The following is a 144,179-nucleotide window of genomic DNA, read 5'->3' on the forward strand; positions in this document are numbered from 1 at the left end:
GGTTGATAACTGTATGGGGTCCTGCCTGCTGAACTTTTGGAGTAGGTGCACAGAGGGAATTGGCACCTGAAGAGCTGGGTTAATGTTGCCTATTTCCAGGGTCATGCTCAAGAAATTTTACTTTCATCCGCCACACAAACTGTAGAAACAGTTCCAAAGGGTAGCATTTCTTCTGTATCACCCCTTCATCCGGTAGATTCCAGGGCGCTGAGCAATATGTCTAACTTATAAATCATTTACATCACAAAGCAATGCAGTAAAACAAAACATTAACAATGACATGAGGCAATAGTTAAAAACCCCACAGCAGCAGGAAAAAAAATAATACCAAGGAAATGCCTAGGAACCTGGCACGGGACCAGTTGCAATTTCAGAAGTGCCAGGGTGACCTCCCTTAGAAATGGCATTCTACAACTGGGGTGCTGCCACCGAAAAAGCCTTCTCCATTACGGAATGCATTTCGGATAAAGGCGGCATTTTCAGTTTCGGCAGATTGCAAAACATAAGAAATGTGAAAATAATATTCCAGTAAACTGTGGATCATTTAATAAGCTATTATTATGCTGCTCATCATGTACTAAGACACAAGGATTTCGGGGGGGGGGAGGTAATTGGAACAGAAGAGCAAAAATAGTCATGCCAGCTTTGCTAATAGAATGCACCTTCTGTTTTAATGCTGGAGAGGATAGAATCCAGCCCTCTCCTTTCTCTGTTGAAAACAGATGACATAAAACATTGGTTAGCATGTTCAGAGCCTAAAGACTTATATAAACAACATACTGGTAAGTTCAGAGGAGGTTTGGTTTATGTCCCTAGTTTTTAGTGTGAGTTTCCTTTCAGCTTGAGCTAACATGCCTGAAAGCCTTTTGAAGCCCAGCTTTCGAACAAGCTTCAACTAATGCACTAGTCAGCCCATTGCAAAAACTGAAACTTACGAGTAATTAACTGTATAGGTTTGCTCACATTGTCTTATTCCCCCTCTCCCTGCTTGACAAAGCAGAAGGTTTAGTATTAAAATAACTGTCTCTCCCTCCCACTTTTTTATTTTAAGAAGTACAGAGAGAGAGAGAGAGAGAGAGAGAGAGAGAGAGAGAGAGAGAGAGAGACTAACTAATGCTTCTGTGGCTTTCTTTTATTATTATTATTATTGTTGGTGTTGTTTATGCACAGTTTGCAATATCAGTTTTATCAAAAAGAAAAATGTGGCTGATGCTATTATTTATTAATTTTACAAGGCTCTGTGACAGTTTCAGCGATAAAATGGCTTAATCTCTCCAGATTGCAAGTACGCAGCTCCATGACAAGGATGAGAGATTGACAAGGTTTGCAATGGTGCAGTTTTACATATGTCTTCAGTCCGTGCATTTCAAGGGCTCTGCAACAATGTCCATGGGCTTTTTTCTAACTGCGATGCACATTAAAATCTAAATAAAAGCTCTTTTTCTGAGCCTCCTTGAGAAGAAACGTTTGGCATTGTAATTCTGGTCACAGATTAAGGTTAAAATACCGCTCACCTTTACAAATGTATTATATGGCAACCGGTTCCATAGCTTTCAACGCAGATAAAATCTAGAGCACGTTCTGCGTGTGACAGAAAGGAAAACATGATTCCAAATCATGTTTGGGTGATAGAGACGCAGCTTTCTGCTTGTACTTCTAAAACGTTTCGGATCCAGGAACAAAGAGTTTTCCTTTCCAACCTACTGCAAGTCATAATCCCTCACATTCACTCTGTTTAGTACAGTGCTGCCATGGGTTCCTTTTATCAAAATGTATAAAGATTGCACAAGATCATCAAGCGCAGTGTTAAGAATTCACTTCCTTTGCACACTAAGTAATAAGTCACAAGGAATATAAAAAAGATACCTCTCAAAGTTAGTCAGCTAAAAAAAAAATCAGTTGCCTGTGGACGTCTGGACATAGACTGAATTTTCAGGTGAGGGCTTAAAGGCAGAATAGCCAACATGCTGCTTTCCAGATACTGCTGGACTGCAACTCCCATAATCACTGAACATTGTCTGTCCTGGCTGGGGATGGTGGGAGTTGGAGCCACATTAGTTACCCCTGTTTAAATAAATAACCTACTGAGTTCCTTAATATAGTAGTACCTCAGGTTACATACGCTTCAGGTTACATACGCTTCAGGTTACAGACTCTGCTAACCCAGAAATAGTGCTTCAGGTTAAGAACTTTGCTTCAGGATGATAACAGAAATCGTGCTCCGGCAACACGGCAGCAGCAGGAGGCCCAATTAGCTAAAGTGGTGCTTCAGGTTAAGAACAGTTTCAGGTTAAGTACGGACCTCCGGAATGAATTAAGTACTTAACCTGAGGTACCACTGCACTTTCATTTTTGAAGAGGCTTTGCACATTGTAGCAGGCAGTGAAAAGCTCACAATCAAGTTGGCATGCTTCTTGCTTTCCATTCCATTTTGCAACATCTGTCTCCCATGAGTTCCAAGAAGGAATAGAAGAGCAATTTTGTTTGCTTTACATGTTGATGAGAATTTATGTCACCCACACCTTCTGAAGCAATAATGAAATGCTATTGTACATGGTGTAGTGGTTAAGAGCGGTAGTCTCGTTATCTGGGGAACCGGGTTCGCGTCTCCGCTCCTCCACATGCAGCTGCTGGGTGACCTTGGGCCAGTCACACTTCTCTGAAGTCTCTCAGCCCCACTCACCTCACAGAGTGTTTGTTGTTGGGGAGGAAGGGAAAGGAGAATGTTAGCCACTTTGAGACTCCTTAAAGGGAGTGAAAGGCAGGATATCAAATCCAAACTCTTCTTCTTCCAAATCCAAAGTGACTCACTCCTCTGAATTTTGCAATGCAGTTCTCTAACAACAACAACAACAAAAGTTTTACAAGAATGAGTATGTTGGGAGAAAGTGTACATAAAAATGCATTTATGAATAAAAACAATTCCCCAAAACATTAGGAAAACTGGTTTCAAAAATATGTGTATTAGGGGAAAATGCACATTAAATACTGAGGACATTTAATGTTTTTGTTTTGTTTTGTTTTTTGAAAAAATCATGAACTGATGTGGAAATGTAGCAAACTGAACTTAACATGGTTGGGGGAGGGGAGGAAATGAGAACTAAAAAGAAAACAAAATTGACAGATTTGTCCATGCCTACTTCCAAGATATCCAGATGCCACAAACTGATTCCTCTTTCCTCACAAAAATCTAAAGTGATGTTGAGGATCTGTATATCTACATTATTTCCAGCTCTACCATGACCGACACACTACTGCTTCACAGTTTCACATATTACACAAAGCTAATAGAAAATGGCACATTTCCATGGCCTCTCAGCTACTGCCAACCATGAACACCTACCATAGCCAGAATGAGCCCCAAACACTGTCACTCCTAGTCCCTGCCTACTTCCTTCTTTTTTGTTTTATAGTCCGCATATATCTCTCTTCATTGAAAGCATTTTTTTTAACCGCAGAGTCTTGCAGTCCCTTTGAACCCTATGGGTATCTGTTGTTTCCCACTTCACACACTTAAACACTGAATGCCATACAGTGCTTAATAGCTGAAACTTTAAATGGTTTCACATTTAATTAACACAAAGTAGCATTACCTTCAAAAATGAATACAATGTTTAAAATTAATGCAAATAATGAGTAAAGGGCAATTGTCTATAAACTTCTCCTTCTGTTCCCTTCACAATCTTTCATATAGCTCATAAGTTCTTTGACATGTTTGCAACTTTTCAGATACTAAAACACCATTAAAACGTAATTAGGTTTGGATTTATTTCAATTTCTTCAGTCACATGCAATACCGTGTCTAGCACAAGGCAGTAGGCAAAGGATCAATTGCAGATCATTGTGCTCCACATTTCAGTCAAAACATTGCAGATATGTCCCTTGATATTGTTTGATGTTTTGATCTGCCAAGCCGAGTTCAAAACAGCCAATCACCTGGGTCTAAACTGGTGACCTTCCAATGCCCACTCTGTTCAACCTTAGGTCGCACCACCTCTTTTTATCATCATCTCTGCTTTTCTTCCCCTTCTCCAAAGCTATACATTTTTCTTTTTTTAAAAAAAGGCTGAAATATACAGGTTTCCCAATTTTGTGGCTAAAAAACGGTGGTAGACAACATGGTAGCGTACATATATTGTTGAACAACAAATCTCATAATTGATGCTGGCTGTGACTGTTAGAAGTTGTGGTCCAAACAACTGGATATCTCTGCATTACAAGAATCCTCATGTGCCTACGTCTGGATGTGGGAGATGTCAGAATATCTGTGGTTATGTTATAAGCAACAGAGCCAGGGTCGTATTATGCCAGTGACCATTATGCTAAGTGCATGAATCTGCCCACCACATTATCAGTGTGTTGACTGACTCCACTCCACGCGCCCCTGCTCCTGTGGCAGAAGGTCTAACCAAGTAGCTTACACATATACAGTTGTAGACAAGCCGACTTATCCACATGACAAGGAACCCCAATTGTGCAGGATTCCCAATAACATGGAACAATCTATGCATCTTTAACTGTACAGTGGTACCTTTGGTTGCGAATGGGATCCGTTCCGGAGGCCCGTTCGCAACCTGAACAGAATGCAACCCGCATCTGCATGTGCGCGGGTCGTGATTCGCCGCTTCTGTGCATGCGTGTGACGTCATTTTGTATGTCTGCACATGCACGAGCGGCGAAACCTGGAAGTAACCCGTTACATTACCTGAAAATGCACAACCTGAAGCAAACGTAACATGAGGTATGACTGTACACACATAGGCTCTTTATTCAACATTCACTTGAATTAACAAGACATCAAAGGTGAGGAGCCATCAAAAGCATATTGGGGGTGGGACCAGGGCACTCAACTCTCTCGCACCTCCCATGTGGAAGGACTCTTGTGGAAAGGCATATTGTCATGATACTTTGGACTCTCAGCAACAAAGTAAAATGACACAAAAACAAAACACACACAACCCCACTGTAGTAGCAATAGGGGCAAAACTGTATTACCTTCAGCATGGCATACCAGAATTAATATACTGCTGACTTCTCAACTACAGCTAACTCTTGAGTAAGTCAAAAGGTTTTTTTTAAATGGTGGTAAGGGGTTGGTCAAAGATAGTTTAGGAGGTTCACAGAAGAGCAGTGCTTGGTAGTTGTAGTACTAAGGACCAAATGAAAGGAAGAACCAAAATTAAATGTGGAAGGGAGATTAGGAGTTAGAATTGTAGGCTTACATGGACAGTTCTGTGGGATACTTCCTGTGATAGAATTCTGCTTGCTTTGTCGCAGGGATGTTCTGCAAACTGGATTTCCCACCTCTCATCAGGCATTCTCTGATCTGCAGAATGCTACATAATCACATCACATGCTTCAGCGTATAAAGTGATCACCAGCAGGGGTCCAGTAGGATTTTCGTAATCGTGTCCAGCATTAAACATGTCACCAGATTCATTTGAGATTCATTTGTGTCCTGTGGCTGGGTGGCTTGATGGAGTCCTGCAGAGTACATAGCTGTTTCTCTGTTTGGCGTCCAGAGAAAAGCTGAGGACTCACAGCTGGGAGGTGGTTGTGGTAGAGCTCCATACTATCCGATCTTATCACACTCTATTTCTTTTTGTGCCCCGTGATCAATGGTAGCAAACTATTCTCTCTCTTCCCTCCTCCCCACTATCATTTACTATAGCAAAGGCTAGTGTAGTGTGCTAGTGTACCGTAGTGAATGGAGTGATTCAAATTCAGAACAGCCGTGAAGCTCAAAGCTACTTCAAGTAGTTGCATGCATGTGAAGTGTCTACCGGAAAGATGCCCTCTCTAAACATGGGCCAAGGGTTCCTAGGCTGCAAGCTTCATTCAGGGGGTTTGTAGCATGTCTGTAAAATACAATTATAATAATGCAACATCTACCACAGTGTATTTCAACAGAAAAAATGTTAAGTGGTTTGCCAAGATCCTCCGCAATTTTCTAGTGGTCTATGGGGGGGGGGGGTGAAGTGTGGGAACCACTGTGGCAGGGAATCATTGCCAAAGCTGCTTCCTAGCATGTCTCTGGATGTGTTGAGATGCACATCTCTCCTTCACTCATGACATGTTTGCTGTGTCAAACACTTGTGACCTGTGTAGCACCATAAAATGTGAAGGAGTTTGCTTTGGATGGTCTTTGAAAAGGTTCAGCCATTCAGTTCAACCTCATTTTTCAGAGGTGCTATAAAATGGAATAACTGTATCCATACAACCCTTAAAGGAAAGACAATAACTTTATCCTAGCTTATACTGAAGTTTTCTACAATGCATGGATATCAGAGCCACAGGGAAGGTCACCATGTTCAATCCATTCTCCTGCAACACCCAGAATATGGCAATGGAGCCCAATGGAGCCCCAGAGGTCGTAGCAGAAGTTGATGCCGCCCCTCACATCTGGTCAAGCTTGGTAAGGTAAAGATGGAGGGGCAACAACAAGCTGAACCAGAACTGGAAGTGCAGAAAAGGAACCAGAATGGTCCAGGGCATCTGAGAGAGTGGAGAAAAAAGCACGAGAGGCTTTAGGCAGAAGTAATAATGGGTGGTAATGGCTGAGTATATTGGAGACAGCATCCAGTTGAAAGGAAGCATGGGATACAGCCCTGCAATGCCCTGGAGCTTCCATTTCTGTTGTGGAAGGTATGTGTTTTTCTCGTAGTACCAGTTACTTTCCTCATCCAAAGGTGGCTCTTTTGCTGCCTAGGCAGACCATCTCAGAGTGGAGATGGTGGCCTTTAGGAGAACCTAGCTTGATGAAGGTTGACTGAATGGAGGAGAAGCATGAGGTGGAGATCTCTCAGGTGTATCATGTACATGACCCTTTGGAACCCCAAAGTAGATGACAACAGCTCTCCCTGCCCTATAGAACAAGTACAGGAGCCTTGCTGGTGCTAAAGTAAGTCAGCACACTTAGATACAAAGACCAGGGCTTGCACACCATAGTGCTATAGCAAGGTTCCTTCATTTTCTTCTGCAACTGAAACTTTTCCTCTTCTACTCCACCTGCACAAACCCTAATTCTGTTTTAGGATTTCCCTCAAACCTTCAGAGCAAATTTGCAGGTGGTGCAGGGTGCATGTGGGGAGTAGAGAGTTGGAATTCCCATTGCACTAGTGGAAGCCCTTATGCCGACTTCTGATAATACAACAAGATGGACGGATCATTCTCTGTTGGTATGTTTGTTTGCAATGCTGCCCCAATGAATGAAATCAGCCATGTTGGCTCGCCATCTGAGTCTGTTTCCATGGAAACGGGTTTCTTGGAGCTGCCCTTACTCCCAGGGGCAATCGCAATGGCCATAGGGTATAGCCAAATCACAACGGCAATGGAAACATTCATTCAGCAGAAAGAATAAATCAACAGCATGATGCCAGATTCTTTAGCTTAGAAACAAATATTAGTCTGGCACACACAGACTTCACATAGCTGCTTTTTAAAAGGAAAAATACACACACACCAATCCATGCCATTTATATGTTTGAGCCACAAACAATAAGCCAATCTTAGCTTTAGACCATTTCGTACCTGACATATTTACTTCAAAGACCAGTCAGATTACCTTACAACTAGCATTAGCAGCAAAGGGCAAATATGACTTTATTGTTGTTCCGTGGAATTCTATTGATGTTGATGGAGCTGTTTGCTTAGGATAGCAGAACTAACTTTCCCCTCCTATAGCCTTTCTGTCTCGCCTGCTCTTTTAAATGGCTATTGAACGGTTTGTTAGTTAAACCTATGATAAATAGATCCTGAGCATAAGACACATCTTCAGAGGTTGCTGAGTGTGTCTGCACTGAAGTACATAGCACACTAAACTCCCTTTGACCCTAAAGGGAGACAGGCATTCATCACTTCATAAGAACTGAAACTCTTGGCTGTGTTCTTTTGTCTATCCCATGTAAGCTGTAGGAAATACCTTGAATACTACAAATATTGAAGTTAGCTCATTGCCAGAGAAAGACTTAACATTTCTCATGGATCCATGGAACTATTTTAGGCCTCTCCCTTAGGTGTGCCATGGTGCTATAGAACATGGTTTCTCTACTTTTCACTAAGGTGGCCCAAGTACGTTTTGCAGGTTTATGGCAGTATGCTGACTTTACCCGTGTGTGTGTGTGTGTGTGTGTGTGTGTGTGTGTGTGTGTGTGTGAAGATCATATTTCCCATTTCCCAACCATACATCAGTCTGATATTGTCAGGAGGGGGGCGGGAGTCTGTTGTCTAATCATCACTATTAAGGAAAATTACATAGTGGAAAGAAATATAGACCAGACTGAGTTTCCTTGAAAGAATCTGCACTTTGAACTGGACCAAAAACAGACAATCTGTCAGTGTGTAGGCTAACTGATCATAACTGGCCCCGTTCTTTTGTGCAATTTTGGTCACTCCCTACCCAGGCCCACTGATTCCCCTCTGATGGCTTTCCAATGGCTTTTTTGTTTAAACAAGTCATTGGTCTTCCAAGCTGATCTATTTTCTTGTTAGTTTTAGCTGACCTGTTGCTCTCTGGTTAATCAGTTATTTTTGTTATGTGTTAGTTTTATCTACATTTATATGACAGTCTTCCCCAACCTGGTGCTTTCCAGATATACTGCCTAGGGCTAATGGAAGGTACAGACCATACCACTTTTTCCCAGAGCTTTTAGGATAGGGGAATTCAGGGCTAAGTGCAGACAGACTCGTCTCTTAGGGCATTGCTATGGGGGGACTGTTTCCTTTGTAATCATTGATAGCCTTCATGGATTTGTCTAATTATTTTTTAAAGTCATCGAAGTTGGAGACAACCACTGTCTCCTGTAGGAGGTATAAGCAATTTATTCTATCTGTTCTGACTCTTTCAACATTCAACTTCATTGGACAAGTTCTAGTGTTATGGAACAGGGAGAAAAACCTTTTTCTAGACACTTTCTCCATGCCCTGCTTAATTTTATAAACTGATGACTTGTCACTTCTTACATTTTCTCTAAACTAAAAAGTCCCAAACACTGCAATCTTTCATCATAAGGGAATAGCTCCATCTCCTTGATCACTTGGGCTCCTTTCAAGTCAGTGCTGGTTGAAGAAAAAGTAGATTTAGCTCACCTGCTCACTGGTAGAGCAAATGATGTGGATGCAGAAGGTCTGATATTCAAATCTTGCCATCTCTGGTTATAGGCAGGGCCAGATTTAGGTTTGATGAGGCCCTAAGCTACTGAAGGTAATGGGGCCCTTTATATGTCCAAATGTCCTTTGTCAACAACAACTTGTCGCTGGTTTTTTTGTGTTGAATATATGGACCATGCAACCAGTCCATGCAGAATGTAAGCACCTTATATATAGAAATGACCAAACCAGTGATATTTTAGGGAGCAGGCTAGCAGGCAGGGCCCATTACATACATCATAGGAGCCTGCACAACACAAAACACTGTTGCTGTATGTAGGTTTTATTTTATTTTTTATCTTATATTTTGGAATTGTACATCCAGGTTTTTTTACTTTAATTTTTTTGGGGGCCCCCAAGAGAGTGGGGCCCTAAGCTATAGCTTGTTTAGCTTATACGTAAATCCGGCACTGGTACAGGGTCTCAGATACTAGGTTGAGATAGAACAGGGCTGAGACCCTAAATAGCTGTGCCCTGTCACCATATACCAGCTTAGACAATATTTTACTAGATGAACTAAGGATCTGACTCAGCTGAAAGCAGTTTCACATAGAATGGATTTTTTAAAAAAATCAATCAATGCAAACAGAAGGGCTTTGGATATGATTGAAGACTTAGACAAACCCTATGTGCTGGTTAAGCTTCTTAGCTTCCTAGCCCTGTGGCTTCCTCATACCTCACAGCAGCACAGCCTACACCCCACAGATGTTCACACCTACTTTCTCTGCCTGCTGCAGTGAAAAATAAACATTAATAACAAGACAGAGCATAGTGTCATGGGCCATTTCAACCACAGCATGACTAGATAAACTAGAACTTAAGTGCACTTCATGCCCATCATGAACTAATATCATTGCATTGCATAACACAGTTGGAAAGGTTAAATATGCTGCTTAAATTCAACCTTGTTGCATCGTGCTCTCCCCCCCCCACCAGAATTGTTGCATCCATAAATGTGAGGGTTGTTTGAATTCCTATGCTAAACAAATTCTTCTTTTCTTTTGCTCTATATGTCTCAGGTTCCTGAAAAGGGAGACATTTTTAGATGGTGTAAGCTAGGCTGAATAACATACAGCACCCAGGTGGTAAATTGAAAATTGAAAATTTTAATATGTAAACCTTCTGATGTTCATCCAGGTCACCATAATTCTCAAAACGGCTAGGAGACTTTCAGTACTCATAATAATTTTTGTTGAAGCTTTTACCTCTGAAGTAAATGAATGATGCACCAAGTTACCTTTTTAATTATAATTTTGTTGCGAGATGTTAGTAAAGAAAGGAGATGATTGCCCCACCGTCTGTCAGCGGAGGAATGCACATTTTGATTTTGCCAAATTTTATCTGCTTAAAGCAAGCCTGTCTCTTCAGGTGTTGTAGAACTAAAGATCACATCATCCCTAACCATAGGGCACAGAGGCACTGTGGGCTCCAGAGAAAGATCACATGAATGTCCCTGATTTTTTTTTTATTTAAACCCCCCCACACACACACACACAAAACATACCAGTGCTGTATAATCTGAGCAAAAACGTTTTAATTCTTTTCAGCAGAGTCAAAATAAAACCATTCTAGGGGATAGAAAATGTGTTTTCAGGGTCCACTTAAAAACATGTCAGATCCTGCCATCTGTTCCTTGGAACAGGATTTGGTAAGGCCAAGCCCACTGCTGGAAAATGCAGTTCCCAAACATCTGCAACCTAACTGCTCTCTCGGGCAGTCTCTGCCCAGTAAACTCCCTGCAACCCCAGCCTCTGCCCATGCGCTTATTTTAAATACGCAAAGGGGAGACAAAATCAACAGGCTTCCCCCGGTCACTTCCTCATTGAGGGACCTTAAGGAAGAGCCTTGGGTGGAAACAGGAACTCTTCTCCCCACAACGTTACTATGTTTCAATTAAAGAACTATTGTGCAGCAAGTCTTCAGCTGAACGGAATGCCTTCCCCCAGTAACCATGGAGACCTCCTGCCAGTCACGGTTGTCAGTTCTGGGATAAAGAAGCCTTTGGCCATGCTAGAGTGTCCTCTCGAGCAACTTACTGAAGAGCTGGGATATAAGGAAATAATGCATCATATAAAATTACCTTTGTATCGATGGACTTTTGCTTTTTTAAAAGTTCTTACCCAGTTACTTTTTTTGTCACAGGTGGAATTAGAAAAATAAATAAAATCACCCAAGCCTACCTCCCTTTTTTAAGGTGACAAAAGTTTGCCTCGATTTAAATGACAAAAACGGGCAATTATGAATGGTGCATGCAAATTTATGGCTAATGTTTTCCCACAACAGAAGAGTTTGGTGCCAAAGGATCGGGTCCCACACCCCATGTTTATTACTGGGGAACGTTACTATTTAAATGCATCATTGATAACAAATGACATTTCCCCTGTGTATTGAATTGAAATTGGCCTGATCCTTTTTTGTTTTCTTTTTTTTACACCCAGGTATAAAAAGTAAAAATGTGAGCTGATCATTACTAATACTCTAGATTATTTAGGGCTGATAATCTCTTTTATGAAACTATGTTTTGCCCGTAACCACTGAGATTCACTTTTGTCTGTTGCCATTGATTTTTGTGCATTTGGGTTGATCATACATATTGCAGATTTCTTCCTTCACCCTCTGCTTTTATACAATGGTGGACTTTTGCTTTTATTTTAAACACTATCCCAAGGTTTCCTTAAACCTACACTGTAACTAATGAGTCTGAAGGAAGCCTCCGATGATTACCTCTCCCAGTCCAGTAAAAATGTGTTTTGTTTCCTTTCGGTTGGATAATGGGCTGGCACTGAGCACTAGTTTGAAGCCATTTATATGCAGATATAATCTGCTGCCCTGTTTCTTTCAATAGGTGCCATAAATTAGCATTCAATTTCTGCTACAATTTTGTCAGCTTTTTTCATTCATTTCATATGTATTTGATCCGACTTTCATCACAGCTGTTTGCCAAGCGTCTCCTAAGCACAAACAATCCCCACAACGTTTTGGTCCATCACTGGTTTTCCTAAAAAAAGTTAAAATAAAACTCTTTCATATGCTGCCTTATTGTACAGCTGGAGTTGCACAACGTTTTCATTTTCTTTATGAATCCAAAACATCTTGCATATTTGGATTCATTTTTATCTTGCTCACAGGCATAGCCTGTGCATTCCTTCAGTGGGACTAATTGCTTACTACTTCCCCATGATTGCATCCCATCCTGCTCTGGTAAAAATTCAGATCCAGTACCACATGTTGATAGTAGTCCCCAGACCAGATTCAGTAATCCAGAGAGCAATCAGATCCAGCCAGTGTTACTGGATAAATACAGGGCCAAGCCACAGAAGAATGGCAATTGATCACTCTGATAAGACTTGAATAGGACTTTGATGTTGCAGTTACTGAGTTCAGAACCCTGCATTCCTGAATTCGCTCTTACAGCTCTGATTCTAAACTAGACTGGATTGTGAGGCTGACTCTGTCCACAGACTACATAGCAGAAGTTTAAGACACTGGACATATGGAGAGACAGAAACCTTTGGCAAAGACATGCAGCTTTGTGATTCTTCATTTCCAGGATATTGGAGAACCAGTCTGGAGGGGGATAGCTAAGTTGGTTAGGGCATGGTGCTGAGCATGTCAAGGTTGCAGGTTTGATCCTTCTATGGGACAGCTGCATTGCTGGGTATTGGACTAGATCAGAGGTGGCCAACTCCCAAGAGACTGTGATCTACTCACAGAGTTAAAGACTAACAATGATCTACCCCCTTTTGGGGTGCAGGGCAAACATGCTGAGCTTTTTTTAGGGAAGCCAATCTTGTTGAGCTTCTTTGGGAGAGCCAGTGATCTACCAGTGATCTACCTAGGTCATGAGCTACCTGTTGGACATGCCTGGACTAGATGATCCTCAGGGTCCAATCAAACTCTATGATTCTATGAGATAAAGCTTCTGCACATTATACAAAAGTGCACAGACTGGTGGGCTGCATCATGCCTTTAGGAGGGTCATTCTGCCTCCATGCTTCCCCATGTAAAAAGCGAAAAGGACATTGTGTGTGCTATTTTTCAATGGGTGGGTGGGGTATTTCTGAAAGCAACCCATATGAAGACACATATACACTTGCAATATGAAGCACTCTAGTTCTGATTTTTAGCTTCTTGGTCTACTGTATCATTCGGTGTTAAGGTATCAATTGGATCTATATGATTAAGGGATCGTGGCTGCAGGGTACAAACAATTGCTTCTTTATCCAGTTAGAGAAAATGCAACCAGGCTGTAAAGTGTTTCCCATATGGATAGTGGGCATCTGCTTTCACCCTGACCCTCTCCTCTTTAAGAAAACTAAATGCATCTTTATTAGTCAGACGTTGTTTATAGCACATGGACAGCTACTAATTATTGAGTCACGGAGCAATTATTATGGAATTTAAATATATTCCCCACTTACCTCAGTGTCTTAATTGGTCATTTATCTGATGTGAGGTTTTACTGTAAAATGTGATTATTTCTAAGAAGCATTTATTCATGGCTGAGTTATGTATAAGTACTCATAGCTTTTTCTGGTGCAGATGCATCATCGAAGGCATTAGGTCATACACAAATAAACTCCCCGCCCCTGTAAATACTGCATGATCCTTTGGTTCCCCACTATCACTCAACATGGCTCTCTACAGGGAAACGCTGAACTCTACTTGTAGAGGAGAAGCAGCAAATAAACATTTAAAAGGGGTTGTTAAATGTTTCTGATGGTTATACAGACGCTGCAGTTGCTTTATAATTACAGCTGAGTTCACGTAATCACAAGGAATTCAATTTTTTATTGGGACATTCATATGCTTGAGCAGATTCATATGTTTGAAATAAAGTACTGAAAAGGGAGGGAAAAATGAGCGCTTGCTGTTTTCTCTTTTTTGAACTTATGGGATAGTATGCAAAGGGAGAATATCTGCCATGCTGGTGCTTTTCCTATGAGGGAAGACACAAACATACAGATATATATGCAAAAGCATGCTTGTAACCCCAGTTGTGCTGAGTTCTAGAGCACAAACTGCTGAGTGAGTGAAGCCTCACATTCTGAGGTGGAGCAGCATTTGTGTGGATCTCAGGAGGCAGTTTGGGTTGTGCGGCTTCACTCAAGTGTTGATTTAATTTGTTTCCTCCGTAGTGCTTGGGTGACATTTAGCCTCCCGGACTTCTGAGTGTCCTCTCTCGTGATCATGTGGTGGGTTAACTGCATTTGATTTTTAGTTTTCTGCTGCCATGGCATCCTGTTGAATGGCTGCCTCTTTGCCTATGGAGAGAAAACAGAGAAACACAAGGATACTAAAGTATAATAGATTGCAGCCTGGGAGTGAGTGGCCATTGAGAATCGTAGTTGAGAAAAGTGCCTCCATTTCCAAAGTGCATTGCCTGAGTCATTACAATAGCATCTATGACAGGGGTTTCATCTGCTGAGTGGCTACATTCACACCATATATTTAAAGCACTTTGATACCACTTTAAACAGACCGGCTCCCCCTGAAGCATTCTGTAGTTCACTAAATATGCTGTGAGTTGTTAAGAAACCCCTATTCCCCCTCCCACAGAGTGACAATTCCCAGCATTCCCTGTGAAAACAGCCTATTGCTATACCACTTTGGAAACTGTAGCTCTGTAAAGGAGATCAGGGTCTCCTAACAACTTTATGCATACTTAACAAACAATAGCTCCCAGAATTTGACTGTTTAAAGTGGCATGATTTAGCTTTGAATGGATAGTGCAGGTGTGACTTATGTTGACACTGATAACTCTCACACATCCATGGTAGGAAGTGTCTGTCATCTGCTAAAATTTCTTCTGCCAATATTTCTCCTGCCTTTGAACCTGCAGAGAGAATGCACAATGTCTGCCTGTGTGTTTTCCCATGACTAACATGGCATGTTATGGAACACTTTTTCCTTCCCAGAAAAGGTGACCCTGCTTCCCATTTCCTTTGAGGAAAAGCCATCATATATTGGCAGAGCACACGTATTGCGTGGTGATATCCCAGGTTCACCACCAGCATCTCGAGGGTCTTTGCTGACCTGTGGCCAGTCAACAAAGGCAGGACTGAGGTGGATGGTTTGGCACAGAAGAGGGCAGCTTAGGGCTTTGCAACCTTCACCACATGCAGTATACATCTTTCCCTTAATCCTGTTGGCAGGTGACCTTGATACAACCTGGTGTGCAATGTTGTTCATCCAAGACACAGTGTCTACATCTCTTAGGAGGAAGAGGGATTCATGTTTTAGCTATTGGGTTTGAGTGCCCTGAACATCTTGGAGGGCTTGAGTGGAGGCGTGGGGAGAGATGATTGTGTTGAGGCAGTGACTTTCCTTCCCTGGTGGATCCTCCACTCGCTTACCTGTCTGGGATGCCTTGTCCTAGCCTGTGCAGTGGTAGGATCTGAATTGAGATTGATCGATTGAGTATATATATACCCCACTTTTCTTCCCATGTGGTGATATATATATGGAGGTTCTTCCATTCAGACACTGACCAGGTGCAGACCTGTTTCATGTCAGCAAGGTGGCTTCTCATGCGCTTCTGATTGGTGCATATTCCTGGTGTTCTGAGGGGTTTAAGAACACATGTTATCATCCTGCCTTTACTTTCGTTGTGCCCTTTGATTGAGGCTGCAACCCTTTGCTCACATACTTGGGAGTAAGTGCCACTGATCAGGGGTGCCAATTTGAATAAATAATCACTCAAAAGATGCAGTGTGCACTCACACACCATTTGAATAGCAATGCCCATCAACCTTGGGGATCCCATCCCCCTTAAATATTTTATTGGGGGGGCAAAGGGACCTCAGCCCCTAGGAGCTGGCTTCTATGAACTGGGTTCTTACTTTTTAGCAAACATGCAAAGAATTGCCCTGCACATCTGCAATCCTAAATTCTAAACTGGGACTAAGTATCACTGAACTCCGTAGGACTTACTTCTGCATACACCTTATAACATGGCCCTGCTTGCCGCTGAGTACCAGGCTCTAGGCCAGCTGCTGTCTCTCGGCACAAGCAATCCCCTCGTGATCCAGGAATAATAAAAGCATCCTATACGGGGCTATTGCAAGGACGACCAAGATAATATATGTGGAACACTTTGATGAACACTCTGAAGTTTCATATTAAGGCTAAACAGCAGTTGCATTATTACGATTACTAACAGTGACTCTTACTTTTAAATCTTCATTTTTAAAAAAAACCTAACCTAATGGAAGAGAATGTCTCGTTTTCTTCCCTCCTCCTTGCATTTAAGCAGTCCTTTATGACAGCAATTCTCCTCTTATGAGTATGACATGAAGAGGGAGCTGTGGTTCTTCAGACACATGCCTAGTTCAGCCTGAACTAGCTTCCCCAGCCAAGCTTTCCGATCACTTGTCTGCTTTCTTCCCTTTCTTTCTCTCTCCCTCTCTCTCTCTCTTGTCTCTTGCACTCACTTACTCTTCCATCTTTTAGCCACTGTGCCAGATAAATTTAAATGTATCTGTTCAAGTGGAGATAATCCATGCAAATCAGAGCCACTGGCTCCCAAGTGCTCGATGCACAAAGAGAACTCCGCTTCAGGAGGTCACTCGTTCACAGCTGCTCCTCCCATTCTATTTTTCCCCCTTCCAGCAGAACTGCTGCTTGTACACACTGACTGAAAAGGACTCAATTTACTGCAACTGCTACCTGGTTTTACTTACAACTTTCTTAAAGAGGGACATACCTTCCAGCTATCTTGCAAAGAAAGGTAGGAAGTCTGAATTCTTCTAAAGTCATGGAAATACCTCTACTCCTTGCTCATTATCAGATTGTGCAATAAATGATGCTTTACTGTTATCAGCCTCTTAAGAGTGCTACGCCAAGTGTCTAATGCTTTTGTTACTTATATGCCCAGTTGCAATTGTTTAAGTGGCTATTATTCTAATAGTGATGCAGCCAGCTATTATCCTGATGCACAATGGCAAGGGAGATTGTATCAGGTAGTGTTGCAATTGCAACCTTTTCATTCCAGCCACATTTTTAAAAATACTTTCCTCCTTAAAATATAAAATAAAAAATAAAACAGTATGTTTCTCTCTCCCTAACCAGGATGTTTTTAAAGTAAGTGCTGGTGGTTGATTCCTGAACGTGAAACTGCCAGAAGTGTCTGCCTCCATCCTTGGACCTTATTAAGGGTGATTTCCCTTGAGCAGAACTAACTGTTGATATTTTTACGGGAAAGCAATATGTATAATAAGGTCACCTTTTGTTTCTTTGAAGCTTGGTAAACAAGGAACCTACAGGCCTCATTACAAGCAGGCCTGTCAGATAAATGCAGACCCCTTAGATCAACATATATTTAATAGAAATGCCAACAGTGTTTCGAAGAGTGAGCCCCTGACTCATTGCTCTTAGACATGGTTGTACAGGAACAAAACTGAGATATAAAAATGATCCGAAACATACAACAGCCCAGCAGCTATATAGCAGTCATTCGTTTTGCAGCTAAAATGGGAAATCAGATGTATTCTTAGCAATGTCTCAGACAAAGCACGTACTGCGGGAAATGTGAAACAAGCATTTTTCAATGATACATGCAGATTATACAGTAAATCCCCAAACCTACCATGGATAGTTCCTTGCGAGTGGGTGCCAGGAGAATCAGTAACACCTTCAGTGCAACTTGGGATATGTCTGACTCACAGCATATAAACCAAATCGGTCCACAGACCTGCTCTGAAATAAATACATTGCACGAATGTCAATCTATTACAGTAAGTCCTTGCATACATATTATGATCCAGTAATTCCTGCTGAAGTCCAAAATCTTCAAGAGAATTGTTCTGGAAGGGCAAAGCGTATCCACCTTCAAAGAGAAAGTATAAAGACATGACCACAATTAATAAGGAAGTATGCAGAATGAGGAAATTTACAGAAGTATTCCCCCCTCTCCCTGCAGCTGGAATTTAAGATAAATGATAGTTACTGCAGGCTGCAATCCTATATACATACTTTCCTGAAAATAACCTCCATCAAACACAGAGGAAGTAAACATGCAAAGGGTTTAATATACAGCATGAGTATACTGCAGATTTGATATGTTAACATCCTATACCCCCAAGTATAGGTATCTTTTACATCTGGACCGTGGTGTGATTTTTGCTAAAGCATCTGCTGTTTTGTAACACATGAGAAAACTAGTGTGTCTTGCTGTTTCTGCAGTAAAGAAGCCAGTAGGAAAGTTCTGTTTTGCAGGGTGAAATCTTTCTAGGGCATTTTTAGGGGATCTTATCAGTAGGCAGGCCAGCCTGCTAAGAACCAATGTTGAAAAACAAGTAAGTTTTGTAGTGATGTTCAATAACAAGAAAATCCTTCAAAACGTCTGAAGACTCTTCACTCTTAGAAACAGTGTTTCCTTTCTAGATTTTTTTTTTTGGGGGGGGTAGCCCAGAAGCAGTCAGGTTTGCACATGTTTGCAATTTCTTAAACTGCACTCCTGCACGCAACTGTAGTTCATAACTCAATGGGATTTAAGATTCTGTAATTGCGTAAAGGGTAGTGGTCTGGATTTTCAACATTCATCTGCAGTCTTATGCATCTCCCTTCCTTGCTTACGGAGAGAAAGAATCAGGAGACAACCTTTTACTCTCTCTTACTTGTAGGGACCAAATGGTAATGAAAAGGGAGCTTTTCATGCAAGAGTGTAAGAAATTTACCTTGACAGCAAGTAATAAATACACTTGGTTACTCGCGTCATAAAAACAAATCTTAAGTTAAGAACATTGAAGTTTATGAAGAAAGACCGAGGGAGTTTCCTTCTTTGAATGGTATTGTGGCCCAAATAACATTGGGGATTAAAGATGATCCCTTTGGAGTTTGGCAATAAAGTGAGGTGAAATTAGATGACTCACTCTTGGAGATATGAAAAGGAGATGAAAGGCATTTCAAAAGGAGATCTGGAGGGGGGGGGAATAGTAGTAATATGCACTGATTTCCTTCCGCTCTTCTGAACTCTACCAAATGCCCAGAGTTTTGCAGGTAAGGAAATGTATCTTTCAGTGACTGCTCATTAGCATTTTTTAGAATAATTTCAAAGCAGTGGGTCTGAATGCAGTCACCTGAAATACATATTGTACCTGCCTTTAGCTTCTTTCATCAGTCTTAAACCCTTCATAAATTATAAGTATGTCCACCGCTCAGAGACCTCTGCAAGAATCAAAGTTTATACTTAACTGTCCAGCTTCAAACTAATTGATTGTCATGAGTTACAATATTCATGTTTCCCCTACATGTAGTTTTTGTCCTTTGTTTCCACTGCTTTATATGTACACTCAGATTTAGTCCTGGAGCAAGCAAATTTTCAAGTAAGTATAGTATATATATATATATATATTTCAAGTTGGCACTGTCTTATTGGGATCTCTTCTGCTAGTTTTATAAAAAGACACATGGTCATCTTTAAAGGATTCTGTACCAGGCTGCTAATACATTCCATTTAAGTTCTTAAAAGGTTCAGCCTGGTAACAATCCTCTGCTTTGCTGTGCCTTGAGAAATTCCCTAGGTTTTAACAAATCTTTGACATACCAAGAAGGGAAATATATGGCCATAAGACAGATTATTTCACAAACTGGAGCCTTATAAAGATTAGTAGGAAAAGGAAGTTAATTGGCTACAAGTTTATCAAGCAGAAGCTGCCACCTGAGATGGCCTATAGCAGCCAGAAATGAAAATATGTTCCCTTAGGTTTCTCATCAATTTACATACTTGATTATATCCTGTTCTCATTTTACAACTCCTTTCATTACCTTGTACACCAGTATATATAACTGTGATATCAGGTTGCAAACTTCAGCCCTTTCATCCAAATGAATGCTCAAAATGATTGCTATTTCAGGAAAGGCTTCCTTATACCTCAAGGGGTTAAGAAGTGAATCAGAACTGTAATTGACTGACTTCCCTACTGACAGCCTTTGAAGCTCTTCTCAGGGTTTTTTTTTTTTAACCTCCTGTTTCATGAAAAAAGATTGACACTCCTTTATATGTTTGGAATTCTTCAGTGGGTATAAAGTGCTAGGTAATGATGGAAATTAACCTGGGGCTTTATCTATCTGTTTCTCCTTCTAACTTTATTGAAGTGCTGGTAACAGTTAAAAAAAATTATGCAAGCAACTGTTCTCATCAGAATCCTGCTTGCTTCTGTCATGTCATCACATGCTTTGTGATTTCCAGAGACATTCAAAAATGGCACTGCAACCCCTCCCCCCCCCCCGGCTTTCTCGCTCTCTCCCAACAACTGTTGTTTTTTCTTGGAGAATCAATGGCAATTTTAGCCAAGACAAAATGCACCAGCAGACGACCAGATAAAGGAAAATATACAGAGTGCAAATGCATCTCTGAATGGTTAGTCTGTGGAACGCTGATCGCAGTTATCTGACAGTGTGTCAGCAAGTGTTATCTTGAAAAGAGAAATGAAGAAGAGCAGGTCCATATAGGGAGAGGGGGGAGGAAGAAGCAATTGTTGCTTTATTCATGTCTGTTTATTTGTGCAAGCTTGGAAAGTTCCCCCAATTGTCTTCCTGCCAGGGAGACTTAACTTCTTTGAGGAATTTGATGCGAAAGCTGTGATCTTTAATCCATTGGGGATAAAACATAAAATGTCAGCATAAAATGTCACCCCATTTCATAACGAATGCAAGGAATGTGAGGGAGCCAAGCAAATTTACTTTGAAAAACACCCCCCTCAATCGATGATACCCCATAGAATCCTTTTGTCTTCTGTAACATTATCTCTTAAAAAAACAAGAAGAAATAAGAGAGAATGGTGTTAAGAGAATGGTCAGAATCAGGCTGCCATATTGTGCATCCTTACTCAGGAGTATGACCCACTAAAGGGCTTACTTTAGAGTAATCATGTTTAGGTTTATTCCATAGTGGTCCAACTACCCTTTTACTTTAGACACTTGCACTAACCAATAAATCTTTTCCATCTTACATCAGGTGGACACCCTATCTCTGCTATTTGAGCCAAGGCTTTAACCAAGGACCCTGATACATGCCTCAGATTTATGTTACCACCAAACTAAAGTCCCTACATATACAGTAGTGTTTTTTGTGTTTTAGACTGCAGGAATATCCACTACACCCAATGTTGAACCCACACAGCCATAAACTAAGTACCAAGTGCACAAACTCTTGATTTATTCCAATAGCCCTGAGTCTGAGTTATGCAAAGATAATGTTTTAAAGGACTTGCATTTGAAGCAATGAAGAAGGAGAAATAATGTTTTTTTAAAAAAAGAAAAAGAAAAGAGATCACAGTTGCCTCATAAGAATTTTGTATCAAGTTAAACTCCTTATTACACTGCAAGATATGTTTTTTTGGTAAGAAGATTGCATTTGTCACAAAGGCACTTCATTCCCATCACTCTGTTATTGTTGCGACACTTTAAAAGAAGTCTCAGAGATTCACATAAACATACGCTAGTGCGAATGAAATTTCCAAAACTGTATCCTGTAACCGCTGTTTCAACTTACCCAGGCTGCCAAAATAATAATATCACTGGAGAGAAATGGAAAAAAGCAGCCTGCTGCCACAAAAAAGCTTTATGATCAGAAATGCATGGGCAAACGTTCAGGCAACATGCAAATAACATCTGATCTGAAACTTACCTGTGAGATTAATTAAAAGTACACATTTCTAGTGCTACCTAGAAAAGTAGGATATATAAATATTTCAAAGTGTTTCATTCAGCTTTTCCTGGAACTGATGGCTTGAGCCTCACTCTGACATCAAAGTCTATTTGATAGAGTTAAAATTTTCATTAAAAAGTTACCTCAAAGGTTAGTGTACACATGAACACAATACACATTTCTCCTGTTCTTGTTCTGAGATATAAGGAAGCTTCCAGAGTTAAAGGAGAATTACTTCTAAACAAAGAAAAATGATAACTGTGAAATTTAAACTCCCCACGTAATTTGTTGATTATTAAATTAGACAGCACATTACTGGACATCACACCTCCAGTTTTGTTAAAATAAGAATCTTTTTCTTCATTTCCGCTATTTTCCTAAGAAGAGATCTATATGTTTCTATCCTCGAGGATAGCTCCAGATAACTGTTGGCTTAATATTTTCAAAAGTACAGCATCCATTGCTTCTTCACCTCACCTTCACCTATGCCTTGCTGTAACCTAGGATCTTGTTGCGCTATCTTAAGCTATTTTTTTCTGCAAAGCAAAACTATTAAGGCTGAAATTTCTAATAGACCAGCTACAAACCAAACCCCCCCCCCCTCTCCCTCTCCCTCTCTCTCCCTCTCTGCTATTGGAAATCACTATTATCAGAGCTATCTTCTGAATTACGATTAACTTCTGCGGAAGAAACTTTAGCTCAGGAATAAGCTTTATACCTGAAAGTTTAGCAATCTTATGCAAGACACTACTGCTTCACCTACAAACCATGAACATTTGCAAGTTCCTTAGACAGGGCATCCTTCTGAAAAATTATTAGCTTTTAAAACAGGATATATATATATATATATATATATATATATATATATATATATCATACAATAAGGTAATGAAAACAGGTGTGATGTGGTGGGGAGTAGGGATGGGGGTGAAATTCAGTTCAGTTCCCATTTAAAGATGAACCTACCTAATTCACACTTTGCAAAACAATATCCTAACCAAAATGTAGCCATCTTTCGCTATCTGTGCTTTCCTGAATCTTGCATTTCTCCAGCCAAGTGTAAAGTGTGCATAAAAATACACTTACTGGTGAAAACAGCTTTAAAATATATATTAGAGAAAATTGCTTTTTAAAAATATGAATACTGGGAGAAATTTACATTAAGATGCTGGTGAATTTTCATGATAGCTATATCACAAAGGTCGGGAAAACAAAAACTGAGAGGAACCTAATTGACGGATTCATCCCAGTGAGGATACAAAGCTAAAGGGAGAAGAAAGGAAGGGTTCATCTTTCTGCCCCTAGATGGTGATATCTGGAGCATGCCTCTTGCCAGGGGTGGAGTGGGGGCACTGATACAGAAGTAGAAGAGAGAGAAAAAGATAATATCAACCCATGGAAACTATGGGTTTTCAATCAGCCATTTTGCCCTTAGCCTGGCCATATTGGAGAAGTATGAAGCTGATGTGTTGACAGATGCTGACTCCGGCTCAGTTCAACTTCAGGTGCACAGTTGCATCTGCTTCAAAACGAAAAGCTGCAACCACAAGCGATTGTGGAAAACAGGTCCTAAACTGGGGGCATGTCTGTGCCAAACACTTAAAACCACATTATATCCTTTTCAACAGCTATGGCTTCCCCACCAAGAATCATGGGAAGTGTAATTTGTTAAGGTTGCTGAGAGTTGTCAGGAAACCCCTATTCCCCTCACAGAATGGTTTAACCATCAGTCCCTCATCCCAGGGAAGTGTAGCTCTGTGAGGAGAATATGGGTTTCCTAACAACTCCCAGTGCCCTTAGTATACTAAAGTTCCAAGATTCTCTGGTGGAAGTCATGACAGATTAAAGTCGTATATACTGCTATAGTATAGTATAGTATAGTATAGTATAGTATAGTATAGTATGTATACTATAGTAGCTTAGTATAGTATGTATAGTAGAGGCTGGGCCTGAGAGACACCTATGCTCACGAATGTTTTAGGTACATAATATATTTGCATTTTAATTTCTGGCTGATAAGAACCAAGGGATCCATTAATAGTTATAATCGTTGTTGCAGGTAATAAAATATTGCATTTTGGAATGTGATTTCATCATTCCTCATTTACCAGCATGATAACTTTGAGAAAGTTTCTTGTATTATTTTTTTTTAAGGCATAATATTTTCTGCCTCGCCTCCCCTTTACTTAAGCCATGCCATATCCTATTTCCTCTGAACTGGACATCACAAGGTTAGAGAACGGGGCAAGAATATTCATAATTTAATAGCAAAAGATATCAGGTCCTGCCCCTTAAAATAAAGATCAATGCAGAGACAGATTTTTTAGAATTGGTGTTTAGACATGTTAAATTTTGTTCTCAAATAAGCCATGCATTTCAAGTTCTGATTTAAAAATAATGCACTTTCTTTTTTTCACCTGTACCCAACAAGAGAATGCTATCTGACGTGTTATTATGTATATAAATTGGTCTGTCCAAATTATCGATCAGTAAATATTCATGTATTAGAAGCGTTATCTGCAACAGATATAAAATTGACTGAGATTTCTAAATATATTAATATATTTTAAAAGTGTGGTTAATATTATTGCTGTACTTTTCATCTTTTAAGAATTTCCGTTCAAGCCCATGAATATAAGTACAAATTAGCAAATAATTATGTACTCAATTTAACCCTAGTTTTAAAGTCTTAAACAATTTTGCAGTTTTTTAAATAAAGAAAAACAGTTTATAATTAATTATTGTTACAATTAGTGTATAAAATAGTTCTGGCCACAATCTAACAGAGTTAAGCACCCTTAACCGCATTTATTTCAATGAACAAAATCTGCACAAAATCTGAACACTTTTCCAGGAGTAAGTACCGTTTAATGCTTTATGCTGTTACCTTTGGATTAGATGGTAGAGACATTAATATTGTAACTAAAACATATAGGGCATGCATAAAGTTACTTATCTCATTTCTACAACAGGGTAATGTAAGATAATTCCATATTCATTGAAAACAATTAGTGCCTGATAAAATAATTAAGGATCAGTAGCAAAGTAAGAACTGGTATTAACCTGAATACAAAAAAATATTTTATACTAGAATGTTCATAAACTATATTGAGAGTAGTTTGAAAGGCAGTGTAAAAATAAGTGACTGCAAGTAGTTAAAAAAACAAATAAATAAAATAACAGGAGTAAACTGTGACCAAGCTTGCAATCCTAGACAACATTGTTCAATATTAACCCACCTCACTCAAATCAGTAGGGCTTACTTTTGAGTAAACATATGCAGAATTGCACTGTTTTATCGATTCCTACTTCAATGTCAGTACCACACACTTGAAAGGAAATTATTGTGAAATAACTATTACTTCTACAACCCGCCCCCTTTCTTTCAGGTTTTACGCAAAAGTGCTATTTGAGCACTGTTTGGGAAAAAAACACTATAGGACATTAATACAGTGCTGCTTAATCGTTTTAATTTTAATATCCTAATATTTCAATCCTGCCCCCCTTTACAAAGAGATTCACATAAACAAGACAATTACTTTGACTCTCATATTAATTGTATGCACATTTTCCTGTACATCATGCTTTATTCTAGCCCTAACAAATGCAACAAAAACAAAAAAGGACCCATCTTAAATATATAACTCTGTTTAATTTCCTATGAAAGATTACAGTAAGCGTGCTTTTAGCATAATGATGTCAGCGCTAGATGATAAACATGTATTAGGAAGTGCAAACTGCTGATTATCTGTCAGGATAAATCTGTTTATTTCAGAAATAGCAGTCTGACAACCCCCTGTTGTTAATCGTGAAAGTACATGCATATGCCAGGTTCTGTTGGGTAGGATTTTGGGGAGGGCGAAAGAAAACTCTCATCAATTCGTTGGGTGAAGTTATTGTCAGTTAGCCCTGCCATTCCTCCCCGTAACAGATACTTTAAAAAAAAAAACTTGAAGAATTGATAGGCAGATCTTTTCTTTCTTTCTTTCTTAAATTCGCAGCTATTCATAGGAAAGAATAGTGGGAAAGCAGAAAATGTGGATTAGAGGATTAGGTTGAAGTTCCATTTGCACATGTGCCTGAATTTGTTGCTAGTATTGTCAGTGGGTGTTCATTTGTTTCAGGCAAGGGGTGAACGTGGTTACAAAGGTGCAATTTGGGGGCGGGAATAGAATTTTCCAGGAAATGACATTTCCCTTTTCGTCATTGGCCACTGTCTACAGAACTTGTTTTATATATATATATATATATATATATATATATATATATATATATATACACACACACACACACACACACACACACACACACATATATATCTAGTGAGGAATTACTGAGTGATATGCACGACATGCTTCAAAATGATAGGATGTGAAACCCACCAAGTATCGCAGCTCGCCCTTTTGTGGTGGGATCACAACTGAAATAAACCACAGGCACAAAGCTTGGTGGAGATTATGATTTAAAACAGAAGAATACATTCAGTGCAAACACAACCTTCTGATACAGCAGGTCTAATACACACATACACACACACAATTTTGACAGGAATCAATTAATTTGAAACAAAAACTCTAGTGGTGAAATGTCCCCCGACCCCTTATTTCTCAAACCCTCACCCAAGCAATGTTTGTTTGATTGTGTTGCATCCTTAACATTTTGTAAGCTGCGTACAATGCTAAACAGCTCAGTTAAAATTGGTATTTATATTGACATTTCAAAGTGCAATAAAGAAGGCGCTAAACAGACTGAGGTTTTTTTAAGCATCTGCTCCTCCAAGCCCATTCTTCTTTTGACAAGTTCCTCGCTTCTCACATCTCCTCCATGGCATTGAATTTAATAAATTCCCCTCCCCTTCAAATAATTTCTCCCCAGAAGAACGTGCACGTCTCCATATTAATTCAGAATTTACATGTTGAGTTTGCATATTTTTGCATCAGAAGATCTGTTTTTGATTAGATAAAGGTCACTGTCATTCATAATCAAGGAGAGAAAGGTAGATTAAAGGTCAGGATTCTTTTTTTTTTTTAAAAAAAGGCCCAACTGATTAGCTGTACAGGTTTGTTCATATGATTTGGTTTATCACAGGGTAAGTAGGAGGCCTGAGTTAACAAATTAAACACAGCATTCTGGGTCACTTCCTACATTAGGTTCTGAAATTGGAGTCAAGCTCCCTGCCCTCCCCTCTCCCTCCTCCCCCCCAAAAAATCTGCTACTTCTTTCTGTTGCAATAAGTGAATTTATTTGTATTCCTAGCTCTCATACCTTAAATGATTTTGATAATGTTTGTCATGAATGAAATTATTAGGATTCAATCCCGTGCACCTGGGAATAAGCCCTATTGAACTTGGATACTTCCAAGTAATCACCCAGTAGGATTGTGCTTGTGCTGTTGATTTTCTAAAATCAAAACAGAGGAGAACGGCTTAAGTTTTAATCAGGAGGCACACAAATGTGTGTTAAATGAGACAAATATTAGAGCGAGTTTTACTTTTTAAAAATTGAATGCCTCAAGTGTGGTCTTTAACAATAAGAAATTCAGTGTGAAACTAAAAATAGTATTCAACTGCTTGTTTAAGTCTTTTTTAATTGACCGCCCATGTACTTTTATTATTAATTGCTCTTGCCCCAATTTCCCCATTAATCAAAATTAGGGTAGTGATTTATTGTTACTTCTTAGATCCATGCCAAAAAGAAGGGGGGAAAGTGGTTTTCGGAGCCACTATATTTTCTCAGGAAATATTTGTGAGATGCTCAGAATATAGCCATCTGAGGCCTAGGGTGATAAGCAGAGTTATGGACAGACATCCTTCAGAAAATATTGTGTGTTGTTACATTAAATTGAGGGTTAAGCATGCATATGCCTTCTCAAAATTAAATGGAGCAAGGCAGGCTTCAGTCAATCAATTGTGTCCTACATCTTGAAAGTCAGAACCTTAAATACGCTGTTAAGACCCACAATAATTGTTCTGCATGAAATAGGTGTTGGCAATTAACTTTTTTTTTTTAAGGCTTTAGATCTGCTCACAAGTCATTCACTTTTTCAACTTTTTAAAGTTCTGAAAAGCTGCACAGTAACAGATACAGTTTCAAAACCGGTCAAATGTTCAGTCTTAGTGTTATGCTGAAGTGTTGAAGTGTTACCCTTCAGGTCTAAAAATGAATTCCTCTCCTCTGCATGGCCCAGGTATCAGCATCACATAAATGCAAAGTGTGGGAAACTTTTAACCACGACTACTCTCTCTGCCTGAATATATGTATTGACTGCCCATTCCTCTAGGGGTTCAGTCAGAATTTAAACAATAAACTATACAATTAACAAATCAACATCCACAAAACAATTAAACATTATATTCCAGAGCTCATGGGTGTCAAGCAAAATTTCATTTGTCATATGCGTTATTTGCAAATTTCCTTTGCGACGCACTCCTTCCATTCTTCACAGCAGCCTTGTGAGTGTAAGAATCAAATATCAGGTACAATAATAATGTACAGGTACAACAATCAACTGAGATTTGTATTTAGAGAACAAATTTCTTATTAGATATTTGACTATCATAAGTAGCTAGATTTAGAGGCAAATCAGGAAACAGCACTGGATATTAGAAGAATTGGGGCAGCAGCAGATTTTTTTATATAAAAAAGAAGGAAAATTTATTCATTTTCTTCTCAGCGGTTCAGCATCAAACAGCAATGTTAATTCTGAATACAACCCAAATTAGTACTTTTGAAGCAGAAGCAGAAGTGATTGTTGCATTATTTTATTAATTTCTGGGTTTTTTTGCTAGGGAATGGGGGGGAAATAATATTTTTACTGTCTTTTACTTCAATCCCCTACCAAGTGTTGCTGACTCCTGGGCTTTGATCACATGCCGTTTTAAAGGCTGTTATAAAAGCTCCAACTTTCACAAGGGTCTCAGTTTCCAGTGTTTGCCATGCTTTTAGAACATGTTTATGAAATTAGGTTTGGAAAGCATCCTGGCATGTCTGCTGAAGGTGAAAATGCTAAAGTCACCCACCTAAGAGCATGCTAACCATTTAAAAGGTGCGCTTCCAATTTATTCTAATAAAAGGAAGGTTCAATTGGAAAGTTCAATGGGAAGAAGGTTTTACTCCAAGTGGTTTTTTGTTATTGTTGTTGTTGTTGTTGTTGTTTTGTCCTATGCATGACTCATTTGGGATATGCAAATATTTTCTAATCTGACATGCCTCTTAGGCTGACTCCATTCTGGATTGCTCTGGTGTTTAAATCACAGGTGCACTGCAAGACCGAAAGCCCAGCTGGCAGAAACTGGCTTAATGGACAAATGGACAAATCAGCAAGCATGAGTACTGCTGGAAAATCTGCCATTTCAGTTCCTCTCGGGTTCTTACTTCCCCAATCTTAAATTTAGTTCACCGCATGTCTATACCTGTTTGCAATTTATTAAGGTCCCTGTGAAAATTAACCAGCATCTCAGAGCAGCTCTCTCCCAACATACACACATTTGTATGTTGCCTAATGTACACATTTCTGCAAAGCAGTTTCTCCTAAAGCAATGCATTTTAACATTGTATTTTCACTAACGTATACATTTTATGGACACTTTATACCAGCACATGCATTTCTGGTCACATTACTTGGTTGGAGAAGTGCAGATTTTGAAGGACGGATGTGTTTTGGTTCTTGCATTATTTCAGAAAGTGCAGGTTAAAAAGGTTATGAAATGAATTTCTCCCCCATCGATGGACATGGGAGGGTCAAGAGCCTCATCAGATTATCTCAGTCTCCCTACACTGAATGCCCCTTCATTTGTATTTCTTCAACAAAGAAGGTTTTTAGGACATGTATAAGGCAGTGTGTTTTATGCAAAAAAATTCTCCCGCCACTCCATTTTTTTCTGCAAAAATCGTTCGAAGTTATAATTAACTTTTACCAAGTAACACAGAAAGCATGAGTTCAAAGTTTTTGTTAGCTGGGTTACAACTAGTGTGTTAATGGTTTTTATTGCCTTCATTATTTTTCTTAAAATTTGAACTATGTAAGGAAGTTGCCATATTTCAAAATACTATAAGAATTCCCATAAAAATAGCTTTCAAATAACGATGTGTTTATTTGTTTAAATATAACCTTTAAACCATATGAAAGTTTCTGTTTTCTTCTCTCCCCATAATGAAATATTTTGCTTTAAATACTTTTGGATGCATACACAAACACACATAAATAAAGCAATACGGCAAGATTGGTTTACAGTTGTGATTTGTTTTTAAAAATCCTAAAATATAAGATAAGCATTCTAAATTTGATTGCAATTGATTTAAGCTATCTGACTATTTCCCGTGGAAGAAAATTTTCCCAGTTCAAAATTTTCCAGAAAACCTACACACTACTGCTTTGGGAACACAAATTTGCTAAGATATTATAAAGGTCTATGCTGAGAACTATCCCTGTCAAAACAATGGCTCAAGAAGTTTTAGCTTGTCAGCCTGCTTTAAACGTGACAATTAAATGCTGATACCAGATTTATTTTTAAAGCCATCTAAGTCTGAAAGATAATTTAAATCACGGATAGACAAACTAAGGCCTGGGGGCTTGATCTGGCCCAATTGCCTTCTAAATCCGGCCCGCAAACGGTCCAGGAATCAGTGTGTTTTTACATGAGTAGAATGTGTCCTTTTATTTAAAATGCATCTCTGGGTTACTTGTGGGGCATAGGAATTTGTTCATATATTTTTTTCGAAATATAGTCCAGCCCCCCACAAGGTCTGAGGGACAGTGGACTGGCCCACTGCTGAAAAAGTTTGCTGACCCCTGATTTAAATCATCAAACATCAGCAACAAAACCCCAAAACAAACCGGTTGTGTTTGCTGCTTACAAATCACCTTTCCTGTTCCCCCACAAAAAGGCTTTTTGACCTTTACCCTGTAATTTAGTTGCTTTTTTCCTCAAAGGCTCACCTGGCTTCTTTTAGGACTCTCAGATGTGTTAACTGTGTATCTGACAGCTATTGGTCAGGGTTCAGGGAAATTAAAATGGAATCCAGAACAGAAAGTTAAAGTCAGCACTATTTACACGTATCACCCGAGCATAGACAAAAGTAGACATGGCAGATCATCTTTGCTGTGTGTTGCACCTTTGTGTTATGTCACCGAAATGCAGCAATGCAGCAGCCTCTGCCTTATTCCGTCATCAGAGGAAAATGTGGATTCCGGTGTGTATCTCCATTCATCCTATTTGAAACATGAGTGTTGAGACCAGCATGGAAACTGAAGCATCATAAATCCTGGCCTTGCACCACTCTTCTTTGCACATTATTCCAAGAGTCTATGGGATTAAGTAACAATATCTAGGCCTGCCCTCTGGACAGAGCTTGACCAGCATGTTGCCATTTGCATGCAAATGTAACCTTTCACCTTTTTCACTTTCGAGTCCCAAACCGCCGACAAACTTATATGTTACACATTTCTACAGAGTAGTTGGTGCGGGGTGGGAATGCAAGGGGAATAGGAATTTATTATGTTCTGCATTGGTATTGATTGATGCACTGGCCTTTTTCTGAACAAAGTTGATCAGCTCAGCTACTGCTTTCTTTTAAATGATGCACAGGAGTTTTTTGCTACCGAGAGGGCAATAGATGCATATGAGTGTTAAGAAGAAATGACTAAAGTCCAATTAGCCCATCTAAAATTAATTGTAGGTTGTTGTTTTTTTGTAGTTCTACAAAGTCTGGTGCATACCCTCCAACATTTCTCCAATGAAAATAGGGGTGATGGTGGTGTTGATGATGATAATTTATATCCAGTCCATCTGACTGGGTTGCCCAAGCCATTCGGCTTCCAACATATATTAAAATCTAATAAAACATGCCTTCAGATGTTTTCTAAACGTTCTGCAGTTACATATCTCCTTGGCTCAGGGGTCACATAACTCCATACCCTCCAACATTTCTCCAAAGAAAATAGGGACATCCTAAGGAAAAGCAGAGGGATGCGGGTGGCGCTGTGGGTTAAAACACAGAGTCTAGGACTTGCCAATCAGAAGGTCGGCAGTACGAATCCCTGCGACGGGGTGAGCTCCCATTGCTCGGTCCTAGCTCCTGCCCACCTAGCAGTTCAAAAGCACGTCAAAGTGCAAGTAGATAAATACGTACTGCTCCGGCGTGAAGGTAAATGGCGTTTCCATGTGATGCTCTGGTTTGCCAGAAGCGGCTTAGTCATGCTGGCCACATGACCTGGAAGCTGTATGCCGGCTCCCTTGGCCAATAAAGCGAGATGAGCACCGCAACCCCAGAGTCGGTCACAACTGGACCTAATGGTCAGGGATCCCTTTACCTTAGCTTAAGAAAAAGCAGGTCATTCTGGGATCAAATCAGAAACTGGAGAGGCTTCTGTAAATCCAGGACTGTCCCTGGAAAATAGGGACATTTGGACAATCTGGTGGTGTTACTCTAGCTTCTTATGCATGGATGGTGTTATTCTGACTACATGGTGAAGCACCTCTGAACTTTAGAAATGGAGAGAATGATCCTGCCAGTGCTTGTTCCTATTTGTTTCCAAGCTTACTTACTTTACTTTATCAAACCTTTATTAGGCATTATGTTTGTTTCCAAGCATAATTAAGTGCAGCTCTTGGTCCTCAAATACCCAGGATACTGGAAGAAGTGTCTGCTCTTTCTACCCGATCTTTTTGTGTGTTTACACAAACACACTCACGCACAGAAAGACACTGCATCTTACACATTTGTTCATGAAGGTACTATTTTGGGGATCTTTACCGTTGATAGCTTTCAACGCATTGAACTAAATAAACAGTTGATTACCAGAAGCACCGGAGCTTGCCTCCTTTCTGTTTCGAGAACTGTGAACCGCAGATGCTATTGCAGTGGACCAAATTACTCTGGAAATGCAGTACTGTAAATACCCATACAGTATTGCCTTGCTTATTTGGGCTGGAAATTAGCAAAAACCAATAAAAGCCAATCTACTTGAATAGAAATGCTTATTTACACAAGACCACAGACAGTAAATAAGCATTGCTTTGTGGCTCAAATAACCAGGAGAGAAACAGAAAATAGCAAGGTGGTTAATTCCTGCAGCTTGCACAGGACACTCAAGCCCAGGTTGCATGGATCATAAGCTGAAATAGTTCCCATTGCACACACACACACACACAGAGAGAGAGAGAGAGAGAGAGAGAGAGAGAGAGAGATGGCGGCGGGGCCCTTATATGGATGAAAACAGATACCAGGCAGCTAGGGAAAATAGCAGTATGGGTCTGAAATGCACAGGGTGGAGTAATCAAATGCAAATGACTGAGTTTGGACTAACAAGTTCCAAAGGCAGTAATATTAGAAATATTAGAAAGATAAAAGGCAGAAGATACTGATAATGACCTGTCCCAAGAAACAGAGTGAAGAGAAGCGGTCTCCAAGTTTCATTGTGCCCTGAGGATCCAAGGTCATAGCTGAGCCCCAGGGTCCCAGCAGCAATTGGAGATAAGTTCTGTGCTGGGGAAACCCAGCACAGGTTTGAAAACCAGGGTGCATGCTGGTTTACTTTTCCCAAAAGATGTAGGCTCAATCAGTGATGCGATGACTGAAGGTCAGCCTTCACAGGGAGCCCTTGAGTCAAAGTCCAGTTGCAGCCTGAGCCCCTCAGAACCCTCTCAATAAGGTTAAAAAATTATGTTTGGGATAACACTGGCTTGTGCTTCCTCAAGGCTCCTGACTAATTTGAAAGAAAATGCAGATACCCTCAGTCCCATAGAGAGCTCCAGGTTAAGTTGGCTTTTCTGCGATGAGTCTGGCCAAGCATTAAGAACGTCCTCAGAGGTGCGCTCAGGGTGTTCCCACTTTTAATGTTGCAATAAATGGCAACACAGGGCAGGGCTTTTTTTGCTGTGAGGCCTCAGCAAATAATAATAATAACCAGTTCTGCCCATTCATCAAGTGCCCTCCCTATGTATTAAAGGTAAAAGTAAAGGGACCCCTGACCGTTAAGTCCAGTCGCGGACGACTCTGGGGTTGCGGTACTCATCTTGCTTTACTGGCCAAGAGAGCCGGTGTACAGTTTCCAGGTCACGTGGCCAGCATGACTAAGCCGCTTCTGGCGAACCAGAGCAGTGCACGGAAACACCATTTACCTTCCTGCCAGAGCGGTACCTATTTATCTTCTTACACTTCATGCTTTTGAACTGCTAGGTTGGCAGGAGCAGGGACCGAGCAATGGGAGCTCACCTCGTTGCGGGGATTCAAACCGCCGACCTTCTGATTGGCAAGTCCTAGACTCAGTGGTTTAACCCACTGCGCCATCCGCATCTTTCCCTATGTATTAGGTGACAAATAATAACATTTTTAATTATTTCTGTCTTTTAAAGATAACTGACTTTAGATTTTTTTGTTGTTTTGCTTTATTGTTCTATAACACCAAGAAGTCTACTTTTTTCTCTTTTACAACCTTTTGGCTATTATAAATGTTAAAAGCAATAAACATATTAAAAGCACATCTTTTTAATATGCTCATTGCTTTTGTTGGCTGCCTTGGGAGTCTTTGGCTCAGAGAGGCACACTGTATATTAGTAAGTAAATCAGGATAGCATTGTTGTCCTGAGATTGCTGATGATAGCAGTGGCCCTCCAAATGTTATGGGACTACAATTCCCATCATCCCTGACCATTGGCTGTGCTAGCAGGGGCTGATGGGAATTGGAGTTGAACAATATCTGGCCACAGGTTCCTCATCCCTGCCTTAAGACCATTTAATAATTTTGTGGCTCATGAGATGTTTCCTGGCTCACTGCTTCAGCAGTGCATTATATGAATTAAATTTTGAAACCCTCTCTCCCCCCCCCCCAGATATTGTGTCTCATGCTGTGTTTGAACTGGAAACTCTCATGATGCGCATTAATATGACCCTAGCCATAGGTCATTGAGGCTGAGATAGAGCCATACCCACAGGAGATGCTGAAATCTCCGGTATATATTCTTGAGAGGCACTGAACACCCAAGCTGTTTCCATGCCAGCAGCCCAGTCCAATTTGTACCCCGTGGATACAATCCATGACTCCGATTCCTGGACCTGTCTTAATAATATCTTTATGTGTTTCCCTTTGTTTACTATTGGCCCATGCTGAGCTCCTTTTATCTCTAAACTGCACAGATCAGAGGATACCAGAAACCCCCACTGAGCAAAGATGACGTTTTCTTGAACAGAACAGAAGCAGCATCAGCAGCCTTAGATAAAGGTGATCGGACACATTCCTGTTCATTATCTACTTCTTTTATACTAAATTCTTTATATTTCAGTTCACCCTTTAGATACTGTTGAATGCTCAATCGGGGGTTAGGCGAGATGCATTTAATCAGTAATTGTAATATTGTGTGTGTGTGTTTGTAAAAGGATAATTAGAATTCTAGGCACACTTGCCTGAGAATAAATCCCACTGCACTCAATGGAACTTACTTTTGAGTAGGGATGGGTGAATCTGTCAGTTCTGAATTATCTCATTTTCATATTTTTTCAGTTCTCTACATTTCCAGGTCAAATTGCAATAATTTTTTTATGGTACTCATGAAAATTTTAGTGCACATTTTGTATGCAATTTACACACAAACACATATCATTATTCACTAACATATGCATTTTTGTACACATCTTTTGGCTGGAGAAGCAGCATCACAAAACTCAAGAGAAATTAGAATTTTGAAGGGTAGCTGTGCATTTCTGGGGACCATCCTGACTTCTGAGTAGACAGCATAGGCTTGCTCCTCTAGTGATCAATACATTTGTTCAAACAGGCATGTAACCAGTGCTGTTTCGATTTTGACAGATGTTAAATGCAAACATTCGTATTTCCTTTCTAAAATACTAAGTGTTTTAAACTGGGAACCTACAGTTCTGCTGTTCAGCTCTGTGGCTGCATCCCCCGCTGTGAATTAATGACTTTTCCCATTTCCATGTAAGAGATATCACCAGGCCCCTTTTAATATGTTTAAAACAGCAAAGAGGTTTGATGCACCTGCGAGAGTTACTCAGCAAGGTGGAGCCTAAAGTAGGTGCACCAAAGATCAGCAAAGAGAGGGGAATGCTTTGGCCTGATCTTGTTCTTTAACAGCAGTTTGAGCTGCATAAATCAGTATAGAACAAAGTATCGTATTTTTTGCTCTATAAGACTCACTTTTTCCCTCCTAAAAAGTAAGGGGAAATGTGTGTGCGTCTTATGGAGTGAATGCAGGCTGCGCAGCTATCCCAGAAGCCAGAACAGCAAGTGGGATTGCTGCTTTCACTGCGTGGCGATCCCTCTTGCTGTTCTGGCTTCTGAGATTCAGATTTTTTTTTTTCTTGAGTGTATCTGAAGAAGTGTGCATGCACACGAAAGCTCATACCAAGAACTGACTTAGTTGGTCTTTAAGGTGCTACTGGAAGGAATTTTTTTTGTTTTGACTATGGCAGACCAACACGGCTACCTATCTGTAACTTTTTTTTTCTTGTTTTCCTCCTCCAAAACCAGTTGCATCTTGTGGTCTAGTGCGTCTTGTAGAGTGAAAAATACAGTAAATGAAAAATGAAGCTAGACAAGCATTATCTGCAACTGAAGATCAAGCTCCTGTAAACACACAGAATCAAGGGCTAGTTGCTGTTGGTTTTGGAGTTTTTTAACTGATTCTGTAGTGTTTGTACATTATTTCCCATAAAGTATGCCATACATGCCAGCAATTTTAACCCAGCATGTCTCACTTGAACTTTTCTTTGCCACAACTTTTCTTTCTGTTTCCTTACTACATTTCCTTCCTTGTTGCATACTTTATAGATATCCCTATAGACCTTCTCCCAAGAGGATAATCTCCTCTTGAGAAGATCCTGCTCTGTATATAACATACATGTGGGTTTTTCCTCTCTTTTGTGTTTCTGCTTTTCCTCTCTTGATAGGAAGTTCAAGAGTAAGGAAATGTACAGTTGCCTCCTGCCCACTTTCTTCCACCGCAAACTGTATAAAAGTTAAAGCGCCTTTTGATTTTGATTTAATGGAACAATCTTCCCCAACTTGGTGCCTTTCGGATGTTTTCAACTACAACTCCCATTAGTCCCAGGCAGCAGGGCCAACAATCAGGCTAATGCACGCCAAAATATCTGGAAGGGGAGGCTGAACTAAACTGCACCAGCTTGCATAGTTTAAAGAAACTTGTGTGGGGATGAAATCTATTTAAAAGAGCATCTCCCGTTAAATTGTCAAATGTAGACTACCGATATGTTACTCAGGATTTTTGTTGTAGTGGTTGTCTTTTAAAGCAGCCCACATGGTTACCATATAGAGCTTGTGATGGCTTGCAGAGTTGTTGGAGCAAGGTATATGTGGGGTCAAAACCCAAAGATAGAAACAACATGGAACTGACACATGAAGAGGGTTTGAAAAGCCCTCCATACAATAGCGTGCATATCCCTGATCACAGAAGCAAAGAATTGTAGAGTTGGAAGGGACCATAAGTCTTATGGTGCTGGAGGAGACTCTTGAGAGTCCCATGGACTGCAAGAAGATCAAACCTATCCATTCTTAAGGAAATCAGCCCCGAGTGCTCACCGGAAGGACAGATCCTGAAGGTGGGGCTCCAATACTTTGGCCACCTCATGAGAAGAGAAGATTCCCTAGAAAAGACCCTGATGTTGGGAAAGATTGAGGGCACAAGGAGAAGGGGACGACAGAGGATGAGATGGTTGGACAGTGTTCTCGAATATACAAACATGAGTTTGACCAAACTGCGGGAAGCAGTGGAAGACAGGAGTGCCTGGCGTGCTCTGGTCCATGGGGTCACGAAGAGTCAGACATGACTAAACGACTAAACAACAGCAATAAGTCTTATGTAGTCCAAACCCCCTGCAATGCAGGAATAGTTCCCTGGATTATAATTTATTCTCAATTCAGAAAAAGATTTTGGGGGTTTCAGTGACCTGCATTATCAAAGCAGTGCTTTATGCATTTCACAAATGATGTTCCATATTGTTTTAAAACCCTACGTGGACTGCTTAGCTACACTTTGCTACAAATGAAAGAATGTGCAGCTAACCACAAAAGAAAGGGGGAAGGGGTTTCTCAGGTCCCCTATCTGTTACGAGATGTTCAAAAGTCTTTCTGCTTAAAAATGCTCTAAGGAAGATCAAATTGTGATATGGGGGGGGGGGGGGATCCCAGTCAGGATTTGTCCTACAATACTACTTTGGAAACAAGAGGTGTGGACAAAAATCAGCCTGTGCCAGAGTACTTTTCATTCATCTATCCAAAGCAGTCCCTGGTTGCTTGTAAAATGCTCCATTTAATTACAGTAACTACAATTGGGGTTTTTGTTTGTTTGTTTGCTTTAAAAACACAGTTTACACACAGTTGTCTTTGTGGGTGCATTTGATTTAAAATCAGTATTCTAAAAAGGAATGGGTATAACTTACAGCCTGGTCCTTCTGTAGATGCAAATGAGGAGTGTGATTTTGTTTTTATTATTATTATTATATCTGTAAGAATCCTTGTAAAGGCTGTGCACCCCATATCTTCACTGAAAGAGATTCCCTTTCTGTATTCAGGAGAGGTAGCCTGCAATCAGAAATGATGCATTGTGAATATTCCCTCGTGGTTTATTGATGTTATGGCATATTACTGTAAGCTTATTTTAAAAATATTAAGTTCTGGGAAGTTAGCACTGAGTATGGCTTTGATCCACAGTCTACTTCTTCCTGTTGATGTCAAAGAGACTAAACCAAGCTGATCTGATTTAGTCCCTATGACATCAAGAGGAAGATGTTTAGGATGGTGCCACATTCCTGGTTAATACCCTCCTTTTCAAATTACTCCAGCAGATATGCAAAACCCATTCCTCGTAGGTTTCATTGCTCTCTGTGCTATCTTTCTGTAAGGCATCTATGTGCTAACAGAGCAAGCAGCATGATATCTAGGGGGTAGGATTACTAGAAAACATGCAAGCCAAATTATCTCCACCAAATTCACTGGCATTCCTGCTCAACAAGCACCCGTCTTTGACTATGCAAGCAGCTTTGCCCACAAATTTTCAAATATATATTCACAGTTTTGAAAGCTGAAAACTGGAGCTGAGCCGACATTTTTAACCAGATCGTATTGATCATTTGTAGCATGGGTGTGTGTTGAAAAGAGCATCCCTGGAAGATTAAGAGGAATAATCCCTCCCCAATTTTCTATATATGTCTATGGAGGGCAGGAGGGTCTGATACACAGAGGCCACTTATCAGTGGAATTGTTGTAAATTGAACAACATTTCTAAATTCCTTTTCCAGATAATACCAGGTCTACTGGATAGATATCCCATCGACCCAAAAGGAATATCAGCCTACTTTCTGTCAGTGTAGGCTGTGTGGTGAAGCAGATGTTTAGTGCACGTTTCTACAGATTTTATGCATATTATACAATATGTGCCCTAAGCCCTATTTCCCCTTTCTATTCTCCCATCACATATATATGCAGGGAAAGGCATGCCCAAATGTAATTCATGAAATTCACTGCTCCAAACATATCTCCATGCTTCTGCGTAAGCACATAGGAACACAAAAGTAGGGAGCTTTCCTCCCAGAATATTGGATGAACACAGAGAAAATTTGCTAACAACAAAATGTTTGCAGTACTCTTGTGGGTCATAAAAATAGTATCTCAGGAAAATGAGACATATACATCTGTTAATTGATAGCATAGTTTGAATGTAACTGAGCCGTGCCAGTTAACTGATAGTTTTTCAGCACATCATAGAAAAAATATTACCATGCTTTCTTGGGTTCGCGCAGCTGATTTTTTAACTCATGTGCTACAGATATCTACTTCTCCTTCCGTTTGGGGGATTAAGACTGCAATCCTATACCTATTTACCTGGGAGGAAACACCATTCAACTCAATGGTACTTACTTCTGAGTAGACAAATATATAGACTTGCATTGTGACAACAGCTGCACAGCAAGCGGTTCATAACTTGGTTCCTTCAAATTAGGTTCTAACCTTCCGTTGTCTGCAATCCTCTGTGGAGTTATACACAATATTTCCATGGGATAATTATATGAGCAATTGCAGAGAATGCACAATTACCATAACTGTTTTTTGTGAAAAATATATATATATATATTTAAAATATTAATAATACTTTTTATGAAATGCTTTCATCAATATACAGAGCTATTTTCTTATTCCTCTATATAGCAACATAGGAAGCTGCCTCACAATTAATCAGATCACTGGTCCATCTAAGTTAATATTGTCTATACCAGTGGTTCTCAAAGGGCAGCAGAAGAGGATAGCAATTTTAGCAGGAAGATTCAGGGACAATTGAAGGAAACATATGAACATTTCAGTGTTGTATAATATTGTGTGTGTGTGTGTATAAAATTGCATTGTATGGATACACTGGTGACTGGCAGCGGCCGCCGAGACCACATAACACTGGTCTTGAAAGACCTACATTGTCTCCCAGTACGTTTCTGAGCACAATTAAAAGTGCTGGTGCTGACCTTTAAAGCCCTAAAAGGCCTCGACCCAGTATAACTGAAGGAGTGTCTCCACCCCCATCGTTCAACCTGGACACTGAGGTCCAGTGCTGAGGGCCATCTGGTGGTTTCCTCACTGTGAGAAGCCAAGTTACAGGGAACTAGGCAGAGGGCCTTCTCGGTAGTGGCACCTGCCCTGTAGAATTGCCCTTCCAACAGATGTCAAAGAAATAAACAACTAACTGATGTTTAGAAGACATCTGAAAGCAGCCCTGTTTAGGGAAGCTTTTAATGACTGATGTTTTAATGTATTTTTAATCTTTTGTTGCAAGCCGCCCAGAGTGGCTGGGGAAACCCAGCCAGATGGGTAGGGAATGAATGAATGAATGAATAATAGATCTCCTTTCAAAATGTAAGCAAAAGCATTAAATGATACTACAAGCTCACATCTCTCGTTGAGTTTGTATATGTACTTATAATTTATAATTATATTTAAAATTATATTTTGGGAATGATTTTGGATGGCCCATGATCCTATTATAAAATAGTTGCGTTCTATGTGATGCAGCGACAAAAAAGCTAATGCTGTTCTAGGCTGCATCAACAGAACTATAGTGTCCCGATCAAGGGACCTAGGAGTGCTACTTTATTCTGCTTTAGTCAGACCACACCTGGAATACCGTGTCCAGTTCTGGATGTCATAAGAAGGATATTGACAAGCTGGAATGTTTGCAGAGGGGTGTAACCAAGATGATCCAAGCCTTATGAGGAACAGTTGAGGGAGTTGGGTATGTTTAGCTTGGAGAATAGGTGACCAAGAGGACATATGATAGTCATAATCAAGTACATTGGGAAGTTTCCTAGAGATTGAAAATGGATCCATTTGTGGTCATTCCAGACTGTCAAAGCAGTCCTGTAAAATTAGGTATCTGAATCCCTTCTTTTTGAGGCACCATTCAATTACTTTCTCTAATTCAAGTGATTAGTAGAAAGAAAGAAAAGTGTACACATTACAAATTCATCACATTGCTGAGCACGATTGCCTGCTCTTGCCTGGGATGCAAGGCAAGTTCTATAAGATGATGGAATAACATCAAAGTTTCGGAGCCAGAGCTCTGCTAACATGCTTCAGGAAATGGCAGCATGTCTCATGCCGCGAGGCCGGATTAAATGAAAGGGAACTGTTGCGCGGGTTGGTGTGAATAATCATGCTTTGCAAATACAGTTTTCATCTGCATTTGTAACTGAGTGGTGTATGAAGAGTTCTGCTCTATCCCACTAGCAACTGCCATTAATTTCTCAGTTCCATGACAGCCACAATAATCTAGTGGGCTGGGGAGCAAGGATTTAAAATGATATATCATGGAAAGAATTAACCATTATTTAAAGGGGGATATCGTTAGAGCCAAGCTCACTTGCACACTATACATTATGGCCCTTACCTGCACAGCTACATTAGCTTAAAACTGAAATGTAATTTTCTTGGTCAATGAAAATGAATTGAGTCATTTCCCATTTCTCAGAGTGCCGTGATCTAGGCTTTTAGAAAACTTAAATTGACCTCATAATGCCCTTTCAATGTCTTTTTGAAAATGTGAGGCATGAACTTGTAGAAAGGATGACAGCTGTGAAACGGATTTTCTTTCATTTGTCATCTCCGATGTTTCTATTTCCACTTATTTCAAGAAGTAGTGCTGAAGTTTAGGTGGACCTGTGTGTGTGTGTGTGTGTGTGTGTGTGTGTGTGTGTGTGTGTGTGTGCTTTTTATTTCCTTGTGAAATTTTAGACAGTGCTGGGTAGCCATAACTGGCAGTTGGGGGCAGTACAGAGCCATAAGCAATTTTTTTTTCTGGGAGGAAAGTGTTGAGCAAAACCATGCACATCATAGAACTCGTTCCGGAAGTCTTCAGAAAACATTTTCTTGCTCTCATCCTTCTGCACCCTATCACTGCCAAGTGTTTGGAGTGCAACCTCCTTTTCATTCCCCTTTCTCCTACCGTCTCTTGCAATACTTCCTTTCTCTCCTGCATTCCTTCCTCCTCAACTGCATATCTTTAAAGTCTATTGGCCTGTCTTTTGAAGAAATATTTGAATAGGCCATTGAAAACCGAATGATGTCACAAAGGACAACAGCAGCTTAAAAGACATCTAGCTTCAATCCCCCGTTTTCTTTGGAAGACAATAGCACATAGTGGAAAAAATTATCCAGTTTTGTTAGTGAGATGTAACACGAGGAGGCTTGTGATGAAGGAAGAAATTCTGTTTTCATTGGTGAGGAGACTTGTGGTCAAATGTGATCAAAGGCTGCAATCCAGAAACCACATACTTTGGAACAAGGCTTGAAACACTCTCAGAGACGTCAGTATGATTTCTCTGAGATTATTCTGGGCTGTTAGAACACATTATTTGTTACAAAAGACTGGTCATGTTAGCTTGCTGGAGCAAAAGCAAGAATCCCTGTAGAACCTTGGAGACCAACACATTTAATTGTGGTATAAGCTTTCACAAGGAAAAACCATCACATATATGGGATGCATCGTTTCAGAGGAGATCTGGTTTTCCCAGACTGAGAAATTCTGGTAGAGAATAAACGATGTGGCTTCTTCCCTTCTGGTAGAAACTCATCATATGGTGCAAAAATACTGGCCACATGGGGGAATGAGTCTGGCCATTAGCTCTGCCATGATGCCAAGGTGTGCTGAATGATTGGCCAGTTCCCAACCAATAAACAGAGTCCCATGGTGCTCAGAATAAGTTTTACATTCCTGAATTAATTAGTTCCCCACTTTTTAATTTCCGGAGGAAAAATTCAGTTTGTGGATTGCAGCCAAGGTAAGTAATCTAGTTTTCAAATATGGGTACCCGTTTTACCTGAATGCCAAATCTAGCATGTAGCCTGGTGTACCTAGTCCTATAGCCATCTGCGTGTCAAAATTACCATTTTGAGTACAGATGAGTGAGCTCCCCTTGGCTTGCTGAGAAATTACCTCTGTTTGTCCTTGTTTTCTCCAAAAATTCTTGGTGGGGCAAGGGAAGGAACAGAGCTTTCCTAAGAGCAGGGCTCTCAAAATAACAACAACAATGTCAGATAAAACACAGAGAAGCACACCACACAGCCTCCCTGTTTGTTAAGCAAAACTGTCATTGTGAGGGGAGGAAAGTTCTTAAAGTTTGAATGGCCAAGTGCACCCATTGCTGCTTGGATTCATTGAGTTGCCTCAACAAGCAACTCAGAACTACCTGCCCCAGGTGGCAAAGGATATCTATACCCTAAGGACAAGTCCTTTCCTGTCACTAACCAAGTTTCAATTCCTGCTTAGAGTTGCTAGTTTGGAAAGTGGAAATCACACATACGTAGACCTTTACATTTCCTGGTGTGGTGGATTTCCCCAGGCTGTTATTAATTCTCTTCCTCCACATGCTGTGCGACATAGCCAGAACGTTATCAATTACACTTGGGCTTTGTTTTTTGTTTTTTGGAGGGGGGTGGACAGCTGGCATAGAGAGAAACCACAGTTCCGTTATTTTCACAGTTGCACTGGAAAAATTAAAAGGTGACTAGTAGCCCAACTGCTGCTGGCTGGTTCCTCCACCCTGTTCTTGCAAGGGTAGCTTTGCTTGGGAAGGCAAGCTAAGGTAGCAGCAAGCCCATTATTATTTAGGCCACATCAGCGCCATATATTTCAAAGCATTATCACTTCACTTTAAACAGTCATTGCTTCCCACAATCCTGAGAAATGCATTTTCTTAAGGGTGCTAAGATTTTTTAGGAAACCACAATTTCCTTCGGGGAGCTACAGTTCCCAAGGTTCCCTGGGAAGAGGGATTGATTGTTAAATCATTCTGAGACCTGTAGCTCTGTGAAGAGAACAGGGGTATCCTCTCAACTCTCAGCACCCTTAAGAAACTTCACATCCCAGGATTCTTTGGGGGAAGCTATGAATGTTAAAATGTTAAAATAGTGTTTGAAGTCTATGGTGTTGATGTGACCTGAGATTCAAACTTTACAGGAGATTTGAGCTTAATTCATATAGGGCCTAGAAATTTGCTACTGACTCCATTGTCATAGCTTGAATAGTTTTGGTTTATTGTTTCTTAGTTTTTTTGTGTGTTTTTTAATAAAAGATAGGTTTGTTTTAATATTTTACTGATATTTTATTGATTGCTTTTATGTACACCACTTTGGGGGGGGGGCATATTTTAGATGGAGGGGGTGTTTTAGAAATTTTCAAAAGAGTTAATACATTTTTCAAATAAAATAATAATTTGGGAGTCACATCCGAAAAGGCTGGAAACGATAGCACAATATTAGGTTTCCTCAAAGAGGGTTTTTTCTTCTTCATTTTTTAAATAGTAGTACAACCATCAAAAGCATCTCTATTTAGCACATGTCTGGTTCATTCCTGAAAAGAACAATGTTCCCTCAGCTACAGCTTTTCTTACAATTTTGAATTCTACTCATGTTGCTTTTCTTTCTTTCTTTCTTTCTTTCTTTCTTTCTTTTCCTTTTCATAATTAATCCACAATATACAGGCAGCGTAGTTTAGTATGAAATGGAGAAAAGGAATGACTTTTCCTTACTTAGAATGCCTTTCTACTTCTCCATAATCTTCATTTAGAAAATGACTCATGGAAATGCTTAGCTCATGAACGTAATGAAGATAAATTATCATATATAGCTATTGAGGAAGGAAAACAAAAACGATTTGCTGAAGACAGTTTCATAAACCTATGCTGAATTCAAATACCATGTGATAAGAGTAGTAAATTTACATTTTCCAAAATAAAGTGTCACCAGAGAGGTGCTCAAAGGAGCGAGCATTTATGTAACAGAAATGTTTTTAGTTTTTTTCTGCTGTCTATTGAAAAAGACAGTATTATTGAAGCTAAAGTTTTCAGAAGGTATGAGAGGCAAAAGACTGGTGAAGTTTCTCAGATTTCTGGTTATTTTGTGGTCCCATTTTAAGTAATGAACTAATCTTCTCAGGACTTGATTGGCCTCTCAGAATAATTTTTTATAGTAGCATCAAACCCAAAGTTACAACAAATAGTAGTGATTATATAGCAGTTTGAGGATTTAAAATATTCCAGATACATTATCTCAGTAATCCTCACAACAATCCTGCAATATAGTATAATATAATACAATATATTTATTGTATCCAATAAAGTCATTGTCTGAGGGAATGGCTTCTGCCCTCACAGTGGAACGTCCTCTACCACTCCTCCCCCATATTATCTCCCCAAAATATCTGGTCTGCCATTACCCTCAACCCTCCAGAGCAGATCTGGGGGGGATGTGGGGGCCACACAGGGGAAGGAGAGGAAGAGGGAGATGTATGAGCAGAAGTTGTTTCACTTGCACAGTGACGTTGCTGAATTCAAGACATTGTTGCCATACTGTAAACGGGATACTGAGAGATAAAGAATTTGCCTAGGGATCATCTAGTGAGCTTGAAATAGCGCAGGGGTCAGCAAACTAAGGTCCACTGTCTGGATCAGACCCAATTGCCTTCAGGATCCGGCCCGCGGACTGTCCGTGGATCGGAGTCAGGATTGTGTTCGTTCGGGCTGCGCCATTGTTTTCCTTGCGCCATTCCATTCCCCACACACACACACATCGTGGTGGCGCCTCCTCCCTCCCTCCTCCTGGCTTCTCCCCACCCTGCCTAGAGGAGGAAGGGGGCTGGGCTGAACTGGCTGAGCACCATTTTAAGCAGCCCTTCTCTGGAGCCAGCCCTTTCGTGCCACTCATCTTCCCTCCGCCACCACCGCCCTGGTGTTCCTGTGGGCCAGAGAGCGGAGCGGACAAGCTCACTTTGCCTACCCAAGAGAAGCAGTGGTGGCAGCGGCAGAAGCAGCAGCCCCAGGGAAGGTAAGCTCAGAGGCTGGAGCTGAGGGGTGGGAAGGAGGACTACTTGCCCCCCCACCTCTCCTTCCAGCTCCCCCCCCCTCCCAGTGCTGCTTCTCCAGCCTGCCATAAGGTCTGAGGGAGAGGGGACTGGCCCACAGCTAAATTTTTTTGCCAACCCCTGAACTAGAGACTTCTTGGCTCACTATTCACATTGCCAGTCCCCAGCTTTCATAGAAAGAAGGATCTTCTGTCCCGGGAGCTGGAGGTTGAATTGCTGGTTGTCCAGAACAGTTGCTTTTCCCTAATGATGGGCAGCATGGAAATCAGAACCACTGATCCTCAGCTTGCAGCTGACTCCCTCACCACATCAGCATACTGAACAGCTGCAAATGCACTTGCTGGGAGGGGCAGGAGGAGATGCATTTAATGAATTTTAGTCTAGGTTTTTGGAAAGTTAAGGAGAAAGCTTTTCTCAAAAGTCTGCTTGCATTCTCTTCTGTCCTGCAAATTCTTCTTGTCATACACTTCTAATGCTACCATTCGTGATCCCTCTGGCTGAATGAGACCAAGTGACATTTTATGAAATGACAAAAATATAAAGCACAAATTTGGCTTTCTCTGTGTCTTGTCTTTAGGAATGTAGGATGTAATAAACAGAAAGGGGTGAGACAGAGTGTGTTTGCTTTCTCTTTCACCCAGAAAAAAAAGCTATTGACTCGTGTGAGTAGAGAGAAACAAATGTCAAATGTTTATTTGTTAGCACATAAGTTCAATGATATTACAATGTTATATTATTCCTTGAAAGGGCAGCTTCTCATGCTGCTATTTTGTTTTGTTTTCCCTTATCTCGTGCAATGCTCTATTAAATCATTTTCTAAAAGAGCCAGAAATAAGTTCTTCATTGTGTTGGGCACAATCTCCTGATAACGCTTGAAATTCAAACGGCATTGGGATAGTGAATGTGAGTTATGCAGGAAGAGATTTTAAAATATCATTCATAAACTTGCAGAAGAGATCGTCTGGATACATACTGCTGACTTGAATTTAAATAGATTCAACTCTGGCCATAAATTTAGGGTGATTGTGGTTAAGGCATGTGGCTCTATTCTTATGGTGACAATGCACTACCAGTCTGGAGGTGATGTTGAAAATAAGGGCCCAGGGATAGCAAAGACCATACAGAACAAAGCTTTCTCAAGGATACCTGTTTGATTCTACATTGCACATGAGTTACACTTCACTTTTGTAGAAAATCTATACAGTAACTGGAGGTTACACATATCTGCCCTAGATTCTAACATCTGCTGTCCATAGAAAATATCTGTCAAGAAAGCACAATCTAAGAGATGCACTCAGGACACCTCATAACAACACAGAGGGATTATGAGGCATAAGTCACTGCCAGTACTAATACTAATACTAATAATACTAATACTAATACTAATACTAATACTGTACTAATATTCTGCCCATCTGGCTGGGTTGCCCAAGTCACTCTGGGTGGCTTCAAACACACATAAAAGCATAATAAAATATCAAACATTAAAAACTTCCCAATACATGGATGCATTCACCTGTCTTCTAAAAGCTGTGCAGTTTCATTATCATCCACACTACTGTTGCTTGTGTTGCTTGTGCAGTCAAGAAGTCTTGGAAGCAGGTTGAGCCACTTATTTGCCAACTTCCCATTGCAGCTTTAATGGCCGTATGCATAACAGTGAATGAACTTATGCTGAAGGATTGTGTGGGGTGGGAAGAAAAGACTAGTTGTGCTGCCTTGGGATCTATGAACTATGTGCATGGGAAGGAATGGATTGTGTTCCTAGTCCATTGCTGATGTATCCACACATTTCACATAGCTGTTGTATTCCTATATATAACACCTGACTAGTGTTTTTCTAGAGGGACATACCATACATAGGAATCAGCCTTCGTCTCCCTATGTTATGGTGTCGTACCATGGAAGTTTATGATGTTCAGTAAACAATTACAAAATGTGATATTACTATATTAACAGATAAATACAGTAATGGCCACTGCAAATGCTGGGAAATTGAGCAGAGCGGCTAATTAATAATACAAGGACTATGCCTTTTTCCACTGTGGAAGGCAAGCAATCAGAGAAAAGAAAAGGAAATCCCTCAAGTGTTTAATGTGAAAGCAGCCTAAAACATATATTAAAAATGTTTCTGTCAATGTTCATTTTACACAGCATGAACTTTCCAATAGAAAACCGTTTGACTCGGGGTGTTCAGTTGCTCACGAGGGCGAATCCACATATTGAATCCTGTTGACTTTGTGACTTTACAATGACTTGTTTTAAGAAAAGCATTTATTGAAAATGGTAAATCCAGCAAAATCTCAGATCTATAAAGAGACACTGTTGCAGCATTCATTCTATACCATCTTTTTAAGAGGAAAAAAAGATTTGTCTCTGGGGTTTCACAAAGGCATAAGACACCTCTTGGTTACTTTGTGGGGGGGACATGCTTTCTTTCAGGCAGATTGGCTCTGTCAGGTGCAGAAGAGGATGGGGAAAGAGAGAGCAGTGGCAGAGCAAGTCGATTGGGCACCTGGGGCGGTGCCTCCATCACGGGGCCTCCAAAGAGTCTGCCTGCCTTCTCCCACTCACCCATTGTATTGCAATGGTTCCAGTTCAGTTCCAAAGAGTAGCATTGGGTGATTGTGCCTCAGCCCAGTTCCGTTTCTCCAAATATCCTAATATTTTTCCTTCAGATGTTTGGGAAAGTGTTGTATGAATAGACTATATATGGATAAGCTATATAGGATCTTGAGGTGCAGGTTTCTCTCAGCGTGGCTTAGGTAGTGTTCTAGAGAGACCACATCCTTTGGTATGCAATACTGTCAACTTTTGGCAGTATCTGACAGGTGGCATGCGCCAGAAGTGAGTACTTAAGGAAGTGAGTGTTCCGGTTGGCAAGCATTTTTTGGAACCTGAACGTTTGACGGGGCTTCCACGGCTTCCAATTGGCTGCAGGAGCTTCCTGCAGCCAATCAGAAGCTGCACTTTTGGTTCAAAGTCAAATGGACTTCCGGAACAGATTCTGTTTGACTTTCAAGGTATGACTGTATTTGTACCAGTTAAACAACGTAAGTCAAGCAACTTCTCTTCTAACATGCAAATTGCAAGAATATCAAAATTCCAATTCTAAAGCCAGGTGTGACATTTCAGAATAGAATTATAACATTAAAATCTGAAAATACAAAATTTGAAAATATATCAATATATGTTCTGTATTAGCTGTACCAGAGATTGTTGTCACATTTCTCCTAGCCTGATATTTGCCCTAAGAACAGAGTCAGAATAAATTACTAAAGTATTGCACTTCTTAACATCAGAGGCCTAACTATGCAACTCTTGCGTAAGACGCAGATGCAGTAAACAATTATGTTATATAAACCAACCATCTGAGCAGAAATGATAATTAAAGTAATGCATCAGTGTGCTTCATTGATTTATGTGTTTGAGTAATGATTCTTGTTCAGAATAGCAGAAACCATAATGCATTCACTTTGTGTTCTTGCTGGGTTGTGTGTGGGTTTTGTTTTGTTTTACTTTGATTTTTTAAAAGTATGGCCTTTTCCATGACAACAAAAATAGCATATTCAAAAGAAAAATGAAAGGGGGTGCTTCTAGTACAAACCTCATCTGAGGCATAGTTTGAATTTAAAAAAAAAACAAAAAAACAAAAAACAAGCTACTAGATATTTCTCTTCTGTTCCATCCTACTACCCAGGGAGAGGTGGGGGAAAGAGAGTGAGTCTGCTCAGTCAGAACATTTGGGTTTGCACAATGAAAATTGCACTGAAAGCATGTAAGAGTTCAGTCTGAAACAATGGAGAGCAAGCAAAATCCATGTAAAACCACAGGGATTAATGCTAAATGAGGCCCACATCTAACCCAGCCCAAAGGCCTCAGCAAAATGAGAATCCCACATTCATGATGTGATTATTTTTGTAGTCTGGCAGCATCTACATTGGCTCCTGCTGATCTCAGCCCCTCCATTGTACTAAACATTCATCATATCTATTGAAGGAGATGGGCTTCTTCCCTCTCTCCCTCACCGCCCCCCCCCAAAAAAAAAAAGCACGGGAGGGGGAATCCTCACCAGATAGTGCAGGATGGAACAAGTAAATATTATTATCCACATTTTTTATGAACAGATGACTAAAATTGAGAGTAAACCTTGGGGGGGGGGGGAGAGAAACAGTTGCCTGCTTGATCCCCAGACCATCAGCGTGCTGATGAAAGAAACCTATAAAAGGTGACAATTTCAAAATGCTACTATTTCAGAACTTGGAAATACCTCACCTCAAAAATGATAGTGTAGAGTTCAAAAAGGGCAGCCAAAATGATCAAGGAAATGCAGTGACTCCCCTAGGAGGACAGGTTACAGTGTTGGGGATCTTTTTAGCTTAGACTTAGAGGAAAGATGAGTAAGTGTTGGCAAGTTTATAAAAGTATGCCTGCCATGGAAAAAGTGGATAGAGAAAAGTTTTTCTTCCTTGCTCCTAAGACTAAAACTCATGGAAATTCAGTTAAGCCGAATGTTGGAAGATTCAGGACATATAAAAGTATAAAAGTAACATGCAGTGCAGTTAAACTCTGGGCACTCACTCCTACAGGAAGCAGTGATGGTCACCAAACTAGATCGCTTTTAAAAAGGATTAGATAAATTCACAGAAGAGAAGGTTATTGATAGTTACGTGCCATGATGGCTATGCTCTGCCTCCACAATTGGTGCTAGTAATGCATCTGAATACCCGTTGCTGGAAACCACAGGAGTAGAGCAGTTGTTGTTTTAAGTAAAATGCAGATTCTTTTCTTTTTGTTGATATGGATTTAAAGGGGAGTTTAGACCACACAGCCAGAAACACCATAACCAGACTCTGGAGAGACCTGTCAGGAGTAAGCATGGACCAATGGTGCCAAATAGTATGGGAAACAGCCCTACTAGAAAAATTAACCAATAAACTGAAACTGACATGGTGACAAACAGAAGAAGACGCCTTTACCCCGGTAGGGCTCCCGTTTATCACATACACAGCCCAACAAGACAATGACAAAAATTCACCAACAGCATACAAATCAATATGGCTAACCTGATCCAAAACACCCACCCACCCCACTCACACACGAAAACAAAGATCACCACAGCCAATCACAAACAAACAACCACACCCTAGGCCAGGGGTCAGCAACCCGCGGCTCCGGAGCTGCATGTGGCTCTTTTACACCTTTGCCGCGGCTCCGGGGTGGATACTAGTGAGGGGAGGAGGCGCATTGTGCGCCCCGACACTCCCCACTGTGGTGGGCGCTGTACTGGCTGTGACGTTGCATGGGGGCGGTGCGTGCGTTAGTCACGCACCGTCCCGACGTCACCTTCCCGCCCGCCCGCTACATTGTAAGGGGCACATACGCTGGTCACTGCATTGAAAGGGGGCATGTATGCTGGTCACTGTTTTGAAGAAGAGTGAAGAACACACACAAAAAAAGGTAACTTGTTAATTTAACGTTTATTTCTATGAGGAGGAGTAATTCTGAGGGGTCAAACAAAGAAATAATAAAAAAGTGGCAAAAAAGTTATCTTTATAATGACGAGTTTTGCGACTCCCAGTTTTTTTTCCTTCGGAAACGGGTCCAAGTGGCTCTTTTTGTCTTAAAGGTTGCAGACCCCTGCCCTAGGCCAACCCCAACCTCTCACATCACCAAAGAGACACAAATGAACAGCAGAGAACCTGCACGTGCTGACACCAAACCCTACATACATTAAGCAAAGTAGAAACATCACCACCCGACTCCCCCATCTTCCCCCCTCCCCCCAAAGTCTCAACAAATGAAATGATTTGTAAAAATGTTACACTGAAAAAAAATACGAGAGACATTACACAAAGTTCTGTAAAACAAGAAAATCTTTAATAAATAAAAATAAAAATAAATAAATGCAGATTCTTGAGATTACAGTCAGTAGTGGGAAAAGGTTGGATACTTAACCCTTTTCCCTATGGCTATTTTTTATGGTCTGCTCTCTCCCCTGGCAGTGAAGAGAAAGAAAGAAAGAAAGAAAGAAAGAAAGAAAGAAAGAAAGAAAGAAAGAAAGAAAGAAAGAAAGAAAGCTTATTTCTTTTCACCTTATAGTGAGAAATGGACCTTAAGGCCATTTTTAGATGACGAACAGCCATCTAAAACATTAGAAACAAAATAAACAGAAAAAGTTAGATGGAACGGCACATGAAGTATAGCTCCCTTAGTTGATTTCACTGTCTTTTTCGTCTGTTCACTGACAACTGAAGAGCTCTCCTGAATCAGACCACAGATTTTATCTCATCCAAACTTCTGGTGGCCTGTCAAATGCTATCGAATGACCCCAAGCAGGGCAATAGACCAATATTCTTCTGCTGGTGTTCCCCAAATGTAGGGTTGCCACATTTCTAGAAGTAAAATTAAGGACACAAAAGTTGTTGAGCTTTTTGGTGGTGGTGGGGACTCAAAGTATAGTAGCCATTGATAGCTTTATTCTCAATGAATTTGTCTGTTCCTTTTTTAAAGCTAAGTTGGCCTGTCATACTTATTTCACTAGTTCTTCTGACTATCGCTGCAACCAGACTAATGAGACTGTTTGCGTTCTTGCCAAATTAGATATAAAAAGCCATTTGCTTGCTATCTTTCTTTGCTGGCCTTCCACGTGGACGTCTATATGTTTGGTGCAGCTTCAGCCAGCTCTTCCTTGCTTGGTCCATTGACCTGCTTGTGGTCATTCTACAGCATCTGACAGGCCACTTTGGTAAACAGAAGGTTGGATGAGATAGACTTTGCATACTCTGTTCTCAGCCTCATATTTCCTCTCTTCTGCTTCCTGTCTCCTTTTGCCTTGCGTGCAGTCTGGTCATCCAATGATGATGATGATGATGATGATGATGATGATGATGATGATAATCCAAACATTCCACATTCTTGGCACATCCATAATCTTCTTCAAGATGCCATTAGCCATCCTCCCAAGAGAAAGTGTGCTTCTCTAGTAAAATAAATAAAATAGAATCAGTTCAGTAACCAGTATTGTGCATTTTACAGCCATGGCCATGATCCAGTGAAATTCACAAGGAGCAGCTGTTTTCCTTGCAGAGCAGTTTTGAGAAGGACAGAAAATAGGAAACAAAAAATAATGAAGCAAACTTTCCTGCATTCAGAGATGCTGATGAATGTGTGTGTGACACATTATTTGCGTATATCCACATGCAAGACTTCTTGAATTTTTATTTGTTAGTTTTAGATTATATTTCTCAGTTGTGTGGATTTTTGTGCAATGCCCTGAAATATTCTGATGAGGGGCAGTTAAGAAATATTTTCAAACAACAGACATAAAAGAGGGGATTCTTTAATGTGACCGTCTGCAAAGGGCAAATGTTCATTTACTAGGTATTAATATTTTATTGAAAAGGTTTCAGTTATAAAGAAATAAAGGGATGAAAGAAAAAAGAGAAGAAGAAAGGAAAAATAAAAAGGTACAAAAATATGTAGAAAAAAATATATGCAATATACAAAAAATACACTAACACATACATTCTTTTATAAATTTGATATTATTATCCTAATACATATGCAAATATTAATAGCCTACTACATTCCAAATGTGATGCGGGTGGTGCTGTGGGTTAAACCACAAAGCCTAGGGCTTGCCGATCAGAGGGTCAGTGGTTCAAATCCCAGCGACGGGGTGAGCTCCCGTTGCTCGGTCCCTGCTCCTGCCAACCTAGCAGTTTGAAAGCACGTCAAAGTGCAAGTAGATAAATAGGTATTGCTCCGGTGGGAAGGTAAACAGCGTTTTCATGCGCTGCTCTGGTTCGCCAGAAGTGGCTTAGTCATGCTGGCCACATGACCTGGAAGCTGTACGCCGGCTCCCTCGGCCAATAAAGCGAGATGAGCGCCGCAACCCCACAGTTGTCCTCGACTGGACCTAATGGTCAGGGGTCCCTTTACCTTTACATTCCAAATATTGTCTGTGTCTCTAAGCAATCCATTTATTTACCAGATAATTTGAAATGGTACATACCATATGAAGGGGATGGTTCAAATTCGAAATGCCTGCTTTCCATGTTACATGCCGCTTAACTGAAAGCTAAGTCCACTACTGTACTACTATCTGAGATTAGGAACAAAAAAAAAAAAAGAAAGTCCTAGGCTACCACTTTGGTGACTATTTGCTACTGTGTTTGTGGCCAAGGCCAGGAAATGTGAAGCATTCTGGAAACTCACCCTGCAACCTTAATTAGGAGATCATGCTGCCTCTTAGTGAATCAAAACACTTCATCTGGTTAAAAAATACCACTTTCCCCTCCATGCCCTGTCTATAACACCTCCAGGGATATGGGGGTGCCTCTAACACTTTCTGGAATGTCAAACACCGTCCCCAAGGAATTTAGCTTTAATGCCTAAACCCATGGCTGACTTGAAAAGAAAGAGGTGTCAACAATTTAATGCATAGACAAAAGCAGAGTGCAATCCATGAAAGCAGTAAAAGGAGGTTTGCTCTGATAATTAGCTGTCGCAGAGCAAATGACATGGGCCAACAGGTACTTTTTCTCCATTATCTGCAAACGGCCCTGTTTTTGTTGTTCTCCGTCACCACTTTGTCAGTTTAATACCTGTCTTTTTTCACTGAGCAAACATCCTTTGTTTGTTTTCAGGTCTGTTTCCATTAATTTTCTTTTCTTTTTGAAAATAAAGATAGAGTAGAGGGAGGTGGGTGCAAGGATTTATTCCACAGTGGAACTCAGTAAAGAATCTCAGCTTCTGAAACAGCTAATTTTACAAGCCCAGTCCTTATACTCAGCTTTTCCTTATACTTCCTTACAAAATGCACGCATACACACAAAGCAAAAAGCACACGCCCTCCAAGTATTTTTTTTGTGATTTTCAGAGGCTGGCCAAAATTGTAATGTTTCTCAGGGGCAGAGTGGCTTACCATGACAGAGGCGAGGAAAGAGAGCATTGCCACCTCTCTATTACACCACATCCACACCATACATTTAAAGTTATACCATTGTGATGGTCAGAACTTCCCTCAGATAAGTCTGAGAACTACAGTTCTTTAAAGTTGCTGAGGGTTGTTAGTCTATATCTCCCTTGCACAACAAAGCTACTTTCCTCAGAGTTTCCTAGGAAGAGGGATTGGTTGTTAAACCACGTAGGGAATTGTAGCTCTTTGAGGCATATGCGGGTCTCGTAACAAGCTTTAGGAACCTTGGCAAACTTTAGCTCCCACATTCTTTTGGGGGAAGCCATTCATGTTCAAGTGATATTTGTTGTTGTTGTTGGCATCTGTCTGTCTCAAGAGTGGAGAGACTGTGGAGTGCACCTCTGGGGCTGAAGTCAAACCACTCAAGAATCACAGCGCCTGTTTTGGCTGCAGAAAGTGGTAACTGCTGCCTCCCGTGTTGTTTTTGCTGCATTAGCAGCACCAAAATGACCACTCCAGGGTGCAAGCCTGAGCTGTGTATATGGAGGTCCTGGGCTGCCCAGATGATATAGCTGATGTGGTCCAAAGGACAGCATAGAAATACATTTGGCACCAGCCTGGCTGCAGGATTTGCTGGAAGGAGATATACAAGATGCCATCTAACCGCCTGAGGGACTGCACTCCGGATTTCTGTAGGGTTTACTCCTTACTTTTTTCTTCTCCTGAATATGTCCCTCAAGGCAGCAGATACAGATTTTTCCTTGGAATTTACTCCCGAAGCCTTTCTCATGAATGGGCATAGTCACAAGGCAGTGGAAGTCTAGGATCAGAGTTTTCCTTCTCCTGGAATGGCTATCTTCCTAGGTTGGTGAGTCCCATCTGCCCCTTATTTCTCTCTACAGCACATGCAGTAACCGCCTTCTTGACTGTTGAACCCACTATTGGTCTCATCTGCTCAATACCCTGGAGCCTGTCTTTGCATGCAGGAAATGTCCCTAACTCACTGAGGACCCATAAGACCCATCGGCTTCCCTCACCTGGTTTAGCCGGCCACTTGAAACCATTTTCTGAGGTGTGGCTGCTGTCTTGTGCTGGCAGCTTCTCAGTGCCACAGGTGAGACCTGAATGCTGGGTGGGGACCAAAGGTGGGCATGCTACCCCAGAGGGAGCACGATGTGTCTCCCACCAGAGGTACTTCCCTTCCCCTAATATCCCACCCCCCTTCCCCTAACGTGGTATACCAGTGCTTGAAATTTATTGTGTGGATGTGGCCTTAAAGAGGGGATGGAGGGGGACTTTGTTGCTGCTTCAAGAGGTGCTGGAACTGCAATAAGCATCCTGTGGTACTCCTCATTGCAAATAGACTGGTCCCAGTGGCAACAATGGGGAGGTTGGAGAAAAACGTAGAGTAACTTCAACCTTCTAAGCCCAAGTGGTAACAATTTTCCTGGACCGTTCGGAATCTTTGAGAAAGATTATGTGCTACATGTTGGCTGCTATGGGAGATGTGCCATAATATAAAATACATTTTTTGCCTGTTTTAATTCCACATCCCTCCCCCCCAAAAAAAGTTCAGAGCTATTCATAACACACTAGGAAGCTGCCTCTTCATAGTGGATCTATGTAGCTATTGCTTTTGGTATGGATTGGAATTGCTGTGTGGAAAGACTCCACTTTGGCACCATATGTAATATGACTCTTACATATCTCACACAGCCTCATGGAGCATCTTCCACTTAGTGGAAACTATGAGGAAGCCTTCTGAAGCCCAGGTGTGCAATTATTGGAAGTGGGGGATAATGTAAAGTGGGGAAAGGATCCTCTATCTATTCCCTTCCTCCCTCGACACACTCTGATGCTCCTGTGAAATGCGATGGGCACAATTAGCTGGCCATATCATGCAATGATGATTTCATTACTATAAAAGCACACCTGTGCAACTAAACAGCCAGTAAGATTGAATTGAAAAAGAAACAAAAACAAATATGAGGTGGAGACAAAGTCTCCCATAGGACTTCAAAAGAGGCACCACTGGCTGTGAACACCAGGTCTGAGGAACCATGGAAAGCTTTTGGAAAATGTTCCTTAATTCACCCTAGGAAGGAAGGAAGGAAGGAAGGAAGGAAGGAAGGAAGGAAGGAAGGAAAGGACTGTCTTCCACACACTGGAATCAGTATAACTTGTGTTTGCCAATTTCTCACAGAAGAAACAGTAAGAGCCTGTCGGCTCAAATCCAGCAAAGCACTTAAAATATATGCTTAATTTAAAACATGTGACCAGCCCCATTGATTTCATTGAGACTACTGACCCACTTCAAGGCAGGTACGTGCTTAAGTGCCTTCCTGGAGCACTAAGGCCTGATTTTTTACCAATGACATCAAGGAATCTCAATGAAATTTAATCCTGTGAGGTGCTGGGTGCATCCAGTGTCTACTGCATCTGTGTTCATCAGAAGTCAGTGCTCTAAAACTTATGATTCAGCTTTTGTCTTTTCATTATTATTATTTTGAATGAAACATGCATTTCCTCACTTGAGATATGGGGCCACTAAGTATGTGACATACTTCTTTTCATAATGTTTATCTCCTCTCCGTATTACAGGAGACAGTATTTTTATTCCTCTATTCATTAATAAATCCCAATTTTCATGCCTTTTATCTCTCCTGGCTATTTCAAATCATATCACGTTGAAAACCCTGCATGCAATTTGGCAGTACAGTTTCAAATATTTTCACAGAGAAAAGATTGTTTTAATCCACAGACTTGTTTTGATTTATGAAGTGGCACAAAAGGAAAATTACTCAGTGATTCAGATGCACATTTGTTCAAGATCAAAATGATGAGTCTCAATTGTCCTTAAAGAAGCTTAGATCTTTAGGAAATTAGGAGAAAATATTTTTTTTTAAAAAAAAAAATCATTAAATATACTCTTAGTTTCCAATGATGTGCTGCTTTCTAAGTAGTATATTTTCAAGTTGTATTATGGTAAATTGCATTTTATTACATTCATTTTATAATCAATGGCATTCTTGCATTGCTAATTTCTGCTGTGCTTGTGTAACATGAAAAAGAGGTGTTGATGCACCATATAGAACAGAATCAGCCGATGTGGTGGCTTCCAGCTGTTGTGGATTACAACTTCCATCATTCCTGACCATTGTCCATGATGGCTAGTGCCAATGGGAGTTGTAGTTCAAAGCATATGGGAGAAAGCATAGGCTGGCTATCTATGACACCAAGTAAGAATGTGGTGCAGGGCCTAACCAAGATGGAATCACATTGGGGATAAATAAACCTATCTTTATCCTCTCTATCATCTCTGCATATACAACCAGGTCATCAGGTTTGTTTGTTTTTTAACTGTTACAGATCTAGCGTTAGTGAGCGTTAGAAATGTTAGTAAAATGTTAGAATTTAGATAATAGTTGGGAAAATAAAGCCTGCAGCAGTTTTTCTGAACTATGCCAAACACAGAAATTCCTGAGCTTAGCAAACTAGTGACCTGGAAGCCCAGATGCCAGTCACCCAAGAGGAAGGGGTGGCTGGAGAGATCCAGAATATGGACAGCTAAGCAGCTTGGACTGCAAAGAAATGCAGTCAGTAACTGAAGGCCCCTCCACGGATAGGAAAAAGTAACTGCATGCAATGTGAGAGTACTGCTGGATGAGATGCTACAAGGGGCTAGCAGCGACCCAGGGGCCAGGGGTGCCAACTTGAATAAAATATTGGGGGGCAGGTAAGCCCCACCCTGCATAATTGATCACATGACTTGGTGCATACACACCATTTGAATGGCACTGACCAACAACTCAGCAGCGGGGGCAGCCTCAATTATTTTATTGGGGAAACCGAAGGGACCTCAGCCCCTAGGAGTTGGCTCCTGTGCCAGGGGCCCAAGCTGTTCCCTGTGCACAATGTAAAATATTTCTGCTCTGGAGCCTTAAATGCCAAGTTTTCTATAAATATTAAACAAATAGTGGAAACAAATTCTGAAATCAGCATCTTCTATCTTGTACAGTCAATTTTCCCTTAAAGGCAGACAGACAGGCAGGCAGGCAGGACTCAGCATTTGTTAGATAAAGCACAGCTCTGGATCCTAGTGGTAAACCTGCTTTTATATTCCACAATCATGCTAGATATTGACGTGATTTTTATGTCAGCACAAACTGCATTGGTGTGCTTGTTATCTTTAGTAAAGATAAAGGTAAAGGGACCACTGACCATTAGGTCCAGTTGTGACCAACTCTGGGGTTGCGGCGCTCATCTCGCTTTATTGGCCGAGGGAGCCGACGTACAGCTTCCGGGTCATGTGGCCAGCATGACTAAGCTGCTTCTGGCGAACCCGAGCAGCATACGGAAACGTCGTTTACCTTCCCGCCAGAGCGGTACCTATTTATCTACTTGCACTTTGACGTGTTTTCGAACTGCTAGGTTGGCAGGAGCAGGGACCAAGCAACGGGAGCTTACCCCATCGCAGGGATTCGAACCACTGACCTTCTGATCCTCAAGTCCTAGGCTCTGTGTTTTAACCCACAGCGCCACCCGCGTCCCTGCTTGTTACCTTTATTGTGTGGTTAAAGAACAGGCTACAATTAAAGCAATGTTGTTTTCCAGGTGAAAGCTTCAGATTTAAATATCTCTCCATAACTTGGAGAATGCATCGTTTTATATTGCGACGTATAAATGTGGAGCTTGGCCAGCATATCCTGACAAGCTATTTGAATTGGCAGTTGCTGGGAGAGCTAACACGGTGCTCTGCCCCCCCCCCCCCGAGATTGTGGATCACAACTCCCATCATCCCCTACCATTGGCTAGGCTGATCAGGGCTGATGGGAGTTGTAATTCAAAACACCAAGAGGGCTATCTCTGAGCTAATGCATTGGAAAACTTACTGCCTTGCTTGTGGGTGTCCCCTCTTTGAAGTCTGCACATATTGATGTTCACAATTAATGGCAAACAGAAGCAGAACTATTAGTAGCCAGTGGTATTTTTTCTAGAAAAAGAGGCGCTGGAACTCACTGTGAACACCTCCCTTGTTCTCTCATAATGGCAATGGCACCTACCAGAGAGGTGCCAGAATGGAGGTCCAGTTGAAAAAAAGGCCTGTTATTAGCTTTCATGTTTCCAATGTTTTGTAATACGGACTAATATTGACCTCAATGTACTCTTCTGTGTCAAGGTATTCTCCTTATCCTTCTCCCTTGCAAAAGGAACAGTGGACCTGTAAGCATTACAGTACTAAAGTTACTTAACATCTCACAAAAATGAAAAGGGCCTTACCTTTGTTCAAGTTGGGGGGGCGGTCTATGCTGTCACATATGCCGGGGAAATGTTGTGTGGCCTTCTAGACATAAAAAAGATGTATTAATGCATGGTTATTTATCATTTTCATTCTGAATTAATCCCTAGGGTATTCTTTAAGGCATTTTTAAAATAATTGCAACCATTGCTTTAATTTAGTTTTTTTGCCTTTATGAAACCACCATAATTGAAAAAGGTAAAAAGAATGTGAAGCTATAACTAAGGCATGCCAAGAGATGGGGGGGGGCACACTCCTAGTTGTATTGTTAAATTCCATACTTCAAGGACTGTAGCCAGAGATGGTAATCAGATCGCAAGTGAAATCTAGTTTTACTTCAGATGGAATCTGCCATACGTAATCAGTACTGCAAGATCAGATGTTGTATCAAAACATCTATTTGTGAAGTAAAATACCTCTGATGATCTAATGCTCTGCTTTTTTTGGCATTTAAAGTTAACAAATGTGTCTTTGGCAGGGATTGTGAGCTCTCGCAGAGGATTCCATGACCAAAATTTAATCTGAAATGATCTCAGCCACTAACTCAAATGGGTTAACACTTTTGGTTTAGAGATTTATTTATTTTAAAAATGTTGTCTATATAATATTAAATGATAGAATTATGGCTTTGCATCATCGAGCAAAAGTGAAGAAACAATATAAAAATGACAGCACAAACTTGTTCCCCCACCTCACCCCTTCGCCTAAAACTGTACCATTTATTTTTTCCAGCAGTACCCATCATTTTTTGCATTAAAACATCCCGGCACTGGTTAATAATGATTAACTGCAATGTTGGTGCAAACTGTGGTTCACTTTGAAGAAACCCTGCAAGGGATACATACCTTTCTACATACTCTGCAATATGTTTTTATTGGGGTCAGCAATAGCGTTTTTATGGGTATTCATTTTAATTAGTAGGAGAATTTATATTCCTGTAATTAATCTGCTCTACTAATTGGGACGCATATATTTCTAATCACAAGGGGCACAATTCAGTGAGATCTAATAATTTTTAAAGCCACTGCATGGTCACGTGGTCACTCCAGGAAGTCCTGCCGGATGGGAAGCCTTTGTGTGAAGGGCCTTGTGGCAGTGTGAGCACAAATATAGCTTTTCTAAAGTTTTGTTCTTTCCAAAGCATAGTCAGGAGTACTTCCAGGTTGGAAGTCTCAGTATAGAGAGCTTCACATCACAGTGTGCATGTGTGGAGCTTCAAGACAGCCATTTTGTAAAGTGGCCATATGTCCGGGTTTTCCGGTCACATTCGGGAATTGGGCTGTCAAAATGACATCTGGGTGGATTTTTGCTGAATTGGCAAAATGTCTGGAAAAACCCAGATGTATGGCAAGAAGGACTTTTTTAAAAATTAAAAAAGCTTTAAAAACCCCCAAAACATAATTGGGGAGGGGGATGTTCCCAAGAAAGCTCAACACCTCCCCCCCCCAAAAAAAAACCTGTTCAGAATATGGCAACCCTACATTTTGGCCACTTTCTTCAGTTCAACAAAGTTATCACAACTAGCAATGTCAGAGAATTCCAGTGAAAAGAGAAAGGGGAGCAGAAATTGCCAATGTTTACTTATCCATCCCATGTCTGGAACTGAATGTAGGGTTCTGAAACACTAACTTTAGGCATTGCAAAAATAAAATGAAATGACAGAATCCTGAAGACTTTCAAACAATACAAACAGTACTAGTATTTGGCGCACCTTTTAGTGCTACCTGGCCCTGGCACATGGCACCCATCAGCAGGCTGAAATGGGGACTTAAAACCAAGGGAGGACGCCAGTACTCCAGCAGTCCTGCCTTAATATCTTACACTGGTATACTTTTTGAAAACAGTGCTATGATTGGATGCTAAGTAAGATAATGGCATATCTGTGCATGTAAATAAAGCCTTTCTTCTTCCAATGGAACACTGGCTTTCAGATTTCTGACGTCCTTTTGGAGTTTTAGCTGAACAAGATTTCAAAACCAGCGAGGGGACACATTAGAACTCTTAGCAAGGTCAAAGGTTTGATGGAATAAAACACTGGCGTGCTCATCCGGACTCTTTGAAAGAAGCATTTCAGCCTGCGACATTGCTACTGGTAGGGAAGAAGATACGTAATTGCTGTGGAGACTTTGTTGCTAGTAGCATGTGTGAGAAAAAGGTTATACTTCAGGATAAGTGCCCCTGAGGGCAGGATAGAATAATCTGAAGAAATAGCTTTATTGCTACTAAGAGCAAAAGTCACTGGAATTACAGTTGACAGTGTCAGCACTCCCATGATAGATAGAACTAACGCCAAAGACTCTTGTTTTATTGTTCTCTCTCTAATAGAATTAACGTACAGTTATTTCAAAATATATTTGGAGCATGCCAAGGGCGATCAATCACACTTGTACACATGCATGCGCGCACACACAAACACACAAGCGCATGACCAGTGCAGAAAAACAGTAAATTAAAGGTTTGCCTTCTGATTTGGCAATGCGTTCTGCAAAGCAAGGAAGCCAGAGGGGTATGAATTATTTAATGTAAAATTTGCATAGATGTCGCCATTTATACTGAAACGCTAACTTTAGGCATTGCAAAAAAATAAAATATATAAATAGGCAAGAGGATCCCGAGGAAGAGGCCAGGGACTTTCAAACAACATTAATGCTTGTTGCAGTATAAACTTTCAGATCATAACTTATTTATTGCTAGATTGATGGTCCGTGGATTTTTCTGTTCATCTTCTTCAGCAGAAAGTAATTATGTAATCCAATGAAGCCTGTGGGTGTTGCCCTGATATTACATTTTAATCAGGGCTAACCCAAGGTGCTTTGTTGCCTGTAGTGAAGGACAAAATGGGCTCCTCTTCCATCTCCACTGCTATAAGCCAACTAGACTGACAACCAAGTCTTACTTTAACATTGGTGATGGAATAACACCATCCACCACATCTGGGCCCTATATAAGAAGGCCCAGAGGCCGTGTGGCAGCAGAAGTGAATGTCTGGGGGATCAGGAAGATCACAACAGGGTTGCTGTTGGTGCTGCTGAGCATCTGCCGCCTGAGGCACTTGCCACACTCTACCTAATGGTAGGGCTTCCCCTGATTTATGTCCTCCATACCCTAAGTGTATAAAGAAAGCATTCATGCATTGCCAAGTTCTAAGTATCTTTACTTGGATGTAAACCCTATTATGTTCACTTACTGGACTTACTCCCAAGGAAGTGCAGGTGGAATAGTTGCCTTAAAACAGTGCAGCAAACGCCATTTTCCTATTGAGCGGCTTCTGTGCAAGGAAATCCATGTGCTTTCTTGTCCATTCATACAAAAGCATCTCTAGGTGTTAAGCCAAATTGATGCAAATACATTGCCAAACTATACCAAAGGCTTATAGAGAGGTGTGGTGAGGTAACTGGTGCATTCTCAGAGATCAACTCTGCATTGTGGACATATGGAGTCTATGCAATGCCCATTTCAATGGGCAGGGCCTATGCAAGAGCAGATACATTATTTTGGTTGCTCTATCATTGAGTTCACATGTATGCTTCACATTAATGACCTCTGTACAACTTGCTTTGAACTATCTCCTTGTTTTCTTCCTTCTTTACAAAGTTTCTGAGCTTTTGGTTCTCCATATTTCACAAGAGTTCATTACACTTCAAAAGAAACTATGAGCTGACTCACACTAAACCTTAACTATGGCTTGGTGTGATGTCTGAACTGATAAACAATTTTTATTTTATTTTATTTTATTTTATCTATTATTATTCATTTCCTTTTTATACCACTTTATATTTTTAAAGGGGGTAAACCTCAAAGCTGTTTACATTGAATAACACAATCCAGAATAAACCATTACTGAAGAAGTTTGATTCAAAGCAACATAATTAACAGGAAACTAACATATTATCTTAAAGATATCAAAGATTTCAAAATAAAACATTGCAATGGAGGTCAACTACAGAATGCACATTTAATGTAGCAAAGTTAACCGAATATATTTTTTATCTAAAACATTCCAAAAAGAAAGAATTACTAAATGAAGTCAAATATCAAATGCACATTTAAAACAGCATAATCAGCAAGAGAATAAAATATTATCATAAGCATAAAACATATCTGCTGCAGCCAATCTTGCCCATGATAGTTCATGACAGGTAGCAGCTCTCAAAGCTTAGGCTTGATGACTTGGGTCTGCACTTAGACCCAAGATGGTCTCTGGCTTCTTCAGCAGCCTCAGGTTTTGCAGCTGGAGTCAGTCAACACCCCACCTTCCCAGGCCAAGTGGGAAAAAATGGCATACAGGCAGGGAGAAGGTCTTCTAGGACTCACAGCCAAATCATGGTTTGTGTGCAGCCAGCAAACCAGAATCAGAAACCATGGTTTGAAGAGGGTTTACAAACCATTATTTGTTTTTGCTAATTATGGTTTGGCATGATATCTGAATTGCTTGACTATAGATATGGCCATTGCTGGCCCTCCATGCTGTGCTTCTGCACTATGGAGAAGGAATGAATTTTTAAAGCTGATTACTGAGAGGAAAGAAATGGAATGAAAGCAAATAGTTTTAAACCATGATATGATTGGTATGCATTTGGAAGCTCAAAAATGGTTCGGGATGCAAAATATACGACTCACAAGCCATGATTTGGCATGATTTCTGAACTGAGTCTATGACTTCCTTATATAGAGGTACGGGGTTTGGGTTTTTTTCTTGAAAATTTAGTAGAAAACACAGATCCTTTGCATATTGAACGGCTCCCAGATGCCCTATTTCCAAGTGCCCATGAATCAGGCCTCAAACCTGGTGAAGTATAGTTATTAAAAGCATCACCTATGAGCCTAGGATCCATTATTCAAATGTCAGTTCAACCATAATCTCATTTGGTGACCTTATTGAAACCATTATTTCTCAGTCTCACTCCCCACCTATAATATGCGGATCATAAATATTGGACTACCCTATTATTGTGTTCCTGCAATGAACACTGGAGAACTTACGTAAGGAACTTCAAGCACTTAGAAAAAGTGCAAGCATTAACTTTTATGACTGTACAACCTCCGTCATCAGGGGAGATGAAGGGACTGACTGGAGATAGGATATGCTAGGCCCATGCTGAAGTTTCCTTCACTGCATGTTATATGTATATTGCAGCTTAGCCAGTTGTGATCCTAAGGTCAAGCACTCCTTCAGGAGATGAGCCCAGAGATTCAGGGGCAGATCTTGAGGCCCAGTCCCAGAAGCACCCAACAAAAAGGAAGCACTTCCACAAGAAGAGTCCATGGTGCCAGTATCCTTCTGCCCTCCTTCAAGAACACCAGCTCAAAAGCCTGGTGCAAATGTGCCCCTTGGGTTTCTGATAGTACACGAGTAGATGATCCTAAAAAGTCTGGAACACAAATTTTCATGGCCCTCTAGCGGTTGGTGGGTCATTTACCAGAAGTAAAGTATTTAGTGTTAGCTCTGGAAATGTATACTCGATTCTGACTGAACGAAGCCTCTGGATGTATATTGTGCTCTAGGAGGCTTAGTTTGGTCAGAATTCAGTATACACTTCCAGAGATAATGTTAAATACATCTGGTAAATGAGCCACCATAGCCGCTAGAGGACTGAGAAAATGTGTGCTCCAAGCTTTTTAGACTCATCTACCCATGTACTCCTGCCAACCTAGCAGTTTGAAAGCACGTCAAAGTGCAAGTAGATAAATAGGGCGTTTCCAGCGGGAAGGTGAACGGCGTTTCCATGCACTGCTCTGGTTCACCAGAAGCGGCTTAGTCATGCTGGCCACATGACCCGGAAGCTGTACGCTGGCTCCCTCGGCCAATAAAGCGAGATGAGCGCCGCAACCCCAGAGTCGGTCATGAGTGGACCTAATGGTCAGGAGTTCCTTTACCTTTACCCTTACCCATGTACTATCTGAAACTAAAGGGACTCATTGGTTGCCAGATGTGATTTTTTTTCAGCTCTCCTACTCCACTAACAGGGTCCCTTTAAATGAAAAGACTCTTCTCAGTGAAGGTGGAGATACAGTAGCTATTGAGACAGAGCTTTAGCTGACTGTTGCTGAAACAACAACTGAGAGGGTTTACAAACTATGTTCTCATGAAGTAGCCAATCTGAGTTGGGCAGGGAGCTGTCCATGGTACCCTTGTCTTGCCTCAGTACTTGGAACAGAACAGAGTCTCTGTAACCAGCACCACCATTTAACTCACTCTTAGAAACTTTGCTGCCCAGTTCTCCATAAGGAGACCGTCTCCTCTGTTTGCTGGATACACATTCTCACAATGCAAAAATGGTTATTTACATGAGACCTTATCTGAAATTATACCCAGGGTTGTATTTTTTTAAAAAAAAATATGTGCACATTAATATCCGTGGGACTCAATAGCAAAGTATTGTTCAGCAGTGCATTAACCTGCATGCAGTGTGTATAAGCTCATAGGTGAAATTTCATTATGGAATTACATACCTTCTCCCCCACCCCCTGCTCTGTTAACAGTATATATCTTTCAGTCAATGGCACCCGTGACTGGACAGCAGCTTGTTCTGATTTCCAAAGCCTGGAGACTGGCCTTTGTGGTGGGGGTGATGTCATTGGTTAACCAGCTTCCGCGGCACCCCATGCTGTACAAGGCAGTTCCTCTCTGTATTAGTTCTACCCTAACCTGCCAAGAAAAGAAAACACATAGCTTCCTTTATTCTGCAGTGAAACAAAGTGGTTTGGACACAATTTGGAGAAGCATTGCCAGAAACAACAAAATAGGCTTTAACTTAATAACATTTCCATATATTTAGGTGCTCTTCAAGAATATATGACTCTAATTGATTTTTACCATTTTTTTTATGGAACACAACTGGTGTAGTGGAAATTATCCTTTGGCACACAACCAGAATCTGAGGGAAAGGGGGGAAATATATATAAAAATTTATGGAAACTGATATTATTAAATCAGAGCAGGGTTGCTTTTTTGGCATTCTTTTTGGTGCCCTTCTTCCTGACGATTGCTATTAAAAGAAAAATCACCTTAATTTTCTTTATAAAGCTAATGCGCTAGTCTATTTTATTGGTGACAGTGATTCTAATAGTAAAATCATTCATAAAAGCATATTGTGCAGTGAAATAGCTGAAGTTAGCGCAATCATTTTCACATAAAAAATGTTATTGCGTTTGCAATCTCCCTTTTATGACTGAACATGGATATATATTTTTAAGCAACCTGTTTGCTGAAGCCTTGAAATAATGATAATATATAGAAGGGTTTTCGCTTGAAAAAGAAACAGTGGATGCCTTGTTTACAGCCAGAGCTATTTAAAATTGATCTTTTCAGCAATGCTTCCAGACAAAAGCCTTTGGAAGATTTTCAACGATGGCAGCCGTTGTATGGAACCCTCTGTAGGTTTAGCAATACTATTTTTTTTTTATTAACTATGAATGTTTCCCCCTCCTCTCTCTGAACAGTATCTTTTAAATTGTGTTGTCCCTTTTTTAAAAAAAAAAAAAAAAGTAATATCACTTTCCTTTACAACTAAATGTCTGTCACAATATCCTCAGTGTTCTATCTGGTGAGCTAATTCTAGGAATGGGATGCAAGACAAGCTGAATTCGGTTACTTGTATTTAAAACAAAATAAAATATGAAGCCGTATAAATTGCTTTTGTGCAATCTGTGCTTTGCCCATCCTCTGGAGACAACACTCTGCAAATAGATAGTTGTTTTGGAGTGCTTCCATAAACCTACATAGATAGTAAATAGATAGTTGTTTTGGAGTGCTTCCATAAACCTACATGGGCCAGACATGGCAAATATGAAACGTAACAATCACAATCTTCATACCAAATACACTATGCAATACACTGAGCCTCTTGGGCTTGCCAATCAGAAGGTTGGCGGTTTGGATCCACGTGACGGGGTGAGCTCCCATCTCTCAGTCCTAGCTCCTGCTAACCTAGCAGTTTGAAAGCACACCAGTATAAGTAGATAAATAGGTACCACTGCGGCGGAAAGGTAAACAGTGCTTCCATGCTCTCTGGTTTCCATCATTGTGTCCTGTTGCGCCAGAAACGGGTTAGTTATGCTGGCCACATGACCCAGAAAGCTGTCTGTGAACAAACGACGGCTCCCTCGGCCTGAAAGCAAGATGAGCGCTGCAACACCATAGTCGCTTTTGACTGGACTTAACCATCCAGGGGTCCTTTACCTTTACCTACCTACCAAATACACTATGCTGGAAGCTGCCCAGAGTGGCTGGGGCAACCCAGTCAGATGGGCGGGGTACAAATAATAAAGTATTGCTACTACTGCTGCTACTAAGTGGAGTTCTAGCACACTTATAGAATCATAGAGCTGTAGAGTTGGAAGGGACTCCATGGGTCATCTGGTCCAACCTCCTGCAATCTCAATCTCTCTGCTCAGACTACATCATCTTCTCTCTTATATCTCCTTCTATTATGCACAACCCATATATTATCAGCCCCCACTCTCCCTCCATGCTTTCTCTCAAGCTTCTCCCTATGTCTCAAAGAGCACCCCTCTCTCCAATGGTCAAGACATTTCCCTTTTCCCATTTTTGTGATTTGGTTTCCTGTTTTGTCACTGCCACTATTTCCCCCCTTTAGAAAGCTGGATCATAGTCATAGACTTAATTGAGTCACAGTGTACTGAAATCAAGGACAAGAAGCGTTTATTACTATTGTCATTATTAGTGTATTTAAAATGGATATGCTGCTTTTGAAGGAACTATTTAACACATTCTCAGTTTCCTTTTTAAGGAACTTCCTTCACAAAGATATTTATAATCTCTAACAAACACAAACCCCACCTGACAATAAAATATAAAATATGGCACAGCTAAGCAATAAGGCAGCATAAAAACATAATTCCAATCATAAAAGCCATATTTCTGGACCTTAGCCTCAACTCACAAAGAACATGGCAGGTTTCAAAGAATTTTAATATTTCCTTATCAAACTATTGTTGAATATTTTATCACTAAGTCTAATACTATTTGGGCTGAGCGTACGTTCGTCATTGGCCATCCAATAATAACCTTACCCCTTTAAGGATTTTCTGTAGGCAAAGCTCATTTATTTGCACCAACATATACTCCCAAATTCCAGAAGACCCAATTAATGCTAACAAAGCTTGGCTGATAATACTTTGATTAAATCCCCCCCCCCCCAGAAATCACAAAGAATTATCTATATTAAATTGGTATTTCAGAGCAAATCCCAGTTTCCAGTGAATGCCATCTTTGATTTTGATAGTAGCTATTAAACATCCCAGATGTAGATTTGCAGTAGAAGATTTACTCCATCTTCCCTTCAACATACCTATTATTTCAAATACCTTCTAAGAAGCATTTTGTCAATTTCTGATTGGTCTTGCAGCTCCTAATCCTAAAGGAATGGTGAAACTAATGAGTTGTGGACCTGATCAGTGACTGGGAGGCCATTGGAAACAGACTCTAAGATGCTCTGAGCTTTATATATTAAGAGTAAGATAGAAACATAATTTCTTCCATTTATTTATTTAACATTCTGTATACTGGAACAAAATACCTCTAAGCACTTTAAAAGTCTAACATATTGATTTAAAATGCTAATAAAACAAACTTTAGAAACTAGTTACATTTTTTAAAAGGTTAAAATATAATATAAAATAAGCCATTTTACAACACTTATACCTAGTAAAATCAGGCAACACAATTACATGGATAGGCTTGCTGGAAAAAATGCTTTTTTTAAGCAGGCACCAAAACAAATGAATACTATTAATGGGCAGGGAGTTCCAAAAGAAAGGAGAAATAACATGGCAGTGCTTTGCATTAATGAATACTGTAACAAAAAAACCACTTATATTAAGCACAAAATTGCATGTAAGTATGTGTAAGTATGTATGGGGACACGGGTGGCACTGTGGGTTAAACCTCAGAGCCTAGGATTTGCCGGTTAGAAGGTCAGCGGTTCGAATCCCCGCGACAGGGTGAGCTCTGGTTGCTCGGTCCCTGCTCCTGCCAACCTAGCAGTTTGAAAGCGCATCAAAGTGCAAGTAGATAAATAGGTACCGCTCCGGTGGGAAGGTAAATGGCATTTCCATGCACTGCTTGGTTTGCCAGAAGAGGCTTAGTCATGCTGGCCATATGACCCGGAAGCTGTACGCCGGCTCCCTCGGCCAATAAAGAGAGATGAGCGCTGCAACCACAGAGTCGGTCACGACTGGACCTAATGGTCAGGGGTCCCTTTACCTTTACCTATGTGTACATTAGGAGAAATTCACACAAAAATGCTACTGACATTCGTTAGAAGTTTTTTTTTATAAAAAAAAATACAAACTGGGATGCAACTGTGAAGAACTGAATTTAAGACTGGGGGGGGGGGGATGAGAAGCTGAGAGAAATGAAACCGGCAGATTCACCCATTCCCTACCTATGGCTCTCTGTGGCCTTCACCCTCAGCAATATGAGGCACTGTGGGATGCAATGGCTGCCCCATTGGGGATGGAGGAGAAGAAAAAGAAAGAGGAAGAGGAGGAACAAGCCATAGTCACTGCAGATACAGATACCAGCTGCATCAATGGGGAGGAGACAGCAGTGATGGAGCAAGCAGCAGCCAGGCACCATTATCTGGTCCATCTCAGGCAAAATGTCTTGGACTGGCCCTATATATCCATATCCATAGGGAAATCAATGCTCATCAGTGCTTGCCTCATCAATCCTTTAATATTTTCCATTGTGCCTTGCCCCGGAGCTCTTCAGTTTCACAGCCTCATAGAAACAAACAGATGTGTTGGATAAAATCTTTGGCAGCATTCAGGATTCAAGTATTAACAGAGACTCCCAAGTATTAGTGCTGAGCAAGACAATTCCCATAAATCAGCATCAGTCCATGACCTTTCTTAGAATTCAAATGAAATTGCTCACTGAATTGTTTTTGAATTTTTTTAAAAAGCTTTGGCACCTGCGCATTCCGTAGAGGGCCAGAAAGAGGAGTGCAAATGTGTCGTAGAACTACCTTTTCTTTCTGCCTTATAATCAAACTGAGAGGATTCCATGGAAGAGTCTGTTTTCATTCGATTTCTAGTGCTGTAGCCCCAAGGTATGCTTCCCTGCCCCACAGAAACAAAGCCAGGATAATGGGCTAAATGCTGGTTTACTTGAAAATGACTCTTTTGATGTTTTGAGCATTTTTCATTACATGTGCCCTCAGCACACTTCTAGAATAGATTTTTTTCCCCTCCTAAAAAGAGAGTGGGAGAGAGAGAGTTTTAAGAATTATCCACTAACAATTGCAATTCATTAAAAGGAGGAAATGACCATTCTCTCCTGCAAAGAGACGGGAGTTATGGCCTCCACTGGTTGATCCATCTTGAGCCCATAAATCATTGGCTGGGAGAAGGGATATGGATGAGTTGTGCTATAGTCACTTGGCAACATCAGCAATATGAACAGAGGCCTCTGGGAGTTACATACAGTTTAGGCCTGTCAGTCCAGGCCAACGCAGCGAAATCTTTGGGAACGGTCTGGGGATGAGGGAAGGCTGAATGGAAATTAAACTAATAAAGCCCCCCCCCCATGGCTCTCTAACAACATCAGTCTCTTCCCTTAAAGCCCCAAGTTTTTGACGGGACTCCTTTGTCAGAATGTGGCTATTTCTTATTCCCTAGCCAAGAGAAGTTATCCCAAGCGAAGTTCTTTTGAGGCAGCTGTAATAGTTTTAAATGTGCCTTGATTAATTCTGACCAGTCTAGTGCTCTCTAGTTAGATATGGGGGAATAGCTATTACTTGTTCCCAGTGAAGAAAATCACACAACAAGAGCCTACAGCCATCGCTCCTAATACTAGTGGGTTACTTGCCAGAGACATGCCTACTCGCGTGTCCAATTGAGTATCTATCAAAGGTGGTTTTCCTCCTTCACATTTATCACCTCACTAAACAACCAGCAGCCATGAGGAGAGCCAAAATGAGCACATTAGGGACTGTGGGGAAGAGTCATGATTCAAACACATGGCAACTCAGTTTTGTGGAAAAAGCTCTTATGGCTGGAGGCAACCCACTGTTCCACATCATTATCTTACAGTTCTTAAGAGGAAAAGAAGGTGGAGAGGAATAGTACAAGTGGATAACAGCTGTTTTTATTCTGCTCCTTACTCCCCCCTCCAACCTGATGTCACTGCTTTCATGTCAAGGCCAGCTACCCCATTTTAGCATACAAGGCATATATTCTTATGATGTCAATAACAAAAGCATGTTTAATGGAAGGAGTGTGTCCAAGGGGACAGAGACACACTCATCATAAAAACCATCCCAAAATGTAGTCTGGGCCCAATCTTGCTGTGTGTTCAGAAAAGTTAAACCACATGCAGACAAAATGTGTAGCATGAACACTGGAAGGAAAAGTGGGAAGAGGCAGCCTGGCAACCAGCTAGCAGCTTTCAGTATGGCCAGACGTGATCACAGAGTTGCCAGCACATTCTTAGACAAGGCAGGGCTGCAACAGGTAGGAATGCAAAACCGTATCAACTTTGATTTCCCTTTCCCTTTCTGCTGTGCTCTGGTGTCAGCACATTCTTTGCCTATCTTGTTTCTCTGTGACAAGTGTGGCAGTGGCCCAAGACACACACACACACCGCAATAAGGGCGATGAATGATTTCCCACACACACCCCGTTATCATGTGTTCGCATCTCACTCCAAAGAAATGTAAACCTGTTATGTTTGCAACTGGCTGTGATTTGTATCTGGTGCATGACATCTTCCTCGTTTCAGCATTGTTTATAACAATTCTGCAGAAACCACACTTGCTATACTGTGGTGGCAACAGGGCCTGTTGGGATACAACCTATAAACCACTGGCAATCACTCAGAAATCTGTTCAGGTAGTAAAAATAAAAAAAAAGTGAAACAAAATGAGTGAAATGATGAAGAGCACATTTGTAATGAGCAAATCTTGGAGCTATCTGTCTTTTTCTTTTTATGAAAATGCATCATGATTATGGAAATCTGAGATTCATCATGTACTAGCAATCAGCAAAATCCCCATCTCTTAATTCAAATAACTTTTAAGCATTCTTTTCTCTGTTGTTTATTGATCATTTCTTGGTTCCAAGGTAAAAAATATCAGACAATGGGAAAACCCGGAAGGTTTTCGAAAGAATGGGAAATAGCTTTTTAGAAAGTTTATTTTAATATTGCATTAATGTATCAGAGTGCTGCTTGTATCATATAGAAAACTTAATGCACCGGAGCGGGGGGGGGGGGTGCCTATAAAAAGAGCATATGGACAACAGATTGCAAACAAGGCTGTACCCTGCAGTACAGTTATTTCATATGCTCAGATTCCCCCCCCCCCAAAAAAAAAGCTGGCATCAGAATATGTACCATATTGCTATGAGACTAACTAACCATAGTGTCTTTACTGTATGGAACATTTGATAACGTGTTCCCTGTACTGCATGAAGAAGGTGATCGTATGAATTGGGATGATAGGTGTTGTCTAGAGCTGCATGGCATACCTTCGTCTTCCCTTTGCATTGCAGTAACTGGGCTTTGGCTACATAGAGGAGAGGGGAATAGCTGTGGAAATTGCTGTCTTCCAACTTTCCTCCTCACCCCGGCCTCCAGTTCTTCAGCCAAGCAACTACAGTGGCGGCTCTATAATGACAATTTGTTGAAAGAGGCACTAGGGTGCTTCTCTCTTAGAGAGATATAGGATTTCCAAACATGCTCATGCTAGGATGTGCACACATCAGAGACTTAGCATGACCAGGAAGAACACATGCAACATTGACTTATGGATATAATTGCAATGGCAATTACTTGTTCTGTAAGATAACGTTCTCATGCAATAAAAACCCTTATCAGACATTTTCTAGGGACCTGCAGGAATCGGTGAGACAAACTTTGACCACTTTTGATGGTCCATGCGCTGGTCATGCTCCTGAATCAATGCATGATTGGCTGTTTCTGAAGGGGGGCACTTGAGTTTGAAGGGGAGCATCTGAGTCTGAACCAGGAACCCCTTCATGTAGTGAAAATTGCCCCCTTCAGACTCAGCCAAGGAAGCATTGTTGCTGTGTGTGGCAGCATCAGGGGCCAAATTTTCCCATGTATTCACACAGGCTCCTGAAGAGGGCTTTTATCTCCCACTTGTGGTCTCCAGGGAGATATGACTGAAACAGTGAGACTCTTTTTCTGGTTTTACCCTGACAGTGAAAATGGGCCCAGGGGTAGCTGCAGAAGGGGATTATGCATGACAAATAACGAAGGAAGCTTCAAAGCCAAAACAAGGCATGACAAGTGAGATGGCTCTGCTAATCTATCCAAAGCCATATTATTGCTGCTTATAACTCAGCTTAGCTGTGATGAATAGCTGAGGAAGGACGTGCCTCAATAAAGCTTTGCTTTGGTCTCCAAACAGAGTCAAAATGAATTGGGCAGAAACATACTTTGAAACCCGTCCTTTTGCCCCCTCCTTTCTCTCCAGAGTACAATAATGATTACAAGATGTGGGGAGCATATCTGAGCAGCAAGCAGACAAATATGGGAATGCGCTCTGAGGAAATATAACAGCCAACAGGTGCTTAACATTAGAAAGTGCTGTCAGTAACAAGGGACTGAATTACCACACACATACAAAGGCTAGTGCCTAAACTTTTTAGGCCAAACTATAAAGCATCGAATGTGTGATGTGCTGCAAACTGTGACTTGTTCACAAACCCTGGTGCTTGCCATTGACACTCCCCTGGAAGAACACTGATCTTCCTATTCCTGTGCTGCACACGTGACACCAAGCATTGCACTGGCTGCCAACTTGCTACTGGGTCAAGTTCAAAGTAATGTAGTCGATGTATGAAGCCCTGAGCGACTTGGGACTAGGTTCACTAAGAGAATGCCTTTTCCTGTAGAGGCCTGCCCACCCACTGAGATCGTGAGGTCTGTCACTCTGGTCTGCTACCAGGGGGCCTTCTCTGTAGTGACACCCAGCTTTCAGAATCAGCTCCTCTAGGTGTCAGGCAAGTCCCAACCATGCCCAGTTTTGGGCACTCTTGCTGAACATTTTGGGCCGGATTTGGCTACTTAGTTTCAGCACAAGGACTCCCACTATAGGGCCTTCCTTCCTCTGCTTCCCCTGTGTGCTAACCCCACCACCCCACCATGCCTCCAGAAAACCTGCTCTGGAGAAACAGTGTGTGGAGCTTCCTTCTGTCAGCCAAGCAGAAAGGCTTGCAATGACAAAGCAATCATTTTTGCACTCTCCACCCTTTGTGATTCACTTAAGCACTTGCTTCTTTTTATTGCCATGCTTTCAGCATTTTGTATTTTTCTACTGTGAGTTTTCAGTTTTTCTGGTTTCATGTTATTGGTTTTTATGGGAACTGTTGTAAACCAACCTGGAATAATGAGTGGAACAGTGGTCCCTTGGTTTCAGAACAGCTTAGTTTATGAACCACTTGGATTAAGAATGCTGCCAACCCGGAAGTAGGTGTTTTGGTTTGTGAACTTTGCCTTGGAAGCAGAACATGTTTCACTTCCTGTTGAGTGTGTTCCATTTGTAACACCTTGGTTTAAGAACACTTTGGTTTAAGAACAGATTTCCAGAATGGATTAAGTTCGTAAACCAAGGTACCAGTGTATAATTGTCTTAATAAATAAAGGGATACATACATATCATGTAGTCGATACTCTTTGTTTCATCTCAGCAATTCCAAGCAAGGTTATTGTGCCAATTTTATAAACAGGGGAATAGGAAGGGTATGATGTGTGTACAGTGGTACCTTGGGTTAAGAACTTAATTCGTTCTAGAGGTCTGTTCTTAACCTGAAACTGTTCTTAACATGAAGCACCACTTTAGCTAATGGGGCCTCCTTCTGCTGCTGCGCCGCCGCTACATGATTTTTGTTCTCATCCTGAAGCAAAGTTCTTAACCTGAGGTAGTATTTCTGGGTTAGCAGAGTCTGTAACCTGAAGCGTATGTAACCTGAAGCGTATGTAACCCGAGGTACCACTGTATTCTTGAAGGGGCATGCATAATCAGACCTCCTCTTTCCCGATAGTGTAGTGTAGCATGGATTATTGTTGTATATTTGGTTATTTGGCTTCACAAATTGGGGAAACAAAATAGAACCTCTACACAGAATCATAGAATTCTAGAGTTGGAAGGGATTGTGAGTGTCATCTAGTCAAACCTTCTGCAATGAAGGAATCTTTCAGCTTGAGCCCACAACCATGAGATTAAAAGTCGCTGTTGATGGAGGCCAACAGCACAAGGCAAGCCTGGACAAAGGGGGCACCTCCACCCCACTGAAACCCCATCTAGCACAGCGGATTATGGGTTTGAAACACGCTGCTAGTCAGCACTGTTCATTTCTGCAGTTCTCTCAAAGAAAGAACATTTCAAGTTCCTTAATGTAAGATCTGATAAACATGGATTTATGAATTTAAAAGACTGAACCTTTGCCAAAGTTTGTAAACTGCTTAGAGGTTCTATTTGGAATCAAGTGAAAAATAAAATAAAAATGAATCAGGTCCTCCCTTAAAGAGGGCACGTATTGCGGTGGGACCTGGCAACCAAACCCAGTGTTGTGGGTGGGTTAATTGATTAGCCACAACACCCAATTGGTAGGTCCCTTGATGCTGGGTTTAATCAGGCCAATGGGACGCAAGCTAAATGGATCAAGGGGCCTATTTATGCCCATGCACGTGACCCAGAGCGTCCTCTTGCGGTGCATGCATTGGAACACCTGCCCACCTCTCCAGATATTTAGGGCTGTGCACTTGACCTTGGTATACCGTTGTGTGTTGTCTGTCGTTGGGACAGGGGCATGGCAGGAATTTTCCCCACTTGGCTGATTGGCTGGTGCCTTTTGGGTTTCACCTGCTGTGTAGCAAATTGTCACAACTTGTAAGGTTGCGGATAGGCTCTGGTTCAGGTGATAGGGATGGGAGAACGCTCTCGCCAACCCTATGTGAAGGGTATTCTGTTAAAGGAATCCAGGGACTCAAATGGTTTGGTCAACCCCTGAGAGAGGGTTGTGCCCGTGCCTGAGTCCAGGGGGGGCATTTGGGTGGCAGAGATAGCCTGTTCCCGACTTTCCGCTTATCCAGGTGTTCACACCTATGCTGATGCCCTGGGTCAGCACTACCTGCAACGGTGCAGGGAGCTAGTTGAACCAGAGCTTATGCAACCAATCACTTGCTGTAATCAATAAAGTTGTGGCCTAAATTCTGCCAAAAACCAAACCAAAATTTGAGTCTTGTCTGAATTTATTTAAGGGGGAGGTTTGAAGGTCTGAACATGCAAATAGTTTTCATAGGGAATAAAAGTAAAAGCATGTAAAAGCAGTAAAAGCATGGAGGGAGCCTACTGGAATTACATTTGTTGGCTCCAACTTCTGCATGCTCATGAGAGATTCTTCACATAAAAGATGTACATGTGCGAGTTCTGTCTACGTGAGAAATACCTGCAAGTGTTGAAAGTATTGATGGCTTTTACATATAGGTCATCCTCAGAAGACTAGAATGGGCACCATTTGTTTGGTTTAATTAGCCGACAACTCATGAGGATGTACCTTAACTATGGACTAGTGATTCAGTTTGTCTTAATGAATGAGAACAGAACTGAGGTATGCTATTGATCTCAAATGACTAAATATAATGGCTTCTTTTGTGAAATGCCACATAATGGAACATTTCTAGCATACCTTTTATTGCTTTGAATTCCTAGTCTGTATTTTACTTCCTAGAGACAACAACTCTTTAGACAGAGCACAGAGATTTCTGTCTGCTTCCATAAAGATCCCCCCACCTTTCTGTTTAGAAAAAGATAAGAGAAATAGCTTGACAAACAAAGTCATTGAAAGTTTGAAAATAAAGAGAATGACTATCATTAGTCCAAAATCTGTCATTACTTTATAGGGAAAAAATTGCCTGCTTGAGCACATGTAAAATGTACTTTCACATTTGCCAAGGACATTTGATAATAGTTGGAAGCCATTGCTGGCCTTGGTGGAGATATAGAGGCAGCACATCAAAGTCAGCAGTAACTTGCAGTCCTGTGTTCCAGGGTTACCTAATGCAAATAAGGGGATTTAAGTATGTAATATGTCAAGTGACAAAGTATGTTCTCAATCATACATTCCCTTCAGCCAAATAAGATGGAACAATAACAGATTGTGTGGATTTAGACCTGCTAATCAAAGCAAAATATGTCTTCTCCTCCCCTCACCACCACACCCCTCAATCTTGCATATTCTCAGATCTGCAAGTTCAAAATTTCCAATCCAAATTAGACAGTCATTTTCCATTTTAATGAATGTGTTGTTTACATGGACAAAACACCTTTTCCTTTTTTTAATTTTTTTTTTTTGCTTCCTTCCTTTAGCAACTAGCATTTTTCCCTTCGTAAAAAAAAAGGATAATATTTTTTTCTCTCTAATCATTCATGCAACACCGCTCCTTTGGTTGTTACCAATCTGCTCTAAATGTCTTTTGCACATTTGGATAATAGAGATAAGGGGTGGGGGAAGGAGCCACAGCTAGAAAGATCTTATGCTAATTAAATATATAAACTAAAGTGTCAGCATAGGTAATCAGACCTGAGTATGTGCATGTAGCCATGAAATCTAGGAATCAGGATTCATTAGGTGTTTATTGGTGCATGTTGAACAGACAGGCTTTTCTTTTAAAGATTGGTGTGTGTATTCATTTTAATGGAAACATTTGCTGCCTTATCTTTTATCTCAAGCCTTCTGTTCATCGTTATCTTTTTTCCTAAGTGGCCATCATTCAGAAATTGTCACGTTGCTGATAAAAGCATTTATGGCAGTGCTTAATCCATTTATTTTTATGTTGTTTAAAAAATGACAATTGTAAATCTTGAACTAGGGTGGGTGGGGTGGCTTTTGATGCAAAATCTGGTCTGCCACGATCACTTTACACAAGGTGAGATTCCTACAGAGAATGCATTCTGCCCTTCTTTAGAAAAAATAGCAGGTAATCAGTGCATAGATCATCTTAGTGTGTTGTACAAATACAAACTAGGAAAGCAGGTTAGATTCCAGATTCCCAGATACAGCTATAGATATATAGATATAAATCTATATTCTGAGTAAACATGTAGTGCTATACCATTAACACATGTGGTGTAGGTTATATGCTATTTTCTATATGTATTAAATGCAGGCGTATAATCATAAATGAAGTGACTCAATCAATCACCAAAAGAAGAATGATAAAAATTTGCTTACCCTGAACCTGTTCTACACCTTATCCGTTGGCCAAAGATTTATGAATTATGTTTAACAATATGACTAGCATGTATATAGTTGGGCATTTTAAGTTAAATATCATTGCCTCTTATCACCAAAAAATTACTTACCATTATCAGTTGCAAAGTGAACTCAGTCAATAGCCAGTGCTCACACCCACTTCAGTACTGCCATCAGAGTCAATAGAAAGTTGTTTTATGCCAGGTCTGACCACTGATCCATCTACTCTGATGACTAACAGCTCTCCAGAGTTTCCAGAAGACATTCTCTCATTATGGAAGCCTGTTAGAATTCCTGCTTCCTGATTGCAGTCATGGGATTTTTGTCTATCACATGACGGTATATGTTTTGACTCCACAGAGTGGGAAGTGACAGAGACAGGATGTTTGTGTTACTGTGTTCCGTGAAGTGGGACTATTGTCCTTTGTTCTTTTTCTCTTTGCTGTCTGAAGCTAGAGAGAGAGGGAGCCATGTTGCAGTGCTCCGTGTCTGTTTATATGTAAATAAAGTAGATTAGCCAAAATGCTGAGTTGCTGAGATCTGTCACGAGAACTGTGCAGACTCTGTGGATCCCTAAGTGTGCCGGTGTCTTTTGGCATTGGTCACTGTGATCTTTGGGCAGAAGAAAACTTTTGAAGCTCCCGAATGAACGACCAGGAGGGAGAGAACGTGCCAGTCAGGCATGTGTCTCTGCCAGGGTCCTACTCGAGTGTAGGATGAGCTCCTGACACTTATTACCTAGAGATCTTCAGGATTGAACCTTGCATGCCCAAGGTCTGGTATTGCATAATATTAGAATTCAATGCCATTCAGTGAAGCTGAATGTTGGAAAATTTGAGACAGGAAAAAGCAATCACTTCTTCACGCGGGGCATACTATGGAATTCACTCCCACAAAATGTAGTGATGGTTACGAACTTGGATGGGTTAAAAGAGGATTAGACAAATTCATGGAAGATAAGGCTATCAGTGACTGCATAGTGCCCCTATTTTCCAGGGACAGTTCTAGAATTACAGAAGCTGTCTCGATTTCTGATTTGATCCCAGAATGTTCCTCTTTTCCTTTTTCCTCCCCTTCACATCTCAGAGAACAATTAAAAGTTGTGTGTGTGTGTAGGTGCAAAAACAGAGTCCTGTTTAGGGTTGCCATATTTTGAAGAGCAAAAAAGAGGACACATTTGCCGACTTCTACTTTTAATTACGGATCGCTGTGACGACTCTCATTTTACATACCCATGAAAAAGAGGCTGTGTCCTAGAAAAAGAGGACATATGGCAACCTTTTATCTTGAAAATAAAATACCTGCACCAAATGAAGGAAATGGTGACACTGGCATATGAAGGCCTTCCTATAATTTTTGAAGAAAAAGGTCACCAAACCCCTTTAAATTCTTTAATTGCAATGCTTCAGCAGTCAACCATTTCTTAGGAAATACAGGGGCTGTTGATTATTGGAAATGGACCCTTACACTGGCTGCTCAGAAGTAAATCCCACTTTATTCAATGGAGCTTACTCCCAGGTAACTGGATAAAGACTGGGCAGCCTTACACTGCAGTTCTAAGCATTTTTACTTAGAGGTCCCACTGAGTTCAATAGGATTTACTCTCTGGTATGTCCCTGAGAATTCTCAGAGTTTCCATTATTATTTTTACTGCTACAATATCCTACCTTTTTCCCGGACAAGGGACTCAAGGCAGCTTAAAGCTAAAATTTTATTTCATTCTATTTGTGGAAAGCATTGTACATGATCGCTTCCCTTGTGCATTTTTCTTTGCAACAATCCTCTGACGTAGGTTCGGTGGTGAGGTTGCAATTGGTACCAGGTTACTGATGTAGATGTGTATATGATGTCTGTGTGTTCAGCGAGATGAAACACGGTGGAAGCTTCCTGGTGTAGAAACGATGCCCCTATTCTCATTGGAGAAATGTTGGAGGGGATGTGACTGCAAGCCACAATGGCTGCTATTCTACCTCCTCTGTGAGAGGCAGTAAGCTTCTCTGTACCAAATGAGGGGAATCAAAGGCATCTGGTTGGCTACTGTGAGAACAAGTTGCTGAGCCAGATGAGCCATTGACGTGATCCAGCCGGGCTCTTTTGTATGCTCTTTTGTTCAAAGCACTTACTCTACCATGTGTCCTAACAAGACAGCCTCCCTTCTCCTGCTGGCAAAGTTCCATCTTGAATTGAACTAGCAACCACAGGACTAGAAAGTATGAAGGACCCGGCTGCATGGCACCAAAGATACTACTTGCCTAAGTGACGTTTCTTCAAGTGCTATGGAATAAGGGGGGTGGAGAACCTTTTTAAAAAGGGAGATTAGATGAGCCTCTTTTAGGAGTGATCCCTAATCCATAGTCTGCCTTGCCTAGCAAGGAAGATTAGCCTCCCTCCTTTGTCTTGGGTTTATTCTATTCACACCCCTGTGTGCTGCCAAGCAGAGTTTGTGCACATCCATCTCTCTTGCACAAGAGAAGTTAACTGTTTCAATTGGCAAGGAACTCGCAGCTTTCTGGGTGGTAAAGACACCATGCCCTGCTGCACACTGTTTATGTTCAGAATCCCTTTTTTATTTGTCTAGATTCTGTTAACCATTGCCCAGTTCACTATAAAAATGTTGGCAGGCAGTCTGCACCAGGACCCTTGCCATTGCTAGAGCTGCAGCATGTTAATGCGAAGAAGGTTGGGGAGGTGGTGGTGGTGGGGAGACAGAAAAAGACATTCCCATGCCCATGAAAGGGAGCAAGGCATGAATGAATTAGCAGCGCTAGTAGCAACCACATCCGGGATGGCCAAGGAATCGCAATGGCAGGCTGACTTTGAGCTCTGTTGTTATTTCTCTACTGTAAACAGGTTTTAGATATGGGAGATAGCTAGATAATCTTGGTGAGATGAAAAGAACCCCCGAGACCCGAGTTTGACTAATGCTATACTGTATTTTAAATGCATGTGGAATTTAAATCCGGCTGCAGTCCTGCCTTAAGGGGCTTGTGTCATCCACATGTTTTTGACCTTGTACTCAATTACAGGATGCGAAATGAGGCATATGAGGTAGGAGGAAAGGGTGTGGCAGATAAAAACGTGCTGCCCTACACTCATAGCTGTCAACTTTTCCCCTTTTTAAAGGGAAATTCCCTTATTCCGAATAGGATTCCTCGCAAGAAAAGGGGAAAGTTGACAGCTATGCCTGCACTTGCAGGTGCCAAGGAAAAGGCTGTAGCTTAGTGGCAGAACATCTGCCTTGTATGGAGAAGGCCCCGGGTTCAGTCCCTGGGATCTCCACATAAGGTTAGGAGAGACCTCCTCTCTGAAAAACCTGAAAAACTACTGAGAACAATATTGAGCTACATGGTTAAGCAAAATGGACCAGTGGTCTGATTCAGTATTAGGCAGCTTCCTTTGCTTGCTGTCTCCCCGCCACATGGTACATTGCAATCCAAGAAGACTAGATTCTCATCATGAAGGGAACGCATGGCTTGATAGCCACTGTACAAGAAGTCTCTTGCTTAATGAGGTTAACACTACCAAAATTTCTTTCTTGGCATTGGCAGGTTTCATAATGACAAATCACTAAATCACTCCACTGTGATATGTTAATTTAGAGGAACATTAATTTCCATATCATGTAATATCACTCAGAAAGTATAAAGTAAAATATGCAGAGTGCCAGAACCCTTTCTGGTTTATAAATAGCAAGATTCTGCCTTTCAGTGAAAATCTCTAGTAAAGTTGGGACATGCTAAAGGAAGACTTGATCCAATATTTCGCTTGTGGCATACTTAAGTGGATCGCTTTTGTGTGGTCATTTTCCTGGCACAGAGTCTGGAACATGTAGTCCTCCTTCACCAAGGAAATGGGGCACCCATGTCTGTCTCTTTTGCTGCCAGATGTAAGGTTAAATGGCCGAAGGGCAGCATGGAAAGAGAGAGGGAGTGTTGGAGATTGCAGAGCATTCATGAAAGATCACACCCCTTTCAGAACAACAAAGAGATACTCCTGCATCCTTAGACTATGTCGCTTCAGAAACCATGTAGGCAGGGCTTGATTTAGATGAAGAGAGGCTCTAGGCTACTCCACTTGTGAGGCCCCACCCCATCCCCCAACCCTCACAGCTAGAAGAAAATGGAAGAGTGTTATAAACAAAATTGAGTGAAGGCAAGGGTGGTGACAGGTATTTAAAATTCTGCAATTCACAATTTCTCCTCTAAAGGACATAAGATATTATTGTTAAATACCATGGTGATTTTAAAAAATGCATAAAATTAACACTGAAAGACTTTTGCAGTAACTGAACTGAACTGAACTGAACCGAAGGGGCCTCTTATATACTTGCTGGGATTGACAAGGCATCTGACCTTCACCTGAATCTCATAGCTCTCCTGACGAGTGCTTTGGTCTGCCCACCAGATGCAAGGCACTCTACTATTCAAATTAGGCCCGGGTGTTTTTGTTACAACCCCCTTCACAATTAAGTAATCAATTTTAATCCAGAATTTAAATTCTCAAAACTTTCTTATTTGTTAATTTGAGCAAGTAAGCTACTGCTCTCACTCCATTACAAACAGTATTTCTACCTGTAACATACTTGAGCAAACCTGCTCCTCTTCCTTTCACAGATATTTTGTTGCCATTTGCAACTGTAGCTGCCTCTGATTAGTTATCATTTAACTCTTGGGAGAAATAATTAGCATCACACGTCATGTGCATGGAAGTTGCTGAACCAATTAACCAACTAGAAGGATTACTGTTAATAGCACCAGTTTTCCTATAACTTGATATTACTGGATAGTTTTGAAGAACTGCAAAAGCATTTTTAGTTTGCTTTCTGTTGCCACCATGGAACTTTTCTTTATTAGTGCCACTTTGTTTTGTACAATTCTTTGCAAATGAAGGAAAACAACTTTTCTCCTTGTATATGTTGATAATATAATTTTGGTTATTGAGGACAAACAAGATTGTACAAAAACAAGATTGGGTACAGGCCTGGCCAGGACATAAGCGTCCTGATTGTGACAAAGGTGACCTGTGTGCTTGCTTGCTTGCTTGCTTGCTTGATTAACAGCTGTTGGGAACTTCAAGGTCCCTGCTCTCCCTTCTTATGGTCTTTGTACTGGACCTGGAGATGCCAATAGAGAGTATTCCATGTCAAGAAGGAGGGCAAGTGGGCACCCTATCAAATGACAGGGCAGGAGCTACACGGAACAAGGCCTTTTCCCTGGTGGTGCCCATTGTATGCCTCGCTCTTCCCAGACCTGCTCTCTTTCGGTCTGTATTTTGGAGCTTTATAATTTAGGAATACTTTGGAAGAACTGGTTGACAAGCCTTATCAGTCACTGATGTATGAGCAGATTTTATTTGCTGTTATTCTGGGCTTCTGGTGCACCACGGTTTACACCAGCGTAATAGAGTTGGCTAGGATGCCAGAAGGGATACAATTTACGAACTTTTTCCATTATTTGCACAGCAGGGGGTGTTCAGTCAACAGTGCAAAGACTGAGCTGAAGCATTCCCTGCTGGTTACCTGCTTTCAGCAGTAGGGGTCACTGTTTGGTAGTACCCAATTGGTTAGCTCTCAGATTCTAGAGCTCCCTATTGGTGGCTCTTAGGTAATTCACAAAATACAGAGTCCATTCATAAAACACAGTGTTCATTTATAAAGCAGTAACATAAATCTCCATTGCTGTAGTGCTAATGCGACTGTGAATAAACGGTGGCTGGGTTCATTGTCTCGGGGTTTGGGGGGGAAGAGGTGACAAAACTGATTTCCAATAAGTGTCCCATGCTAGTTATTATACCTGGGGATGTTCTTGTTTTTGACCTTAAGAGGCTTCAAATGTAGTTTCCCAACCTGGTTTCTAAAATAGTCCTTTCTCAGGAGCTACATGCCATGTCATATTTGTAAATGTACAGTTTAGCTCTTACCTAATTATAAACATCATTGTATAGTTACAGTCAAGGTGATCAAAGACCATAAATTATATCACACACACACACCCCTCTTATTTCAGTAGAGTTATATTCACATGCTACATTTAATGAGCATACAATGTATATAACCTGTTTATGTAAATAAAATTGAGCTGCACCCTCGCCTGCAACATTCACCGAAAGTAACAGTGTAGTCGATAGATGAGCTGTGCAAATCAACAAGCAGGCACCAGCTCCTGGGAACCGAGCCTTTTGGACCCCCAAATATTTTTCAGATAGGGCCACCCCCAATGTCTAAAAACTGCAGAGGCAAAGTGCAGAGTCAAGCATGGTTCAGCTCCAGTGGCTGGCTCCTCCTCCTCCTGCTGCCACGGAGGTGAAGAAGGGTTGAAGCAGCCTCTGGCTGGTGGCGATACCAGAAGGAGGTGAAGGAAGAGCCACCAGCCATTGAAGTCAAGCAGCATTCGACTCCATGCCCCGCTACTCCGGATGTCCTGACATCACACACACAACTTCATGATGTCACACGCGTAACATCCTCCTCCATCGTCCTCACAAGTTTTCACTTTTTCACACAACACATGTGTAGAAACAGCTTGTGCCTGTGTTTGATGTAATATGCGAACATGTTTCATGTGTGGAGTGATTAATCTAATCCATGTGGGTGAGACTGTGCAATAGGAGGGAGAAGGAAGAGGTTGGTTGGTTAATATGGAATAATGCCTTTTGCATATACATCCTAACAGAGCATTCCCCAGCTGTGTCACAAAATGGCATTTCAAAGTCCCATAATGTGATGGAAGCCAAGACACTCAAACCAGTTTGAAATCAGTTTCAGTTTGTCACCCAAACCCTGGTAACTGACTTATTTGTATTCTGCACATGGGCTTTCTGCTGTCTATTCACATCACCTTTTGCTACGTCTTCTGGCACCAAGCATGTGAAAGAACAGCTGGCTATGCATGCTGCCTGTTTGCTGCAATAAGGGACGATTTCGAGATTCGTGGGATGATAGTTACATTTTTCTACCCCATCTCTTTGTACATGGGCAGGGCAGGCAACTCTGAAATTCCTGTCAAGGAAAGAGCACAGAAAACCAAATTATTCAGGCTGCTCTAGGAAATGCACAGAGTCCTGGAGCCTTGCCACCTTTTCATTTATGCATGCAAATTAGGAATTATGCAGAAGAGCTATTTGATTCTTGTTTTATTTTTGCTTAATCAGTTGTCTGCATGTTTGTACAGTTCAGTCACTGTCACTTGTGATTGTTTCTGCCATGACACGGCAGCGTTTATCAAGAGGCAGGGCGTGAAAAGGAAGCAGTCTCCGCTTGAGAGGCAGCAGGGTGAAGCGTTCAGCTATGCCCTGTGGGGCAGGAGAGGTAAGCACGCCTTTGCAAGTGTTTCCAAAAGTTAAGGGGGAAGCTCTCTGGGTCTAAGCTCTTTTAATATAATTACAAGCGGCTCATCCCAAATTTGCATTCACTCCAAGGTGCGAAGATTCAGATATTATTGTCACTTGATGGCCCTTCACCAGGTTCAACACAGTTATTACAAGATAATTAAGTCCTTTTTGTATGTTTGTGTATGGGGGGGGGTGTTTTCTGTTTTTAGGACTGTTAGAAATGCCGTGTGTAGAAAAGAATGTGTGGTCCTTGAGATATTGTTGGTCTCCAATTTCCATCAGCCCCAGCCACATGACCAATCACTGAGGGTGATGGGAGTTCTAGTCCAATGACATTTGTAAGGCCACTAGTTCCCCATCCCTGGCTTAAAACCTGGGCATTGCAGTGACCTTGAAAGATTCCTGTTGAAGAAGTCTAAGCCAAAGAATTCCAGAGTTGATGCTGAAGACTTCAGTGCATCATGTACTGTGCTTGGAGCCCCATGCACAGAACTTTACTATTTTCCATAAATGTTTGGATAGAAAAGTAAAGGGATGTCTTCAGCTACTTCATTGGAGTTTGAAAGCCAAGTCCTCTGACTGCACTGATGATCAAGTAACTTGTATCAGGACATTCTTGCTCCTTCGTCTATATAATAACCAGCTTTGAGCCAACTCTGCTACAACTTCTGAATCATCATCCATTAAGCTGGCTAATCATTGGTTGATATAACCTGAATGGGAGTTAATGACTGGAAATTTGTCTCGCCTGACTTTGAGACATGACACCCTTCAGCTAATGGCACTTGGCAGACAAACAGCATTGTTGAAATGTACAGGTGATTTCTTTTTCTTTTTTTCTTTTAGTAGACAGCATGGTGTGGCTCTGTCACTCACCTCACCTTTCTCACATTGTGTTGCTGCTGTGTCCTGGGATGAAGAGGGACAGGGACAATGTGGTGGTGAGGCTGACATGATGCAGACATGATGGCAAGACAGCCAGATTGGCTCTGCTAGTGCATTTGCACTGCACTGACCTCACAGAAGACTCCCCTCTTCCTCTCCATGCAACAGTGATGGACCCAAGGGAGGTCAGGTGGTCAGTGTAGTTTCACCTCATGGTTCCTCAGACGGCACTCTTTCTTTCACCTGTAGTCTTCCTGTGTTCTCAGTTCATGCAAACCATCGCACCTCACATTGCATATAACCTCAAGGTGCCTCATCCCCACACACAACCCCCCCATGTGCTTTCCATGTTCTCTGGTCACACAAACTCATGAAGACTTCTTAGTGCCTCTTTACTTCTTGCATTTGCCTGGTTTTCTTTCAGGCCACAGATAAGCAGTATAGGCAGAGCAAGTGGATCTTGCTTATACTGGGTTAGGCTGGGCAGTTATTATGTATCAAGGGAGGGAAGGAAGAACAGCCAGCTTCTTGTTTGCTTTGTCTGGCCAGCAGAGGGCATTCAGGTGTCAGCTGTTAGGTCCTGTCAGCAGATGTGGCATCTGGAAGTATCACCCAGTTGGCTGGCTTTGTGCAGTGCAAAAGCATGTGAAGACCATTTGGAAACTTGGAAGTTGTAGAATATATTCCCCGGTTCCAAGAAATAGTTGGAATCAATTAAATCAGTATTATGACTTGGATATCAATTCTCCATTCAAACTGGTTTAGAACTTAAATGTTCTGAAAAACTTGTGTCCGACATACTATATGATAGATTTGTCTCTTATGTCCCAGTATTATCTCTGAGATCAAGCAAGGGTGTTTTATTAAAGAAAACTTCCTTTGTACCAGGTTCAGAAAGAAGCAGTCCACAGAAATGTCTTCTCAGTGACTTCCAGCCCCCAATTATGGAATTCCATTCCCTTGGAGACCCACCAAAGTGTAAAACTAAGCATTATTCAAAAGTGTTATGAGGTCGCTTTAAGTAGACTTTGGGGGTTAGAGTTGAGCTGGCAAGGACCTTTAATGATATTTTAATCTGATTGAATTGTATTCAGCTTTAAATAGGATTTTCATCTTTAGGGGGTGACACAGCCCATAAATAAATGCCTTTTTTTTTTTTTTTTTTTTTTGCAAAAGCTAGGGAATTGCATATTGAAAAATTCAGGAGACTGAACAAACAACTTCTTCCTTGCAGTCCACTTATGGATCAGAACATTATAGTGATCAGCTGATTACATAGGATTGCAGTCAAACCTACTTCTCTGCCAAGCTAAATATTTTGACACCTTGGTGTCCAAGCCAAATTCTTTAGGTACTTAAACTCGCTCTATCCCCAGTCCTCCAAAGCACTTCCAAATGGATGGCTGCTTTCCCCTCTATAAATTGGGTGTAGCGTAACTACCACTTATATGGGGCTGCTGAATTTCAAATACTGAATGTTGCTCCTTGGTACTAGTGGAGAGATCTTTAGATAGATTTTGCTAAGTGATTTGGATCTTGCAAGATAAAAGGCATTCTAGTAAGTGAAGAATTGTAATTGTTGCCCACACTTGACATAAAAAGGATGCATGCCTTAGATTTATGCTTGATGCGCATACAGAAGATATACTGTTACATACAAACACAGAGAGCCATTTTAGAACATCAGGCTGGCAATCTCATCCTCTTTATTCTTATTCCACTGTCCAGTGATCCATTTACTGCATTGCAATATCTCCAAGGCAACCCCATGCCATCTATGAATGGAAAATTATATAGCTGACTTTCTCCTACTCAAATATCATCTCTGTTTTAGAAGATATAACTCAGACTTTGGCACTTCAGGCTGCTGTGATCATTAGTGCTGCATACATAAAGAAGGGCAGCACTATCAAGGGGACATTGATCCATAATATTTTGTGATTGATCATTAAGAGATAATTCCAGATATTTCTGTTTGCCATAGAACACTAGTGAACCTAACAGGCCACACAGCAGGCTTAGGTTAACCTAAATAGTTAACCACCATTTGTTCAGTCTCGTTGCTTAACTATCCCATGCTTCCAGTGAAATTCCTGTATCCACCACCTGTTGCATCTGTAATTATGCAGTCCGACATTCACACATTTTTCAATTAGCTGCTCACTCAACTTGTTCTATAATGTTTTCGTCCTTTCAGCTGAAGGTGTGGCCTATTAGCCGGGCAGAAGAAATTAATGGCTAATGTATAGACCTCATTACAAAACAAGCGTTTCACAGACCTAATTGTACAATACTTTTTTTAAAAAAAACCCTGATAAGAAACAGGCAGTTCCTAGAAATACTTAGAAGAAATAGTAATTAAGAGGACTGTTGTTGTTACATTACATCTTCAAGAGTAATTAAGCGGATATATTTTGTTGCATTTGATCCTCATATGATGAAGTTATATACAACTCTCTGTGATAGGGGCAACTGTAGGTCAAACTGAACCTGCTGATGAGTATCACCTGCCTTTGAAGTTGTCAACCCAGAAGTAAGAAGAAAATATAGAAGCACCTGTGACTGTTGCCAGCAGCACCAACACCATGGAATTACACTTGCCACTTATGCTTGCTAAAAGTTAGTATACAGTACACTTGGCGACTGGCTGGTCCAGCTGTGGGTATCCTATGGCCCTCCAGACATTGCTAAACTGTACAGTGGTACCTCGGGTTAATAACTTAATTCGTTCTGGAGGTTCGTTCTTAACCTGAAACTGTTCTTAACCTGAAGCACCACTTTAGCTAATGGGGCCTCCTGCTGCTGCCACGCTGCTGGAGCACGATTTCTGTTCTCACCCTGAAGCAAAGTTCTTAACCCGAGGTACTATTTCTGGGTTAGTGGAGTCTGTAACCTGAAGCGTCTGTAACCCGAGGTACCACTGTAACTCCTATTAGCCCCACAAAGCACGGCCAGTGACCAGGGCTGATGGCAGATGTAGTTCAGCAACATATGGAGGGTCAAAGGTTCTCTACACCTTGAGCAGTACCATACTCATAGAGGTCATCTGAAAACAGATGAGTCTCCCACAGTGTCCATGGCATGATTCAAATATATATTGAGAAAAGACTCTGAGATCCATAATATATATCTAGATGAGCATGCAACATGCTATTATCACAGCCAACACAGTTTACATCACAGGAGGTGTGCATCCTTGACGCAACTACACTGTGAATATTGTTATCGGTTCTAGACACCCTATTGCTAGACACATCTATTGGCACATCGCAGGGAGTTCAAAGAAGATGAAGATCAATTGTTAGGGACCTGGAGACTGACTGTCTAGGTGATAAGCCTAAACATGAGAGTACTTGTCAGATATCCAAAGAAGGCGAACATGGAAGGATTAGCAAGGGGGTAGGGATAGGAATATAAACAATATTAACCAGTTTAAATTTAAGGGGAATTGCTTTAAAAACTCTATGGAAGTAAATAAATCAAGGAGAATAAAGCCTGCTGTTATTCAGAATGCTGTTACATGTTTGAATGGAAGATTTAGAAGGGAGCCAATAGGTCATTTAGTCCTAAGGCAGAGTATCTTATACCTATAGTAACCCCAAGAGAGCCTGTCAATCTCTTTCTTTGGAAACCTCAGAGGAATGGCATTCTATAACGGCTTCAGGCACTTTTAAACTTCAAGACCTTTTTTTGTAATGGAACAGAGTCTTTCGTTGCTTCACTTTCCCCCTATCTTTTCTTCTCTAATATATTTTTAATTTTTTTTGAAAACGACACAAAAGATATATTGAATTCTTTCCACTCCCCCATCACATTCCATTTCCAGGAATTTTATGAATGCCATACTGCTGAGGCACAGAACTCGGTGTGTAAACATAAAGCTAGGAGTGTTGAACCTAAGGCTGAGGGCCTTATCAGGCTCTGTACAGAGGCCTGGTATCAACATGCAGCAACCTCAGGCAATGGGTGGGCCCCAAGGCCCACTGCTGTTGCTTACCATATGTTTGGAAACTTCTCTTGGGAAGGACGTCATTTTACTCACCCACAATGCCCTGAGGCATTGGGGACGTGTGGAAAATTTAATAATGTTGGGTCCTAGTTGCACAACTCTGCTGCTGTTGCTGCCACCTGGTGAACTCACCAGAACCCAGTAATATAAGAGAGGCCTGCTATAGGGCACTGGGGGAGGGACTCCTCAGACCTGGAGCTGGCATTTACAGACTCCACAACCTGAACCTGTGCATTCCACACAAATGACCAAATCATCCTGAAAATTAGGAATGCGATGCATTCAACCGATATGAAACCCTTGACTTCCTGAAATGTTCCTTCAAGAGGCAGGCTGGCATTAGACATCTGCCTTTCTGGAATGTGCATGAGCTTTGATAAGACAGAGTGCCATTGCTATTTTCCCTATGAGTGAAATTGAGTTGGAACTGGCATTCTGAGGATGCAAAAGTACAAGTACACCCTAGGCTGGCTGAGTGAGGAATTTTGTCCTTCAGTCCATTTGGGTTTGATCCACCTATGATATATTGACAACCCTGGGCATATATATATAGAAAGCTACACCCTGCAATCTATAAAATTAATATGCCCTAGTTAATTCTGCTTTCAAAATCATGGACTTTGCTGTGTCACAGGGGCCTCTTGTCTCCGGAATGTAGCTGTTCTGTCTCAATTCCATCATTCTGCTGCTGCACAAGCAGGTGTCTCCCATCTAGCAAATGAACAAACCAGCTAACCCACTTCCTTGCGGTGCTCTGTAGGATTAACCAATTCATTTTCAAATACACAGCCTCGAGGGTTCTGTGGGTTGCATCTTTTGGTGGAGACATGCATGCCCTGTTGGCTAAGAACACCAACATGAGCGCCAGTAGCTTCGTGGTAGGGTTTCAATCCCTGCCTTTTGATTGCTCCGTTTCTCTGGCATGCCAACTTCATAATCCTTCTAGTGAGTTCTACCACCCACACATAGAAACCAGACCAAGTAGCAGCAGAAACAATAGGAAGGGTAATACTGCATGATGAAAACGAAGGCAGTGTTGATCAACATCCTTGCAATAACTGTTTCCTATCTCTGACCTGCCATCTTAGGTAGCTGCATTTTAATTTAAATGGTAGCTCAACGTACAATCAAGTATGATGAAGTAGGAGCCATGGAGCCTTCTTACATTTTTAAATATATGTGAAATATGGTTACATAAGATACCGCCTCCCAAACTGTCTAACTCATTTTCTTCAGGCTACAAGATTCATTTCTCTGCCTTAAACCTGTAGTGAGCATCACAGACATGGGTTAACCATTTAAATGCCAGACTTTGTCTGCTCAATATGTAACAGTCAGATCTCCTCGAAGTCCATTTGAAATATGAAAATTATGTTTTCATTAGAACAAGAAAAAGCCATGAAGGAAGCTGTAACTTATTTGGTCTGTTAGATGTCTATAAGCCCAATCAGAGTTACTATAGTGGCTCATACACTCAATGGAAACAGCTATACCAAAAGTGTCCCTTGAAGGAGGATTATAATGTATCTGGCCTGAAATAAAGCTTTCTTCAAGCACCTGTAATTCCTTGTTCCCCCCGCCCCACACTTGTCAGTGGTGTTCTTTCCAGTTCTGCGGTCACTTCTTTGCTTGATCTCTACCCATGTGTATCAGTTTTCACTTCTAGAATGCAAAATGTGAATATTTGCAAGTGATTTGTAGGCAATTGGCTAGAGCTTTGCAGGGATATGGATGGCAGTTGGTGAGGTGGTTCGTTAGGTGAAATTGCCCACAGCCGCAGGGTAGCAACAGAGGAGGATAGTGCTCCTGTCTTTACTTCTCATTGCTGAGACCTTTTATTATGATAGAGGTTGGGGCTGCCACATGCAACACCATGTGAGTGCAGTGGCGTAGCGTGGGGCTGCAGGGGGGGCCGGCCGCACCGGGCGCAACATCTGGGGGGGGCATGCTCGCACTCGCAGCTCTCTGCCCCTACCTGGCTCACTCTCTCTCACTGCAGTGCTGGCTGTGCGAATCCGATCCGAGCCGCCGGGTCACCGCCCACTGTGGAGGGGGGGGCAGGCGTGTGATGCGGTGCGGAGAGAGAGAGAGGGACTATCTTGCCTTGCCCCGGGTGCTGACAACCCATGCTACGCCACTGTGTGAGTGCAAGTTGCAGAGGAGAGAGCTAACCCAGCATGGATGCAAAGTGGAGAGCTGACCAAGAATGGATGCAGGCAGCTTTCTATTGTGAAAGGTAAGTGTGAAGAACCCTCTCCCCTCCTCTATTGCCATACCATGGCTACCCACATTTTCACCTAACCAAACACCTCACTGACTAGGGCTGCAGTGGAAACAGTCCAAAGCAAATGGAGAACATTCATACTAGGAATAGAATCATTGTTTTTGCATGTATCAAAGAGTTTCAGGTTTTGTACTTATATCCCTGTATTTCACTTACAGGGCTAACAGTTTCTGGGGGAAGGTGATAACAGAGAAATGATTGTGTGGCAGTAGCCACCACATCTGGGCTTGCACACATGTTGTGTTCCTATTTAGACACTGTGCATAATGTGTAGGCGTAAAAGGAGCAAGGCCACAAGGGCATGCAATGAATGGCAGAGGTGTGGCCAGGCAGTACAATCCCACACTACCTGGAATTAATCTATCATGGAACCAAAGCAGGTGAAATAGAATACCCTAAGGGGAAAGTATTACATAGTTTGTCATTCTTTGCATGCCACTAGCGCATTGGTCAATCCAGAGGCTCTTACAAATGACCTGTTTATTGATCATCCATCCTGATTTGCTGGCACAAAGTTTACAGGAATGCAAGATTATATCTGGTCTTTCTTAAGCATTCATCCTGACTTGTTCACGGGAAGAATATATGAAAATGAGCATTCAGCTTGTTTTGCTTATGGGGTGTTCATATGTCTTCCCCTTAATAGTTTGTTCATGCCACACTTTTAAGTGCCACACTTTTCACATTTTGTTACACTAAGGCAACAGATTGCTTTAATCCACTTTAATTGGGCAAATCTAAATTTCCCAATATGAGCTTGAGGTCTTTCCACAAAATACTGACAGTCTGGAGGTGCCTTAGAAATGGTGGTTTCAATGGGATATGTCCATTTTTTAAAATAGAACTTCTGAAATATCTTTAGATTCTCATCTTAAGGCATGCCATTGCTTCATTGGATTTGATCAAATAGTGTGTTGAGTCTCTTTTTCCACTGGAGACTCAACTGAACATGCATGTCTTCTGCTCTTTTTTATGAATAAGACATTATAAACCTAAAATCTCTGCTAGAGTGTCCAGGGATTAGCCATAATCATAGCTAGGCAACAGTTGTTCTGTGGCATTGTAATTGTAATGAAAGTTCATATAATCTGCTTCTTTTTCTTTCAAATCCTAATTTACAGATGTTGTTAGAAACCGAGGTAGATGCACTCTTGCTATATAATCTACTTTCTGCCTGAGTTCCACTAGCACAAAATGAAAACAGAAGATTATTGCATTAAGGAAGGCTTTTGGGTGGTGGTTGTGATGTGGGGGTGGGGGTGGTGAGGGAGCAGAGTTTAAAAGCAACCAATTTGATAATATTTCTGCTGTTCGACCTATCAACTTACTGTTTATGTGCTCAGACGTGATGAAAAGTAACTGTGAAGAAAAACTTTGGACATTGTTTCAGGAGGTCAAGCAGATTTTTAAGGTGGCCCTTCTCTCTTCAGCTGGAGGACCATAAGAGGCCTTTAAATTGTGAATTCAATATAAGGAAAAATAGTTCTGTATATCACAATGCTATCAGTGTTTATGTCCCATGGCATCCAGTTAAGCTTACTCCCAAGTCAGTGTGTTTCAGACTGCAGCCATGGCCTAGCTCTCCATTTGCGTGTCTTAGAAACATCTCTGCTTCACACCACAAATGTGGGGGGGGGGGTCATATGAACATTAACAATTTCTAATGCAACAAACACAAAAAGCCACCAAAAACAGCGACAGGAAGCATTAACAGCACCCTAAAAATAAAAACAAAATCAACTCCATCCGCGAAAGGCCTGGAAACAAGTAGAATTTTACCAGATGCCAAAATGATGTCGGTGAAGGTGCCAGTTGGACCTCACTGGGGACAGTGTTCCACAGGTAGGGAACCACAGCTGAAAAGGCCTTCTGCCTTATCGTCACCCTCTCAGAGGAGGGACCCAGAGTAGGACCTTGGATGATGGTCCAAGGGTCCAGGTAGGTTAATGCTGGGAGAAGCATTTCTGAAGATAGCAGCCTGGAACTACTCTTAGTTGAAGTGAGGCATTAATTACTTTGCTGGCCTAGCCTGCTGTCCCCTTCCTGCCAGATGTTAGAACCCATGAGGGTCAATGGTTAGCCACAAGTGGCTGTATGAACTTGGCCAAGTTTCTTGTCCATGGCCATATCTATGTTCCCAGGCAATATGGGACAAGAAAGCACTCAGCAGTTTCATCAGCACCAATGATGTAATCTAAATCCCAGGAGAGGGAAACAGTTTTCTCCTCAAAATGCTTAGCAAACATATCAAAGTGGGCTTTAGGTGGCTCCATCACCTCCCTAGGGCCAGTATGCAGTAAGCGTTTAGCCACTCTTAAACAACTCTGCTGGACAGCCAGCTGAGGACACAGTGGAGAAGCAAGCTTTCTTCAACACTTTCATTACCACTGAGTAGGCTCAAATGTACCAGTAAGTGCATGCCAGTGTTTGGTGACATTCACTAGGAAGTTTTTCTCACCTGTGTTCAAGCCGTCTTACTCCTTGCTCCTAGTTTTGAGGTATACCACAGAGATTTCTGAACTCTGCCAGTCAGGAGAGCATGCTCAGTGCACTCAAGTCAACTTCCTGGCTCATCTTTGCGTTCCAAAGATTGACCAGTGCTTTAATTGATGAGCCAGATGGAAAACTGCTCAGAGCTCTCTGAAAACTAGTTGGATCCATTAGTCTCTGGGGTGAACCATCTTAATAGATCGCCCACCTCTGCAGTGGGCAGAGGCCACAGTTAAGTCAAAAGCTCACCAGAAGGTGATCTGGCCATGACACCTTCAGGAAATTGATTCCCAATCAGCATGGTTTGCCATATGCTCTGGCTAATTCTGAAAGTGGCCTGGATAATTGGATAGCATGGATTGCTTTCCACAGTTTGAGAAGGAGGCTGAGTTTCTAATGAAAATTAATTGTATCAAAATCAGAGTTACAGTTTTTCTTTGGGAAGAACTCATTGATGAGAAGTTAATTGTTTCATTTTTTAGTACTGTAGTCTCCTTCACCTTCAGAGCACAGCTGAAGGGTCCTATGGTTCCAGGGGCAAAGACAATGAAAGAAGCCATGTTTTGCCCTTGGCTGGGAGGTCAATATTGTTGCATCCTCTGTAGCAGCTGTGTCTCTCTGAACTCTGCATTATGAAAGATGAACTGCATTAAATGCTAAATCATTAAGGATCAGCAGAGTAAAAGCGCTGTGGTGGGTTGCCCTGCTTAAATCGCCAGCATCTGCCTTCTGCCATGCGTAGGGTTGCTCTTTACAATCGCACAGCAAACGCTGACAGAAGGGCTAGGGCTAAAGCCACAGCAGCAACTTGAACAAATGTAATCTGGGCTTTCATCAGACAGTAAGTGATGATGAGCATATACCCAGCTCAAGAACTGGCAATTTGTTATGTGATGCTCATATCCTCCAACATTTCTCCGATGAAAACAGGAATGTCCTAAGGAAAAGTGGGACATTCCAGGATCAAATCAGAAACAGGGACAGCTTCGATAAATCCAGGACTGTCCCTGGAAAATAGGGACACTTGGAGGGTCTAGATGCTTTTTGTGCTATTGCCCACCCTAGCAGCAGCTCTGAAATTATTTTCTGGAGTTGCACGGAACAATAAAGCAAATTATATTCAGATGTCACACTAAACCACCTGGGAGATCAGGGTTTGAATCATGACTCAGCCATTATGTTCACTGGGTGACTTTGGGTCAGTCACTGTCTCTCAGCCTAACCTACCTCACAAGGCAGGGAGAACCATGTACACCACCTTGAGTTCATTGGATAATAATAATAATAATAATAATAATAATAATAATAATAATAAGTGGGTGGTCATTACTTTCAAAGGGTCTGCAGAGTAAAAATTAGTTGAATACTACCCTGTGATTTAGTGTGATATCCAAGCATGGCCTGAATATCCTTTGTCTAACATGCCGGTCTTCTGTCAAGTATAAAGTTCTCAGAAGTAAACATTACATTTTTATTCCAATCTGAAGACTGGTAGAGCTACAGTTGATGAGGTATTGTCATGAAACATGCAGGTTTCTAACCTTAGTTACTGACCCTACATTATACATCAGGATGTATATGCTTCATGAAGTAATACTTTTGTCTAGTGTATCTAGTTTTCAGATCACACTAGAAAATGGTGCTAACAATCAGAATCTGACTGTGATCAAAGCAATAGACCTTGTAGGGAGACAGTGAGAAATATGGGTATGCAGTGCCCAACATTTGTCATTTTAAAAGATAAACTGTATGATTCCCCTTCCCTGCCCCCCCCCCAAAACACAACAAAACAAAAGAACCACATACAGTTTAAACGAGAAAACCATATGCATCTATGTGAATTATGTTGCATCAAATGCCTGGTACAAATACATTAATACTTTGGCTCCATATCTAAAAACACTTCCTAGGGTGCAAATCCCACTGAACATGCTTCAGCTTATTCCAAGCAAACAGTATTGGGTGGTTCTTTAAGTATTTCTTTAGTGATTTTGGAATTCAGCAAGTGTTTCCTGTAATTATCTTTACAACTGCCTTGTAAGGTAGGACCAATATTGTAGAATGGAGGAGAGCTGAGATGAAAATAGTGGCTTGCCTATTCATTCCTAATGAACTTGTTTGTTTATTTGCACAACTGTGATTAGAACTAGTGTTATCTTGGTTCACAGCTCAACCTCGTAACCCCTACACCAAACAAACATTCTAACAGCCAAAAAGTGACCTGGAATTAATCTACATTTGAACACTTGGGGTGCCATTTCCCTGAAGCAACTGGAAGCCACTTAATCATTTACCAAAGTGGAAAGTAGGCGTTGTGGTTGAAGGTTCCCATGACCTTAAGACGAGGCTGTTGGGAAATGGGCATGTCTATGAAGGAAGCAGCTTATGGGAACTTCTTATGGGAAAGAATTTATTAAATAACTAGCTGGCTTTAATTAGCTATACTTGCTGCTTGTGGTCACTCAAAAAATGTAGTTGTGCAAATAAACAAACAGTGATGTCATTTTGACTCACCGCTTGTCCATGTTTCTGAAAGTGATACTTCTGGAGCAAGTTCTTCAGGACAGGGCAGGAAGAGGATTACCACAGAACAACTAGCCTCTGAAAGCACTTCTTTTTAGATCAGGTTCTTCTGGAAACAGCAGGAGGGAAATGCAGAGCCACCCACTGGAGAGAAACCAAATACCTGCTCTACCTTTTTTTGGAGCAGATTTAGCAACAGCAGCAGTAGCACCATCAGGGCAGGATTTGGGGGCAGAAGCAATACTCGGGCAGAATAAAGAGGAAGGAGATGGCTTAAGGCTTTTTCATTCAGTTCAAAGCTATCAAATTAGAGCCTTGTTTCTGAACAAAACAACATGTATGAACACTTGATGATGATGATTATATCCCACCCTTCCTCCTGAAGGAAGGAATTCTAAGAACACATGTGTAAAAGGAAGTGGTTATTGTCTAGGTATGAAATGAAAGGTGTGTGTGGGGGGGGAGATATTCCTTTGATTGCATCCATGCCCTGAGACTGCAAATGGGTGCATCTATTACACAGTGGAGGCCACAAGATATTGTACTTGGTGCAGGATACACTTTGTGTATAATACAGGGCATAAGCCTTTGGCATTGGTGTGTCTTATGCATGCCAGGACAGGTGTGTGGTAACTATGTCAACCAGACATGGCATGGGAAGAAAGCATTTGCCAATCACACAAATAATGTCATATCCAATATAGGATGCAGTTCTCATCCACTCAGTCCTTGCTCCCTAGCAGTTCAAAAGCATGATAGTGCAAGTAGATAAATAGGTACCACAGCCATGTGAAGGTAAATGGCATTTTTGTGCACTCTGGCTTTCGTCAGGGTGTCCCGTTGCTTCAGAAGCGATTTAGTCATTCTGGTGTTTTGTTTTGTTTTTAAAAAAATTATTAAAGATTTTCTTAATACAATAAAGAAGAAGAAAACAAAAGAACAACAAAAAAGAAAAAAAGAAAAGGCACTTACATCTTATACAAAAAGCATACCACAACCGAATCAATTAGATAATAACCATATTTTCTTCGCTTTTTGGACTTCCTCACATCTCTCGTTCCTGCGTTCCTGGTTTATAAAACTTTAACCAGCAAATTATCACCTTGTTTCAATTCTTATTTTATAATTTTCCAATATTGTGTTCCTAGCTTTAGATACTTTTATCCAAACCTTAAATACTTAATTTAGACATAATATTTATCCAAAATTTATCTTTTCTTAAATTTCACTTATCTTCATAATCTTTTCAACTAGCTTAATGGTGCCATGTTATTTACAATCTTGCATCTTTCTTAACACTCATACAATTTGCAATGTTTTTGTAAATAGTCCTTAAATTTCTTCCAGTCCTCTTCCACTGCTTCCTCTCCCAGGTCTCGGATTCTGCCAGTCATTTCCGCTAGTTCCATATAGTCTATCAGTTGCGTCTGCCATTCTTCCAGTGTGGGCAAGTCTTGGGTTTTCCAATGTTTGGCGACAAGTATCCTTGCTGCTGTTGTTGCATACATAAAGAATGTTCGGTCCTTCTTTAACACCCTCTGGCCAACAATGCCTAAAAGAAAGGCCTCTGGTTTCTTAGGGAAGGTATACTTAAATACCTTTTTCAACTCATTCTTTCACGTCCACCAGAGGTGAAAGAATGTTCCTTCAGCCTCTTTACACTTCCAACATTTGTTATCAGGCAAATGATATATCTTTGCAAGCTTGACTGGGGTCATGTACCACCTGTATATCATTTTCATAATGTTTTCTTTCAGGGTATTACATGCCGTAAATTTCATACCGGTGGTCCATAACTTTTCCCAGTCAGCAAACATGATGTTGTACCCTATGTCCTGTGCCCATTTTATCATAGCTGACTTAACCGTTTCATCTTGTGTATTCCATTTTAACAGCAAGTTGTACATTCTTGAGAGTACCTTAGTCTTAGGTTCTAACAATTCTGTTTCTAACTTCGATTTTTCCACCTGGAATCCTATCTTTTTATCCAAATTAAAAACCTCTTTAATCTGAGCATAATGTAGCCAATCTCGCACTTTATCTTTTAGTTTCTCCAAACTCTGCAGCCTCCAATTATCTCCATCTTTTTCTAATATTTCCCAATATTTCGGCCATTTGGCCTCCATATTGAGTCTTTTCCGAGCCTTGGCTTCCATTGGTGATAACCACCTTGGGGTCTTGTTTTCCAATAAGTCTTTGTATTTTGTCCAGACATTAAACACTGCTTTCCTAACAATATGGTTCTTGAAAGCCTTATGACTTTTAACCTTGTCATACCACAAATATGCATGCCAACCATAAGCATTGTTAAAACCTTCCAGATCTAGAACATCAGTGTTTTCAAGAAGCAGCCAATCTTTCAACCAGCAAAAAGCTGCTGATTCATAATACAACCTTAAGTCTGGCAGGGCAAAGCCCCCTCTTTCTTTAGCATCAGTTAATATCTTAAACTTAATTCTGGGCTTTTTGCCCTGCCAGACAAATTTGGAGATATCTCTTTGCCACCTCCCGAAACACTCCACTTTATCCACAATCTGTAAAGTCTGGAACAGAAACAGCATTTTTGGCAATACATTCATCTTTATAGCAGCAATTCGGCCCAACAAGGAAAGTTTCAATCTTGACCAACTTTCTAGATCCCTTTTAATTTCTGACCAACACTTTTCATAGTTATCCTTAAATGAGCTCAGATTCTTGGCTGTTATGTTTACCCCTAGGTATCTTACTTTTTTAACCACATTTAACTGTCTCTTTCTGAAACCTTTCTGATTCTGAAGATGTCAATTTTTTTTCCAATACCTTAGTCTTTTGCTTGTTTAGTTTAAATCCCGCCACCCGACCAAACTCATGAATCAATTGTAATACCCTTTTCGTACTAGATTCTGGCTCCTGTAGGGTCAAAACCAGGTCATCTGCAAAAGCAATTTAGTCATTCTGGCCACATGACCTGGAAAGCTGACTGTGGACAAACCCTGGCTCCATTGGCCTGAAAGCGAGATAAGCTGCCACACCCCATTGTCACCTGTGAGCTGGGACAGAGCAACAGGAGCTCATCCCATCACGGGGATTTGAACCGCTGACCTTCTGATTGGCAATCTCAAGAGGCTCAAGTGGTTTAGGCCACAGAGCTACCTGTGTCCCTATTACATTTATATCCCACCTTTCCTAGAAGTTCAAGGTGCCTTGTGTGGTTCTTCGCCTCCTCATTTTATCCTCACAACAACCCCTGTGAGGTAGGCTAGGTTGAGAGACAGTGACTGACCTGAGATTGGCAAGTGAATTTCATGGTTGAGTGGGAATTTGAACACAGCTCTCTCACGCTCTAGTCCAACACAGGCAGAGGGTTTTCCTGAAAGAAACAGAGAGGCATTGTAAAACAGCACAATTCTATTGCTTGATACAAGGCCTGCAGACTCCAATATGAATTAACTTTAAAACTTAATTTAAAATAAAGCCACTAGGTAGGTTTACAGTGCATGAAAAGCCCCAAGAAACTCTGTATTATTTTGGCTGCTTTAAGTTTCTTTGTAAAGGAATTGATCAGTACGATTGCCTTCCAAAGCTCTCTACTTCCTCGCAGTTTCCTGCACCAGGAGAGAAATTGCTGCTCTTTGTGAGTTAAACCAATCTTTAAAGAACCTTTTAAGGCTAAAATACGAATTTACCACTGTTTTTCATCTCTGTAAAAAAGGGATCCATCTCCCAATTTGTCAGCCTCTCCATTTTTCCAGCCACCTCTCTCCATAACAGTTAAAAGTTTTAAAGGACAATAAATTTGAGCATTTTATGCAGTGCTTTTTCATAAGGGCAGTTCAATTTATCTCTATTCCTGGGAAAGATGAATGTTGCCATTCTGCATTGCAAAGCCTTCCGTTGCATTGCAAAGGCTGCATGAGAGCATTTATGGAACACACAGGCTCTCAGATGTCACCCGAGTGCCCAAATATGGATGAGCCTTCACCCGGCAACTGCCATCTGTTGAGTGCTTTGTGACAGCTGTATCTCTTGACCAGAACTGGTTTGCACATAATCAGGCGAGGAGGCAGCGTGCTGCAGACCCACCTCCCACTTGGGTGGAAAAAAAAAAAAAAGATTCCATGTTTGCTAGGCCTGCGACTCTGACTTTAATGGCACTGTAATGATTTTCTAACAGACACAGTGGTATTCGGCTTTGATTTAGAGCAAACAATAAACTACAGCACAGTTTAAAAGCAGTGGCTAGGAATTCCTAATGCAGGGATGGTTAGTCTTGGATGAGTGCTTATGGCTGCTTATGCATTGCCCAGAGAGAGAGATTCCCCCCCCCCCTAAATGAAAATTATTTCCCAATAATACCTTGCATGGGTGTTTTCTCAACAACCCCCCCCTCCTTCTGTCAAGACTTCGAAAACAAGACTTGACAAAAGGTTTCTGTGAATAAGACCATTGTTATCTCTGCGAGTGGCAAGGGTTATTTCCATGTCGGATATCTGCACTCAACAAACGATTTAGTGTACGCAAACCAGTTCTGTTTGAAATGTGCAGACAAAAAAACAAAAACAAAAGAGTACCTTGATATATTTTTCTTTCCAGCCTATTTTTTGGGGGCAGATCACTCTCCATTCATTCTAGTGCCCTACCCCCACCCTACCCCACCCCCTACCCCAAATCTATAAAGCTGCCATCTGTCTCTCCTGCTTGTGAAGCAGCATCTCATAAGCTGGAGGCCTCCCAAAAGAGACGCAGCATGGCAAGGTCATAAAATGAGAAGCATAGGTGGTGGAGTGATGCAGGGGTCAAAGTCAAATCTGCTTTGAAGCATTGTGAAAGCTTCCCGGCTACCTCTCTCTCTCCCTCTAACCCATAATCACTCATCAGCTTCTCCACACATATGCTTGAGAGCTACATGCTGTCGTGCCATTGTACCAAAGCCCCCTCCATGCGAAGGTCTCAGAAAAAATTGAAGAGAGAATCTCTAGGGCACCAATTCACACTTTCCTTTCCGTTTACGCACAGGAACAAGCCCTAGACTGAGAATATTCAATATATGTGCAGGCCTTATGTCAAGAGTTTGGCCTTCCACAGATGAGGCAGATGATGAGGTACCATTAAGGGGCAACACATGTATTGGTGGTTTAATTGTTCCTTGAATTTTTATGGGACAACAGTGAAGTTTTCTACCTCAGGCACCACAAAAATCTCTCAGACATTTCCACACACGACGCAAAAAAGTTAAAATGGTGCCTTGTTACTATTCATGAAACACTGATGTGGAGAAAACAAAATGGATCGGTCGGCAGTGATGGCTGCTTCACTTTGCTTCGTGGTAAGACCAAACTTGTTCAAAACCAGGATTCTCTACTTCAGTTGCTTGATTATTATTACGCTGCATTTCTAAAGTGAGATGTGCTGAAATTCAAGCTTGCCTGGCAATCACATTCTATAATTTATGCATATTGCATTTACATGTTCTTTTTTCTTGCTGAGCTTTGTGAACGACCTCCAGTGTTCTGTTGAATGGAAAGGGAAGGTACAAATTCCCTAAATGTAAAAAATGAATTAGTATATACAGGTTGTATATGGGCTATCGCTCAGAATGCCCAGGCAGTGTTTGCTTGTCCATTCTGTCTCAGAAATCAGCTTGTAAGAAAGATCTGGTAATAGCTGCTGCCCAGCTATAAACAATCACAAATCAAGAACAGGCTAGACTAGAGAGGTCATAAAGAGTTCTCCAGCTCTGCTAAAAAGCAGTGGTTTTGCAATGACATGAAAGCTACAGTTGTAAAACCATTTACCTAGGAGTAAGCCCTATTGAACTTGATGCAAGTTACTTTTGAGTGCGCATGTATGCGATTGCACTGTAAGGATATGTACTTCACAATAGTTTTTTTCTGCTTCAAATATTGAAGTATAGCGAAGCCACAATGTCCATAATACGTGTTCTCTCTCTCTCTCTCTCTCTCTCTCTCTCTCTCTCTCTCTCCATCACAGTATCTGGTTTTGCAGGCTATTTGATCACCTCAAATATAAATAAAATAATAACTAATTAAAAGCAGGTATTCAGGAAATTCATACGGACAAAAAGGGGCCTGGTGTTATGAGTCAGGCTTTCCCTGACCAATGGGTCAGCGAAAGTCCGACTCATATGATCAGACTCTGTTTCTGTCTATGTGAATTCCCATTTTTTATTTGGTTTTATATGCTTTTACACAACAGCTTTTCTGGTTTTATGTTATGTTTTTGTTTTAATTGTTAACTGTTTTTAAGTTGTATGCCACATAGGATTTTTAAAAAATATATTAAGTGTTTTAAAATTTTGTTTTAATGTTCTAGGGTTCCAAGCGACATGTGATCGAGTGTCGCAGCACATCCGCCCTAGTGGAACCTGCCTCAGCCATTCTGTGGGCTAGGGACTATTCCCAGGGCAGTCCTGAACTTAAAAACAACTTTCTTTATACAAACTACCATAAACATATCAATAAGCCAATAGAATTTTTTTAAAAAAGAAACACGATTTACAATGACAGACAGATTTAAATAACCTCCGGACCCACCCAAGCATTAAAAACAACCCCAGCCCAACTAAAACAAAACAAGGCCGCTAAAATTTAAAGCCCCAAAGGTTAAAAGCTGCATAAGAATGTTTTAAAACACATTAGACACTTGGAGCAGGGAAACAATATCAAGCACCCCCCCCCCAAGCACTGCCCCAAGAGTTCATTCCAGTGAGTCCAGCCTTGTCCCCCAGGCCAGATGGTAGAGGCCTTGCAGAGGGAGCAGGTCCTGCAGTCCTCACCACAGCAAAAGATTCCTTCATTGCAGTGGGTTGGACTTGATGATCCTTGTTGTCCCTTTCAGCTCTACAGTTCTATGATTTCTATGTGATTGCATTAGAGGCTGTCTCTTCTTGGCCAAGCCGGCCACAAATGCACCCCACAAAATGAGAAGATCAGGGTGGCAGAATGGGGCCCTCTTTGTGACTGTCCTCCCTCATGTCTGAGTAGGTCTGCATAGGATCACACCTCAAGTTGTTAGGACTAATAGCAGGCTGTTGAGTAGGACTAATAGCATGCTGTTGAGAGGAGAGGTGGTTTAAATTGTGATGTAACACTTGGGAAAGGCTCCTAAATCACCCCTGCTCCAGTTTCTGGGGTCCAATCCAATTCAGGATGTGCCATGGCTGAATTTAAACTCTCTTAACTATCCTCCTTTCACAGATCTGCATCTTGTGTATTCTGGTCTTTAAGAAGTGTGCCAGTAATTAGTAAAACTTTACCCTTCTGCTTCCTTAATTCTGCTTCGCAAATCCATTTTTGGCGTGCTGATCTGTTTTTATGTGGCAGTCTGGTTGTGAATAAGCCTCTTGATTTCCTAAATAAAACAGGCTGCTCAAAGGGCAGGTAGAGAAGTCTGTTTATAGAAGCAGCTGGTTGAGATGGTATAAAAGGGGGCCCACGTCCTCACAAGTCACAACCAACCCTCTCCTTCCAATCCCCGGTGTTTAAATATAACCTGTCCATTTTTTAATACTCGAGGTGACATCGGGTGGCCTTTAACCAGCATATTTAGCAAGGGTGGAGCAGAAAGGTGGAGAGTTCCTATGTCTGAGCAAAATTGACATGGTGAAAAATCAGAAAGGCTTGTAAGTAAACCAGCACTTTATCATGGCTGCATGCTGACAGGGAATTTTCAACGAAAAGTGCTGCTTGGTGGCAGAAGTTACATGAGATGGACTGAAGTTTTGTAGCCCGTGTTGTCTTGAAACAGGCTGAGGGAACTGGAAGTGGCTGGTGAATTACAGCACGCTAGGCATATGGTAAAACATATGCTCATGACAGCAAGCATGGAGAAGGTCTGCCTGCATCTTTCAGGCAACGGATAACAGAGATGTGCCTTACCCATTCGTATTTCAAAAGACAATTGTGCTGGCTGGCCAATGGCCTTTTCTTCTTTTTCTTTTTTGTAGCCTTCCCTCACAGTTTTCCAGAAGCTTCTATGGGAGTAGTACACAGCACCACTGGAAGAAATGTCAGAATTCTAGTTCAGAGGCAGATAAAGTTTGAGGAATGGTGTTGGATTCTTCCTTTGTCTCTCAAGATAGGCATCCTTAATGGTGTATAATTTTGCGGCAAAGACTGAATTTTCCCCAAGCATCAGTTTTCTATGATCTAGAGGGATGCTAGGCATCTTATCACTCTGACTTTCAGTAGGTTCACATCTTCCCCACAGTTAATTTATACAAGAGGCCTACTTCTGGTTGCCCTGCTAATTCCTAGCAAGGTTTGGCCTAACATTAGGCAGAGTGAGGTAGATGCCTCAGGCAGCAGGTGCCTGTGGTGTGTGTGTGTGTGTGTGTGTGTGTGTGTGTGTGTGTGCCAGCCATGGTGAGGCATGGAAGGCAGTGCTTAGGTGTGCAAAATAGCCTGCCTTGTTCCTCCTAAGCTAACTTGCTGCTGTTTGGCATCATGGAGGGTGCTGCCCCATCAACCAGTGTTGAAGTAAGACACAAATGGCAGTCCAGTTGGCTTGTATACATGGAACTGGTGGGGGGGGCATCTTGTCCTCCTCAGGCAACAAAATGTCTTGCGCTCATTCCAGCATTAAGCTGGATCTACAAGATTCAGCACCGGTGAGCTTTGGCTTCAGTCGAGCCCTGCGTTGTCCCATTGTTCCATGTGAAGTCTTGTTTCTCAGTTAGGAACACAAATCTGTAACTATTTTGAAACTGGAGTTGTTGGAAAGCCAAACCACCCCACGTTCCCATTTGATTTTGTTTATGCTGGGGAATCCACCGTGTTGGGTTACAACTGTGTCATACATTCCCCCCATCTCTGCCCCCCTCCCCACGCTTACCTCTAGTGCTTAGGTTACAGCCCTATAACATTTAAAATACCAGCTCTGCTTTTAGCTCAGTGGGAGGCTCTGGTTTGTTGCTACATTAGATTTTACCAAATTGGATGGCATTCAGATTTTTTTTATTATTTTTACAAGTATATGCTAAAAGAAGCTAGTGAAACAAGCAATAAGCTTTCCCTCCCCTTGAAAGTCACTTTTATGTTGTAAAAGTTTGGTTTTTATACGGCAAAGTGGTTGTGAAATAGACTCTTGATTTCTTAAATAAAACAGCATGTAAGGAGGGCCAGGTAGGGGGAACGGGCCCCTCTCAAGCCTTTTTATAGACTGCGCAGGCATCAAATGAGAACTGCCTTCTCAGTCTGAGAACAGATTTTGAAAGTACTTCGTTTTAAGACCACGTATGTAGCGTGGTTTTCTTTCTCTTTTTAACAGTTTAATTGCTTATTTGGAGGGAGGGAGCACCAAGACCGACTCACATTCAAATTAAACTTGGGGGATTCCTTTGCAGCTTTTGGGATCACAACAGCAAGGGGGAGGGGGGAATTAACAATGAACTTCACTGCCATACAGAAACATCCCACCACCACCCCACACAATAAGACAGAGCCTATAATTTGACATCTGGGTTCCAGGAAGGGCCCCGTGTACTATTCAAATTCAAAGCCAATGAGAAACTGCAGTTGGGGTGGGGGACGGGGCGAGGGAAGCCATGTAGCAATTGGGGTCATTGTTTGCTTTATGCGTATGGCTGACTAAAAATGCAAACGCCACTGTGCGGAGTAAAACGCCAGGGCAAACTCGAGAACAGTCGAAAAGGCCATGAGGTTGAGGATTATTTTCGTCTTCTTTGTAAATTGCAGGGAGTAATTCCAGGGATGGGTGGGGAGAAAGGAGGGGTGGTGGTGGTGGAAAGTGGCCGGGTCTGCTGGGCGCTTGCATATGCAGTTGTCTGCCTTTTTTTACCTCCAAGATAAGGACATGCTAAGTCGATGGAGATACTATTACTCCGTGGTTCCATGCTAATAAGGCATGCTTCCCACAGTGTGTGACAGAAAAGATGAATACCGTGCAGTGCTAATGGTTAATTTGTAGTGGCATGTGTGTTCTTTGAATGTTTGTGAAGTCTCCTGATTCACCCATATACAATTGAGCTTCTTATTCTCTCTCTCTTTCTTTCTCTCCTCTTTTCTCTTCTTAATCAAAAAAAGGGGGCATGGTGACACATAAAGAGATGAGGCACGGCTGACAGACCAATTCTGAATGGGATCCTGTCCCATCGACAATCACTCCCCCCTTACTATTCTAATAATTGACCCACTAAAAAATGTATTTATCGGGAGCAAATCATTTTTAAGCCTTGGCCACATTTTATTTTATTTTTAAAAATGTTAATGGTGTTAGAAACCTGTCACAGATAGCATCAGACCTCAGCAATGTTAATCTACATAGCCTGGCTTTGAAAGTCCTCTGGGAAGCATATATTTAGGCTTACTGCTGAGCGAACATGACTGTTAGGATTATGGAGGCCCTACAGAGTGAGGGAAAGCATAACGCTTCATCTGACTAGCAAGTAAACAATGGGGCGATTGTCTGAGGACGCTTTGGGACTAAAGAGCCCTACTGCTGAGGAACTCTAGGTATAAAGCTGCTATCAGGAAGGAGCCTTAATGTTTTCTTCATGGAGCTCGGAGGCTGTCAGGGATTCAGATGAGCTACCCTAGGGAGCGTACAGGAATCCAAACAGGATATTCTTGTTTTCAGGCCTGCTTTGGGTAATTATGCAACACTTGAACTTCTCCAAGTTCTCCGGCATGAGTAAAGCGTGTCTCTAAAAAGAACAGCAAGGTGTCCCGGTAGTGTGGGAAGTGTTGTTAAAGAAGTCAGCTTGCTTAATTTCATCGCTACCCATCAGCAAAAGACACAAAAGCTAGTTTTACCCACAGCTGACTGCCATTTCCAAGCCACACACAGAATGAGCCAATGTTACCGCACTGAATATGTATAGAATTGCTTTTGGGTGTGGGTGTGTGTCCTATAACAAAGCATTTTCTCTTGGGTCAGCATAGAGTGGGGGGGTTTAATTGGACTGATCTAGTTACAGGTACTCTGTGCTTTGTTTACAGCCCAGTCCCAAGATAAAGAACCTTTGACCATCCTTGGGCTGTTGATGGACTACAACTCCCATCATCCCTGACCATTGGTCATGCTGGCTGAGCTGATGGGAGCTGTAGTGCAGCAACAACATGGGGCGATGCGCTAAGGTTCCCCATCCCTGCCTTAACAGAGTGTTTCTAAGACTGTAGTGGGATGTCATTTTGCAGGCAGAAGCCAGCAGAGATGTTTTGGGCTCGCTGGAGGAACACCTCTGCAAGTGCAGAGTGAATCCGGATGTGAGCCATTGACATGACTTCCCTCTCAGTGGACACTTTGGCTTATTTATCTGAAGAGCAGGATTTGAAAGGCAATGTACACAGGACAGTTATGCATTAACACACATCTGATGACAAACCAAGCAACAATGCTCTAGTGTAGAAGATGCAGCTTGTTTACACTTCAGCATGCATGTGTTGTAAAACTGAAGCTTCCCTTGCAGCCTTTTTGGCACCAAGGTTTGGCCTTTATAAGATTCTCCCACGAACCTTTTGTAAAGAAATATTTTCCCAGGCGTTTGAAGATTATTTTAGGATCTTCAGTGTTTTTAGCTTTGCCGTGCTAATGTATGCTTAAATGTTGCTGTTTTTATATGTTTGTTTTGCTTTGGTTTTGTATGTGTGCTGCGGTTGGTTTTATTATGTTTATTTTTGAGAGCTCATGTAAATTGCATTGTATTGTTTTTAACTTTTAGCATTAATTGCCCAGGAGGCATTGTTAATTGAGCAGCATACAAATGGCGATGTATGTATATAAGCAAATGTTTATATAAATATATAAAAAATACAAAACTGAGCACAGTTTTGCACTAGCACAGATAAAGTCTTGTGTTGTGGAAGCCTCAGCAGAGGACTCAATACTTTCTGGTTTACTGTGCCTTATTTTATTTATTTTATTTTTCAAGGCCACATATGACCAGACTAAACGAGTCTTTACATGTTTTGATTTGGTGGTGATGGTGGCATGCCATAGAATAAAGATGACTTTGGGAGACAGAAATATAGGAAGCTGCCTTATATTATAAAGTCAGGTCGCTGGTCTATCTAACACAGTATTATCAATTCCAATTGGCACCAGCCTTAGAGGATTTCAGATGGGGAACGTTCCCAGACCTACCTGGAGATTTGAGGGATTGAACCTGAGACATACAACAAGTACTGTTACATACATACATACATACATACATACATACATACATACATACATGGCAGCATTTCTTGTTCACTATCAAGCACTGATAGTACAGCAGTACACCAAACATTGCATCCTTAGCCTTTAAACCATGTGCAAGGAAAGCCCACTAAACCAGTGTGAGCACACACTGCTCCAAGTTGTGTCATCTGTCAGCATCGCTCCATAGGAATCAAAGGGTTGTGAGAGCGCACGTGAACCAGCTGTGCTGAGCATTCCCTACAGTTCTTTGCTTCTGCAGAGCATATGCTGCCTGACACACTATCCCTCTCTGTGACTCCGGCAGCATGCAGGCCTCCTCAACGTGGTTGTACTTGGGAAAAAGGCTTGGCTTTTTTGTTAATGGCACTTTCTCTGGCCAGCAACCCTAACCCAAAAGCAACCTGGCACAAGCTACATTGCCCCTATCTGCTAGGAAATGGAGAATGGCACGTTATCTCACCGTCAATTAATTCTAATTGAGTTGCAGCAGTACATGAATCCATATGGGGGATTTGCACAAAATGCTGGGAGTGGGGTGCATTTGAAACGTAGGGTTTCTCCAAACCCTATTTTGCAAAACGGAACATCACTCCTCCCTGTTCCCTGTAAGCCTTGGCTGTTCCTGTTTGTCAGCTCTGGTTGCCAAACCTCCCTCTGTCTCCCTTTCATTAGGCCACTTTCTACCTGGAATGGCAACTTTTGTTATAGCAACATAAATAGTGCCCTAGATTGGCGGCTTCCTTCCTGTAGGTGAGGCAGATGAAACATTCTCAGAGTTAATCAGTGGTGTTCGTAATTATCAAGGTAACAGTGGCATGCACATAATAACTGCGTTATTAGTTATTGCGAGTCAGTCTCATGATGCAAAGCTTGTAACTTAATATTAACTGGCGATGTTGCTACTGCGTATCCTGTTGTGGGTGGATTCTTGGAGACTCTTGATTGTGTAATGGAGCTTAATTCTTAAGAGATGGCCAGCTATTTAGAGCTGTGGAAGGAAGGTGTTGCCACTTCTTTGGGGAGAGGGTTGGGATTGGACACAAACAGTGTTTAGCGTCTCTTAACACGTTACAATTTGCTTCCCCATCTGCTGTGACAAATAAATAAGATTTGCTTGTTAGAACTAACAAGCTGTGAAGCTTTTACCTCAGGTCCCCCCCCCCCAAAAAAATACTTTTGCTGAAGAGAGTGTAAAAATGCCACTCGGCCTTCTGCCCTCGTTTGCAGAAGTAAACATTGATCAAACTCTTAAAGGTAAAAAGCGTATGGTCTTATACAACAGCTGTTTCACAGTTTGTCTCAACTGAATTCATACTAGGGTTCTTTGTTGTTGTTTATATGACAATGGAAATCGTAGCATGATGACAATAACAGGTTTTGACATTGGAGAGTTGTATCCAGTGTTGTTCATCTTCAGATGAGATCCATTGAAATTAATAGACCTAAATTAGTTGTTGTCCATTAATTTCAGTCAGCTCATTGTGCAAGAGCACCAAACCAACTTTACTTGCACAACCTGAAAGTGACCATAAACATGTTGCTGTTAGCTGAGCCCCATCATACAGCAATCCAAGGCAGTGCCTTTTCTGTGGTAGCACCTGCTCTCTGAAAGCTGCTTCCCTCTGAAATAAAGCAGGCATTGACTGCGATGGGCTTTCAAAGCCTGCTTAAGACGTACCTGTTTACTCAAGCTGGCTCCTACTTCGCAGCTTAAAGTAAGATATCATGCTCGCTGTGGCTTAACATTTTAATGTCTGTTGTGTCTTACTGTATTTTATTTGTGTTTTCTGAACCATTCTAGTATTACTCAGATAAACAGCAGTATATCAATATTTTAAGGTAAAAATCTTATAGAATATACATCTAGATCTGATTCTACCTGAACCTTCCTAAAATGCTCGATCCAGCAGTCAAGGTCTGACCTTAGCCAATCCACATCTCTGTGCCGCTAATGTGAAAACAGTACATATTGGCAACACATCAACAAAGAGTTGGCAACTCAATCCCATTTATTACAATGGACAAGCATATTTAACTCAGTGCTGGAGTTTGGCCAGCAACTTATGCGAATCCAACTTGTGGATTTACACCATTGCACAAGAGTCGTAGTCCCTCACCCCAAGCCACAGCTAAAAAGGACAATGGATTTGTATGTGCATTTAGGACAGGTAAAGGACTATTGTTGTGATCTGGAAATGTGGGGCAGCCATTGCATAAAGACATAGTGTCTAAACTGTGTATAATAGCCTTGTTCTCTCTCTCCAAATAAAAAAAAGCAAACGAGAATTCCTGATAAATCTGCAATAGGTTTTGAGGGATAAAATGGCTAAATTATCATCAATTCAAAGGTGGAAATAATTGCATATTTTGTATTTAAGAGAATACTTTTCCACTTTTCTTCAGAATGGCTCAGCAACTACAGGAAATTTATTTGCACCACACACCAAAACTGAAACAATTTATCTTGCATTATAGACTGCTGAGCTGAATTTTGGGTGCAGTGGTGCAAATCAACACAACCGGCTACGTGGAGATTCTGAACTTGTATAATGCCCAAAATATTGCTTGAGAGAGACAGCTAGAGGCAGCGGCAGAGCTGCAACATGGCAACATATGGCTGATTCTAGTAGCTGCGATTGCTGCCTAGGGCCACAACAAGCCAAGAACAACCTTCAAGCTTTGATCAGTGAACAAAGTAGTCCCTGGACTTTACAAATACTCTTGTTCTTTTTCTCTCTGATACAGCCCAGTTCTACTCTCAACCAATCATTGCTCATTCATTCCAGGGAATGTGCAGATATGAATGACACTGTCCCTTTAAATCCTATTACTTCTCTCAAAGAATTCAGGACACTGTAGTTTGCCCCTCGTAGAGTGATGATTCCCAACAATCCTTAACAAACTATAATGCCCAGAATTATTTGAGGGTGACAGTTTGCTTTGATTGTGCTGCATCTCTCACACCATACTAGTTTGGGGACCGGTAATAATTCCCCATCAAGAGTTGAGGTCACCATAACGTCAATGAGATGTGAAGCCAATGTGACTCAGCATCTCACAGGTTCAGTTGGTTGCCTCTTTGCAATAAAGAGAACCAGTTTCTGGGAAGGAAGGCTGCCATTGGGGGTTTCACAGTAGACCATAACCAGGCCTGACAGCTGTCAAGTATTTAGTTCTCTTCAGGCCTGATCTAGCTCCCATTGAGCTCGGTAGAAAGACAAGCACTGAACAAAACCCATGTGACTACATTGAACCACACTTGCTGCACATACAAACACACAGTGGCATCTTAGGGATGCCTCTCAATCTCCTGCCTTTGAATGGTTGTATTCCTTTAACATCTGTCCCCCTGGGCTTAGAGTTAATTCTATCTCTCTCACACACACACCCAACAGGAATGCTCAAATTAGCCTTTTGGGGGTGTAACCGAAGATGGTGGACAAAAAGAATCAATCTACCCTGTCAGGCAGAGGCTGGTCTGATGCCAATTCCCCAATTCACACTTTAAAGTGACGTATAATTGTAGCTGCCCAAACTCTGGATTCAGGGAGCACCAACTCCTTGGTCTAATGAGTAGGTGTCTGCTTTGGTAAAGGAAAGGCTAACAAGCTCCCCCCCACCCCCCTTTTTTACTGGCCTTCTCTTTATGCCTTTAAGCAGCAGCTAGCACCCATAATTTAAAGAAGTGAAGTTTTCTTGACCCAGAGATAAATTGGTGAGAAGAAAAGCTCCACTTCATTTGCTTAATTTCTATGTGTCAGACTGTTTGCTGTTAAAAAAATATTGCTGCTCTTTCTTGTGCATTTAAGGGCAACACTAAAAAGGAACCACTCTGAGGTATATTTTAAATTGGTAAGGAAGAACGGCAAAAGAGGCTTGAGCCCAGGAGTCAGCCTCTTTTCTTTTGGCCTAAGGCCCACTCCCGGTCGGCTGTCCATTGTCCTCCCTGGCCGAGGGTGGGTCAAAGGCCAGCTCAAGCAGGTGGGTGGCACCCGCCCAGGTGAGCCTCGCTCGGTGCCGCAAACCCCGCCCACCTGTGGGAAAGGGAGGGTGGATATTAAGGGCAACACTACAAAGGAACCACTCTGAGGTATATTTTAAATTGGTAAATTAAACAGCCAAATGTTACCATGTTCCAGTTCTCCTGTAATGTAGCTGAGTCTCTCAAACAGCACCTCCGAAATGTTGGCTGTGTACACAACATACATTTTAGAAACATAAAGCACATGGCTTCCCTCCAAAAATATTGGGGGCTGTAGCAATTTACCCCTCTCAGAGCTATGATTCCCAGCACCCATAGCAAACTACAGGTCTCAGGGTTCTGGGGGGAGATGGGGTGAACGTGCTTTAAATGTATGGTGTATTCAACTACATGTTCAGTCAACACAAGGATTTCCACTTGCACAACAGGACTTTGGTCTGTTTTACTCAGAAGGGAGTCTTGGAAATAAATGAGGCTTGCTTCCTACTGGCAAAAAAATTGTGATAAGTAGTGCCATCCCTCCCCCTTGCCACCGTTTTTCATATCTCCCACACAGCCACTCCTTCTAAGCCTCTGCAAGATACATGCAAAGCCCTGAATAACTCTGGACCAGGTTACCTGAAAAGACATCTTAATCTCCACTACCTGGTAAGGGCACTGCAATAAAGTAATTAGTTTTACCATGGCCTGATGGCTATCAGCTTGTGGTAACATGGAGGTGGGCTTTTTCAATTTTAGCACCAGTATTGTGGAATGCCCTCCCTGCTGAAATATGAGAGCTGCCATCAATGTTGGCATTCTACCAGCTCCCGAAGGCACACCTGTTTAGGCAAGCATTCTCCTGAACTGAATTTGTGCTTTTATTGTTTTAATTGCTTATTAATAGTACTTAGTATTATGCTTGTCTTCACTGGGCTGTTATTTATTTAATATACAATAGCTACAAAACAAACATATAAAATACAACATTAACTAGCAAATACAACCATAGCATCATCATGCAGCTGTGGAGCAAATTAAAATTCATATAGACTTTAGCACAAGGATACTTTTTTGGTTTTCAAATTTGGCAAATATATATATTTGTATGTGTGTAAGTGAGTTTTGCTCAGAGCTGTGAAACTGCACATGTGTAAAGATTTCGTTATTTCTTGTTGTTTATTTTTATCTTGCTTTACCTCCCAGGAGTTCAAGGCTGAGTACATTGTCCCCCATTTCATCTTTGCAGCAGCCCTGTCTGGTAGGCTAGGCTACCTAGTTTAGTCGTTCATAGTTCAAACACCAAATTTGTGAAATACTTGCTTATTCTTCTTTATCCATGTTGGCAAACTTATTGGTGGGTTCTGTAAACAGCAGGACTATGAAATATTGCCTTTAAAGCAAGGTATATGTTTTTCCCCCTTGAATAATCTGTGATATATATTTATATCTAGCATTTATACCCAGGAACTCAAGCTTGTGTACATCACCCACTATTTATCTTTGTAACAGCCCTGTGAGGTAGTCTAGGCTAAGTTGATATATGTACATCCGCATATAGTGTACTGGGCCAACAGAAAATCCTGTTGTCATACCTAGAGTCAGTTACTGAGGGAAGGGACTGGGAGTTTTTAGGTTGTTACCGTTCCCTGACAGAGGCTTTCTGCTTGCAATATCACAAAGATGGGCCATGGGCAGAAATTCTACAGGTGCAGCTTGTGTTCGACATCATGATGCCAGGATAGGAGAAGATAAACCTACTGAATTTCTATCCTGCAGCTGTTAAAGGCACACCACAGCTGTCAGGAAATAGTGCAGATGTCAGAAAAAGTGGCATCCTTTGGAAATGTTGGGGGTAGGAGAGCGAGCCAAAATCCTCCCTTTTCAAATCAAAATCTGGCACAAATCCAGAGAGGCACTATAGCCCAAACAAACTTTTGCTCTTTGTCCCTGGCTGTTCCATCCCAATGAAGAAAGTGAAGGAAGGAGCTGTAATGTGCCATGTGACTCATTCCCTCCGAACCGAAAGGAATTAGATAATCACGTAAGTCATAAATGGTTGCTTACAGCACAGTCCTATACATTTCTATTCATAAGTAATTCTTAATGAGTTCAATGGGGGCTTACTTCCAGATAAGCAGGTATAGGATTGCAGCATTAGTTGTCACATGGATTCATCATATTTACCTAAATGAGCTATCTGATTCCTGACCGGAAGCCTTTGAGTGACATAAGATGGTTTCTTAATTCTGGCTAATTTCTGCTTAGATATCACAACATGCACCATTTAGTTTTGAGAATTCCCTGGTATAGGCGTGCACACACAAATGGTTTGAAGCCATTTGGCAGCTGCTTCACAGCAAGAGCTAAGCAGGTTTCCGCCTGGTTGATGCCTGTGTGGGAGGTTGCCAACTGACCAGAAAGCAATATGGCGTGACTTTGCCTTGTGCTGTTAAGAAACTCTGTGAGCATATATCAGTAGATGAAGATTTCACAGCATGGAAACATTATCACCTGCTGATATTGAAAACGCCGTCTCATAGTGACCAGTGGGGAAAAACTAGCAACTTCAGTACTACACTTCCCAAAGTTAAAGCGGGATATAGTTGCAATAAATAAATGTTGAGAAAAAGCTTCCCCAAAGAACCTGTGGTTTTCCTGGAAAGCCTTATCCCTAATTCTAAATCAATGGAGATTGCTTGGAGTTATTTGCTGGAGAGAGCAGGGCACTTTGCACATGGTCAGAGTCACTCTCTTGTAGTTTCAAGGTGCCAGGCTTGCATCCTGATACCGAGAGCTGGTTGTAGAGCTAAGCCCAGTTGAGCCTCTGATCAAACTAAGCTCTGTTCAAACTGCAAGTGCAAATTACAACATTAGGGGGTTTCACACACTGTTTCACTTCACAGCTCTTTGGAATGTATCCTCTCAAGTCCATCGAACCTATGTATTTTCTTCAAAGCCTCTAAAATCCTTCCTTTGAACTTCTTGGTTGGGTTTCCTTGTTCTTTTCTACTGCTGAAGTTGCTGGGTTTTCTAATTACTATTATATCAGTGTGTAGGATCAGTGAACTAAATGCCCTATCAATTACTTCTTCCTATTTACAGTTTAATAGAGATGGTTGTTCTTAATTTGATGGTTGTTCTTTGTTCAAAAAGCCAACTGGAATCTTCTATTCAGTTCCTGTGGGAAGGGGGAAAAGCATGTTGCCCTTTTATACAAATGCAGTACATTCCTGGGAGATTTCCCCCACCCCTCATGATTACTGCATTACATTTCATCATTTTAGAATGAAAATGCCAGCATTTTGCCTTCCGCTTTCTATTATCAGATAGTGGCCCAAATTATGTAAACGGAACAGACAGCTTTTTCATTGCCATGCAGATTAATGCGGGTGTGTTCATATTACCATTTACTGCAGCTCCAGCCTGCTCCCACGGGTGGTTTCTTGAGCCAGGTTCATATGACATGAGGCACAACCCATCTGTATCCTGCTTCTTTTAGAGAAATACTGTACTCCTTTCCTCTTTCATGAACTTTCTCTCAAATCAGATTCAATGCGATTCAAAAATGCAAACTGTCATTTCATTGTGGTGTGAACAATTCGGGCAGCTTTTGCACATGTGCAGATGGTGGTGAAAGTGTCATCAGCTTGGAGTTTGGCGCAGGGGAAGAAATAATCAGGCAAAAGACCTCTCCGCTTTCGCTCTGTTGAGAACACGGAAAGAGACTTGGAAATGCAGCAGAGGGGAAATGACCTTGCAGCATCTCAAGTGAACATAGCCTGTGCTGGATGTGTACATTGCACACATCCTCATAGTAGCATCCTACAGTTGATGCTTTCTTACAATCTTCACAATAGCCTTGCCACACAGGCCAGTAATATCCACTTACTGCAGGGTTGGGAAGCCTGTGAGCCTCCAGTGTTGTTGAAGTGCAGCTCCCTTCAACCCTAGCCAACATCACCAGTGTTCAGAGATCATGGTAACCTGTAGGCCAATAGAATATGGAGAGCAATGTGTTGTGCTTCCCTTCCTTCCCATGTTTCTTACCTACGCCTCAGAAAGACCTAGGCAAGCTGTTGTCCTTGGCTTGCCTATTGAGCTAAGGGCTTCACATCTTACTTCTTAGCTGCACCAACTGTGTGTGTGTGTTGTGTGACAGTGCATCTAAATTATCTGTAGGAGAAGAGCTGTTACCGTTTCCAAGAATATAAAACAGGACACTATCATTTTCTTTCCCTTTCCATAGAGGCCATCATGCTGCTTACCTAAATAATCCAAAAAGGGCTGCAGACAGCGATTTCTTGAGCAGAATAATGACAGTTTAATCTTTACATATCTGAAAAGCAGCTATTTGTAAGCTGCAGATGTCCAAGCTTTTGGCAGAAGTAGCTTTCTGCGTGATGTGTGCTACAAACTAAATCATCTCTCTTTTGAAATGAAGTGCATATTGTAACTTTGTTCTTTCTTGTTATCTCTTGTCTATCCCTGCAGAATTATATGCAGAATGTTGATGCCCTTTTCAAAGTTTTTTTTTTTAAAAAAATACAATAAACTAAGCTACCTGTTAGGTCAACAGTGACCTAAGTCTTTCATGTATCCAATTCAAAATTGGGCCTCATTTAAAGACACCCTACTGTTTTTGTAATTGAACAAAGTGGTTTCCACAGGCTCGCCCATTCTGAATTGCCCTGTGCCGTGTTCTCTAGACATCTCTTCTTTGAGGATGTAGAGTAGAAAAAATAAAATGATCTCCAGAAAAAGAAAATCCAATTTTTTCCTTTTAGTCTTTTTCTCTATCCATATACTTTTATTACCCAAAGTGACTAAAACACACATCATAGTGGCAAAACAGACACACTCAGAATCATAGAATTGTGGAGTTGGGAGGAAACCCAAGGTCATTTAGTCCAACCCCCTGCAATGTAGGAATCACAACTAAAGTATCCATGATAGATGGCCGTCCAATATCTGCTTTAAAACTTCCAAGGAAGGAGATTCTGCCACAGCCTGTGGGGGTCCCTTCCTCTGTTGATGACCCTTTGGGTCCCTTCCAACACTACAGTTGTGATTTTGTGGTTCTATTTTATACCACTTTGGATTTCAGCAGAAATCTCTTAAGCTTTTTACATATGTCAACAAAAAGGAAGCAATGTAAGAAATGCAATTTTTAATATCCACATTTAAACCAAACAGTACTATTACTAATCACCATCGTTCCACATTTTGAGCAACATAATTAACTTTCTTTTCTTTATTGTTATTATGATCACAGATCGGCCTCATAATTAACTAAATATTTCCAAACAATGTGCTTAAGCAAATAGCTAAGAACTGCAAAAACAGATACAAAGCATCCAATATATCTTTCCTATACCAAAATTCCCTCCAGCTCCACTGCACCATCAGAGAAGACCTTCTCATATGGAAGCAGCAGGTGCTAATGGAAACTGTAGGAATCATCTCAACATTTAAAATAAATACATAAATAAATTTGAAGATGCATACAGATGGTGGTGTTTTTTTTCTCCCAGGGATTCTCTGTTTCCACCCAGTCAATGTAAACAGGTGCCAACTACAGTCTCTCTAAAGAAAGGCAGAAGATTGAAAATTGATTATCTGATTAGCCCCCTCCCTCTTGTGGGAGGGGTATCAGCAGCCTTCCACCTGCTCTCGGCTATCCTATTCCATAGAGGCAGCTAGGCAGCCATCCACCTTTCCTTTCTCATTTGCAAAATCCGTCTGGCTTTTCTCAGTCTTGACTAATCAAGGAAGAAGCATTCTCCCATGCCTCTCCTCAGTCAGATAAATATAGACTCAAAGATTAACACTAGCAAAAGATTTAATTGATCTTGATTTGTTTATTTGAGAACATTATATGTTTGTTTAGCAGTTGTTGTTAATGGCTGCTTTAAAACATGTATTCCCCCCTTTTCTCCACCTAGGTATACAGCTTTTAGGACATCCCATCATCTGGTGTGGGGAACTATGGAACTGAAGCTAGGGTAAGTGATCCGTAACTAGCTTTGAAGTAATATGCAAGAAGTGTGCACAGAATTCTCGATCAGGTTGTTCTTGTTTGCTAGGGCCAATTCACACTGTACCTGTTAAATACAGAGGGCGGGTTCTAACTCAGTGATGGAGAGTGCTATTGTTCAGAATAAGTGATAAACTGTGGTTTGTTGTTTTGAGAATGAGCTGTAGTAAGCATCTGGCTTGTGCACTTCCTCTAGCACAGGCATCCCCAACCTGCGGTCCTCCAGATGTTTTGGCCTACAACTCCCATGATCCCTAGCTAACAGGACCAGTGGTCAGGGATGATGGAAATTGTAGTCCAAAACATCTGGGGGGGCCGAAGGTTGGGGATGCCTGTGCTAGAGCTGTAGCACCACCACAAGGAAGAGTTGAGAAGCTTCGTTTCCTTCTTTGATTAATTGCAGTGTGTTGTGCTATTCAAAACCAGGCGGACTGTGGTTGATCTTTCAGCTATAGTCTATTGAAAGAAGCTAATTTCAGACTGGTTTCTTTCACAATCCATAGTGAAGATCAGCAATAGTTTGGGGTTCCGGCATGTTGCTAAACTGTGGTTAATCTTAACCATGGATGGTTGAAAGAAGCCAGCTTCATAAAACATGGAAGTTAGCTTAATTAATGAGTTGGCCCAGGTTTGGACATCAAAATGCACCTTACAATAAAACACTGAAGCAAAAATATTTGTGGTGGCTTTGAGGGAGAGATTGGATGCTTCCATTTTGTATTAGCCACTTAAAATGCTATCCATCTAGTCTTGAAAAGACTTCAAACTGGGACGACCTTAGCCAGCTCCCACTAGCTAGCGTATGCAATCTGAGCTGTTCTGTAGGGTAGCACTGGACTTTATTTGATACTGTATGCATATTGGGGTGCTTCTTGTTCTGTGTGTGACACTTCAATTACTGGTTGTTTCTTTGTTGTAATTCTATGTAATTAAAACATAATGCACACTAAAATAACAGAGTACTAAAAAAACCTTATAAAATCCTCATACGCATTAGAACTCAACAGGCCAGCAGACTCACCTGAAAGCCTAGATGAATAGGTATGGCTGGAAACTGAAAAGGCTTGGAGCCAATCATAATTTAGAAGAGGGGGAATTTCGCAGTTGGGGTGTGGGGATGTCTGAGTTTCGTAATTCAAGTTGGGCATTATCCCAGGTGAATATCTTGCTGCTATAATTATGCCGCTGCCCAGTCTTCTTCCTTAGTACTGAGTGCATCAAACAACCAGTGAAATACTGTATTAAAGAGTGAGTGCTGCAGAAACTAGGTGAATTTAACTTAAGATCAGAAAAATGAAGAACTGAGGTAAAGTGAAATTAACAGGGTCATCCATCCTTACTTGAAAACACATGAAATGGGGTTGTGCTGGCTGGTCCTGTCATTGATAACAGCTGTCCCCACCCATGCCTCCTGATGGTTGTGCCTTTGGTGCCTATTTGAAGGGAATAGACACCAACATATAAAAGGAGGGCTTCTCTGCTCAAGAGGAGTGTGTTGACCCTGCTTGGGCCAAGGTTCTCCCTGTGTCTGGAACAGACTCAGTTGCTGGGGGAAGGGAGCAAGTTTAACCAAGGGTGGGGAACCAGTGGCCCTCCAGCTGTTACTGGACTCATGGGTGATGGTCAAGGATGATGGGGATTGTAGTCCAGCAACAATTTCCTCTTCCCTGCTATATGGTATATCCCTCTACAAAGGGTTTTGGGTAGCAGGAGGGAGGGCTTTTTACTTTTACTCTTAACAAGGCCATGATTGAACCACCTTGAGCAAATGTGGGAAGACAAAATCTACATGTTTGAAATAAATAAAGGGTGAGCACCTATGACCTTTTAGGACATGGAAACTCAGATTTATATTTTTCTTGCCCTTATATCCAAAATATGCAAAGGAAGTACATTAATCCATGCTATGCACTATAGCTCAGAGGTTTCGGTGAAGCTCACGTCACCCTAACATGACAATGCTCAATCAGATTTCTGAATTAAAATAATGTAAACAGAGTTTAAGTAGATGAGAAAGCAAAGTGTCCGCCTCCTGAATAGAATCATTCCAGGCAAAGAGCAGTCTGCATTCTTTTGGTCTTTGTATCTTTTTCTATACCTTTATGTATTTGTGTATGAATGATGTGGAAAAAGCAGCCGAGGCTCTCGATCCTTCAATCCAAGTGTACATGTGTCTATATTTCATGGAATTCTTGTGGTTGAATCCCATAAGCATCTGCACTGTGCAAATATCATTTTCTCTGTTTACTATGAAGCTTTTTTTACATTTCAGCAGTGTCGGATGACTATAATAAAGCTTTAAGATATGTGATATAAAGTAGAATGAGCAAATGGGAAAGGTCAAATGTTTAGTAATTTCTGAACACTAGCATAACTTCCCACTGTGGCAGAGTTTTCATTTCCAATAATTGGTTCTTATATAATAATGTCCCATACCTCAGCATAGCTGATGGTCCAGCCTCTATTGGGTCTTTTGGGTTTCAAGAGGCAGTATCCTATTCAGACAGTGCTAAGCAAGGGTTGTTTAGATGTTGCTCAGTGCCTGTGATTTAGACTAAAAATCTTACAGTGGAAAATAAGGTTTGATTGTCAATTCTTTTTCCATGTGTGGTGCTCTAAACACACATAACATGTGCATGTCTGGGATATATTATGGTTTGTCTGATGCCTACAGGGTATTCAGGCCTTTACTGAGAGTTAAACTGAGGACTACCAACTCAAAACTCATGCTCTTAACCAATATACCACATTAGACCGATGTTCACACATAATGTGTTTTGTTATATATTTTTTATAGCGACATTCTCAAATGTTACAGTTTCCTCTCAACCAAATTCAAAGGCTGTGGATCCTTCCCTGGAAAAAAATCTTGCAATTCTAGATCTGAGGGAAAGATGCAATTATATTTGCCTTCTTGGGAAGGGAATGAAACATATTATTAAATTTTATACACAACACCATCAACCAGAGATGTCCCTAGACTTATAAATGCTGCAAACTGGTTTGGGTGGAAATGCTCCTCCAGTAATCAGCTTCACCACCTTCCCAGATCTTCAGAAGAAGAATACCCCCCCCCAAAAAAAAAGTCTGTTATTGTGGTCTGTGGAGAGCCACTGTCATATGCAATTATGCTTGCTGGTAAAACAAGATACAATAATAAAACCCGATGGTGCTGCCACAGAGATAAAACACTTGATAACTTATTATTTTAGTAGATCGGCAGGGTGGCCCATTGCAATGAGCTCCTCTCCCACAGCTTTGATTCTGTTCATCTTCTGGATGTTGAGAGACACAACAAAAGGAGAAGAAAACAACAAGCCCTTAGATGCTAAGGCTGCTGCTTCTCATGTAACTGGAGTGAGTTATTAAAGCACCGAGCATGGCAGGGACTTACCTGGATTCCAGATCAAGCTCTTTGTCCCACGTAGAGATTTCGCTTCGTAAAAAAACAACTTGCAGATTGCTCTAGGGATGCTTACCGGTATTAAATTATTAACTGGGGACATGAAAGGATGGTTCTGTGACTTTCGTAGAAACAGCAAGCTTCCCTTTTCAACATCATTTAGCTGTCCTAATCTGAGCGCTGATCCTACACTGCTTGGCTCGTGCCCTTCAGGTTTTTCTTTTGGTTTGGCGTGTTGCGCAAAGCTTTATTGATTTCCATGGCAAGATTCTGAACGATAAAAGGATGCAAGGTTTGTGGAAGCAGAGCCATACAAAGGCAAGGCTTGCGTGACCTGGAAACCTGTGTGACTGGGTTCTGGATTGCATGACAGCTGACAGGCACAGGTTTCATCTCTCTGGATGGTTGTGCTCAACTTTTGGTCACTGCAGAGCTTTCAAGTTTGCCGCTCCCTCTCCTCTCATGTTGATTACAGCTGCTGAGCAAAGCTGGTCCCAAACGGTGGGGCCAGTTTGCTGTCCCCTGTGTATCATTTGTAAAATATTGAAGAAAGTGGGCAGCTTTCCACCTCTGAGCCTGCAGAAAGCTACTGTATCTTAAAAGGAGGTGTATGATTACTCACATGTGATGACTGAGCACTCAGTACATTGCACCTACGCTTGCTTGCTATGGCGATGAGCTGGAGTCCTTTTCTCTTAAGCTAGTTAGGAAAGATGACAAGCCATTGTTGCACAAGGGTAATAGTTATGTTTGAGGGCCATTTCTCTGCTTGGGAATTCATAAAAGAGTCAGAAATCAAGGTTTCCATTTGCAATACAAATTCCTTTCATTCCTTGATTAAAACGTTTGTTTGTTCAAAGGCACAAGAGCAGCTTTGACATACCTGCAGAGTTTTAACTGGTCGCCACAGTTTTGATTTCGGCTAAACATTTGTAAAAACTTTCTGACTGTAAGAGCTGTTCAGCAGTGGAACAGGCTCTCCTTCCTTGGAGATTTTTAAGCAGAGGTTGGATGGCCATCTGTCGTGGATGCTTTAACTGAGATTCCTGCATTGCAGGGGATTGGACTAGATGACCCTTGGGGTCCCTTCCAATTCTAAGATTCTGTGATTCCCCCCTCCTCCATTCCTACCCCTAAAGGCTTTTGAGGCAAATGGCCAATCAGTATAAAGCAATGAGGATTAGCCTTGGCTGCGATAAAACAGACCTCTTGCCAGCAACTTGTCTTGCATGGCAAAAAACAACAACAATTATCTTTGCTGCAGAAAAAAAAAATTGCAGCCTCCTGCTTGTTCTGACACCTCTTTATTGTGTCTTTTTAAGTGAAAATGTTTTGGAACCATCACTACATAAATGAATTGCCATTGAATTCAGAGACTCTTAAGGCTTCTAAACATTCTTAGCTGGGAAAATGTTCATTTGTTGAAAGCTCGAGACACCAGTAGACCTTGTGCAGGCTTCAGGTGCAGTAGTTGCACGTGGCTCAATGGCTAGGAAAGAGTCTTCTTAAAATGCTTGTCTTGGAACCCCTCAAAGCAATTTGGTAGAAAGGTGTTAGTTATAGCATAGACCGGACATATGAGGCAATATAGCTAAATGGAGCATCCATGTTTAGAATCAGAATACCTTAGCAAGTGCGTGACCCAACTGGCATCCTACTTGTGAGACACTAGCTTGGCTGCTTTTGGGGTGAGGATGTCTTGTGGGGGGGAAACTAGTATAATATCTTTTCAACTAGTAACTAAGTAGGGAGTAGCAAAGAGAGACATTATGATACCTTATGCTACTACTGATTTCATTGGCATAGCTATTTCTATCTGTCTTAATGTATCTCAGATGGGACATGGGCATTGACAGTGTTCAGCAGAAAGTTCAGTGAAATGCCCCACCCCTCCGCTTGGTAACATCATGTGACATACTGAACAAAAGAGGCTTAGAATATATGATACAAGCCCTTCTCCATTTTACACATAATACTGCATTCAGAACATTTTCCCCACATTCACTTGCCTGATAATTTCCATGCTTTTTGTGATCTTCCACACAACATGAAAGCCACTTCTAGGAATCTAGAGGAAATCTAATGTTCATTTCAGTGCTAATTGCCTCCAGGGGAGGAGGAAAAAAAAATGTTAACCCAGAAAATTGCAGGGGTTTTCGCACTGTAATTTTCATGGACGAAATTTGAGAAGGCATTCCAGCAAGCAGTTCTTTCCTACCATTTTCACTGGTGAATCATGGGGCAACAGAAGCACATAGGTGGTGGCAACATGCCTTATGGGTTACTGTGGGGGGAATGGTAGGGGAGTTGTCAAGCAGAGCAAGCAGGCATGTAAGCCCTAGTTTTTAAAAAAACCCATGTAAATGTACAACATTGTGCTCACTTCCCTGCCCTCTTGGAGCACACAGTTTTTACATAAAAGGTCCCAAGTTCAGTCCCCAACATCTCAAGGTAGGGCTGGGGGGAAGTCTTCTGTCAGAAACTCCAGAGAACCAGTCAGTGTAAACAATACTGAACTAGATGAACTAATGTACTTTCTCAGTTTAAGGCTGAGTAAACCCACTCACGGTTCAGTATGAGGTTGTAGCACAGGATCTGTGTGGAATGTTATGGAACAAAATGCAAATGAACACCATCTAAAAGCCACGTGTTGAGCTCTCTCCCATTTTGTAGTGAGTCCTGCAATTACATTGTGTCTGTGTCATCGCACTGTGTGAATCCCCACCCCAGCCAATTTTATGGACTGAAGGCAGAGAAACAACTGACATAATGATATGAGTACAGACTATAAGCCATGCTACAATTTAGTAACTTCATATTGCAGTGTCCTAATTGGTAGAATGATGGATATCCTGGTTTTTTACAACAACAATAGCCTTGTATTTCTTTTGACATATATTTTTGCTTCCACTGAAAGATGGGTTGCTGCGAGACATGCAAAAGCAGCCTCTTTGTGGAGCAGAGTCACAAGAAAGCACCTGGTTCCATAACCTGTTCTGTGATATCACCCTCTGATCTGATTTTACCATTTGATTTATTTAGACATTGATGGAATGAATCAAAGGTGGAAGTGGATCAAAGGAATATGCTAGCAGGCCTTTTCCAGAATTTGGGGTTCTTAACTCATGTGTGTCTTCCCAGAAAAGAATCATGGGACCAGCAGCAGCAGTCGGCACATTCAGGCACTTGGCAAGAACTTGGCAGAGGGCCCACCACAAATCCATGATGCTGGGACAATCTCCCCTTTTCTCAATGGGAGGAATGCAGAGTAACAGCATGCCAGACTGATATACCATGGCAGAGATGTCTAGTGGAAGCACCCATTTTGTGATAGGAAGGGGACGACAAGGCAGTTGTCAAGGAATCTGCTCCTTTAATCAGATCCCAAAAGGAGCAAGTAGATGGTAGAGGAGATAAGGGAGCCAGCATGAAAGCCATGGCCAACCTATGCTTAAGGGCCCACAAAGAACTGGCTGCCAGCTCTGAAGAATAGTTATATAAACATGATGGATGTGCTCTCAGGTCACTGTAAATGACCCAAAGTAGTCATAAAGAGGAAGTGGCATAAATATCCTGGAGTCTCTTGTACACTGTCATCTCAGCTTAGAAACCTAATATCCTCTCTATCAGGTGGGGGATTCCAGATCTAATGTGTGCCTCTCTATCCAGCCCTCAGGACTCTGTGATGGACCCTAGCCCCACTCTGCTTTCACCTGGCTGGAATAGGCTCTTAAAGTGCAATAATCCCTGTTACTCAGAAGATCAAGAGATGTGTGTGGTGGAAGTGTGGAAAGCTCCAACTTCTGCATGGTTGAAATGTAGCCAGCTACACAAAAGTCATCTGTTGCTGTGTCCACCTTTGGCTGTGACCTTCACCTACCTCTGGCATGGCATCCCCAGAAATTTGCCCACAAGCGAATGCAGCCCTTGAGCTGAAAAAATAGTTTCCCACTCCTGCTCTGTATCTTGACTGGGTCAACAAGCCATGAATGCTGACATTGACAGAGCACCATGCTGTGCAAAGCAGCATTTCCAACATGTTTACACAGGGCGCCATGAGTCACATTGGGCTCCCATTAACTTTGCACACCCACCTTTCCAAAGCAGTCTCCTGTCCCAGGTTTTTGGGGTTTTTTGGCTGTGCCTGGCTTCGATATTATGACTTGTTTGAAACAATATTTTAGGATCAACTTTTGATAGGGTATGAACACAGCCTACTTAGCTTTTAGTATTAGGGTGCCTTTGGATGCAGGGATTACTGCATTTGTTTCCCCAATTCTGTGCTGGGTTCAAACTCCATTACAATGCATAACCTGATGTGTTACGGAACTGTGGCTTTTTTTAATCGATACACGGCCACATCAAACTAAATTTCATTCACACCATTGGCCATGGAGATGCCATATAGGCCAATTAAACAACATATTGCCATTCAAATTGTGTAGGAAGGGGTGGGTTTCGTTTGTTTGTTACTATCCTCTCTCTCTCTCTCTCTCTCTCTCTCTCTCTCTGTGTGTGTGTGTGTGTGTGTGTGTAATCTCTCGAACTCCCCTGTGATCCTCAGATGAAGGGTGGTATAGGAATTTAATGAATAATTATGTGCAAATCCTCCATTGCCCATCGGTTAGCAATGAAATTTTGCAGGAAGAAAGACCTGTAAGTAAAAACTAGTTGTGTGGAGACCGTAACTTATGCCTCGGACAGGAAGGAAATGTAGCACATGGGGAATCCATACGCTGCTGCTGTTGCTTGTTTGTGGGAAAGCATCTTAAATGCTTCTTGCTGAGATGTCTAGAATTACTTCTTGAAAAATACACTGATTGTACTCCACTGCCTGCATAGTGTTCAATTTGCCTCGCTGAAGGAACGATGTAGTTTAGGAGCCACCTGTTCCAGCCATTGATAAATTTTTGTTACCATTTTGAGTCCAAGGAAATTTAAAGTAGCCCGTTGTTTAGCAGAAATCTTAATCAGCCATAAAAATCCAGCTGTGTCCATTTAAAAATGCAGCTGAGTGATAGCCTCATAGACCTTGCAGGAAGATTTCATAGTCGATTTGTCTTTTTCTGCAGAATGATTGTGTCAGATTGGTGGTATTCTGTTCTCTGTCCTTGTACAAAGGGAACAGTGCAGTTTAGTAGTTAAGAAGACTGGAACAGAAGTCATTTCAAATCCCCCCTCACTGATGAAACTCATTGGGTAATCCTAAGGCAGTCATTATTTGCTTCACATGGTTGTCGTGAAGATAAAATGGAGAGGGAAATGATGTGTGCTACCCTTGGTGCTCAGAAAAATAAATACATATAAAAAAGCAAATACCTAATATGAAGACTTACATGCAGCACACATACATGCACAGATAAGGAAATTAGATAATAATAAATTGCCATTTTAGCATGAGTTTGTGAATATGTGCGCTCTCTTCAGGCATTACGGGAGTGAAGACAGCTGCTGACCTCATGGAGGGAGCTTCCATAGTTAGAAAAGTTCCTGTGCAAAAATTCTTCCGTATCACTAGAGTAGCCAGGAGAATTTGTGCCACCTCAGAAGTAGAGCTAAACACATGATCCTGGTCAATCTAGTAGCACCTGAAGAGAACATGGTCATTCAAAGTTCCTGAGGCTTCAAAATGAGGATCCACACATGAATCGTACCTTAGTCATGGGATTCCCAGATGAATCTCTAACCCGTGAATACCATTCTGTTTGGAGAGGCAGGAAAGCTCTGCTTATCTCTGGGTTCTGTAGTCTGTGATGGGTCTTTTGCATCTCTTGACATCGGCAATTGTGCATGATGAACACATGTATGTGAATCCATTCTGTTTGAAATAATTGTGTTGGACTTTTGCTCATGTGTGCCATCTACTCATGCAAACAAATCTAAAGTGTGGGTTGCAGAGCAGGATCCTTTGGCCTACTGACTGTTGCTAGCAGGTGTAAAGGCAGAAAAGAAACTCACCTATGTTGACTGAAACTGTGATGGTACCCCAATGTACTTTCAAATCCTATATGATATAGTCAAGTATGATTCTGCCCCCCTTATCCACATACTGTGTTCCTTTATGGCTTACTTTATCCCTGTAGTTCAAAAAATGCTAAAAAGAGAAATCTCCAAAGCTGCTCGTGCCTATCTATAAAAATCAACAGCAAGCTCCTGATTAACAAAGCATACCCGCCTTGCAGTTTGCGTCCTGTTAAAAAAGAACAATAGGCTGTGATTGTGAGTGTGATTATCTGTGAATGTTGTTGCTTGGCAGCTGCAAATGTAAAAGCATGGTATGTCTAGGAGAAACAGCGTTTAGGACTGTTGTACCACAGTGAACTGTGAAAACTGAGTGTCCCGATGCTGATGAATGTAGAATTAGATAATTCTGAAAAGTGAAAAGTAGCAATACAGATTTTTTAAAAAGAAAAGAAAAACATTGCATTTGTACATAGCTAGACAACAAGAAGGCTGATCGCCGAAGAATTGATGCTTTTGAACTGTGGTGCTGGAGGAGACTCTTGAGAGTCCCATGGACTGCGAGAAGATCAAACCTATCCATTCTTAAGGAAATCAGCCCTGAGTGCTCACTGGAAGGACAGATCGTGAAGCTGAGGCTCCAATACTTTGGCCACCTCATGACTCCCTAGAAAAGACCCTGATGTTGGGAAAGATGGAGGGCACAAGAAGAAGGGGACGGCAGAGGACAAGATGGTTGCACAGCTGAGCAGGTTCTAAAGAATGACACATTTGTTGGAATAAAAGTATAGCATTTACGAAAGACGCAGTGTCAAATGTCATGATTTTGGACTGATAAACCGTGGTTTGTCTGACAGCAACCCATGTGCCTCTTTCCCTCTTGGGTTTATATCCTGGTTCATAAGCAGAAAGGATATTACAGTTTCCAATACCGACATTACAAGAAACTGATTTAACAAATCATTACAGAAGACTACAAAACCATGTGCCCATGGGAGGAAAAAAAGGAGAGAAGCAAGGAGGGGGCATGAAGGCTTATGACTTATTTCCCCATCATTTATGGACCTGAGTTCATGACATTTTAACTGGGCCAGTTTTTGGATCCCTCAACCACAAATGCCACAAACTTGCCCGAAGAAGATTACATTGTCTCATATGATTTTATAACTGTATCAACCCTGCTGCTGAAATCAGTGAAGCTTACATTACTTAATTTTGCCAGATCATGCCCAGTGTCATTTAGGACATACCGTATTTTTCGCTCTATAACACGCACCCGACCATAACACGCACATAGTTTTTAGAGGAGGAAAATCCGTAGGCATGCCACCCGTAGGCATTCCCTCCATAACACGCAGAGACATTTCCCCTTACTTTCTAGGAGGAAAAAAGTGAGTGTTATGGTGCAAAAAATACGGTAATTATTGTTTTCAGAGTCATGTTTAGAGTAGACTGCTCAAATACATGGGACTTAAGTAAGCATTGAGATATCAGCTTCTCTTGACTTCAGTAAGACTGCTCATAGCATGATTGATGCTGCGATCCTAACAATATCTACAGTGGTACCTCGGGTTAAGAACTTAATTCGTTCTGGAGGTCCATTCTTAACCTGAAACTGTTCTTAACCTGAGGTACCACTTTAGCTAATGCGGCCTCCCACTGTCACTCAATTTCTGTTCTCAACCTGAAGCAAAGTTCTTAACCTGAGGTACTATTTCTGGGTTAGCCGAGTCTGTAACCTGAAGCATCTGTAACCCGAGGTACCACTGTATTTGGAAGTCCTATTGAATTCAGTGGGGTAAGTGGGTTTAGTATTGCAGCCTTCATCCTGGTTCATCCCATTATTATGCCATCGGTATTCATGGGACTTTTCAGGGAAACATAAGCACTCTCACACATATGTCCTCATGCCAAAGCTTTACAGGATGGGGTGGGGGTGGGGAGAGGACAGGTGTGAACAAGGGATAAAAGTGAGCAACTACAGGTGTTTTTCTTAGACTTCAGTGCAACCGGAAATGAGGACCAGAGGCTTATGCAAAAGTCACTCACTGTTATTTTTTGAATGCAAGTGAGACAGAGAGTAGAATTGTTTCCAAGGTGAGAACCTAGTAAATTTGCTGGTACATGCCGCTTCTTTTTCTTTTTCTAAAAAAAAATCAGGTGTTATTATGCAAGGCAGAACATGCCATAAATGCTGGTAATGTCAAAGACAATTGTGTCAAGCAGTAAAACCCAAATGAACTTGCCGTGTCATGCACTAGCTCAATTTGGGAAAGGAAGAAACCTGTCTTTGAAGGCATCTGAATCAATCCCCAGTTCAAATTAAATTTGGAATATCCTGTGAAGCTCCAGCATGTAACTCCATTTACAACCTGCACTTAAAGCTCAGGCAAATGTTTCATTTAGAAGAAATTGAGTGAGGATTACAGACCACAGAACATTTACAGTGCTATATTTTTGTCATTAAAGTCAAGTTACAGTCCTTTTGTCTTAATCCTGTGTGCCCTGGAGATGATTTAATTGATGGATTGATATTTTTATACCAGGTTTTTCTTTTCTTTTCTTTCTTTTGTCTTTGTTAAAAAAAACCAATGGTGGTGTAGTGGCCAAGCCTAGTATACAGTTTTTAACATGTGAAAACAAGAAATTGTTGTCATTGGTGGACAAAACACTGGTGATTCTGGTTTAAGAGAGAAAAACATGCATTAAATTTTTGGGCTGTGTTGAGTTTCATTCACCATTGGCACATTTGGTTGCTAGAAAGGCATTTATTTTCTTCCATTTTTTTGCATGGGGCAAAGTAAGTGAAAGCATTCTGTTGAGCTTAGCCCTGACTCCCTTCCCCCAATTCACATCCCAACTCCTCTCTCTAATGCACACACAAAAAAATCTTTGTGCTTGGTTGGGCTTGTGTCATCATCTCATTAAAACGTTGCCATGCAAATGTATCATAAGTGTTGCCTGAAGATTTCTGTCTCATGCAAAATTTAGCTCAAATTCTTCTGGCATCAAATACTTTCTTATGCATAAACCTTCTGTTTGCTTTGCTGACGTTCCTCCTTAGTCGGCTCTCATGGTGATTCATTATCTCGTGATATAGATTTCCAAGTATCATCTTTGCATTGATTTTTATATCTTTAATAACCTCTCCACTGAAGATGGCTCCACTTGGTGTCATTGATCGCATCAAAAATTCAAGGCTTACAGAAATACTAGAGGGCTAATTGGTAGCAGAACATTTCAGACGTAATCTTAATGCAGTCTTAATCTTCTGCACTAAACCTACCTGAAGGTTTACTCATTGGGGCTAAAGGGAAAGTTTTGAGTATGCAACTGGAAATTACCTGGTGTTATGAAATGTAAGACACTTCAAAAATCCAGATAGCTGGATTTGGTATCGTTAAAATTGTGTGTGTGTGTTGTGTTGTTTTGTTTTGCATAAGCCTTTAAATCCTGGGTTATCATTGTCTCCCAGCCCTAAATCATTTGTTTCCCTAGAACCATAAATGAATATACAGCCGCTGTCAGGCAAAAGACAGTCTGGCTAAGTGTTCATTCAGAGGGTTAAATGTGCTCGTATGGATTGATATGTCTCCTAATTTTACCTGCACTAAACATATTCACTATCAGTAGTTCTAAAAGCCCATGGTGTGTTGTTTCCTTGTGCTTTGGAAGCTCCATATGAGTACCCACTGCTAGTGTTAGAACCTTGGTATTAAGTGTGGAAGTCTCTACCTGTCGGTGCTTGCGTTTGGGAACTTTGGTCTGATTTAGTAGTTCTAAATGGGCAGTCATGAAGGGAGTTGTAGTCCAACAACTTCTGGAGGGCCACAGGAAGGTAGATTCAGGTAGGTAGCTGTGTTGATCTGATGCAGTTGAAATAAATAAAAAAATTAAAAATTTGTCCAGTAGCATCTTAGAGACCAAGTAAGTTTGTTCTGGGTATCAGCTTTTGTTTGCATTCACACGAAATCTTTAAGCAGGCGTTGGCAGCCTGCGACCCATGGGCCACAAGCAGCCCATGGGGGTCATTTAAATGGCCCCCGAGCTGCCCCCGAAGTGAGCCGCCCACTCGGCGAGTCCCTGCACACTGTGCTAAACCGGTGGAGCGGGGACTCGCTTCCACGACACTAGAAATCACATCTGTGTAGACACAGACACCTGAAAATGTGTCTGTGCATGTGCAGATGCCGGAAATCGCATCTGCGCAGACACAATCTGGCCCATGGAGCAATCTTCGCAGGAGTGAACTGGTTCAGGCAAGGTTAAGCTTGCGACCCCTGGCTTATACCCAGAACAAACTTGTTGGTCTCTAAGGTGCTACTGGACAATTTTTTATTTTTTTATTATAGATTTCATAGGTTTGTTACAACTCATAAACGTTTTTTACAGACTTTGAAGTCTTCCTCAACATATCCTTGCCAGGCAGATTTCAATCCTTTAGGCATATGTAGGTGATTCTGATGATCTACAAGATATTCATGAATGTGCTGGCATGACCCTATGCAAACCCTCTCCATTTAATAGAGGTGGATTTTCGGCCCCCTACACATTTTTCCTGTTTTACACTAAATGCAACATATTTTGAACATCTTGGCAGCACTTCCCTGATTTAAACAGTCCAGGGTTAAGCACAGAATTGTTAAATGGTAATAAAATTTGTTGAAGCAAAATATGTCAAAAGAAACATAAAATAACATTCTAAATAAGCATAATTACAATACCTTCTGTATCATTAGGGTTATGAGTCATAATTACTAGACTGTGTTTGGAGAGCTAAAGCAAGCCTGCTCCCCATTTATGGCAGAGGCTGAGTGCTAGGAGTAGGGAAAGGGGAGTCTCATTGCATACAATCTGAAATGCTTGTTCTGGTGGGATGCTTATTCAGTGCTGTAGTGGATACAAGTCTGTGCAGGAGGCCATGTGTTTGAAATCACATGGAGAGGGGGACATTGCACTCGTGTCCTGTTTGTGGGCACCCCAAAGACATCTGGTTGGTCCCTGTGAGAACAGGATGTGGGACTAGATGGGTCTTTGGCCTGATCCAGCAGGGATATTCTTTTGTCCTAGAGGTGATAGGTTACATCCCCATGAGTCTGCCTACCACTGCAGCTGGCAGCTACCTTCATACTAGTCTGCTGTGGCTGATGTTGAAGCAGTGGTGGTCCTCAAGCCTGCTGCATAGTTATGGAATGCTGCTGCTGAAAATGGCCAGTGCCTCTCCAACAGGTCTCTCCAGGCCCACCCATCCTCACTCTGATTAAGGCTTCTGTTGGGAGAATGTGGTGGGTAGCAGCCTCCTCCCACATCATTCTTCTCCTGGCTTGCTCAGGCAAAAAATCAGTCAAGTTAGAAGGGGCAGGGCAGGGCAACAGCAGCTGTGGGGCAGGGCAGGGCAGGGCAATAGAGCAGCTGCATGAGAGGCAGGCTGCTGAGGGGTCTGTAGGAGATGCTACAGAGATGTGGAAAGAGACCAGATGGGAAGGGAAGGGTCTACAACTGAAAGAGAGAAAGAGAGAGAGAGAGAGAGAGAGAGAGAGAGAGAGAGAGAAGGTAGTAGAGAAAGTGGAGAGACTGCAAGTCAAGGAAGAAAAAGTAAGGAACTAATTCTGGGCTTGTAAGCCCAGTGGCAAGCCAGCAAGAAAGAAGTTGGATATAGCCACTGTGCTAAAAGATGTAGACAGAGGATCCAGTCATGGTACGGCTTTCAAAACCCTAATAGTAAGAGTCCCACCAGGCCTTCTTGACATTTAAGAGAGCTATGAAGAATCTTAAGTCCTTGCTAGCAAATTTTGACATGGCTGTTTCTAACAGGGAGACGCTGTGGCTGATGTGACGCATAAAAAGCATGTCACACATGCTTCTGCAGAAGCATGATGTTGAGAGGCAGTGATAATCCTGAAATGGTGGAGGAAGAAGTGCCAGGAGCAGCAGCAGCAAGGTGAAAGCAGGCAGGAGGAGGAAGAGGAGAGAAAGGTGAGGCGGGAAGGTGGTGGCAGCAATAATGACAGCAGCAAACCTCTTCAGGTGGTGCGCTGTGTTGTGCCATCCTTCCCCCAGCACTTCTCTGCTGTAATGCCCAGCTGGTGGACAGGCCGCCTGTTTATATGCAGTAAACTTAATGGTGCCAACCTCATGTCGTCACAGGAAGTTCAGAATTAAGTTGGGGGTGCCAGCGACACCACATGTGAGGGTCCGAAGATCCAAACAGCACCACTACTGTAGCACTGCTTCCCTGCCACCATGGGTTGATAGGAAGCTGTCCTGAACAGCAGTAAGAGCAGCAGTCAGATATCATTAGTGGTGTTGGAGGCAATAGCAATATACCCTCTCAGGGTGCTGGAGCTAGACCTGATCTAGCCACATTAGTTTTTATATCCAGTCAAGCATAAGGAGGAAAAAGGACCTGCCCAACCCATCTGTACTTAAATATTTTTTTTTGTTTCAACAGCTCTCTCCCCCCCCCCTCCTATTTTGCATCATCTGATTCTAAATTAGACCAGACTGAATGAAAACAAGGTCCTAATGAGAATGGCTCAGTAGCCTTCCACATGTTTAACAGAAAACAAGGTCTACAACCGTACAACTTTTGTTGACCAGACCAGGGCAACGGCGCATACAGAGAAGGCACGGGTAATGTTATCCAAATAGGAAGCTCTTCTTTCCAAATGAAGTCTGAATGGAATGAAAAGGTCCAAATGGGTTGCTTTGTGCCCTTCTTTTTGTCTCCTAAGACTTTTGTGTGGAGAGCTGTAGGGTGGAATGCCGAGACGTTTTATATAATACAATATGCATGTGTCAGGTGAGCCTGGTGTGTTCAGCTCATAAAAACAAAAGCAGGAGATTTATACAGATGTGTGGCAGCATCTGGAGAGGATTTAGGTGAGTGCACATCTGCACCTGGACATCAAATGTAAGCAGAGGAAAAGGGGTGGGGGGAACCCTCCTGTTTGCCCACAGCAGCAAGCTAAGAGGGGGTCTCTGAATGGCGCTGCCAGATCAAACATTATCCAGATGTCTCTTGCATTGTCTTCTTTTCTGCACAGGCTTTCCATTCCTTTTCTTTTAAAGAAAAAAGAAGTATTTTCATTTTCCTTAGGTATGGTAATTTTATATACATTGCAGGAGAGTGAATTAAATAAAGGGGAATTTGGAAACAGGCAAGCTACACTCAAAGTAAAACACTATAAAGAAAACATTATGTGTTAGGATGAATGGAAAGCACATTGTTGAATTTCCTATGTTCTTATCTTTGTATTATTAGTGTGGATGCATCAGACATAGTAGTCTTACCTTTTAATTAAATGGTGCTGAAGTGAAATAGGTTGCTGGATATAATTTACATTATTGCAGCATTTAGAAATAATGCTCATGTTGTCTACCAGCTGTTATTTTAGTGGCCTTCCAGTTTTTGGAGATATCAACCACCCTTGCATGTTACTTTTAATTCAGTGTGATGGGTATCTAATGTTTCAGGATATGAGCACAAATTCTCCCTCCTTTATACACATGCACAAAATTTTCATGAAAATTAGAGTTGTATGTATTCTGCAGTGATTACCAAATATTCAGTAAACAGCAAAGGGCATTGCAAAATCCTCTCAGGTAAAGCTGAGTGAAATCTGTGTGGACTACTTCTGATAAACTACTTTGTATAACTTTGTCAGAGATCTTTAGATTCAAACTCAAAGAGTGGATGTGTAAGGACAGGATGATTCTTCTCTGTGTGCAAAATATATGTAACAACAGGTGGTGATAACACATGATGTAGGCATCTTTTTGATTGCCCTCCTATGAATTCTAGGCTTGGCTCAATGAGCTTATACATCTGTGGATAAATTTAACTGCAAATCAGATTTATTGACTCAGGCTCCCTGAACTTCACTGCAGAAATATAGCAGCTCACTGATAACATTTTGACATTCTGCTTACGCTCAGAGGCATCTTCATTTTGAGTTATTCTAGATGTACACAGAAGAAGAAACGGTCCCACACCGTCTGTAGCCTTGTCCTCACTGTTAACAGCCACTTTGTGTTTTGCACTGGATAGAAAAGTAATGTTAAAAATATTTGGAAGAAAATGTGCAGCAAGCAACAGTTTTTACAAGCCTCTCACAGAAGTGCAATATTCCTTATGTGAGAAATTATTGATTGACAAATGTATGCAAAGCTTGAACATCTCACACCGTTAACACTTCACAAGGCTGCTTTCCAATTCAAATGGGAAGTTTCCCACCCGGTGCAAAACATTTCTTTAACTAGCACAAGCATGCTGGAAACTTGGGTGAAAGAAACAGTAGTGCACATACACACACACACACACACACACACACACACACACACACACACTTCCCTTTTGCTACCCTCTTCTTTGTAGTGCTGAATGCAGAAAAAGAATCTAAGAAATCTGGGCAGCCCATCAGTTTGCCATGGTTCGTTTTAGCTAATCCAGACATCTAGCACAGCAGGGGGGAAACTGCTGTATCTAGTGAAACAAGAGCATGAATAATTAAAACTTTGTTATTAATGAACTTCCAGTCGTTATGTAAATGAAACTGATTTCAAGTCTAATTTGTCAGCCTGAATTCTTTTTCTGTTCTTCCTTTGTCTGGGACAAGAACTCATCATAATGGACTTGATAATAAAACACTGGCAGACATGCTGTGTGCAGTGCCCATCTTACGCTGGGGCTTTTAGCGTCGTTAATTGATACAGTTCCTGCAGGCAAAGTCTATAAGGCATATTGCGCGGCACTTTGCTTTTTACAAGCGGCTTGTTTCCTTTCAGCTGCGACGACGGCCTTTCTGTGCAGGCCCCACATTAGCATATACCTTTGCGTGAGAGGTGGCTTGTAATTGTGAGTTGGTAAATAGTGCTTCTCTCCCCCCCCCCATTGCGTCCCCCTTTGTGCTGGCCCATGAAAGCAAGAGTTCAAGAAGGTTTGTGGGAAGACAAGGGTACAGCTGCCTATGACAGACCAGAAAGAGTCAGCTCAGAAAACTATGCAGTTAGTTTACATAGGGCCAGTTTGCATGTTTCGCAGGAAATATTGTGGTTCCTAGAAATTATCTGCTATGGTGGCCCCTGGTCCCAGGATACTGGTGCTTTCCATCTTCCATGCACAGTGAGAGGTGCCGGAACTGAGTTCTGGTGAGTTCTGGCTGAAAATAAAGCTCTCTGCCTCCAGTGTCCCTGTACATCAGGCTAGCTCAACCTCGGCCCTCCAGATGTTCTGAGACTACAATTCCCATCATCCCTGACCACTGGTCCTGCTAGATAGGGATAATGGGAGTTGTAGGCCAAAAACATCTGGAGGGCCGAGGTTGAGGAAGCCTGCTGTAGTGTACATTCACTCTTGGTCCATTTTGCCATTGGGGTTTATCTTCTCTCTCTCCCTCTTTTCTACACCCACTGTTCTACCTGCACCATCTGAGGCAGTATGCCTCTGTATACCAGCCACTGTCAGAACAGGATGCTGGACTAGATGGGCCTTTGGCCTGATCCAAGCAGTGCTCTTCCTATGTTCCCTTATTTCCTAGGGCACATCCAGTAGTGGCTGGTGGCACTGAGGTTGCTACAGCTTACCTGGATGGGGCTGGATTGGGGAGGCATGGCAGTGGAGTTGGGCTTTGCAAATACACCAGCAGAGGCATTTTTAAGTGTGTGTGTGTGTGTGTGTGTGTGTGTGTGTGTGTGTTACAAAAGACCTCTGCCACTCCCACTCTGTTGAGTGACAGCAAGATCCTAGGGGGTTCCAGGCACTCACCCAGGGTCTGTGTTCCTTTGGAGAATTGAGACACAGTAGAGATTGCTTTGGTTATAAGAAATATAGTTTATTCATCTATTTACATCTACAGTCTGGAGTGAGGGAGTCCAGATCGTACAGTACAGTCATTTCAAGAGGGGCTTGCCCCCCACAGCAGTGCAGCCAGCCTTCAGCCAATCTGCCCAAGTTGGATCCCAGTCTTTCTTCTCCATTCTTCCCCCAACACCCTGTTAAAAACTCTCTTTCCTGTCACCTGACACCCAGTTACCCTGGCAACCTTCCAACCCCCAGTCTCTGTACACACCTCAGCACAAGTGGGGAGGACTGTTCTCTTGCATTGCCAATGGCTCTCAATGGCCCTTTATTGTTTCTTAACGGCCCTAGCTTGGCCAGTCATTTTGCACAGGCTAGCTCAGGAATTCCTCTGCAGCTTGTTTTTTCCCTTCATATCCCAAATAATCAAAATCCTACCATTTATTAATTTCTGTGGTTTACCCCCCCCCAATTCGTTAACAGCAACACACTAAAAAAATCTATTAAAACCATACAAACAATTGCATTAAAAATTATCCAATGGTGTGGCCTTGCAACTCTGGCATCACCAGTGTTTGAAACTCCCATTATTCTAGGTGCATTTCGCAACAGGGAATTTCATTAGTGCGAGCAGTTTCTGAGCTCTGGGCGCAGTACTATGGCTAAGATTTCAGATTAAAACTGCAGAGTGGAAGGAAAGGGGGACCTTTTTCTGCCTCCCCACTTCCAGCTACTCTCTAAAGACTGGAGAAAAGACCCTCTTAAGAATATTAGGGGAGTGGGCAGAGGAAGACTAGACCATGTGAAAAATGAACAAAATATTTAGCTGCAGTTCATTTTCAGCTTTGTATTCTTGTTATATATATATAAAAAAGTGTCCCTAGACATTCCATTGTTGCACCCATAACCTGGGTTTAAGGTGCTATTTAGCTCCTAGCTTTCAAATACCAGTTTCTAACACAGGGCATCATACCATGCTATTCCCATCCAGATAAGTCCCTCAACAACTCTAAGCATTTTTTTAAAAAAACTACAGTTCCAAGGATTATTTGGGGGCAGGGGAACCAAGCTGGTTTAAGTCATATGATTGCTTCTTTAAATACATAGTGCACAAGGGGCTTGAGATAGGAGGCGATCTTACCTACAGAACGTTCAGAAGATTTTTACAGTGGAGGCATTAAAAAGTATGCCTTTTTGTCGTCTTGTCTGTTGAGTTTGCAAGCACCTGGGCCCACGTCCAAACAAGGACTGGGAATCTGGCCATTGCTAACAAGAAACATTTTGAATTGAGGCTGTTGAGTTCAGGGAAGGGAGGGGAAGAGTTTATTGTTGTTATTTTCTTTACTTGAAGCAGTTTGTGCTTCGTTTGCTTTTTGCTCTTTTTGTGTTGGGTTTCTTTTTCTTTCTGTCAGAGGCTGTTTTCAACAGTGACTCTTAAATCGGCTGCTGCATTTCCAGAGTTGGCAATATAAATGTCAAACCTATAGTATATTCTGGTGGGTTGAAATATATATGTAGTTCTGTGTTCTGTACCACTTTAACTCTATTTGAAAAGGTGCATTCTAGACACACCCTCCCAAAAAAGTGTGGGGCCCTCATAAGGGCCAAACAACATTGTTGTTATTTCACACACACACACACACACACACACACACACACACACACAATTTTTAAGCTCACCACTTCTATTTGGAAGGAAAACCAGTTGTGGGCCCGAATGTGAGTGCAGTAACCAGGACCTTTGGAGGTAAGTACAGCCAAGGAAGGAAGGGGCAACCCAGCCAGATGGGTAGAGTATAAATAATAAAATTATTGTTATTATTATAACCATTATCAGAAGGAAATTAGTGTGGGCCACAATCTGATCAGGAACACATTGTGGAATATGGGGTCCATCACTGAATTTTCACCAAAATAATATTAACAATTAACCATTTTCTTTAAGTGTATACAGTGCTATTTTTCTAGGAAGAGAGGTGCTAGAACTCACCATAAAAGTCTCCCTTGTTCTCTTATAATGCCAATGGCACCAACCTGAGAGGTGCTGGAACTGAGTTCCAGCTGAAAAAAAGCTCTGAGTGTATATAATGTCACATCAAATTCAGCCCTGTTACTGGTGAGAACACCTATAGCCCCCTCAATTTCTACTGTATGTACTCTGTGAACAGTTACTGCTGCCCAGTTTATGTATGATAATGTCCCACACATGGTCCAACCTAGTGGCTGCTGCTGCTACTTTGAGGAAGAAATATATGGGTTGACAGTATAATGCAGCTAGCTACTCGGGAGCAGTTCACATGAATATGCCAGTAGATGTTCCTGCCTTATTTGCACGAATCCCTGGCAAGTGTTGTGTGGTTTTCTTGGCTCATACATTATTTCCTCCATGCAGCTCTGCCCTTGGAACTGTTCTGCTTGGTGGATTTTAGTACATATGAAATAGGCCAAAGTATTCTGCAGAACTGCTCTGCTGTTCACCTACAGCAAGGCATAGAAAAGATTTTTTGTCTAAAGCCAGAATCCTAGGCACCCCCGCTTCCTTCCGACCAGCCTTCCCACCCCCCAAAGTGGCTGGAAATCACAGCTGGCATAGATAATTTGCCACCCCCATTTTACCAATCAATGGGATGGAAATTAAGTTGTGGTTCCTCTAACATAAGCTCTTTGATGCCTTGTTCTCTTAATGGTCAAGCAATCACCTCACGAGGACGCTAGCCTGTCTTAAGTACGGTAGCTTTTGACACTTGTTAAATCCAGAGATTCGTGTAGTCTAGCACTCAGTTTCACACCCAGAGCCTTGATTAAATTCTAACACTTACTGGTTCCAGGAGAAATAGCTAGCACCCACAAACTCATAACATCATCTTGCCACATTGCTCTTCTGTCTTCCACAAAATTTGCTGTGCTTCTAAGAAAGATGCCCATTCCCAAATCAATTACCTTAAAATATTTCCTGTGCATTTAGTTTTATACTTTCCACAAATAGAAAATTACTGGCTGGAATTGAGGGAGGCAAGGAGATCTTCCTTAGCTGGATTTTGATCACTTGCGGTTGTGAATACGTCACTGGAGTCTGTGTATTGCAGATAAACCAAGTGACCGAAGATTGTGTGGTCTTCACACGCTGACAGCAAGTAGTGAAACTGTGCCTCCGCTCCAATTGTTCCTGCAGCTTGTAAACATTCTCTGTAAAGTTTTGAAAAATGTCATGACTTTATTCGTTAACATACAAGATGGAAAGGATATGGGAAGAGGGAAAGGGTGGATAAGGGAATAAAGCTTTAGTGTTCATTGCCAATATTTGTAGTTATCCACTTTGGTATATGAATTTGCTCAGCTGTATTATGAACAGGCTATCCACACCCCGTACCCTGCTCCACCCTGCCCTGCAAGACTTCCTTGTCCAACTCTGAATATTTCATGATACTGAGATCAAGGAACTGAAACCAGATTACTGTTACTGAGCTATACATGAGGGGAGCCAGCAGCCATCTCAGTGTTCGGGGCAGGGGTACCCTCACTAACCTTTCTTCCTCTATATTGTTTTGTACACGTACTGCATACATTTTATTACATGAGGTATGTGACAGCATGACCTCCTAAAACCTAACAGAAAGGAGGAATCTTTATATCTAATATTGTCATTACTGAATAACATGCCCTTATCATCCATGGGATGTTTTAAAACACAAT

General features: G+C 41.5%; 1 long non-coding RNA gene across 1 annotated transcript; it reads right to left on the bottom strand.

Annotated features, from left to right (window-relative positions):
- Nucleotides 1-60,365: 60,365 nt before the first annotated feature.
- LOC310846695 lies at nucleotides 60,366-103,019 on the bottom strand. Its single transcript, XR_014565480.1, has 3 exons — nucleotides 102,832-103,019; nucleotides 102,429-102,515; nucleotides 60,366-60,443 (listed from the first exon to the last, which is right to left on the bottom strand). It is a non-coding gene; the product is annotated as an uncharacterized lncRNA (long non-coding RNA).
- Nucleotides 103,020-144,179: the final 41,160 nt, after the last annotated feature.

The sequence above is a fragment of the Podarcis gaigeae genome (assembly GCF_964106915.1).
Source record: "Podarcis gaigeae genome assembly, chromosome: 6".
In the NCBI taxonomy this organism is placed as follows: domain Eukaryota; kingdom Metazoa; phylum Chordata; class Lepidosauria; order Squamata; family Lacertidae; genus Podarcis; species Podarcis gaigeae.